Source organism: Schistocerca nitens, chromosome 8 (assembly GCF_023898315.1).
Source record: "Schistocerca nitens isolate TAMUIC-IGC-003100 chromosome 8, iqSchNite1.1, whole genome shotgun sequence".
In the NCBI taxonomy this organism is placed as follows: domain Eukaryota; kingdom Metazoa; phylum Arthropoda; class Insecta; order Orthoptera; family Acrididae; genus Schistocerca; species Schistocerca nitens.
In genome coordinates, this window is record NC_064621.1 from 421,238,508 (window position 1) to 421,382,686 (window position 144,179).

Here is a 144,179-nt window from a genome sequence, read left to right on the forward strand (position 1 = left end):
GTAGTGGTAATCCACTGCAGTAGTAGCCCTTGGGCGGCCTGAGCGAGGCAAGTCATCGACAGTTCCTGTCTGTCTATATCTCCTCTACGTGCGAACAACATCCCTTTGTTTCACTCTGAGACGCCTGCGCATTTCCATTGTTGAGAGCTCTTCCTGGCACAGAGTAACAATGCGGAGAGAATCGAACGGCGGTATTCACCGTCTAGGCATGGTTGAACTACAGACAACACAAGCCGTGTACCTGCTTCCTGGTGGAACGACTGAAACTGATGGGATGTGGGACCCCTCCCGTCTAATAGTCGCTGCTCATGCATGGTTGTTTACATCTTTGGACGGGTTTAGTCGCATCTCTGAACAGTTAAACGGACTGGGGCTGTGATACAATAGCCACAGTAAACGTCTACCTTCAGGTGTTCTGGGAACTGGGATGATGCAAAACTATTTTAGATGTGTGTGTTTTGCTGGAAGAATGGTTTAAAATTTCCTTGAGAAGCGTAAAGGACCTGATTTAAACATTCCGAGACGACTGGGAGCTATTTTGAACGGCAACGGGGTTGCTACACCAAATAGGGCATGGTAATAAGTCGTGTCCGTGGTGTTCTTCTTTTCTTGTTCTTCCCGTGTATGAAATATTATGAAGCTCGTCCACGTATTTCAGTCATTTTAATATTACACAATGCTCACATTCGATGTTTTACTTAAAGATGTCAGTGCGAACTTGATATTTTCTTTTGTAATCAACACCTTAATAAAAATGGCAAGGTATTGTTAATCGGAAAACAGTTAGGAGGCGTGATCTAAATAACAACAGCTTTATTAATTCTTAACATCCCAAGACCAAAAAGTGGTTAAAGAAACGTCACACAAACATTTTTTATTTGACAAACACTTTCACTAATATGGGGTCTATGGTGGACAAAGTGATCAGCTGGGGATCGACACACGACACCAAGCAGAACACCAATCGGTTTATCTGACTTCATACATGTGAATCCGGGATATGGCACAAAAACTACGCCATCATCAAGCACCTATACTCTACTATTACTAAAAGAAAAATATGGTTCGAAAGAACAGGGTGCTGAGAAACATATATTGGAGCCCTACACCACAGCAGCGAATACTTTACCCTTCCGCTGATCACGGCGGCACAAAATGATGCGTTCTGCGACTGAAGTCATAGACGCCCGCAATCTGTTATTAATGGCCCGCTCCCGAAAAATGCAAGTACGCGGTCTCGCGTTCGGACGACTATGCGTGATGGAATATGTCAAATGTTTAAACGGCCGACTCAAGACAAATATGTACACCCACACATCACTCGTTTTATGTGTGATGTTAGAAACAGTACCTCTGATGGTTCGGAAGGTGACTGGCACAGGCTCTAAGTGGCACACTAGTAAAGGACACAAGTCTCACAGTTTAGGTAAAGAACTGCCGTTCTTCACTATCGAAGCGCCAGTACAAGAGTGACGACTTCTCTTTCTTCCCTCTTTCCACGCCAGCTCGGTAGCAAAGCACATTTACATCTTAGACTACTCCCACTTTAGCTACGGTCGCAGGTTCGAATCCTGCCTCGGGCATGGATGTGTGTGATGTCCTTAGGTTAGTTAGGTTTAAGTAGTTCTAAGTTCTAGGGGACTGATAACCACAGCAGTTGAGTCCCATAGTGCTCAGAGCCATTTGAACCAACCCACTTTAGCACAAGCGAATCACTAGCTGGAGTGCTCCATTCGAAGATGGGAGACTGCCCCTTGCTCTGCACACACAGATTTAACCAATCAGAGACTTTAAAGTTAATTGGGAGAAAAGAAAATAAGATTCAGCTTCGCGACCACTTTTTCACGTGTTTGTGCCGTGTCTTTTGCTAACAACATGACAGGTTGGAACCACAGCTCTCTATAAAACGATCGTTACCTCCCCTATTGCGACCATTTCGAAGTTTCCAAAGAGCGGCCATAAACTCGCTAAAAGCCTCATGCCTTCACAAATAGGTTTTGTAACAGAATCTGAACGTCAGGCCGCCAGTAACCCGTCCCACGGAAATTCGGAGAAAGCTCACAGTTGTCTCGTCGCCTTCCTGCCTAAAAAGGGCGTATCCTTTGCCTTATTGGTGGTCTTCAATGCGCTGCCCATTGCAGCGGCGACTTCTCGGCGCTAGTCAGCCTGCCTGGGCGTGGCTGCCGACCGGCTGGCGCCATCCAACGTGTCTGCACAATGAGACCGTGGAACTCGGCAGTCCATAAATATTTTCACCCAGAGTCCGCAGAAAAACGCTCCCCTCGGCCCCCAGTCACAGTACACTTTTACTGCAGTCTTTTAAACTGGCACCCCATTTTTTTGACGCAGGTAAGGCGTACCACTATTCCTTCACTAGAGCACACAAGCAAGAGTGTTAACTATTGCTTACCATTTCATCGTGATGTATGAAGTCAGCTCGTAATAAAGATCATCTTCCCTAACAACATTAAGTGGCACGACACTGAATCAAAAGTGAGAGGGCCCTGCAATCTCTCATCTGTATTATATGGATCTGGGTAGAGTCTCCAATTAATTGTGCTGCTAATTTGAAGTAACGAAAAGTCACCTTTATTAACAACAATGAAAACTATTCCGAGATATTAAACATGACCAATTATTACAAATAATGGACTAACATTCTCGAAAGTACTTACACTCAGAACCAAAATCTCCGTAAAAGCTATCAACGATTGTAGTAAGTTTCTGAACGACAAGTTGGAAAACAATAACATGAATTTTTTCAACAGCTTATCCATGGCTGAGTACCTTTTTCAGTAACGACATAAATACCAGCATAATTACTGAGTCTTTTCTTAACAAAATGTACAGTTGAATTAACATATGTAATGTTGTCTACCACTTCCATGAGAATAACTCTCATTTTGTGCTAATAGTTTCCAACAGTAATTCCAGTAAAGTAGCATCTGTGTGCAGCATCAGTGTCTTACCAGAATCATCATCTTTGACTCCAGTTTAAATGCAGTGACGTGGAACTATTACCGACACTATTGTTTTGGTTTAGTGGTATATGTGACAGAAATTAGAATGTATATTGAAATCGTACATACGTAATAGTTCATGTGAATCAGTGTACTGCATGTCATGTTAAATTGAAAATTTATGTTTGATCGCAATCCGTACTAAATTTCTTGGCAGAACCTCCCACTGGCATACATCAGAACAGAAAATCTTTGTTGTGGCATATGTAGTCTTACAAGATAGTGTTTAATTAACAGATAAGCACCTAATGATGACAGGATGTTGCCAAAAGGCGTCATGCTAAAGTAAATATTGGTATCAGACATGACTAAAACATAAACCGTGTTGTTTAGGAACTAGACATTTGAGCTACATCTACATAATTACTTTGCAATTCAAAGTTAAGTTTTAGCTGTTGTGGGGATTCCTCTGCAGGAGACGCCATTGAGTTGATCTCTGTGTGCAATCTTCACACGCTGATGACCTACGATAATGTCTGAGGTAGCCCACACTTTCATTCGATGCATGTCTTGGAATTATTTTGCTACTTCGTTCCATACATTTTTCTTTGCAAAATGGGATTTCTGGTGTGTACAGGGAGATTATAATTAAACTTTCAACACGCTGTAGAAATAACACCACTGGTCACAATGACATCAAATTGCAACGGATTATTATCGGAAAAGAGTGAAATGTATGGCAGAAGAAAAAAGTCTGAAAATTGATCGTTAGATGGCGCTTTGTGAGTCAGAATAGGTAAATGAAAACACTTGTCATACGCAAGACACACTGAAGATACACTCCTGGAAATGGAAAAAAGAACACATTGACACCGGTTTGTCAGACCCACCATACTTGCTCCGGACACTGCGAGAGGGCTGTACAAGCAATGATCACACGCACGGCACAGCGGACACACCAGGAACCGCGGTGTTGGCCGTCGAATGGCGCTCGCTGCGCAGCATTTGTGCACCGCCGCCGTCAGTGTCAGCCAGTTTGCCGTGGCATACGGAGCTCCATCGCAGTCTTTAACACTGGTAGCATGCCGCGACAGCGTGGACGTGAACCGTATGTGCAGTTGACGGACTTTGAGCGAGGGCGTATAGTGGGCATGCGGGAGGCCGGGTGGACGTACCGCCGAATTGCTCAACACGTGGGGCGTGAGGTCTCCACAGTACATCGATGTTGTCGCCAGTGGTCGGCGGAAGGTGCACGTGCCCGTCGACCTGGGACCGGACCGCAGCGACGCACGGATGCACGCCAAGACCGTAGGATCCTACGCAGTGCCGTAGGGGACCGCACCACCACTTCCCAGCAAATTAGGGACACTGTTGCTCCTGGGGTATCGGCGAGGACCATTCGCAACCGTCTCCATGAAGCTGGGCTACGGTCCCGCACACCGTTAGGCCGTCTTCCGCTCACGCCCCAACATCGTGCAGCCCGCCTCCAGTGGTGTCGCGACAGGCGTGAATGGAGTGACGAATGGAGACGTGTCGTCTTCAGCGATGAGAGTCGCTTCTGCCTTGGTGCCAATGATGGTCGTATGCGTGTTTGGCGCCGTGCAGGTGAGCGCCACAATCAGGACTGCATACGACCGAGGCACACAGGGCCAACACCCGGCATCATGGTGTGGGGAGCGATCTCCTACACTGGCCGTACACCACTGGTGATCGTCGAGGGGACACTGAATAGTGCACGGTACATCCAAACCGTCATCGAACCCATCGTTCTACCATTCCTAGACCGGCAAGGGAACTTGCTGTTCCAACAGGACAATGCACGTCCGCATGTATCCCGTGCCACCCAACGTGCTCTAGAAGGTGTAAGTCAACTACCCTGGCCAGCAAGATCTCCGGATCTGTCCCCCATTGAGCATGTTTGGGACTGGATGAAGCGTCGTCTCACGCGGTCTGCACGTCCAGCACGAACGCTGGTCCAACTGAGGCGCCAGGCGGAAATGGCATGGCAAGCCGTTCCACAGTACTACATCCAGCATCTCTACGATCGTCTCCATGGGAGAATAGCAGCCTGCATTGCTGCGAAAGGTGGATATACACTGTACTAGTGCCGACATTGTTCATGCTCTGTTGCCTGTGTCTATGTGCCTGTGGTTCTGTCAGTGTGATCATGTGATGTATCTGACTCCAGGGACAATGAATTCACGGTGTTCTTATTTCAATTTGCAGGAGTGTAGTATAAACAAGTCGCGTACACGGCTTTTCAGCCTTCCGTGTCTCCGACGTTCCTCGATGACTGTCTCAATACAGGATCGCGCTCTGGTTGTAAAGCTGTATTACAAGAATGATGACTGTGCACATCTCACTCGGCAAAAGTTCCAGTCACTGAGGGGTTTGAAAAAATGCGTTGGTCCGATGATTGCCGTGGGTCTGGAGAAAATGATTCGGAAATTCGAAAACACGGATTCTTTTGGTGTGCAACCTGGTAGAGCGAGCAAATGAATTGATTCGACGTTAGTGGAGGTAGTGGCCACAGCAGTGCAAGAGGAGACGAGTGGTGTCGTGGACAGAGAATCGCCCGAACATTGGATGTACCCGGGAGCATAGTGCGTAAAATCCTACGAAACATCCTACTTTGCTAACCATTCAAAATTACCCATGTGCACGAGTTGCTTCCCGTTGACCTGCCAGCAGAAGAGACCTTTTCTTTAGAATTTCCTGTTCGCATGTAAGTGGAGAACGATTGACCGTATAATATTTTGTGGACAGACGAAGCCCACTTCCATCTGATACGATATTTCAAAACACAGAATTTTCGAATATAGTCAACGGAAAATCCACAAGCGAATCGACCAGTACCATTTCATCCGGAAAAGGTCACTGTGTGATACGGTTTTACGCCATAATTTATCTGTACCATCACTGGTAAGCGCTGTGAGTGTCTTTTGTGTAACCACGTCATTCCAGCTCTCCAACAGCGTGGATGTGTGGATGGGAACATTTTTATGCATGATGGCGCACCTTCGTACGTTGCAAATCCAGATAAGCAGCTGCTGAAGAACCATTTCGGAATTGCTAGAATTATCAGCTGCTATTTCCCTACAGCCTGGCTTCCCCAATCCACTCATCTTAATCCGTGTGACTTCTGGCTGTGGGGCTTCCTGAAAGATGTTTTCAGTGTCCCACTTGGACACTTAGCTGCATTGAAGGCAAGCATTGAGCAACACATTCTGAATGTGACCCCGGAAACACGTCAGTCAGTTTTGGAACACAGTGTTTCTCGATTTCAGCTTGTTGCAGAAAACGGCGGACGGCATATTGAACATGTTTTGTTTGCGCCAATCACACGCAAATTAATAATCGATTTGATTTTGACTAATGCTTTTTATGCGGTTTTTGGCCTCAGGACAGTTAAAAACAGATGCGAGTGATGCTTTTTATGCGGTTTTGGGCCTCAGGACAATTAAAAACTGATTTTTCCCATCCGATATGACATGACTTTGCCGTGGTGGATGGGCTTACGTAACTAAGAATATCACACCTGCACACTCTTGCACACTGAGTTTGTTTAATGTGTTTAATGTCAAATGTACACCTTAGGCATTGTTGTGTGATGAATTTCTCATCTGTAGTCGAGCACTGTTAAATTATGATGCTTACAGCGCCATCTATTGATTTATTTTTCTTCTGCCATACGTCCCCCCCACCCCAGCCTCCCCCAAATTCGATAATATTCCGTTCCAACGTACAATTTCACGTCTTTCTGACCAGAGGTGTTATTTCTACAGCGGTTTGAAAGTTTGATTATAATCACCCTGCATACGTAAATACATGGCTTTGAGAAGTAAGTTTCTAAGTTTTCTGTGTGGAATATTGTTGCAATGAATTTTAAGTGTAGACTTTTTCATCATTGGTTCCTATTATCACTCCCTAAGCTAGTTGGAGGACGCACCCGTTGTGTAGTGGTAGTGGCTTTGATTCATTTACATCTACGTGAATACTCTGCTATTCACAATAAAGTTCCTGTTGAGGGTTGAATGAGCCACCCTCAAGTTGTCGTTCTACTGTTCCACTCTCGAACCGCATTGCAGGAAAAACGAACACTTAAATTTTTCTATGCAAGCCCTGATTTCTCTTATTTTATCGTGATGATCATTTCTCCGTATGTAGGTGCGTGCCAACAGAATGTTTTCACAATCGGAGGAAAAAACTGGCGATTGAAATTTCATGACACTATCCCGTCGCAACGAAATACGCATTTGTTTTAATGCTTGCCACTTCAATTCATGTATCATGTCTGTGGCACTATCATCCCTATTTCGCGATAATACAAAACGAGTATTCCATAGGCACGCAGTTTGCTTAGAAGACGCTTTTGAGAAACGGTGTCCAAAGCCTTCTGGAAATCTAAAATATGGAATCAATTTCACATCCCCTGTTGATAGCTCTCATTACTTCATGAGTTTAAAGAGCAAGTTGTGTTTCAAAAGAATGATATTTTTGGAATCAGTGCTGACTATGTGTCAATAAACCGTTTTCTTCGAGGTAATTCATAATTTTCGAACATAGCATATGTTCCAAGCTATAAGAGTCGAAGGGCATGAAAGGGAAGCAGTGATTGGGAAGGGAGTGAGACAGGGTTGTAGCCTATCCTCGATGTTATTCAATCTGTATATTGAGCAAGCAGTAAAGGAAACAAAAACATCCGGCGTAGGAATTAAAATCCATGGAGAAGAAACAAAGACTTTGAGGTTCGCCGATGAGATTGTAATTCTGTCAGAGACAGCAAAGGACGTGGAAGAGCTGCTGAACGGAATAACGGAATGGACAGTGTCTTGAAAGGAGGATATAAGATGAACATCAACAAAAGGAAAACGAGGATAATGGAATGTAGTCGAATTAAATCGGGTGATGCTGCGGTAATTAGATTAGGAAATGAGACGCTTAAAGTAGTAAATGAGTTTCGCTATTTGGGGAGCAAAATAACTGATGATGGTCGAAGTAGAGAGAATATAAAATGTAGACTGGCAATGGCAAGGAAATGGTTTCTGTAGAAGAGAAATTTGTTAACATCGAGTATGGATTTAAGTGTAGGAAGCCGTTTCTGAAAGTATTTGTATGGAGTGTAGCCATGTATGGAAGTAAATCGTGGACGATAAATAGTTTAGACAAGAAGAGAATAGAAGCTTTCGAAATGTGGTGCTACAGAAGAATGCTGAAGATTAGATGGGTAGATCACATTACTAATGAGGATGTATTGAATAGAATTGGGGAGGAGAGAAATTTGTGGCACAACTTAACTGGAAGAAGGGATCAGTTGGTAGGACATGTTCTGAGACATCAAGGGATGACCAGCTTAGTATTGGAGGGCAGCGTCGGGAGTAAAAATCGGAGAGAGAGACCAAGAAATGAATACACGAAGCAGATTGAGAAGGATGTAGTTTGCAGCAGATACTGGGAGGTGAAGAAGCTTGCAGAGGATAGAGTAGCGTGGAGAGCTGCATCAAACCAGTCTCTGGACTGAAGAAGACAAACCCATATGTTCCAAAACCCTACTGCAAATCGACATTAGGAACATGAGACGGTAATTCAGCGGATTACTCTTATTTCTCTTTTCGGGTATTGGCAAGACCAGATCAATTTTGGAGACCTTCTTTCTGTGAGCTAGCGGTTGTATATAGTTGCTAGATATGGAGCTATTGTATCAGCAAACTCTGAAAGGAACCTAGCTAGTATACAATCTGGATCGCAGGCCTTGTCTTTATTAAGTGATTTAAGCTGCCTTGCTACACCGAGTCGCGTCGTGTTGCCGTGCGGTCTCAGGCGTCCTGTCACGGTTCGTGCTGCTCCTCACCATCCGAGGATCGAGTCCTCCCTCAGGCATGGGTGTGTGTGTTTCCTTAGCTTAAGTTAGTTTAAGTTAGATTAAGTAGTGTGCAAGCCAAGTGAGTGGCGGTAGAAGTTTTGAAGAGCGCGCCGCAGCGCCTAGTGTGAAGCAGTCGCCCTTCATTTCTGTCCATGGCGCCGCTGTGGCAATCGCAGCTTTGGTGTCTCCCTCTGGTGGGAAAGGGGAAGGTTGCCTGTTCACGTGCATTTAAGGGGCGCTATGAGCTCGCCAGTCCACCTCCGGCGGTAATCCGGAAGGATACCGCCCTTCGATTGTCCTTTCGGTTCTAATCGAAGCGTTAGGTATATTGCAGGTTCCAGCCACCCTGCAGTGGTCCAGCCAGCAGCCAGCAGCCAGCAGGGGTCCCAGCCAGCAGCGGTCCCAGCCAGCAGTGGTCCCAGACAGCAGCCAGCAGCGGTTCCTGCCAGCAGCCAGCAACGGTTCCTGCCAGCAGCCAGCAGCGGTTCCTGCCAGCAGGCAGTGCAGTTCCTGCCAGCAGCCAGTGTCCAGCAGCTGTCTCAGCCAGCGTCCAGCAGCCAGCAGCGTCCAGCAGCCAGCCAGCGTCCAGCAGCCAGCAGCAGCCAGCAGCCAGCAGCGGTCCCAGCCAGCAGCGGTCCAAACCAGCAGTGGTCCCAGCCAGCAGCGGACCCAGCCAGCAGCAGCAGCAGCAGCAGCATCCCCACCGGCCGGCCAGCCAGGTCAACTCCCCCGCCAGCAGCAGCAGAGTGGGGCTTTGGCCCCAGTCTCCTTCATCGTTTCTCCGTCCCTTTTATTCTGTGTTTCTCGTCGCCTTGTCCGTCCCTCATTTGCTTCTTTGTCCTGTCCTGCGCTTTTCCCCTTGTCACCATGTCAACCCCCACCACCACCACTACAACCACCACCGCTGCCATAGTATACACATCTCCCTCCGCCGCCGCCACCACCATCACGTGGTGTGCCCAATCCCGCCCCCCTCAATGCATCCCCACACTCCTCAATCTCCCTCACTCTTTGTTGCTCCATCCCTGGCTCCTCCCTGCCTCGCCTCCTCTGATCCCTACCCTCCACTCCCCCCCTCTGCTCCATTCGTTTCCACGGCCCCCGCTAGGGTGGTATCCCGGAGGGCCACGGCCCACACTCAACTTTCCCCTTCGCCCTCTTCATCGTCTTCATCATCACCATCGCCATCGCCCTCACCATCTCTGGCGCCGACTCCAGCACCGGGACCTGCCCCTCCAGGCCATCTTCCAGTTGCTCCTGTCCCCCACACCTACTCCGCCGCCATCAAGCGCCCTAGCGCCACCCCTGCGTCTTGTGCATCAAAAAAGGCTCCGCCTCGTCCCCCTTCCCCTGTCTAGGATGCCATGGATGTCTCGCCGCCTGCCCCCACCCCTTCCTCCTCCTCCTCCTCCTCCCCCTCCTCCTACCGCTACATCCTCTCCCGTCCTGATCCTTCCCTTCCTGAGGCCCCGAACCTCACCCTTTTCCTTCGCCAGGATTTTTCCGGTGCCCCCAACTCCCTCCTCACTCCTCGACGTGATTCGGTCCTCATCTCCTCCACCAGCCCCACCCTTCACACAAATCTCCTTTCCTTCATCCCTGTCACCCGCTTTGGCCCTCATGCCTCCCTCACCCCTGCCCCTTCCCCGCCTCCCTCCCGCCAACCCCAACCCCTGTGTCGCCCGCCGACCCTCACCGCCGTGATCACTCGGCTTAGTCTGACGATCACGAAGGAGGAGGTGTTGGCGGAGCTTAAGGCGCAGCCCCATCTGGAGGTGCGTGCAGTTCGCCACATCCACAACTCAGCCGGCCTTACCCGCCTTATGTGGGTCTTTTCCGAACACGCCCCCTCCATAGACCATCTACTGAATGAGGGTGCCCTTCTTTTTCACCAATGCTACCAAATTGACCCTTCCCATTCCCGTCCTCAATCCCTCCACTGCCAGAGGTGCTTGCGGTATAATGCACACACGATATCTGAGTGCCACGAGACCCCCACCTGCTCGCACTGTAGGCAAGCCCACTTCTTACGGCAGTGCCCCAATCTCCAGTCCCCCCCCCTCCTGTAATACCTGTAGCCTCCCTCATCCTACTTACTCCCAGAAATGTAAGGCCTGACCCCCTCCTACCACTCCTGAACTCACCATTTCTGTCCGCCCTCTGGACGCCCCAACCCCTCCCCGCAATTCCCTTTGCCCACCCCCTACCATTGAGGACATCATCAGATTCCTCACCATCGTCCTTCAGAATGTTCATCCTTTTCAGTGCCCCCACACCCTCCAACAGATATTCCTCACCACCCGTTCCGTTTTCCACACAAAAATGTACGCCACCTAATCCAACAACCAGACCCATTTCACCTTCTCCCGTCTTGACACCCTCGTCTAAATCCCTGTCATGGCGCGACAGCACCATATCCTTTTCAACAACATCCACTCCCTTCCCGCCAACAAGAACCTTTTCCAGCACACCTTTGCCACCCACCGCATGGATGCCTTCCTCCTCAATGAAACCTTCCTCCAACCTCACCACACCATGCACACTTTGCCCTACCTCCTTCACCTCTGCGATAATCCCCTCCCAATTGCGCGTGGCGGAGTTGCCATTGGTCACCAATGCCAGATCCCCATTGGGCTCCGACCTCTCCTTCCGACCCCACCGAACACCTGATCTTTAGCCTCTTCTTCCCCGGCCTTACCGTCACCTGCGCCACCATCTATGTCTGTCCTAACGACTCTATTCCCTCCGACTTCCTCTCCCACATTGACCGTACCTTCTCCTCCTACGAGATCGCCGCCGACCTCAACATCCATAGTCGTTCTGCCGCCCAGTTACGGCAGTGGCATCGGTTCCTCTCCTCCCTTCAAGGCGACCCACCCGTCCCAAATCTAACTCCACTCCCGATGTTATCCTTTCTTCCCCTAACCTCCTTGGTCGCATAACAGTGGATGTCCTGGAGCCTATTGGTAGCGACCACCTCCCTGTCCTCCTCACCGTTTCAGCCGGTCGTCACCCCTGCCCCGACCCTCGTAATGACCCTCCCCCAAAGTACGTCCATGACTATTCCCGTGCCAACTGAAATGCCCACTGGGATACCCTCTCCACCCAGGTCGATAACCACCGCTTCACCTACCACCACCCTGATGATGTAACCCATGCCACCTCCTTTCTCCAGCAGACCTTGTTTGAGGCCGTCGCGGCCCATGTCCCTACTGTCGCCATCCACCCCACCGTCCTTCCCTACCCCAACAGGCCGTCCTCCTCCTCCGTGAATCCCGTCGTCTCTACCATGGCTTTCTCCACACGCGTAACCTGGACACACTACGACGCCACCGGCAACTCCAGCGACACATTCGTAATTTGCTCGCGGCTAAGAAACGCCGGGACTGGCGACAGACATGCAACTGTTTAAATGCTACCCTACCTATAAACTCGTCCAAGTTCTGGTCAGCCTTCCCTCACCTTACCGGAACTAAACCCTCCCCCTAGTATCCTCTTCTCCATGTTGCTCACCCATTCCCTGACACCCTTAGTAAGGCCAATCACTTTGCCTCCTACCTTTCCAATGTGTTTTCCATCCCCGATGAGCCCCAGTTCGATTACTCCCTCTTCCCAGATGTCCGCGATCGAACTGACACCTCTGTCCCTCCTGTCGCACCTGGTTTCCAGTACTTGGACAACATTGCACACAGGGAACTCAATGCCCCTATCAATACACAGGATCTCATTGCTACACTCCGCACCAAACGCAACACCGCTCCTGGTCACGATCGTGTGACCTACCGTCACCTCCGTGAAGCTCCTTTCTCTTTCCTCTCCACCCTGGCCAGGCTCTACAATGTAGTCCTGTCCACCGGTTACTACCCTGACCTGTGGAAAACCTCCCATATCCTGATGTTCCTTAAACCTGGCAAACCGCTGTCCACCATCTCCTCCTACCATCCCATCAGCCTTACCTCGGTCTTCAGCAAGGTCCTGGAATCTATCCTCACCCGATGCATCCACCAGCATCTCCGCCAGCACTGCCTCCTTCCCGTTACCCAGTGTGGCTTTCGGCCATCCTTCTCTTCCGACGACCTTCTCCTTCACCTCACTCATCTCCTTTCTGAACAGCTTAACTCCCGTCGCTCCGCAATCTTCCTCTCCCTGGACCTCGAATGTTCTTATGACCGTGTATGGCATTCCGGTCTCCTCTTCAAGCTCCAAACCTTCGCCCTTCCCATTAACTACGTCCGTCTGATCGGCTCCTTTCTCTCCCACCGTCCTTCCTACGTCACCATCCATAACACAGATTCCTACACCTTTTACCCCTCCGCCATTGTGCCCCAAGGCTCCGTCCTCTCCCCCCTTCTGTACCTTTTGTATACGGCGGACATACCGCCGCCGGCACCCCCCGTCCACCTTCTCCAGTTTGCTGATGACACCGCCTTCTATGCCCTTGCCCCCACCCTGCAGCAGTCCAAACACCTTCTCCAATCCCATAATGACCGGTTCACCGATTGGTGCAACCAGTGGTTGCTCAAGGTCAATCCCTCCAAAACCCACGCGATCATTGTAGGCAAAACCACCCCTTCCTCCCGCCTCCTTGATATCTATCTCACCATCTATGGCCGTCCTATCGCCCTCACCCCCACCCTTAAGTACCTTGGCGTCACCATCGACCGTCGCCTCTCCTGGACCCCCCATCTCCGGACAATCCAAGTCAAGGCACGCTCCCAACTCCATCTCCTCAAGCTCCTTTCTGGTCGTACTTGGGGTCTGGACCCCTCCACCATCCTCCACACCCATAACTCCCTCATCCGCCCTATCCTTTGTTACGCCCATCCAACCTGGATCTCCGCCCCCCCTACCTTTTATAAATCCCTTCAAATCCTTGAACGACATGCTCTCCGCCTCGCCTATCGCATCTGTCTCCCCTCCCCCACGTGGATCCTGTACAATCTCATTCATTTTCCCCACCTCCTCCATTTCCTTGAAAGGCTACGGATCCTGTACATCTCCCGCAAACTCGATCCTCCTCACCCGCTTGCCTCACCCATCCTCTCCCATCTCACCCACCCATCACGTCCCACCCGGTCTCCATCGCTCCACCCTCCTTACCCTCTCCCAAGGTGGCTTCCGCCAGCTCCCCCTCCCTGATGATGTACTACTCCCTTCCATCTAACCCTCCTATCAACTTTGATCCTCCCCCTCACCTCCTGTGTCCTTTCCTTTAGGCACCCTCCCTCCTTTTTATCTCCTTTTCCCCCTTCCTCCACCCCTCTTCCCCCAGGCTTCCCCTCCCCCTTCCTCCCTTCCCCCTATCTCCCCTGCCCGTGGCATCTTTGCTCTCCCCTCTCCCTCTCCCACCCCCCTCCTCCTCTCTTGGCTGGTCCCCGGACTCGTACACGCTCAGTGGACTTTCGCGCGTCGGAGATCATTGCCATCAGTGTCTTGTGTGTGTGCCTTCGTTTTGTGTTTAGTATTCTTTCGCTGTCACGCCACCACTGTTCACGTGTGCCGTCGCAGTCATCCGTGTTATGTGCGCCGAGTCAACAAGTGTTAGTGTTTTCTCTCGTCCAGCGTGAACGGCTTCATGTTTATTGATTTTCGTATCTAAATTTTTTGCCCACCGTTTTTATTGTATTATCTGTGTCACCTATATGTCATATTATTGTACCACTTAAGGCTGAAGAGCAGCGTAATATGCTGCTGACAGCCCGCCTTGTAAGAGGTGATAAAAATTACAATAAAGAAAAGAAAACAAAAGACTCGCCTGTCAGTCAGTCTGGGGTCAGTCTCTCGTCCCCAGCTTGCTAGTCTGTCTCTTGTCCGCATTTGTCAGGCACTGATTGTCTGACTGTCGTTCGGAGTGCTAGTATGTCTGTCGTTTGGATCAACCTTTAAAGCCGGCAAAATTACTAGTCTTTCCACTCCACCAGTAAGAGAACTCAGCGAGTGGTCACCCGGTCGGGGCTTATTTCCTGCATGTGAGTCTGCGCGTTAGGACGCCAGTGTGCTCGAGTATACTCAGGCAATGGTCCTTGGCGGTTGGATCGATCGGCTGGTCGGTCGCGCACTGAGACACAAGATGACTTGTCCGTCTTGAGCGTCGGCGCATGTGAGGTCGTCACGTGACTCCAGTGGGCCGTGCCGTATAGCGAGGGGTAGTGGCTTCGCGGTCGAAACGGGAGCAACAGGAGTCAACCCACGACTTCGGCCTGGCCGGTGCGATCTGCGACGCCGTGAGACGGGAGATCGCCGTGCCTTCCTGCTTCCATTGAAGCGGCTGGCAGCGGACGGTTCGGGAGAGCGATTTGGGGGTGCTGTATCAGGTCTTCTCGAGAAATCGCAGTTTATTAGAAGTAGGTGATTGGTGATATTTTGTTTGATTTACTCTTGTTAAATTCTACATGTTTTCTTAGTGAAGTCACCAGCCGTTTGCTTTGGGGTCGTCCCACCATTCTTCTCCGTTTGTCCACCTGCAGGAAGGTGCTTGTTTATAAATCCGTGTTTTTCTTTTTCCTCTTGTGGAGTAGAGGCGGATTAGAGCAACCTGCTGTTCGGTTTGTTCGGTAATCTCTTTAACAATCTACCCTACGTTAGTAGCTGCCTCTGTCATGTTTGTCGGATTTGGTGTGTTAACGAATTTATTGCTTGGAGTGTAACGGCCTAATACCTGAAATATGTTTTTATCTTGCCTATTATATTGAGAGGCGGTATCTGTGTACTGTAGAGCATCTTAACTTGTTTGGCCAACCTTGTAGAATTTTGTATAACATTGCATTTCATGGGATTTTATTTAAATGATCATTTTAGTAAATAAAGCTGCCACCCTTTCACTGTAAGACTTGTCTTAGAAGTTAAAATCAAGTTGCACCTTCGGTGGCAATGTTAATATTTTAATTGCTAGTGTTTTGTACCATTTCCAATCCTTCTACGGGGGTGCATAGTTTGTAAATTGTTAAATCTTTTGGTTTAAAGTAATCTGGTGTGTTGCAGATTTGCACCAATGTAGTCTTTCAGAGGCTGTTGTGAGCGGTCGTAATTACGGCCGTGTCGAAAGGGAGCGGCAAGGTTCTCTGCTCGAAAGCTCATACAGTCAAAACTTGTTTCTTTCTGCCTCTGAATAAATTGTAACTTGGTATTTAGAGGTTACTTTCTGATTACAATTTTAAATCTGTTTCTTTAAAACATGCTTTTAGGACCTATTAAAGTGAATAAAATTCCCATTTGTTGAAAGGAGTTTGGCTATGATTTCATCAGTTATTCCCTGGCAACTACATCCATACTTACATGGTGTGATTAAATGTGTTAATGTTCTTCATGAATCGCTAGTAAATAAAATAAATTCTTAAGAATATTCTTTGAAAATAAATCACAGATCACCTAGGGACCGATGACCTTAGTAGTTTGGTCAAACAGTTCTTACCACAAGTTTCAATTTTTTTGCTAGACCGAGGATATATTCTTCTATGTATCTCATCTTGGCAGTTGTTCTTGATTGGAATTCAGGAACATTTAGTTCGTCTTCATTGCTGAAGGGGTTTCGAAAAACCGTATTTAAATACTCTTCTTTAGTGGCACTGTCATCAATGACTTCACCGTTGTTATCGCGCAGTGAAGATATTGATTGCGTTTTGCAGCTGGTGTGCTTCACGTATAACCGGAATCTCTGTGGGTTTTCTGATAGATTCTGAGGCAGAGTTTCGTTGTGGAAATTATTAACAGCATCTCACGTTGAAGTAAGTTTGTAACCTCCCCACAAAAATTTCTTTCACATTTAGTGTACCCTCAAAACAGAAAAATTCCTAAACTTCTCAACAGTAAAAATTATAATTATGTCGTTCTCATACAGTGTAACGTGCTAACAAAAAATAAATTCAGTAACCTGGTAATAATACAATGTAACTAACCTCTCAATTAAATTGTCGCTCACTTATAACTTTTCAATAATTGACTGTGAATTTAACCTGGTAAATTTTGGACGTCAGCAGTGCTGCGTCATGGCCCTGAAAGATTATTCTGAATAAAAAGAAAAATTCTTACCTCAATGAAGTCGCCGGATAACGCATATATATCTGATCTTACAATAATTTTTTGGCACAGCCCTGCGCAATGCTGGCCGATAGATTTGTCATTTATGAAAGGAAGCATCTGATTTTTCTTTTGCAATAATCGGGATGATCATGGATTGGAGAAATTAGTAAAATCTTTAAATTGAAATGAATGGTTGTTAAAAGTTACTTTTTATGAGAAAGATTATTATTAGGAGATTTTTAAAACATTTACATGGGACTTGAGATAACAATACTACATATGCGCGAGGCTGCTTTTACCTTATACAATAATGCTCAGGCTCCGGCATCGCTGCACCACGACCGGCCCAGCCAACACGATACACCAGACCAGACTACTCGCTAGCAACAACTTACTGCTACAGTTACACAGTTCCTACTGCAGTCAACACTGCTCTCTGATCTGAGATTCTCTTATACACTCCTGGAAATGGAAAAAAGAACACATTGACACCGGTGTGTCAGACCCACCATACTTGCTCCGGACACTGCGAGAGGGCTGTACAAGCAATGATCACACGCACGGCACAGCGGACACACCAGGAACTGCGGTGTTGGCCGTCGAATGGCGCTAGCTGCGCAGCATTTGTGCACCGCCGCCGTCAGTGTCAGCCAGTTTGCCGTGGCATACGGAGCTCCATCGCAGTCTTTAACACTGGTAGCATGCCGCGACAGCGTGGACGTGAACCGTATGTGCAGTTGACGGACTTTGAGCGAGGGCGTATAGTGGGCATGCGGGAGGCCGGGTGGACGTACCGCCGAATTGCTCAACACGTGGGGCGTGAGGTCTCCACAGTACATTGATGTTGTCGCCAGTGGTCGGCGGAAGGTGCACGTGCCCGTCGACCTGGGACCGGACCGCAGCGACGCACGGATGCACGCCAAGACCGTAGGATCCTACGCAGTGCCGTAGGGGACCGCACCACCACTTCCCAGCAAATTAGGGACACTGTTGCTCCTGGGGTATCGGCGAGGACCATTCGCAACCGTCTCCATGAAGCTGGGCTACGGACCCGCACACCGTTAGGCCGTCTTCCGCTCACGCCCCAACATCGTGCAGCCCGCCTCCAGTGGTGTCGCGACAGGCGTGAATGGAGGGACGAATGGAGACGTGTCGTCTTCAGCGATGAGAGTCGCTTCTGCCTTGGTGCCAATGATGGTCGTATGCGTGTTTGGCGCCGTGCAGGTGAGCGCCACAATCAGGACTGCATACGACCGAGGCACACAGGGCCAACACCCGGCATCATGGTGTGGGGAGCGATCTCCTACACTGGCCGTACACCACTGGTGATCGTCGAGGGGACACTGAATAGTGCACGGTACATCCAAACCGTCATCGAACCCATCGTTCTACCATTCCTAGACCGGCAAGGGAACTTGCTGTTCCAACAGGACAATTCACGTCCGCATGTATCCCGTGCCACCCAACGTGCTCTAGAAGGTGTAAGTCAACTACCCTGGCCAGCAAGATCTCCGGATCTGTCCCCCATTGAGCATGTTTGGGACTGGATGAAGCGTCGTCTCACGCGGTCTGCACGTCCAGCACGAACGCTGGTCCAACTGAGGCGCCAGGTGGAAATGGCATGGCAAGCCGTTCCACAGGACTACATCCAGCATCTCTACGATCGTCTCCATGGGAGAATAGCAGCCTGCATTGCTGCGAAAGGCGGATATACACTGTACTAGTGCCGACATTGTGCATGCTCTGTTGCCTGTGTCTATGTGCCTGTGGTTCTGTCAGTGTGATCATGTGATGTATCTGACCCCAGGAATGTGTCAATAAAGTTTCCCCTTCCTTTGACAATGAATTCACGGTGTTCTTATTTCAATTTCCAGGAGTGTACCTTGCATATCGCAGGCAGCTCGTGAGTAATACATCGAAATTACATCTGCTCGGACCTTTTACATAACCCACCACTGGGGGGGGGGGGGGGGGCAAAAATTTGGCAGCGATGGTGAGTCAATTGGACTTGCCATGAGCAACAAATTTTCTATAATCTACTTAATTAACTATGTCTACAGTCAAAGAGTATATACATTATTGATAAGTGCAGAACATATTAAGTAATGACAAAATGTATACGGAATGAGTACAAAAGATATTAACAAATGACAAAGTGCACATGCACTGTATAAGTCTTTAGCATTTTTACATAACATATCATGAAGTGAAATAAAGTGCACACGCCCTGTAGCAGTCTTTAGCATATTTACATAACATATCATGAAGTGAAATAAAGTGCACACGCACTGAATACAAAATATATTAACAAATGACATAAAGTGCACACGCACTGTATAAATCTTTAGTATTTTTAGGACAACTGATCTTATTAACAAATGAAATAATGTGCACACGTACTGCAAACATCTTTAGCATTTTACAAGAACTGATTACCCTAAAAATGAAATAAAGTGCACACGCACTATAGTAGCCTTTAGCATATTTAGGACAACTGATCATATTAACAAACGAAATAAAGTGCACACTCACTGTAAAAGTCTTTAGCATATTTAAGACAACTGGTCATATTAACAAATGAAATAAAGTGCACACGCACTGTAAAAGTCTTTAGCATATTTACGACAACTGATCTTAACAAATGAAATAATGTGCACACGCTCTGTAAAAGTCTTTAGCATATTTATGACAACTGATCATATTAACAAATAAAATAAAGTGCACACGCTCTGTAAAAGTCTTTAGCATATTTCAAGAACTAGGAAAGGATTGGGAAGGATTGCATCATGGTTGTAGCACAGTAGGTTGCACGTAGTTGCACCGAAAGTCCATATCTTTCTACAGAAGCACAACACAAAGTGAGACAATCTGAAGTTCTCTTCCCTGAAGTATTTATCAGTGTAGCCAAGACACTGAAATGTTGTATTAATATTGGAGACATGGTGATTGCCCATGCTTTTTCTGGATTTCAAAGTTTCGACGTGTACTACATTGGGGTGAGGAATGCTGCGTATTCGATATGGACCTGCGTATAGAAGCTCAAATTTACTGCATCTACTCTTTCCTCTGTTGGATAAATAGTGTATACGTACTAATATCTTCTGTCCTATGTGAAAGTCACGGCGTGTACAAACCTGTTTTTGCTGTCTCCTCCGGCTCTCTGCGGCACGTTTGATATTGTTCAGCGCAATGTCAATTATTTCATGGTTGCGTAGTCGACGAGATGTAGGAAAAGGTACTAATTCTTTAATTTTGTTAGGTGGTTCAACATTTTTCAATATAACAGTCGGAGATAGCATAGTAGATTCATTTGGTGTCGATATAATTACATCCTGGAATGACAGTATGTGTGTATCCCAATCAATATTTTTTTATGGCAGTATATTCTACATAGTTTACCAATTTCTTTCATTAGGCGTTCACAAAGGTTCGAAGAAGCGTGATACTTTGATACATAGATTGGAGAAATGTTTCTTGTTCGTAACATACGTGTCCATATAGCAAATCGAAACTGTGGTCCTTCGTCGGAAATTACTTTCAGTACATGCCCGACTTGAAATAAAAAATGTTTTACGAATGCATTCGAAATCGATTTAGCAGTAGCTTTGCGTAACGGAGTGAAGGTTACAAATTTCGAAGTGAGTTCAACAGCGACAAAGATGTAGCAAAAACCTCTATTAGATCTGGGAATCGGACCAAAAATGTCTACAGCGGCCATGTGTCTCAATTTAACGGGTACAATGGGGTGTAACGGAGGAATATGTAAAGTCGTGTCTGATTTAGCTTTCTGGCAGATTTTACACGACGCTAAAACTCGTCGAATACGTTTCTCCTTGTTACCATAATAACAGTTCTGTCTCAGTATAACAAAACATTTTCTGGCTCCGTAATGTGCATAACTTAAATGAGTATACCAAATTAATTTGTTAACAAGCTCGTCAGGAATACATAATAACCAATTGTTGCTGTCAGGGTGAGAGCGGCGAAACAGAATATTATTGCGTACAGTGTAATCGTTTCTGATGGTAACATTATTCCTATCTTGCCAGAGGTGTTTAATTTCTTTCCACACTTTGTCTTTGCTCTGCTCTTGTGCTATGTCTTGTAATGATGCCGAAATAAAATTTTCGAATGCAACTTGTTGAATATACATGACGCTAGAATTTGCTTGGCAGAAGTTGGTTGCAATGTCTTGCTGATTGTTGTTGAGAGAACGGGATAGTGCGTCTGCTACAATATTTTGTGTAGCGGGAATGTTAACAATTGTAAAATTAAATTCTTGTAAATAAAGTTTCCATCTGCTTAACCTGTCGTGTGTAAATTTTGCTGAAAGTAAATACTGGATAGCTCTATGATCTGTGTAAACGGTCGTATGTCTTCCATAAAGAACATGCCTAAATCTCGTAAATGCCCATACAACACATAATGTTTCAAGTTCTGTAACAGAATAATTGCGTTCAGCAGGTGACAGAATGCGACTTGCAAAGGCGATGTTTTTAATTACTGTAGTACCGTCTTCTTCAATTTCCTGAAAAATGTGTACGCCTAAAGCGGTGTTAGAAGTGTTGGTGGCAATGGAAAAATTTCTTGTAAGATCTGGGTGTGATAAAAGTGGTGCATTCAACAAGGCTTGTTTCAAATTAACAAATTCAGAATGTTATTGGCTATCCCAGGACCAAATAGTGTTTTTACCCGTCAAATGGCACAATCCAGGGGTGTCTAAAGCAGAGTAATGAATAAATTTACGAAAAAAGTTAATTAAACCCAAAAAGCTGCGTAGTTGTTTCATCGTCGTAGGAACAGTAATGTCACGTAAAGCTTGAAGTTTTTCCGGGCCAGGCGCAATGCCTTCTGCTGAAATTACATGTCCAAGAAATTTTATGGAAGTTTTACCAAAGTGCGATTTGCTGAGATTAACTGTGAGTCCTTGTGCACGAAAAGTTTGTAACAGTTGTTCAAGAATCAGATTGTGTTCAGACCAGTTAGCTTCTGCAATAAGGATGTCGCCTACATATGTTGTGATTCTGTCTTTCATGCAAAAGTGTGTATCGGATGTCGTCAAAAGTAATAACATTTTCGTGAACAAGATTCTCTGTGTCAAAAGTATTGCTTGCGTTGCTGGAAGATGCAACCTGTACTGTATCTAGTCAAATTCTTTCTAACGTGCTGTTATTTCCGGGAGGACGCTGTGGCATTTCGACTAATTGTACTGTTCTGTTATTTCGTCCTGACGCATTAGGTTCGGGATGATACCTACTGTCTGGTTCATTCATTATAATCTGTTGTTGCGGATGATTTTGCTGCTGGTAAGACCGACTGTTATTCTTTCTAACGTGCTGTTATTTCCGGGAGGACGCTGTGGCATTTCGACTAATTGTACTGTTCTGTTATTTCGTCCTGACGCATTAGGTTCGGGATGATACCTACTGTCTGGTTCATTCATTATAATCTGTTGTTGCGGATGATTTTGCTGCTGGTAAGACCGACTGTTATTAAACGTACGCTAAAAATTGTGCTCATTACTTTTACGTCTGTCATGATAGTCATTTCTATACGGCGCGGTGCGATAGGAGTTGAAATGATGTGTCCTCTGTACATAGTGAATTCCTTGCTCCTGTGCGTTACTATTTGGTGTGGCCGACGCTATACGTGTAGGCGGGGAAACATTAAAGCTTGGTTGACCTTGCAAACCACATTGTTGGTTAGGTATACTAACCAGCTGGCTTTGATGCTGTTGCGGGGAAAACCCTCTACTGTTACCAAAATGTGTTTGCTCTTGCTGATAATTTTGATAATACTGATGATTAAGATTTTGTCTGATATTAAAATGATGCTGGTAGTTCTTGTCGCTTCGGGAGTGTCTTATGAAAATTGTCACTTTCGGTAAAACTTGTCCTATGAGGTTTTCTTTACGCGTTTCTAATCCTAGATCGATCGATAGTTGAAGAGTTGTTTTGATAGATATAAGGGATAGTAAAAGAGAAAGCAGCAGTGCAGAAAACTAAAGATGAAATTGCTTTACTACGGCTCGGGGCCCTGTGCACGCTACGGCACATATTCATCGAAGTGTAATGAATCCCCTGAGGTCACTTACACGCTGCTAATAAATTTTAGTTTCTGCAATACAGGCAATGCCGGTGAAAATTCAAAAGCAAATTATTGTATCCAGTCAAAAGGGTGAATCTGTGTTCTGTCATTATTAAATACCTTAAATTTTCTCGCGGATAGAAAATGCTTATAATCAAAGTTATCGCCTCTGTATGTATGAACAGGTTCAGGGTTGTATGATAATCTGTTTGTCTGTGACTGTTCGGAATCTAAATAACGTAGTCTCTGTAAATTACCTAAATTATACTGGCTGTGTGAGTCTGACAAATGTTCGGAGAGTAGCGTATGCTTTGATGTGTTAAAGGCTGAAATATTTTTCATCTCCGCCAATTCGTGCTGTAATGATGACAATTTTCTACGTAATGTATTATTGGACGAACCTATCTCACTGATCGTCTGCTGTAAATTTTGGAATTCGGGTGTTTGATTAAGCGAAACTGGTGACGTATCGTCTGATTTGGTGTCATTATTATTTTCGATAACATCAATACGACTGGCCAATTCATCATATTTTTCAGTCAGTGCTTTTACCTGATCATCGTTTTTAGTATCACAAGGATTAATTTGTTTTTGTATTTTACGTGTGGTTTTGTTCAATTTCTTAACGTCTGCTTTGATGGCATCGGGATCCTGTATTAGTTCCAACTTTTCAAGTCTGAAAGTCTAATGTGTGTGTGTCTGTTTTTGTTTTAAGATCGGAGATTTCATCATGCAATTCGATGTTCAACTGTTTGATTTCGTCTGATACTGTAGCAATATTGTTGTCTACGTATGTTTTTGCTTTCGTAAACAATTTACGTTTATCTTCCTGTCTCTGTGCAGTAATTGTTTCCATGACTTGTTGCTTTACTTTATTCTGTTCCTGTATAAATTTACTGTAACGCGTTTCACTGTTTTGTAGGTGGTGATTAAAACGTTCGTTAATTTGGCTGTTCTGTTGGTCAAATTTCGCGTCTACTTTCGCATCCAGCGTGCGTGAAAGTTCTGCTGACATTAATTTAAACTCGTCGCGTAACTATGTTGAGTTTTCAGAGCATTGTTTAGCGACTGCACTAATTTCATCTCTAAGTAATTTTGTTGTGGCTGCATGTGTATTACTTAATTCTTGTGCCACAGATCTAATTTCTTCACTACTGTTCCTAGCACAAGCCTTAATTTCCTCACGTAATTGTTCTTTAGTATCATGACATTGCACGGCAACGGCTGTAATCTGTTCACTAAGTTGTTTGTTCTGTTCATTAAGTTGTTTGAAATTATTGTCTTGCTTATCATTCGACTGTTTGAGACTTTCATTAATTTGTTGTTTGAGATTTTCATTAAGTTGTTTGTTCGATTCATTGAGTCGTTTGTAATTGTTGTCATGTTTTTCATTGAATTTTAGTAATAATGCTACAACTTGATCCAAGCCAAAATTAGCGACTCTATTTTCTATGTTGTGTGTTGGTGCATCTACATTTGTCACGATTTGTGTAACCATTTGGTCATTTTCTGATTCTTGAAAAGGTTCGCCAATTGGATGTGCACTGTTGGTCACTACACCGGAATTAAATAAATCTGACATATTTTGTGTATACTGGTCACCTTCGTTAGAAACAATTATCTTTTCGATACGTAAATTTTGCAAATCAGGCGTGTCAAACTGGACAGCGATCATTGTAACGGAACGTGCCGCGTCATCAATTGTTACATTTACTGTGGACATAATTGAATTTGTTTGTTCATCATTAGGATCAAAATCATTACTGGTGATCGGCACGCACTGATTATCTGTAATTAGGGGATTATCTCTATTACACTGAGTGCCGCAAATATTATCGGTCAAATTATTCGAGTCAGCTATTTCACTCATTGCACATCGCGATGTACTGTTAACAGTTTTTCGCGGCATTTTTCACAAATCAAAATTAAGCACTAAATGAAACAAAGATGTAGCAAAAATGGAACAAACACAATTACAACAAAAAGCAATAAATTGCCGATGATCTGTGAAAGAAAGAGTGACAAATTAGTAAATGCGTTGCGCCAGATGCAAACTACATTTAAGTAAATAAGAGCAGATATATAACTGACTACTTCTCAGAAATTCACAAAGATATACGATCCTGGTCGGTTGTCGCCAAGTGTAACCTCCCCACAAAAATTTCTTTCACATTTAGTGTACCCTCGAAACAGAAAAATTCCTAAACTTCTCAACAGTAAAAATTATAATTATGTCGTTCTCATACAGTGTAACGGCTTAACAAAAAATAAATTCAGTAACCTGGTAATAATACAATGTAACTAACCTCTCAATTAAATTGTCGCTCACTTATAACTTTTCAATAATTGACTGTGAATTTAACCTGGTAAATTTTGGACGTCAGCAGTGCTGCGTCATGGCCTTGAAAGATTATTCTGAATAAAAAGAAAATTTTTACCTCAATGAAGTCGCCGGATAACGCATATATATCTGATCTTACAATAAATTTTTCTGGCAGAGCCCTGTGCAATGCTGGCCGATTGATTTGTTATTTATGAAAGGAAGCAACTGATTTTTCTTTTGCAATAATCGGGATGATCATGGATTGGAGAAATTAGTAAATTCTTTAAATTGAAATGAATGGTTGTTAAAAGTTACTTTTTATGAGAAAGATTATTATTAGGAGATTTTTAAAACATTTACATGGGACTTGAGATAACAATACTACATATGCTCGAGGCTGCTTTTACCTTATACAATAATGCTCAGGCTCTGGCATCGCTGCACCACGACCGGCCCAGCCAACACGATACACCAGACCAGACTACTCGCTAGCAACAACTTACTGCTACAGTTACACAGTTCCTACTGCAGTCAACACTGCTCTCTGGTCTGAGATTCTCTTATACCTTGCATATCGCAGGCAGCGCGTGAGCAATACATCGAAATTACATCTGCTCGGACCTCTTACAAGTTCTATATTTTGAACTTCTGGATAACTTTGCCAATCTTAGGAATTTTGCGGTCTTGCAAATTTGGCATGCTTTTTTCGTTGCTCGTGCAATAGCGATCTGACCTATTTTGTGTACCCAGGGCAATCACTACCATCACTTATTAATTTATTTGGTGCATATCTCTCAATTTCCGTCAACAGTATCTCTTTGAAATCATTCCACATCTTTTCAACGCTTACACGATCAGATCTTAACGAGTGAAGCTGTCTCTTAAAAATGCGTTAAGATCATTTCTACCAGCTTTATTACATAGATATACTTTGCGTTTGTTAACGAGTGAAGCTGTCTCTTAAAAATGCGTTAAGATCATTTGTACCAGCTTTTTTACATAGATATACTTTGCGTTTATTTGTTGTAATTGTTACTGTATTCAGCCTAGCGACAGCATCTGCCTTATGGTCGCTGATCCCTGTATTCGTCACGACACTCTGTATTAGCCCTGATTATTTGTTGCTAAGAGGCAGTAATGCTTCGAATGTGCTCATGAACTAACTGTTCAAAATAATTATCTTGGAAAGCATTTAGTACAATTGCGGATGACGTTTATGCCTGCCGCCGGCTTAGAACGTATATTTTTTCCAGCATATCTAGGGTACATTCAAGGCACCACTGACTACAGTTGTGAGAGTGGGGTACCTATTTGTATTGAGACTCAAGTTTTCTTTGAACTGTTCATCAACTATATCCTCTGAGTCGAGGGGTCGGTAAAACGATCAAATTAATAGTTTAGCCCGATTGTCAAGTATAACCTCATACTGTTTCGCAGGAACTATGTACTTCAATTTTACTACAAGGTAAACTACTTCTGAAAGCAGTAAATACTCCAGCAACAACTATATTTAACCTACCATTTCTGAGCACTGTCAGGTTGTTTGAAAAAATTTTGGCTGAACTTGTTTCCGGTTGTAGCCAGCTTTCTTCCGTGCGTATAATTATTTGAACTCCAGTGCTATCTATAAGTGCTTGGAGCTCCGGTTCTTTCCCAACACAGCTACGACAATTTACAACTGCAATACGGCTCGTTTCTACAACTATCTTACTGTGTTTTACCTGCCACTTAATCGGAAGACCTTTCTGTGGTTTCCTGGGACACTCTAACCTAAAAAGCCGCCCACTCCCTTCCACACAGCCCCCGCTACCCGTGTAGCCTCTTCCTGTGTGTAGTGGACTCCTGTCCTATTAAGCCGAACCCGGAAACCTACCACCCGATGGCGCAAGTTAAGGTATCTGCATACTACACGGTCCAGAGAGAATCTGCTCCAGTCCAAGGCGACACACGTCACTGGTACCGAAAAGAGCCACTACCTGCAGTTGACTGCCCCCTGTACTGTTCATGGCGTCCGGAAGCACCCTTTTCACATCCCCTGTATGCACACGGGTGAACACTGGCTTCCTTCCTCTCCTTGGCAGCCATTTTCCTAGGGGGCCACATTACGCGCCTAACGTTGCAGCTCCCAACTACCAGCAAACCAACACTCTGCGAATTCCCAGACCTTGCGGGCCGAGAAGCTTCCTCTGGAACATGATGGACGGCTGTATCCGGCTTATAAACTTCGTCAGCCACAGATAACGCCAGAAACCTGTTCGCCAAATGACCCGAGGAGGCCCTACGATCGGCCCAACTGAAAGTCTTTCGCTGCCTGCCAGACTTAGGAATGATCTTCCACTCGACCATGGGTGAGGGGTCAACCTCAGTGCAGGCAGTAGACCGACTGGGGAGACACGTGGGATTGGCAGCAGCCTCAAGCTGTGTAACGTAAGCCGACACCGCCTGGAGCTGTGAGCGAAGGGTCACCAACTCACTTCGCATCTGTACACAGCAGACACAATTATTATCCATTACTGAAGTCGCTCCTGTCTGAAGCTCGTAAAAGTACGTCAAGCGAACAGTGTACTCGGCTTATTAGCAGCAGGGTGGTCTGTCACTGACCGCCTAACCGACACTGAGCTGTTCTAACGAAAACAAAAACAAGCCTGTACGATACGAGGGTCGATAGAAGGGTTCATAACAACGGCGGTACTGTACGCTACACTGCTATTAAAATAAATGTTTGTGCCTAGTAAGCTCTCAAACACGCAAGCAATTACAGAAATAAACTAGTAACCACACAGAAAACTAAGAATAAGTCGCTCCTGTTTGAAGCTCTTAAAGTATGTAACAAACGAATGGTCTATCAAAACGTCCTTGGTCCCGGGTTCGAAACCGCCCACCCCTTAAATTTTAATTAACAATAACCATTGGCTGCCAAAGACTTCCGACATAAGAAGTCACATCATCCTGCCAACGGCCTTGTCCAAGAGGGTAGAGGAGCGGACAGAGGTTCACCGAGCCCTCTTGTCCTTGAGGTGAGGAACTGCCCCTAAAGGTGGATTAGATTGTATTTACTTTCAATCCAACTGATCCGTAGTGAAGAGGTGCTCCAGGATGTAGAACATGTCAGAAAAACAACAATACTTGACAAATATTTACAACTCAAACAAATAAGCTAATGTACCATTCCACAGGTCCCAAGTGGAATGATCGTCATTTTTTAATGAACACTATATAAAAGAATCATTTTACAAATACTAATGCACTGAATTTAAAATAAAAAAGTTTAATTTATTTATTTAGGAGGTAATAATCAGTAATGTTCCACGCTATGAGGATGGAGTAGGCAACGGACACCACTGAGTTAAAGACACTTAATCTGTATTCACAGGACACGTGGTTTGTAAATGAAAAAGTGTCATGATGATCTCACCATTGGCAACCGATTCCGGAATAGTCCCTCATTCGGATCTCCGGAACTCCGAAATGGGAGGCGACCATGAGAAAAGACTAAACAATCAACGAAAGGGTAACGTTCTACGAGTAGAGTCGTGGAATGTGAGAAGCTGGAATGTGGTAGTGAAACTATAAAATCTGAAAAGGAAAATGCAAAGTCTGAATCTAAATAGAGTAGAGGTCAGTGAAGTGAAATGGAAAGATGGCTAAGATTTCTGATCAGATGAGTGCAGTGTAATATCAACTGAATCATAAAATTGTATAATGGGAGTAGGACTGTTATGAATAGAACGGTAGGGCAAAGAGTGTGTTACAGTGAACAGTTTAGTACTTGTCAGAATCGACAGCAAACCAACACCGACAACGATACTTCATGTATACAGGTCGACATACCAAGCTGAGGATGAAGAAATAGAGGACGTATATGAGGTTATTGAAAGTGTAATACAGTACATAAAAAGAGATGAAAATCTAATAGTCATGGGGACTGGAATGCAGCTGTAGGGGAAGTACTGGAAGAAAAGGTTACAGGAGAATATGGGCTTGGGACCAGCACTGAGAGAGGAGAAAGACTAATTGAGTTCTGTAACAAGTTTCAGCTATTAATAGCGAATACTCTATTCAAGAATCACAAGAGGTGGAGGTATACTTGGAAAAGACTGGATGGTTCAAATGGCTCAAAACACTATGGGAGTTAACATCTGAGATCATCAGCCCCTAGACTTAGAACTTCTTAAAGCTAACCTAAGGATATCACACACATCCATACCCGAGGCAGGATTGGAACCTGCGACAGTAGCAGCAGCGCGGTTTCGGACTCAAGCGCCTAGAACTGCTCGGTCACAGCGGCCGGTAAAAGACCGGATGAAACGGGAAGATTTCTGTTAGATTACATGGTGGTCAGACAGAGATTCCGAAATCAGTTACTGGATTGTAAGACGTAGCCAGGAGCAGATAAAGACTCGAATCACAATGTAGTAGTGATGAAGGGTAGGCTGAAGTTAAGTTATTAGTCAGGAATAATCAATACGCAAAGAAGTGGGATGCGGAAGTACTTAGGAATGACGAGATACGCTTGAAGTTCTCTGAGGCTATGGATACAGCATTAAGGAATAGCTCAGTAGGTAGTACAGTTAAAAAGGAATGGACATCTCTAAAACGGGAAATCAAGAAGCTGGAAAGACAAACATAGGTACAAGGAAAGTAACTGCGTAGAAACCATGGGTAACAGAAGAAATACTTCTGTTGATCGATGAGAGAAGGAAGTAAAAAACTGTTCAGGGAAATTCAGGAATAAGGAAATAAAAGCCGTTGAGGAACGAAATAAAAAGGAAGTGCAGGGAAGCTAAGACGAAATGACTTCATGAAAAATGTGAAGACATCGAAGAAGAAATTACTGTTGCAAGGACTGACTCGGCATACGGGAAAGTCAAAACAACCTTCGGCGATATCAAAGAAAGTTTGGTAACATTAAGAGTGCAATGGGAATTCCGCTGTTAAACGTGGAGGAGGAAGCTGATAGGTAGAAATAATACATTGAAAGCCTCTATGAGGAGGAAGATGTGTCTGATGTGATAGAAGAAGAAACCGGAGTCAATCTAGAAGAAATCGGTGATCCAGTATTAGAATCAGAATTTAAGAGAGATTTGCAGGACTAAAAACTGAATGAGGCAAGAGGGATAGAGATCATGCCATCATAATTTGTAAAATCATTGGGGGATGTGGCAACAAAACAGCTACTCAAATTGGTGTGTAGAATGTATGAGTCTAGCGACATACCATCTGACTTTCGGAAAAATATTGTCCATACAATTCCGAAGACTGCAAGAGTGCGAGCATTATCGCACTATCAGGTAAACAGCTAATATACAGAAGAATGGAAAGGAAAATGAGGATGTGACAGATGACGATCAGTTTGGGTCTAAAAAGTAAAAGCATCAGAAAGGCAGTTCTGAGTTTGCAGTTGATAATGGATGCAAGGCTAAAGAAATATGAAGACACCTAAATAGGATTTGTCGACCTACAAAAAGCATTAGACAGTGCCAAGTGGTGTAAGATGATTAAAATTCTGAGGAAAATACGGTTAAGGTACAGGGAAAGGCGTGCGATATACAACATGTAAAAGGACCCAGAGGGAAGTGTGGAAGACCAAGAACAAAGTGCTCGGATTAAAAAGCATGTGAGACGTGGCAGTAGTCTTCCGCTCGAACTGTTCAATCTCTATATCGGAGAAGCAATGATTGAAATAAAACAAAAGTTCAAGAGTGGAATTAAAATTCAAGATGAAGTGAGGTGAGTGATGAGATTCGCTGAGGACATTGAGGTCCCCAGGGGATGTGATAAAGAAGTACAGGATGTTCTGAGCGGAATGAACCGTCTAATGAGTACAGAATGAGGATTCAGAGTAATTCGAAGAAAGACGAAAGTAATTAGAAGTAGCAGAAATGGAACAGTGAAAAACGTAACATCAGAATCGATGGTCACGAAGTAGATGAAGTTAAGGATGTTTACCACCTAGGCAGCAAAATAACCAATGACGGACTGAGCAAGGAGGACATCAAAATCAGACTAGCACTGTCACAAAGGGCATTTCTGGCCAAGAAAAGTCTACTAGTATCGAACAAAGGCCTTAATTTGAGGAAGAAATCTCTGTCGAATGTACTTTTGGAGCAAAGCATGGTAGTGAAACATGGTCTGCAGAGCATCGAAACATTTGAGATGTGATGCTACAGGACAATGTTGAAAATTAGGTGGACTGAGAATGTAAGGAATAAGAAGGTTCGGCGCAGAATCGGAGAGGAAAAGAATATGTGGAAAACAATGACGAGGAGAAGGGTCAGGATAATAGGTAATCTGTTAAGACATGAGGGAATGACTTCCATGGTACTAGATGGAGCTGTAGAGAGCAAATAATGTAGAGGAAGACAGACATTAGAATACAACCAGCAAATAATTGAGGACGTAGTTTGCAAGTGCTTCTCTGAGATGAAGAGGTTGGCACAGGAGAGGAACTGGGGTGAGGCCGCATCAAACCTGTCAGGAGACCGATGAAAAACAAATAAATGAATAAAATAAAATAAAATTGAAATAAAAACTGATGTTAACAAGGTGATGGTTTATCCCCTTTACTGTATAATTGTGTTCTAGAAAAAATTGTAAGGATCTGAAAGTCGGAGCTAAATGTATCACAAACTTAAACCAATAACTCCAGGAATGCAAACAAATGAAATTAAGGTAAAATACTCGGCTTTTTCGGATTATTTTGCAATACTTTCATAAAATCTGACAGAAGCAGTTATTCAAATAAACCTTCGGGAAAAATGACAAATAGAATTGGTCTCAAAATTTAAGCTCAATAAACAAAATTCATGACAAATATAAAAATTGCGCCGAAATTTATAGAAACAAAAAGTAGGTAAAATAGAGCGAGTAAATAAATTTAAATATCTTGGAGAAACTATAAAACAGAATGGACTAGAAAAATCTGCAATAGATGTAAGAATGAACAAAATGGAAAGAGCATATGGTTTAACCAGAAATATCTACAATAAGAAACGTATATATAGAAAAACAAAACTAAAACATTACACCACAGTGGTACAACCAGAATGTTTATATGGATTTGAATTCCTAACGATGAACAATGAGATGGACAAACCAGTGGAACTGGAAAGAAGGATTATTAGAAAAATAATGGGTGCAATAAAAAGTGCAGATGGCTTGGAAAATAAGAAGTAATGAGGAGATCTACAAAAATATAGAGAAAATATCTGAAGTAATGGCCAAATGAAGATTAACCTTTTTCGGACACCTCTACCTAATGGATGGAAATAGACTAACAAAACAAATACTCCAATATTTGTGAAAGAAGAAATCGACAATACCATGGATTACGGAAGTAAGGAAAGATCTAGAAAGAAACAACATCAAAGAATCAGAAATAGCAGAAAGAAACCTTTTTAAAAATAAACTACCAATTTTGTAAGGTTTTCCAAGCAGAAGAAAATGAGGGAATACTGGAAAAATAGGAAACAACAACAAAGAAAGAAGAGGAACTGAAGTTGTTAATGTGATCCTAGTTGATCAATACGACTGCGAAATAAAAAAAATCTGGGTGTGGTAGAAGATAGATCTATTGTCTCAGATTTGCTTGTCATAAATTGTCATCTGGTCCCACTGAGCTACCACGATAATATAAACTTCCAATATTTTGGAAATTTGTATCATTATGAATCACTCATCTGTACAATATGTCAATACGCTGGCCACCGTATATCCGTATGTAACTTTAAATCACTGATAACCTACGTCACAATATTGTCCTTAAGCCTTACGCCTAATTAATAGGTTCTTCATCTGTCAGTATTTCATGATATTTATACTTTCATATATGATTTAATGTACTATAAAGAATATATGCTCATAAGTGAATTTTGTCACCGGCTACTGAGTACACATTACTTCAACTACTTCTGGCACACCAGCAGTAAATGTAGTCTAATTGCACATAGCTGGCGATTGTTTTACAATATTTGGAGGTAAGTACATCTTTGACAACATCGTGACAGCTGATTTAGTTGTCAGGCTGCAGCTTTACAGTATGTTACTATGGAGTACGACTTTCGCTTTTATGTACATGATATAAGAGACTGTAATGAGCAGGATATGTAATACTTGACATAGCAAATATAAGTAATGTTATTGCACTGTAAGTCTGTTTACGTTAATATGAGTTATGGAATGCTTTATTTATACATGACGATCTATGCGGACACGTGACCTCTTCCACGTTGGTTTACTCCAGGTGCTTGATAATGGCTCACGGCCGAAATTAGCTAATAGCACGATTTTAATCAAGCAAAATGTAGCCCACAATGGGCAATATGTTCTTTTATCATACTCCAGTCATCGGCAAAACTTTCAAACAGCTACTTTCAGACTATTTCTCAAGCGTTCCACATTCGCATAGCAAATGCGTAAAACGAATGTTGCAATATTTCCGTGAAAGCTCTGATTTCTCTTATTTTTAGTACGATGGTAATTTTTTTTTCTGATATAGGTGGGAGTCAACAAAATATTTTGACACTAGGCAGAGCAGGTTAGTGATATAAATTTCCTGGAAATATCTCCACGGAATGGAAAACATCACACCTCATTTCGCTTTTCACATCTCTGACATTCTGTACCCTGTTTCGCGATGGTAAAAAACGAATTGCCCTTCTTTGAACTTCCATTGATCCTACCTGGGGAGAATTCTATACCGCGCTGCAGGACATCAGAAGATGAGGGATAAGCGTGATGTAGTGGCTCCTAAGTATTGTTCCAATAAGAAGCGTGCACTACATCGTTTTCTGTGTGATGGATCCTATTTGTGTTCTTTGTGATTGAAATCGCTAGGTATTTAGTGCAATCACCAACCTTCTAATCTGTGAGATTCTTCGTGTATCCGAAAGGTAACGGACCTTCTTTTATATCAGTCGCGTGGAGGATCCAACACTTTTCTTTAGGGTCAATTGCCACTTTCTCAGGATGCAGATATATTTTCAAATGGCTCTGAGCACTATGGGACTTAACAGCTATGGTCATCAGTCCCCTAGAACTTAGAACTACTTAAACCTAACTAACCTAAGGACATCACACAACACCCAGCCATCACGAGGCAGAGAAAATCCCTGACCCCGCTGGGAATCGAACCCGGGAACCCGGGCATGGGAAGCGAGAACGCTACCGCACGACCACGAGATGCGGGCAGATATATTTTGTCTAAATCATTTTCAGTGACTTCATTCGATAACAGATGGCGGCCTAAACTGCAAACAATCTAAGAGAGCTGTGCAGATATTCTCCTTAATCGTTTTTATACGGAGGGGACCAAAAAAATGTATCCACTGTTTAAAAGTCGATAACTTGCAAACTAATTGACGGATGATTCATTTTTGATGAAAGTGTAGCTTAAAGTCCAACTTAAAGATATCACTGTAGGTGATCGAAATGGTCACCATTAACATCCATACACAAACGATGCCGCCGAACTGCAGCACGAACTACTGACTGCAACGTGTTCAATTGGATATTTGCACATGAATGTACGAAGGATTCTCGAAGTTCATCCAATGTGCGTGGCTTTTGTCGATAAACGACACCCTTTAATGTTCCCCACGGGTAAAGTTTGAACTGTGCCTCAGCAGACCACACAATCATCTCTGCAAACTCTTCATCGTTGCGCACCATGTCAGTAAACCACTCGCAGTACTCCATTCTACGATCTGGGTCGTCCTCATTCATTGCGTGCAGCAACCGTGGGATGTAGCACTTCCACTTTGCTGTCTCCAAAATTCGCCGAACACTTGAGCGACTCACTCCAGTTTCACGGGCACACTGTCTCACAGACTTTTGTAGTGAGCGAGTGAATTGTTGTAACATACGACGATAGTTACGTGGACTTGTTACTGTTACAGGTCGCCCAGATAGTTGTTTGTGTCCATCTTTAACACGTCCTGCGGCTTCAAATTGGTCTCGAATGCGACGAATCGTTAAACGTGTCGATGGCTCTGTTTGATACTCATTTCGCCATTGCCATTGACCCTCATTAATGTTTTCGTACTTAAATTACCACTTCGAAACTGTCTTGCTTTCATCGAATGTAAGCCTTGCGCCAGCCATGTTTACTCGAGTAACTAGGTGCAACTAAGAACAAAACACTGAATATCTGGCGACTGTCATCTCACAAAACAAAACAACGCAATACAACGCTTGTGTGGCGATTGCCGGAACTACAAACTATTACACTACCAAAGATGAGACAACTCCGTCAATTAGTTTGCCAGTTATGGACTTTTAAACAGTGGATACATTTTTTTGGACCCCTCTGTATATAAAAAATGGGAGAGAGCCTTTCACAGTTCGTCGAAGAACCTTAGATATTACACTGAGGTGACAGGTCATTGACACCCCCTAATATCGGTTGGACCTCCTTTATCTCGATGTAGTGCAGCAACTAGACGTGGCATGGACTCAACCAGCCGTGGGAAATCCCTTGAAGAAATACTGAGCCCTGCTGCCTCTGCAGCTGTCCATAAATGTGAAAGTGTTGCCAGTGTAGGATTTTGTGCACGAACTGACTTCTCGATTACGTCCAATAAATGTTCAATTGGACTCATGTCGGGCGATCAAGGTGGAAAACTTTTCACACGAATTGTTCAACTGTAGCTCAGTAACATGACGCACTGTCATCAAAAAAAATTCCTCCGTTGCTTGGAAACATGAAGTCCATGAACGGCCGCAGATGGTCTCCAGGTAGCCAAACATAACCAATTCCTTTCAATGATCGTTCCATGTAAATACCGCCCACACTATTATGGAGCCACCACCAGCTTACACAATGCCTTGTTGAAAACTTGGGTACTTAGCTTCGGGGATTTGCGCTACACTCGAACCATTAGCTGTTACCTACTAAAATCGGGATTCATCTGATCATGTCACGATCTTACAGTCATCTAGCGTCCAATCGATATGGTGACGAGCCCAGAAGAAGCGCTGCAGGCGATGTCGAGCTCTCAGCAAAGGCTCTAGCGTCAGTCGCCTGCTGCCCTAGTCCATTAACGCCAAATTTCGCTGCACTGTCCTAACGCATGCGTTCGTCGTACGTCCGACACTGTTATCTGCGGTTATATCCCGAATTGTTGCTTGTCTGTTAGCACTGACAACTCTGCGCAAACGTCGCTGCTCTCGGTCCTTAACTGATGGCCGTCGTGCATTGCGTTGTCCGTGGTGATTGGTAATGGCTGCAGGTATTTTCGGCGCACTCTTGACACTGCGGACCTCGGAATATTGAATTCTGTAACGATTTCCGAAAGAGAATATTCCACGCATCTAGCTATACTACAATTCCGCGTTCAAAAACTGTTAACTCCCGACCAGCCACCACAATCACGTCGGAAACCTTTTCACATAAATCATCTAAGTACAAATAATAGCTCCGCCAATACACTTCTCTTTTACACCTTAGGTAGGTGATAATACCGCCATTTGTATTTGCGTAGGTCACTATTCAACGACCTTTTCCACCTCAATGTACCTGGGTCTCACGAGGCGGTTTCACGAAGACAGTCACGGATACTCCATAGGCACATCGGCACGCAGTTTGAACTCGCTTGCGATGAACCGTGACAGAAACCTTCTGGAAACTAGAAATACGGAATCCCCTTTCGGTAGGACTCATTGCATTGTGTGGATAAGGAACCAGGTGTGTTTTATTGTAGTGATATTTATTGAGTCCGTGCTGGTTAGTCATAGAAGTACAAAAATTAGTTTTTAACGTAGTATTTCGATACGGGAACTATTGGTGGTGCGTTCCAAGACGGAAACTGGTTCAAATGGCTCTATGCACTATGGGACTTCACATATGAGATAATCAGTCACCTAGACCTAGAACTACTTAAACCTAAGGACATCACACAAATCCGTGCCCGAGGCAGGATTCGAACCTGCTACAGTAGCAGCAGCGCGGTTCCGGACTGAAGCGCCTAGAACCGCTCGTCCTCAGCAGCCGGCTCGAGAATTTGAAGAATTTCTTGTCACACAGCTGAGTGGCCAAACCAAGACCTTTGAAAAGTTCTTAATATCTATTTATCTTCGTCTTTTATGGGTATGACATAATTATAGAATGAAGGCAGTTATTCCATTGCTTCAAGACTGAACGCCGCTGGTATTACTTGCGTCGAGTCCACTGTGACTAGCGCCGCACTCGTTGGTGCTGTGTCGGCGTCACCCCATTCATCAGGCGCACGCAGCTGTTGCACCTATTCACCTTGGCAGTGAGTGATTAGTCACGGGCGAGACAGCGCGCTCGATGAGTCACTGCTTGTGGGCCGGGGGCGGAGGAAGAGTAGGGGAGGAGTACAGACTGTTGCTGTTGTCATAACACTGCGCCGCGCTGATTGAATTACGAGGCACGTCAGCTGCGCTCGCTAATGAGAGTCGTGTCACTGCTGGAGATGTAGTCAGTTCCCGGGACGCGCTCTAGGTCCGCATAATTGCCTGTCAGTCAAGCCACCACTTATCCGCCTTACAAAGCGGGTCGGATCCAAGTGAGCTGTGCGCGTAGCCTCTTACCGCAGTCCATTCATGCGAAGACCGTAGCCGTGCTCCTACTCTCGATACTATGACTATATAGTTGCAAACGGACAATAAACTACACTGTAAAATACATATCCGATAACTGTGCGTAGCGTCATTTAAACACGGTCCAGTCTCATTAATATGACACCTGTCCGTATCCTGCATAATCACCTTTTGCAGGGCGGACGTGCGTGATGAGTGTCAGTGAGGTTCTGGAAGGTATCGACAGAGATGTAGGCACGTTCTATTTCCTATACCGCGTCGAGATTCGCTAGATTTCTCGGCTGAGTGTCCATGGCACTAACAGCCTGATCGAGGTGTCCCACATATTCAGATATTCTCAGCTGAGTCTGGTGGACTGGGGAGTACAGTAAACTGATCCTGCTGCTCTTCGAAATATTCACGTGCACTACTAGCTGCAGGTAGATGGCATCCTGTGGATAAAAGACAAACTGCGTGTACATGTCGACATGGCCCCCAAGTACAGATACTTTTGTTGATCCGTTTTACGTTCTACATTGACGAGTTACCCAGGGAACAACACGAAAACAGTCCGCAGACCATAACGTTCCCTTCTCCGGCCTGGAAGGTTTCGACGGTTGTTGCAGAGTTTTCGCTTCCGGCTATCGGTTATCTGACAAGGCTGCCTGTCACCGCTCAATGGAGACCCTGTTGCGTTACTGACGTGCAAATTTCAGTCTTCGGCGCTGATGAATAGCAGCCACCACGAATGCATAAACCGAGTGCCTGCTTCGGAAACCGACACGCAGCAACGTTCGCAGAACGGTCGTTGAGGAGAACAGTTGGTAGCCACTTGGTTCATCTGGGCGGTCAGTTGCTCAACACTTGTACGTGTATTAACTCGTGCACGTTTCCGCAGCCGTCGTTGACGCCTGTCACCTATGGCCTGTGGTGCAACGCAGTTTCTAGGCGTGGTTTTGGACAGCGCCATTTTGTCGTTCACGGAGCATTATGTTAACCACTGCGGGACGCGATCGGCTAACAAACTGAGCCGTTTTGGGAAGTCGTCAAGCCGTTGATCCAAAAGGTAACGATCCTGCTCTATTGGAAGTGAGATAAATCGCTTCGTTTATGGATTACGACAATGTCTGCACTGTTTTCTGTGTCCCGCCGAAGCGGTTTGTGTACCTTCCACTGGAAGTGCTGGCACCTGCCATATGTGAGTGGTTATTGTACGTGGACATCGAACATAGGCAGTGGTCACTTTAATATTACTGGACCGTGTATCTATGTTACTAAACCGCAACCCCAGAATTTATATCAGATGTAGGTTGCCTATCTACCGGCTTCCAGGGGGAACAAAAATATTATTTTCAATACTTCGTGTTATTATTCACCGGTTGGGCTGGGAAAGCGATGTAGTAACCACACGACCCTCCATATCCGCGTCCGGTGACGCCTATATTGAGGATGATACGGCGGTCGGTCAGTGCCGTTAGGGCCATCCGAGACCTGTTCGGACGGAGAGTTTAGTAGTTGATAATGAGAGATCTTCGAGACTTCTAATGAAATTTACTCGTAGTTCTAAATCCTTACGAAATTTTTCTGGCTGACACCCCACCATAAAATGATGAAATGAAAAATGTTCATCGCTCAAGTCGTTTTAATTTGTTACTTCTTTACTAGTAACTCTATTCGCAACACACTTTGCACGCTGTACCAACGTACACCACTGAATGTACCCTCAAAATTACGTCGTAGCACGACACACAATGCAGGAGACAGGACGTAATGACAACTGAGACGCGTGGAAAGCTAGCTATGCTCAGAATGGAGCGCAAATTACTGGCACTCTTTTCGTAATGGCAGTTCTTAACGATTGCCGACAAACTTTAAACGTAATTTCAAATGTTTCCTGAAATTTTCTCGCTTACATCCTTACAATCAAATATTTAACACATTAACTTATCTTTAAAGTATCAGACGTTTATCGGAGCTCGATTTTTAAAGAAATATTTTTTTACTTTTATCTGTGAAGTCATAAATGCAAGTTAATGAAATGCTTTTACGCCCGGCTGCCGAACAGACACTATCAAACACATCTGAAATAAACTTCTAGGAAATTAATAGTAAATGTTGTTAGTTGTAATTTCTTCTCAGTGGCCAACTGTACATCTTCTTTCTGCTGCGATGGTCACCGCGATTACAGACGCCGTAAAAGTTGCTAACTGTTGCCAGAGTCGCCTAGTCAAAGAAACTCATATTTCTATGTGGTGAGATGGGCTGTTTGTCATGTAAGTAGACAGACATCCTAATTCACTTCACACTACTTATATTCACTTAAGATCCAACATTATATATAAATAAAACTGTTCCAATAGGAAGAGCGATAAAAATATTCGTGTCCTCTCTTAATCAAAACACACCACGGACATCTTTCTTTTTGCCGACTTAAAAAAAAGTGACAGTCACATCTCTATCATCTAACACATCGCTGTTGCAGCGCAGCATTTCCTTTTTAGTCTTACATATACCTCTTTGGAAACATCTAGCAAATCGCATTGCACCGGTTTATAAATAAATCAGTTAATACGTCAGTAACTTGTGTGTTTTCCCACAACGCGTTTGATGAATCGCACTATCATCTTGAGGTGCAGAATTATGTTGCTACATTCCGAGTGTTAGTGTAGAGCGTAGACTTCTGTTCACAGCACTGGACCAAGTGAGTGGCAGGTGATGTCCCGTAGTTTACCAGAGACAAATCTGCTCTTTCAGATAAGGCACTGTTGAAGATCTAAAACAAGAAGAGTAAATCGTACTTAAAACGGAAGTAGAATCGATGAGATGCTGCATATCACTACCTGTTGCATATAGTCTTCACTGTACATGCACACAGTGTTTACACTGTCGCTTCGCTTAGCACAAATATTTTATACATCAGAGATATGCTTGCTTTTCTTGCTCTTACCATAGATGACTTTCTCTACTGGATATGCACATGATCATATTCTGTTGAAGCCCATAAATATATTAAATAACATATTTATAAATAAACTTAAACATTTAGTATAATTCTTCTTCTTCCGTATCCGGATGCACCAATTATATCTTCCCTTCCCAGTACTTAGCAACGTAGTTTACTTTGTTATTGACTTTCAAAATAGCACCTTTAGTGCATGTTATAGACGTATCTGGGCTAACCAGTAGGTGGTCCAAGTCCAGTATTGCTCCGCATTCACACCTATCGCTGTCACTGTAACCCCATTTAAATAGGTTTGATTTGCACCCAGTTACTCCAGTGCGCAGCCGGTTTAATGACCTCCAAGTTGTAAAAGGTAGTTGAAATCCTGCAGATCCCTCCTCAAGTAGTTCCATTGTGGAGTGTGGCACCATTTCTTCCCAAAGAGATAGCCTCCTGGCGACGGGCTTGGTGGCGAGCTCTTCAGTAGTTTCAATGAAACTCCTGCGGGATTTCAGCCGGACACGTTGTTTTCGTTGCATATGCATCGGGTGTCGAGGATCATTCTTTTGTTTTGATCTTTCGATCTCGGCGGCTACTTGTCTGCGGATAGTGGGTGGTGCTATGCCTATGATGGGATAAATGATGTCTGTGGGAGTTGGTTTGAGGCATCCTGTGGCAATACGTACAGTTTCGTTTACGGCGACGTCAACTTGTTTAGTGTGAGCAGAGTTCCTCCAAACTGGCGCCGCATATTCCGCTGCTGAGATACTCAGCACCAGACCCGTGGTGCGCAAAACATGTGGTTGAGCTCCCCACGATGAACCTGTTAGCTTCCGCAGTATGTTTTTCCTGGCACAGACCTTTTTTTTAGTGTTGTGGCAGTGCTGCTTAAAAGTAAGTGCTCTGTCCAGTGTTACTCCCAGGTATTTTGGGCTGTTTGTGTGTTTCAGCTCTTCCCCTTGCCACGTGACTCGGAGTTTCCGTTTGGCTTGTTTGTTCCTAAGATGGAAGGCGGATACTTGAGATTTACTAGGGTTTGGTTTGAGATTATTGCCGTCGTAATAGGTAGCAAGTTCTGTTAAGGCTCCTGTGAGATTCTCCTACACTTGTTCAAAGATTTTATCCTGAGTGGCCACTGCTGCATCATCAGCATATATGAACATTCGTGTCTGGTGGCTGATGGGAAGATCATTGGTATAGATGTTAAATAATATTGGAGCGAAGACACTACCCTGTGCAAGTCCATTTTTCTGTGTCCTCCATCGGCTGTTTTTAGATTGTAAGGTTACATAGTAGCGTCTGTTCTGTAGCATGCATTGCACGAACATAGAAAGGGTGTAGTCCTTAGTGACATTATACACTTTCTGGGTAAGCAACTTATGGTTAACTGTGTCATATACCGCACTGAAGTCCAGGAATGCGACCCCAGTTACTTCTCCTCTCTGATAGCCGTCTTCGATGTAATGTGTGAGATTAAGGATTTGGCCACAGCATGATTTTCCTGGTCGAAATCCAGCTTGTTCGTTAATAAGGGCTTTGTCCACATTATCAGCTATGCGTTTGAGGATCATTCGCTCCAGCACTTTAAATAAATGACAAATCAGTGAGACAGGCCGGAAATTTTTAGCTTCAGCTGGGTCTTTCCCTGGTTTTAATAACGCAATAACCCGAGCTTTCCTCCACAGTTTAGGATTTAGTATAATGATAGAACTATGATGCGCATGAAACAAATAGCTAATCTCCAGCCAATTGCTCCCGTCAATTGTCTTTGTTTTCCGTGCAAGCAAATCTCTTACATTTGTAACATCTTTGTGTGCAGTGACCGTGGAAGCATAATGTACACTGTACAGTATAGATCACATGCTGCAAAGAGCAGTATGCAGCAGTTCTCTATCCTACTTCCCTTGTAGGTTTACTTTTACAAAATGTTATTTAACTTTAACAGTTGCTTTTCGTAAAAAAAAGATTTTATTAGCAGTACGGACGAAGTATAACGTGCTTTGTACTTGATCTGCTGCTGGAGTAGGCGTCTGTGCACTACGCTGACACCTGAAATTTAACAACACAGTTATCCATTTGATGATGCCCCTCGTCATGGAAGAAATGTTCTTTATTTATATTTATTTGTTTCATGGATTTTCGCAAATGGGTACTTACGCTATGTAATCAAAAGTATCCGGACACACCCAAACACATACGTTTTTCATATTAGGTGCATCGTGCTGCCACCAACTGCCAGGTACTCGATATAAGGGACCTCAGTAGTCATTAGACTTCGTGAGAGAGCAGAATGCGGCGCTCCGAGGAACTCTAGGACTTCGAACGTGTTCAGGTGATTGGGTATCACTTGTGTCATACGTCTGTACGCGAGATTTCCACACTCCTACACATTCCCAGGTCCACTGCTTCCGATGTAATAGTGAAGTGGAAACGTGAAGGGAGACGTACAGCACAAAAGCGTACAAGACTATCTCGTCTGTTGACTGACAGAGACCACCGACAATTGAGGGGGGTCGTAATTTGTAATAGGCAGACATGTATCCAGACCGTCACACAGGAATTCCAAACAGCATCAGGATCCACTGAAAGTACTTTGACAGTTAGGCGGAAGGTGAGAAAACATGGAATTCATGGTCGAGCGGCTGCTCATAAGCTAACCATCACGCTGGTAAATGCCAAACGACGCCTCTCTTGGTGTAAGGGGTGTAAACATTGGACGATTGAACAGTTGTGTGGAGCGATGAATCACGGTACACAATGTGGATATCCGATGGCAGGGTGTGCGTCTGACGAATACCCGGCGCACGTCATCTGCCAGCGTGTGTAGTGCCAACAGTAACATTCGGAGACCCTGATGTTATGGTGTGGTCGTGTTTTTCATGGAGGGGGCTTGCAGCCGTTGTTGTTTAGCGTGGCACTATCACAGCAAAGGCCTGCGTTGATGTTTTATGTACCTTCTTGCTTGCCACTGTTGAAGAGCAATTGGGGGTTGGCGATTGTATCTTTCAACTCGATCGAGAACCAGTTCATAATGCACGGCCAGTGGCGGAGTGGTTACACGACAATAACATCCCTGTAATTGACTGGCCAGTACAGAGTACACCTGAAACCTATAGAACACCTTTGGGATGTTTCGGAGCGCCGACTTCGTGCCAGACCTCACCGACCGACATCGATACCTCTCCTCAGTGCACCACTCCGTGAAGAATTGGCTGTCGTCCGCCAAGAAACCTTCCAGGACCTGATTGAACATATGTCTGCGAGAGTGGAAGCTGTCAGTAAGGCTTAGGGTGGGTTAACACCATACTGAATTCCAGCATTACTGATGAAGGGCGCCACGAACATGTAAGTCATATCCAGCCAGGTGTCCGGATACTTTTGATCACATAATGTAGCTCAGTGAATTGTAACGATAACAAAAACAATGGCCACATTTGCCACTCCGGTTTCTTAAGAAACCCCTCCAGCGTTAGTCTAATGTTATGAGACACGAATTGTTGCCACACACCTATATAAATCAAAAGTCGTGGTTCAAATCGCGTAAGCTAAGGCGTTTTCATGAAGAAAGACTTGTGAAATGTAATATAATTGCTAACCTGAAAAGACCCAAGATAATATAGACGCAACAAGTCATAAGCAGGTCGACTATGTATGTAGTTCTACATGCGATAAGAAATGAATTTATCGTTCCGTTCTGTTTAGTAATCAAACTACGCCGTCTTGCAAATATATGATGGTCATCTTTTTAAGCACTCTATCTACATGGTACGAGGTATTTCAAATAACTGATGAAAATTACTAATCGTAAACTTCATAATAATAGACTGAATACACTGGGGTTCCAATACGGACGACCTTAAGTGAAATGAACACACAAAACAAATAGTATGAGAAACATATCCCAGACATATTCATAGGAAGAATTTGAAGGAAATGTAATTCCTCCTCTATAGAAGTGACTTTCACGGTATCTCTTCTACCGGTTCTTGAGTGTTTTCCGTCAGTCTGGTACTGGTAAAAGTCATAGAAAAGATGCAACGAAGGTCGATGCATTTCGACAGGGGATTGTTTAGTCTACGTGAGAGCTTTAGAGGGATGCCAAACAAGGTCGGTTAGCAGATTTGATAAGGGGTGCGTTGTTTATCACAGAGAAGCTTCCTATTCAAATTTAGAGAGAGCAATTTCCTGGAAGGGACGGACAATACAGTACTGCCTCCCACAAACGTCTCGCGGAACGACCACAAAGAGAAAATTCTTCCCACTCACCATTCGCGAATGGAATAGTGACGGCGGGAGGGAGGGGGGGGGGGGAGTGGCGGAATCAGTTAGTGGCCCCAAAAAGTACCCTCCGCCACACACACCGGCAGGTGGCTTGCGGAGCACTGATGTAGAAGTTGATTTACTTCCCTGAAATAACCATATTTTTTCAAATATTCTCAAGCAATTGACCTGACGATGGAAGAGTTACAGCAAAACAATGGCATCAAATAAATTTAGGAACCCAAAGTCTTATTCAACGGATATAGTACACGCAATACATCTACATCTACATCTACATGACTACTCTGCAATTCACATTTAAGTGCTTGGCAGAGGGTTCACCGAACCACAATCATACTATCTCCTAACATTCCACTCCCGAACAGCGCGCGGGAAATACGAACACCTAAACCTTTCTGTTCGAGCTCTGATTTCTCTTATTTTATTTTGATGATCATTCCTACCTATGTAGCTTGGGCTCAACAAAATATTTTCGCATCCGGAAGAGGAAGTTGGTGACTGAAATTTCGTAAATAGATCTCGCCGCGACGAAAAACGACTTGGCTTTAATGACTTCCATCCCAACTCGCGTATCATATTTGCCACACTCTCTCCCCTATTACGTGATAATACAAAACGAGCTGCCCTTTTTTGAACCCTTTCGACGTCCTCCGTCAATCCCACCTGGTAAGGATCCCACACCGAGCAGCAATATTCTAACAGAGGACGAACGAGTGTAGTGTAAGCTGTCTCTTTAGTGGACTTGTTGCACCTTCTAAGTGTACTGCCAATGAAACGCAACCTTTGGCTCGCCTTCCCCACAATATTATCTATGTGGTCTTTCCAACTGAAGTTGTTCGTAATTTTAACACCCAGGTACTTAGTTGAATTGACAGTCTTGAGAATTGTACTATTTATCGAGTAACCGAATTCCAACGGATTTCTTTTGGAACTCATGTGGATCACCTCACACTTTTCGTTATTTAGCGTCAACTGTCACCTGCCACACCATACAGCAATCTTTTCTAAACCGCTTTGCAACTGATACTGATCTTCGGATGACCTTACTAGACGGTAAATTACAGCATCATCTGCGAACAACCTAAGAGAACTGCTCAGATTGTCACCCAGGTCACTTATATAGATCAGGAACAGCAGAGGTCCCAGGACGCTTCCCTGGGGAACACCTGATATCACTTTTAATTTTACTCGATGATTTACCGTCTATTACTACGAACTGCGACCTTCCTGACAGTAAATCACGAATCCAATCGCACAACTGAGACGATACCCCATAGGCCCGCAGCTTCATTAGAAGGCTTGTGAGGAACTGTGTGAAAAGCTTTCCGGAAATCTAGAAATACGGAATCAACTTGAGATCCCCTGTCGATAGCGGCCATTACCTCGTGCGAATAAAGAGCTAGCTGCGTTGCACAAGAACGATGTTTTCTGAAACCATGCTGATTGTGTATCAGTAGATCGTTCCCTTCGATGTGATTCATAATGTTTGAATACAGTATATGCTCCAAAACCCAACTGCAAACCGACGTCAATGATATAGGTCTGTAGTTCGATGGATTACTCCTACTACCCTTCTTAAACACTGGTGCGACCTGCGCAATTTTCCAGTCTGTAGGTATAGATCTATCGGTGAGCGAGCGGTTGTATACGATTGCTAAGTAGGGAGCTGTTGTATCAGCGTAATCTGAAAGGAACCTAATCGGTATACAATCAGGACCTGAAGACTTGCCCGTATCAAGCGATTTGAGTTGCTTCGCAACCCCTAAGGTATCTACTCCTAAGAAACTCATGCTAGCAGCTGTTCGTGTTTCAAATTCTGGAATATTCCATTCGTCTTACCTGGTGAAGGAATTTCGGAAAACTGCGTTCAATAACTCCGCTTTAGCGGCACAGTCGTCGGTAACAGTACCATCGGCACTGCGCAGCGAAGGTATTGACTGCGTCTTGCCGCTTGTGTACTTTATATACGGCCAGAATTTCTTCGGATTTTCTACCAAATTCCGAGACAATGTTTCGTTTTGGAACCTATTAAAGGCATCTCGCATTGAAGTCCGTGCCAAAATTTCGCGCGTCTGTAAATTTTTGCCAATCTTCGGGATTTTGCGTTCTTCTGAACAATAGCTGTGTATCTTAGTAGAAGCTTACAAAGAACTGAATGCAAAGAAAAAAATAGTGTTTGCGGTGAAAAAGATACCTGAGCAGTAAATTTAATCCTAGCCAAATACAAATGATCTACTGTGTGACCAAATGAAATTCGGTTACAAAAAACACGAGTAACATTTTATTTGGACAAGTCAAAATGAAATCGTATATATAATACAGCAAATTTCTATTTTAGAGAGAAGAAGTACAATAAATAGTACCACATTACCATAAAATCAGGCGACAATAATTTAACCAATATTTATTTTGTCATTGTATTCTTAAAATACACGTGGAAACGATGCCCAATGCGCCATTCTGCGCGCATGTCATACCAAATATGAGCTGACAGTTTCTGTTGACAGAAACAATGGACAGATTTTGAAACGGGGCAGTCAATGAACCTTTGCCACGAGCGCACAGTATCATTGGCGCTCAGTTATCGATATTAAGTGCCCTGTGTACATTGCTGGGAAACTTTAGAACGACCGAGCGAGGTGGCGTAGTGGTTAGACACTGGACTCGCATTCGGGAGGACGACGGTTCAATCCCGCGTCCGGCCATCCTGATTTAGGTTTTCCGTGATTTCCCTAAATCGCTCCAGGCACATGCCGGGATGGTTCCTTTCAAAGGGCACGGCCGACTTCCTTCCCCGTCCTTCTCTAACCCGATGAGACCGATGACCTCGCTGTCTGGTCTCCTTCCCCAAAAACAACCAACCAGCCAACTTTAGAACGCTGGCCTGCATCATGGCGTGTGGGCAGCAGCGAGCGGGAACATAAGGAGTTATACGCGCCTTGCGCGGGAAGCGGAAGGGACTTGTTGGCAGCTGTGTGAAGAGTTGGTGGTCTGGTTTTACCTAGGACGTATGAGCCCTCCCTTATTATGAATGTTGGATTTTAACTGTAGGCTACTCGACCATTGATGAAGTATTCGTGATTTGTGGCGAACGTGGACTGCTATTTGGATTTTGATTCCTACTTACTATGTTACTGGGTAGTATGGTTTGACTTAGTGCGTAAGCATGCCTGCGCTTACTGTTCAAATTTTTCTGTAAGTTACTTGACTGGCGATTATCTATTAGTGCTCGCCAGCAGTGTTTTATTTGTTGGTGTTTTGCATGTTAATAGAACTGTGTTATTCAGCTAATTAGTACGTGTAACAGGAGTGATTAGCCATAACGTAATACTTTATTAATTTCAAAAGCGAACCCGGAAAGAGGCCTCACTGAATGCTTTAGTTGGTCTTGTGGCTTCCTTCAGGCCATATTCAAGCAATTCACGTGGTGTGTTTGATGGGCCGTTGCGCTGTAAGGCTCACGGTGCTTGTAAGCCTGATAGCCTCAGTTCCCACGGAGGCAAGTTTCGACGTAAACTTAAGGTCCATTAAAAATTGTTAATGGGTATCCTGTATTCTTAACCACACATCGTGTAAACCCTAAAGTACCTTCCCCCTATTGCAGAACTGTCGCTATGGCCATCGACAGTCGAGTCTGTTGTCCTGTATCTGTATTAACTGATATTAATGTTTCGAGAGGTGAAATTTTCTTGACATAACACTGTTCAATGTTGCGGTAAGGTGGTCTTTAGGGACGTGGCACCTTGTTCCTTAATGAAATTTATATGTCTAATTTAATTACTTGGAACTGCTCATAACGAGCAACCCTGTCTGACACTTAAGAATATTCCGCTGCAACTGGTTATTACTTTAAATTATTTTGATGAGATGATGACGGAGATTTTGTTTTAGGTCCACCAACCTGCAGTGAGCATTTTTTTCCACCTTTCGACCATGTATTTTAAGAATTATATTTCTTGTGGTGAGTCTTGGATCTGGCTCCCTCATTTACTAGTCATCGATACCTTCACTATTAAATTGATTATTTTACTAATTGTAAAGAGTTCAATTGTTTTTGATAACAAACAACTACAATTTCGTTAACCCAGCCCGTTACCAGACCCCAACTAGCTCTCTACCACTTCACAGGCTTTCATATGATGTTGTGGTTTTATAATTTCGTGGATTTATCATGCTCCGCAGAGGGACTTCTCTCTGACTGTATTGTCTCATTTTTTTCCATCCTAGAGAGGACGTTTACGCACAGAACTGAAACTGGGTGCGTTTTATTATTATTATTATTAGATTTGATATTTAGACCACCAGTTACCTGTAACTACCTGTCCTTTATATGGATAATCGCTTGACTGAACGAAAGTTGGTGTAAAAGGTTTTCGTTGGTGCCGAGCCAAAGTTATATGGTATTTCTTGAAAGATTACATCACCATTTGAGTGTATACTACTGTATTTTTCTTAGGTACAAGTTACATTTTTGCTTTCACGCCATTATCAAGTACGACGTTCTTAGACCAATAGCAAGCAAGCCATCTCTGGTAAAGTAAGCCGAAGGCAGGTAAACACAAGCTGACTTTACCAGACAGGAAGTGTTAATGCTCGTAGAACATTATACTTGATAATGGGGTAACAGCCGAAAACTGGATTTTAGAGAAGAAAAAAATGTGTAATACACGGTTAAATGAGGGCTAATTTTGTTAAGAAAAAAGTACATGTAATTTCAAATGCATGCTACTGGGGACGTCTGCCTTGATTTAGCTTTGTGGCAGAGGCCTGCAAACATTGGTTAACTTGTAATCTGCATCACAGCGTTATCTGCACGGGTTCTTCTAACGGGTACTCTTGCGATTGGCTCTTAGGAGCAGGTGCGAGATATGCTTTCGTTCACATTTCAGATATTCAATGACTGGAAAATTTTGAGAAAGCGTAAACAGGCATAGACTTTCCTCTCCTTTGGAGGGGCGGCCTTGTACTATAAAAGAATTCGCCTTGGTGATTTGTCGGTTCAGTCCTGCACTCGGAGGCGGGACAGATTGGTTGAGAGAAGAAGATACCGGGTCACTCACTAGTCGAGTCGCAGCAGCATTCTGGTGAGTATGTTGTGTTGCTTCACAGCGCCCTTTTGAATTGGAACCAGCTCAAGCTCTTCGAGACAGGAACTCTCTGTAACGTTTAAGAGTTGGTAACATTTAAGTATAAGAACTTCTATAAGTCATTCGTTGGAAGCGTTATCAGTTTTGCATATGCTGATTTTTCTACTAACTCATTATATTCAGACTAGGTAGGACTTGTTCTTTACGCATTCACGATTCACTTCATGTATTGTGATCCTGATTGTATTCATGCAACCGTTTCGCTGCAAGGCAAAAGCCGGTCTCGACGACTCAAATACGGCGGGGAAAAGGCGAATATTGTCTTTGGTAATTCTGTGAATGTTTGAGACTGTGTCCACGTCCACTCCAGGAGCAACAATTGTGGTTAATACAGCTGTCCTTATGGACTCAAAATGTTTGAATTTTTATACAGGTCACATGTTTCAGTTCGGGAGAACGCTCCCTTTTGAAGTAAATGTGATTTGTTCATCGATTTAGTTCGTAAAACTTTTTCGCAAAGTGCATACCATAGCGGCATCCTTTCTCCCGTGCCCATTGACCTCATTCACCTTACAGAAAAAAATAATAGGGAACAGTTAATAAAGATCAATACCTGATTGGCTGATCTGAAGTGCGATAGCTGCATCTCTGTTGCGCGTTTTTGTTCGTGTTAGAAACTAGGGCTAAAATCACTTTAGGTTGCTGGGATTTGACACTGCTCGGCGTTAACATCGGAGAAAGTCAGGCACTGTATTTTTTTCAATAGGAAGCTCACGGCTATGAAAAAACCCTATATTAGGACTAAAGGTGGTCCCACGAAAGACTCATATTCCAATATACAAGAGTCTGGTAAAATCAACACCATGGATGATGCTAGAAAATGTTTAATGTGCAATTTTTTTTCTTACAATAATGCAATTTCTGTGAAGGATGAGACTACAGTACTGAAATTTCCAAGTCACAGGCTACCGCATCATGATCTTGTAATCTCTCTTTCGGGGTGGTAATAATTTTGTGAACAAAAAGTTCCTGTATAAAATACAGGGTGCCTGTAGTGATTTATTAATGAGAATAGGATTGTTCGTTAAAATTCGTCTTTGATTTTTCTGTTGCTACTGTAGGCGGTGTAATTTACATAGAATGTACTATATCCCAGACACGAAAGCTGTTTGAAGTGGATAGCGATCATTGCGTTAGCGTCCTTTGTAATGGCTATGAAAGGGGAGTAAGAGATACTTCATAGAACTAGCATCTTCATCCAGTGGAAGCCAAGCAATCGAACGATACGATTGCGGAAGCCTTGTCTGTAAGCTTATCTGGGCCACGTAGGCCATGTGCGTCCACCCAGGAATGTGCGGCGTTAATGTGGTTCACGGCAACCCTCACCCACAGGCAAGAATATCATGCTCACAGGAAACACACAGCCTTCATCCAGGTCAGATTTTGCGGCATTCCCAAATATTATGATACAGTAATTTCTGGTACAGAGTACAGGTATGAAAGCATAGGGCACGGAGGTAACTGATTTTGGTGCATAGGTTCTAAGCACATAACGCCATGCTGGATGCTGATGATGAAGAAATTAAGTGAAGAAGGGGACAAGTGGTTACAGTATTAAAAGTAAACAGCTAACAGCCAAAAGACGTGGGCACTGTAGAAGTTGAATCCATAAATATGGCAGGGCAGTTGGCTGGTAATACTGAGCAGAGCTCAGATGGCGCATTGCCAATCACTGCTTCTGGTTCGGAGGAGGTACCAGCTTTTCAACAGGAATCTGTAGCAGTACGTACTGTTCACACAGAATATGTTAAGCCAGAGCTGAGAGAGGAATATGAGTTAGAATCATTTATGATAAATAACAGTGATTTAAGTGTTAATTGATAGTGGATGAACAGGATAAACCAGATATAAAACCTGCCAGGTATATTACTGAAATTAAGATTGTAATAAGAGAAGAGGTAGCGAATGAAGTCTGATAAGGAATCCCTTGAGTGCGAAATCGCAGGCGGCCAACGATGCCCGCGGTATTCGACGCCCCACATATTGTCTACCATGCAACCACAATTTTGGCTGCTAATGGCAACAGGCGGCGGGACTGGGTATATCCAGTAGTGAGCATAGAATGAGGTTCCAGAGAGTAGTTTGACTGCTTAGTCGACGAGTAACTCCTAAACTGCTGCAGTGCTAGTGTTGTTGACGCAAAGCAAAGCAGTGCCAAACATAAACGAAGCACAAATTGCATTATATTTACAACAGTTTCTGAAGTTGACATTTCGTCAGAAAGCCACCCAAGGAATTTCACAGAGTCAGAAAGAAGTGTCAGATGAAATATTAGAGGTTTTTTGCAACATGAGTCAGTGAAATGTGTGGTGTAGTATACGCTCGACTGTGCTGACAACGTACATGAGGAGTACAATGATGACGATACATGCTTAGCAAGTGGAAGTAATATGGAAACATGTGTGTAACCATGTAGTTCATCATCCTTTTCGGACAGGGAGCCACGAATCCCATCTCCAGTGAAACGTAGTAAGGAAGAATCGCTTTCGAGGGAGGGGCTACTAAACGTATACTGAAGAGCAAGGACTTTGACCACTGCACACTGCGATATTAAATGCTGCCTGGTGGCATTTAGAGCGCGTGACTCGGTAAGAAGTGCATATAAGAGGGTCAGAGACTGTTGTGGAATCATTATAGCAACGATATGGGAAAGAAGTAGGCAAACCTATTGATATAAGCAACTTTAACAAAGAGCAATCGTTATGGTGCTGCCCTGGAAACGAACATTTAGGGAAGGGCGAAACTGGTCAGTTATTCGCGTGATGGTATCGTAGACATCTATGGCAAGTGGTTGAAGAATGGTGAAACGACGATAAGGCGACAAGATTTGGACGTCCACGTCTCATCACAGAACGTCAGAAGCCTGCCTGACATGAAAATCGGGACAGGCAGCAATCTGTGACAGATCAGGCGAAAGAGTTCAACGAAGGTGCAGGCACAAGTGTTTCGGAGCACACTATTGAACGTGTGGCTCCGTAACAGGTGACTCGTACGTGTTCACAATCTGACCCAACAACATAGTCACGTGCTGTCTGGTCGATGAATCAGGTCGACGGACGTGTCCGGATATTCTGTCGCCCAGACGAAGGGCTGTTCGAAACATGCACTTCGGCACGGACACAGGCCGTTTGGGACGGTATTATGACATGGAGGACATTCACCTGTTGTTCTACGGGTCATGCGGTAGTAATCTAAGGGACCGTGACAACTGTAGAGCACGTGAACATTACAGCGGACCAGCTGTATCCCTTCTTGCTTGAAGCCCTCCACCACGGCGACGGCACTTTCCAACATGACAACTGTCAGTATCAGAAATCCTTAATAGTGCTACAGAGGTTTGAGAAGTGTTATAATGAACTCTCGATGATGTCTTCGCTACTAACGTCGCCAAATTTGATCTTATTTGGGATGCTATCAGGTGCAAGCTTCGCTGCCTCATACCACCTGTCCGTAGTTTACTGACATTGCGTGACCCTGTGCGTAGACATCTGGTACCAACGCTTGCAGAAACCTACCAAGGACTTGTCGAATCGAAGTTACGCAGAATCGCTGCTGTATTGCATTTCTGCAGCAATATGACCGTGTATTCCATAAGAAGAATTACGGATATTCAAGGGAGGACAAGGTGCGATTGTTACAAAAACTGGTGTTTGCGTGTTTCAGAGACGCTCCATACAGGTTACGCATGATAATGACTACTACGTTACGCACATCAAATTGCACGCGACACACATTACAGTGACTTAAAGGAGAGCAGTGGATGATTGCATAACGTCGAACAGTGCAACAGAATTGTAAGACGAAAGATAACGAAATTTCAAAAAAAGCGTCAACTTGATGATGCTCCGGAAAATTTGTAAATGAGATAAACAAACTTATCCCATCGTTTGAATTTGTTTTCAACTCCGACCAATCGGGATTTGAAGAGGGAATGTATTTGAAAGGAACCCTATAAATTAGTGGAGCCAAGAGAGTTTTATCAAAAACAACTGACATCACTGCCTTATCACATTCGTATACAGTTATGGCGACTCTTAATGTTGATGATAAATTCGCCGAGAAGTTATTTATTGTGCTGCGAGAAGTTGGAGGGTCTCTGCTCCCTACCATTGTTTCTCGTAACTTTGATCTTGCAAGGGCAGCAGGGAATATTTAAGTCACAGCAAGTAGAGTGGGAAAAGGGGCGTAAGAGAACCGTAACTATGGCATGAGCTCTATTCTCGCCAACAGCTTGCTAAATCAGATTGCTTTTGCTTGATTCCCGGTTTGTGTACAAAAGTCAAACTCCTTTACAGCAAATTATCCCTTCTGAAACGTGTGTGACACCTGGAACCACTGAACAAATTCAGCCTCTGTACGTTGGTTTTTGCATACTTGTAAAATACATTATCTGACTATCTACAGCTACGCCTTAAAGGATAATCAGTTACACGATAAACTCCAAAACAGACGGTTTCACGTTCGGTTGCATGTCAACACATTTCAACATTTCTCATCGTCCCGTTACACCTATATGATTCTACACTATATGCATCTTCAAGAGTAGATACTTAGTTGAACGCCCTGCGTGGAAACCCAAGGAGTTCGCCTTTCATCTTAATGCTGCGACTCCTTGTATCACTGTGGCGCCCCATGTTCCATTTGGTGTTCATGATGGAAAATAATGATTTTTTTGAACTTGTCTTGAATGTCAACTATGTCCATTTTGTGAAATGTAATACATACAGCCCGCAGAATGTTGATCTGTATATGTCCAGGGTACTCATTTTCTGTCGTCCTTGTGATGCACAGGGTGAGTCATTAGTAGCTAATATTTTACCTGTCATAATTGTTAACACAACACTTTCAAATGGGCCTTATTAAAGACTTAACTTGCGACCTCGCACTCAAGGTGTTCCTTGTGAAGAGAAGTGAGTTCAGTATTGCTTTGTCTCTCTGTTTTGAGAATATGTTGTGTGAATGTTGTGCCAACACGGTGTAAGTGTTTCAAACGTGTCATGTCGTTGCTGAATACCGAAATGTGTCATTTTCTGTCGCAGTATGAGAATGGGATAGTGTTGGGTCATGTGGTCATATAGTATTGCTATATATGTGGCAGTATGTAATACTTGAGCCGGTACCCTCGCAAACGAATATCGAAAAGGGAGTGTGCAGTAATTCTGCAATGATGAGCGATAAGAATTCCCTAAAAGTCCTACGCAATTTGTTCTTAAAGGGTAATGTCTGCTTTAATGAATATGTAGTGCTGTGCTACCATCGTATGCTTGCGATGAATGGTCTGATGAGCTGGTTCTGGATGCATTTGGACGCGGCAAGATGTGGTGAGCTGATGCAGGTTAATAACTTTTCTCCGTTTATTGTGGGCCTAGAGCTGTGACATGTGAACGTGTGTTGAAGTATTCTCAGCTAAAAGGGTTGATAAATGATTTTCAGAGAGATATATACCAGTTATGTTTAACCCTTTACCAGTAGTTTTTACGCTGGGTCTGTGCAGGCTCGCCCTGATCTTTTGTGAACATTTACAATTTTGATCTTTCTACCAGGATGCGTATTTACGGTTGTCTATAAATTGAGTTTTCAATCTTGCCAGTGTTTGTCTCTTCATGTGTGTGTATCTCTGAATATTTGAGTGTTCAGAATGAGTAAGAGTTCTTGTTTACTGGTGCATGTGATTAGAATCTTTGCGCTTCAGGCGACCATGTCGGGTTCACAATGTATCAAGTGCTGAGTGACTGAAAGAGTAGCTCATTAACTTGATAAGTAAAATTCTGAATGGCGTTTTATTTACGTACAAGCCGGTGTAGTTACCCGTGTTTTGATCAATTGTTTTACCATTTACAAGGTATTGTGGTCGACAGAGAATCTTTTGCTTTGTTTCGTTATGTGAGCTTTTAATTGTGTCGTGACGACAGAAATCCCAACCAAGACACAGGCCATAAAACTGATCCGGAGTTATAAATTTGTAATTACGTGATGAGGAGCCTTGCAGGCTGAATACTGGATACCAGATGCCAGCTTCCGATGAAACACTGAAAAAGTATTTTGTTGCCTGCACACGGAATACAGAGGTAAAGTACGGGCATATGGCTTCTAGAAGTAAGGCCGTTTGATGTTCTTATTTGTCTCGTCAAGAAATGATAAGTGTCATGGCAGCGAGAAGGATTTCCTCTGAATAATGTTCTTATTTCTGCTTGTACCGTGTTTGTATGAGTAGTGATCAGGGATGAAGGAGACGTGCAGGGAAGAGAATTGCAAAACGAATAGCGACTCAGTATGAACCAGTCACACCTACTGAAAGAAAAAGGGTAGAAAACTGAGATAACTATTGTGACTTCGTAGGATTTCCCGGCGTACGGCGTCTTTTAAGTCTCTTCGAGTTTGCTGCCAGATCCTAAAATCAACTCGATTCAGTATTTCGGCGAACCAACTGTTCGCCATCATCAGGAGAACGCTGCTGCTGCCGCTGCTGCTGCTGTTGCTGCGCCCCGCTGAGAACTGATGCTAAGGCTACAAATCGACGTCCTACATATGCCTCCGTACCGTACAAGGCACATCCACCGCTCGCCATAATTGCTGCCCTGGCTCACGTGCCTAATATCGGGTAGGGCCCCCGCGAGCACGCAAAAGTGCCGCAACACGACGTGGCGTGGTTTCGACTAATGTCTGAAGTAGTGTTGGACGGAACTGAGACCACGAATACTGGAGAGCTGTCCATAAATCCGTAAGAGTACGAGGGAGTGGAGATCTCTTCTGAAAGACACGTGATCAATTATGTACATGTCTGGGGAGTTTCATGGCCAGCGGAAGTGTTTAAACTCAGGTGAGGGTTCCTGGAGCCACTGTGTAGCAATTTTGGATGTGTGGGATGTAGCATTGCCCTGCTGGAATTGCCTTAGTCCGTCGGAATGCACAATGGACATGAATGGATGCAGGTGATCAGACAGGATGCTTAAGTAAGTGTCACCTGTCAGAGTCGTATCTAAACGTATCAAGGTCCCCATATCACTCCAACTGTACGCACCCCACACCATTACAGAGCCATACCCGTACACATCCAGCCGCTCGGTACAATTTAAAACGAGACTCGTCCGACCAGGCAACATGTTTCCTGTCATCAACAGTCGAATGGCGGTGTTGACGGGCCCATGCGAGTTGTAAAGCCTTATGTCGTGCAGTAGTCAAGGTTAATACACGAGTGGGCTATGTCGGAGATTTGATGTTTTAGGGGTTCCCCGATTTTCACGTTACACTCGTCAAATGGTCGTACGGGAAAATCCCCACTTCATCGCTAAATCCGAGATACTGTGTCCCATCGCTCGTGCGGCGACCATAACTCCATGCTTCATCTCACTTAAATCTTGATAACTCGCCATTGTAGCACCGGTAATGGATCCAACAGCTGCGCCACACACTTGTTGTCTTATATAGACGTTGCCGACCGCAGCGCAGTATTCTGTCTGTTTTCATACCTCCATATTTGAATATGCATGCCTATACCGGTACCAGTTTCTTTGGCGCTTGTGTGTACTATAGTCATTATTACTGTCCTTTACAATAAATTTTTCTTCACCTAACAGAGAAAATCACAGGTTAACATAGCACTACGCAATACATCCATCACCTACCACACTTCAACTAATAGTATCAGGTTGTGCAGAGGCAAAGACTGTGCCACAACAAAATGAAAGATTTTTTAACAGTAACATCACTTGCTCTCTCTCTCTCTCTCTCTCTCTCTGACGTGCACATAGAGAACTTACAGAAATCAAAATAACATTATCAAATTACGTGGTTCAATGTATTACACAGGGCATGAGAAATGCAGGTAGTTGAGATTCACGCTAATTGTTGATTGCATCATCCAGGATTTACAGGCCGTATACTGATTTGCTCCACGTGAAAGGTGCCAAAATTACTCTTTTTAAAGTATCAGCTGGACTGATAAAAGAAGAAGACGTGTGTTGAACTCTGCCCATCCATTGTGGGTGTCACATGTGTTGTGCCGAGTACCACAGAATGCCGTACCCCTCTAGACAAGCAACTGCAACTTTTGTTGTCGTGCGGCCGTGAAGCTCGATGTGCTCGTTAGGCAAGTTGGCCTGTAGCGTGGCATTTAGTCGAGTGGAGAGAGCGGCTCTGCCTTGTTTAGTGCAGCCATCCGAGGATGTGTTCTCGTAGCTCAGTACAGCCTCATTAAACTACTGCTCTTCGACTTCCACTAATTATCAAAGTTTTTACCGTTAATTGGTTTTAAGAAGCAGACATTAGGGACACTCGACAACATATACATTCCAACCGGACAGCTCTCGCTCTCTCTTACACGCACACACACACACACACACACACACACACGCTTACAAACTTGTATGAGAGAGGAGAAAGAGACAGAGATAGGGACAGAGCGAGTATCTTACTTAGTTTTTTCAAATAACTTCCGGGAATTCAGCCAGGTAACACTTTCAGCAACCGCCGATATTTCGGCGGGAGAACACCCCGCCATTTTCAAGGCAACTGCTGAAAGTGTTACCTGGCTGAATTCCCGGAAGTTATTTGAAAGTTGTATACGCCAGTAGAAACTCAGGTCTCACATCTTACTTAGTTGTCCTAATGTCCTGCTCAGAAAAGCAATTAACGACATAAACTTCTGCACTAAGCACTGATAAGCCAAGATATCGTGACTACTGTCCACCACGAGATCGAAAGCTGTATAGTAGCACTCCACGTTGTGGCGTCCCCAGTGAAAATATAAAAAAAAGCCTTCGAACTTAAATATTGAAAAGAATTAATATGAGCGAGAGCTTTCATCTTAATGCGAAATATTATATTAAGTGGGATACTGGCCACACAGGCGGCGAAATCTTTTTCATTTGTATTATTATTATACAAAATGTTAATTTCAGTTTTCGAATGCAAAGATTACTAATTATGTACAAGACAATCAATGTAAGTTTAATATGAAGAAGAACGGAGTTCAATTGTTCTTCTAATATCCTGTTGCTCTCTCTCTTGTCTGATGTGGTAGAGGTCGGACATGTTTGTTAATTGCTGATGAAAGTAAGCTCATTTGTGATATTAATTTAGTAATATAATAGTTTAAACTTATTCTTCACTTTGTTTGTAGAAGGTGAGCTCTGTGTCATGTCCGCTTTCTCTTTAAAATCAGTATTCAAAGTAATTTTCAGCGCAACAGTTTCAGCCGCCGCTGCAGCAACACATGCCATTACGTGGCAATTTTAATTCACGAATTTAGCGGAAGCGAAGAGATCGCTCGCTCATAATATAGGAAATATTTTTTTCCACAGCCGCCTGACGCAGCGGAAGAAAACGTAGATTTTACGATTTTTATTTCCAGTTACTCACCGAGAACCACAGCCACGAGTCGGACTTCAATTATTTGTTAACGGCGGTAAGAACAATTTTCTCGCGTATGTTGCCAGTTGCAAATTATAACAAAGAACTCATATTTGTAAAAAAAAAAAAAGAAGGCGAGGCAAAATATAAAAATATTATTTCAGTTTTCAAGTTAAATGCAATTTTTATTTAAGACTGCCTCATATTTCAGTTCAATTCAACGTTACATTCAGATCTCAATCATTTGAAAAGTCTTTCGCGCCAAAACGACATGTTTTTATTATTGTCCCGCGAGAAGGTACATGCTGAGGTAAGGGAAGTGTACAAGGTGACCCAACTGCCCCTGGCGATGTCGTTTTATGCAACACGTAATATTCATATTCTGCCGCTCGCTATGCATAAACCAATAGTCCTACAGGGAAAAAAAATGAGCAGAACCTTACTGTAGGAAATTTAATGCAGTTAAATTTTGTACCCAGGTGCGTTTGCACTAGAGGCCATTTTTTCGAGTTACTCAAGAAACACATACAAGAGTGATCTTCATGCAGACTTCCACTCCATACTCGGCGCACGCCAATCATTATTTCTAGCATCTTGAACCATTGTAGAAAAATTTGAAACTGCACGAATTATTTCCCACAGCCAACCATTTTTTATCTTCATTGGTGGCCATATTATGCCACCAGTTTCGTCAAGTACTTACATACTGTTATACTGACGTTTGTGTAAACCTTACCTAAAAATGTTGTGAATTTTAACAACATAAAGTAAACAATTACATCGTTGAATTTCTCAGGTCTTCTGCCTATGAAACTGCTGCGTTTGCAAGGGTTCAGTTCGGATCGAATTGTCAACGTAAGCCGTTGTAGCGTGACGTTTACAAATTAGACTCACAGGCTAATTTAAATTAATATGTTAACCAAATATCCGAGGATGCTGGTAGCGTAATAGCCAACTCAATGGAAATAAGGAAAAGTTTAATTTCGGGAATAGTTGGTTTATTCAGAAATTTTTGTACAGTATAACAGGGAGTGCCATGAACAACGTACTAGTAATCGTGACTGGAGAAGTATGCTTTGCCAGCGGACAGCCACAGCAAGTGCCTTTGCTAACCTCACGACATCATTTCTGCAGTGCCTCTCCTGGGCTAGTGAGAATATCGGTTGGATCCTAGACGACTGGAAAACTGTGGCCTGGTCGAATGAGTCCCGATATCTGTTGGTAAGGGCTGATGGTAGGTTTCGAGTGAGGCGCAGGCATCACGAAACCATAAACTCAAGTTATTAAAAAGACAGTCTGCAAGCTGGTGGTCGCTCCATAACGGTGGGGCTTTGGGGGTGAGGAATGGATTGGGTGAGGGCAAATGGTTGTGTTGGGCTACTTGGAGATCATTTGCTGCCATTCGTGGACTTCAACTTCCCAAACAACAATAGGATTATTGTGGATGACAATGAACTATGTCACAGGGCCAAAATTGTTTCCGACGGTTTGAAGAATATTGTGGACAATTCGAGAGAATATTTTGGCCACATAAATCGCCCGACATGAATCCCATAGAACATTTATGGGACAGCTGAGAAGCAGTTCGTGCACAAAATCCAGCACCAGCAACACTTTGGCTATTATGGATAGCTATTGAGGCAGAAATGGCTCCGTACTTCTGCAGGGGACTTCCAACGACTTGTTGACTCCTTCCACGTCAAGTTCCTGCAGTGCGCTGGGAAAAAGGAGGTCCGCATTCATATTAGGAGGTAGCCCACGACTTATCACCACAATCTATATGCTGAGCCGAAACGAGTGAGGAATATTTCCGCAGATGGGGAAATCCACTGATAAAAGCGTCTTTGAGAAAAGGCAGATCTTTATGATCCAGAGTCTGGGAACGAGAATCTTGGAAACAGCACAGCTCGTCGGTTTTCCACGCTTCACAACCCCGAGTATCTACAGAAAACGGTTGATGGATCCTGAAACCAAGAGTACAGTGAAAGCTGTGTTAGGTTAGCGCCTTGTCGCAGAACGGGGAGATTGCCTCTCCTGTAAAGCAGGGTGGAGGGCGATCTGTGGCAGATCTGAGGACGGAGTGCAGTGTTTGTGCAGCCACAAATGCTTTGGAGCACACCGTTCGGCGCACATTACTGAACGTCGGGCTCCACAGCAGACGATCTCTATGTGTAACGGTGCTGACCCAACGACGTTGTCAATTACGACTGAAGTGCGCACGGGATCACTGAAATGAGATCGCTGACACATGCCAACATTTTGACTGGTCAGATGAAACACGTTTCGTGTCACACAGGCCGATTATTATGTCGAGATACATCATCTAGGCCAGTGAGTGCAGAATGGTGGTGGTGGTGGTGGTGGGGGGGGGGTGAGCACTATTATGTTACTGAAGTTTATCATCATGCCTTCCATCGCACTTATATTATAATGTTGATTACCTGTCTTTCACTTTGATGTCTTTTCCGATAGCGATGGACTCTGTTCGTGTGACAAGAATTCTGCTATAGTGCGTAGAGGAGCATCGTAATGGAGTAACAAAATTGGTCTGATATGACCATGATGGCATCCATTGCTTTGGTATTGGACGCGAGCACCACGCCCACAAATTACTAGCCTGCAATATCTGGAAACTGTGTGACTTTGAAAGTGGCCTGCTTTATCTAGAGAGAGGCACTGACAGATATGAGTGATAAGAAATTGAATTAACTGAAAGAAATTTCACAGGGAGTAACATATGCAGACTGAAGCAAGAGATGGAAGTTAACACCGTGCCTAGGATTTTAACTTGCGTCTACTGCTCGTTAGGCAGGTGCGCAAACTACAGTGCCACTCTGACACAGTGGTTTCGCAGACCTGCACAGACTACTCTCCTCGATCAGAATTCTCATCCACTCTTTAGCCCTCTTGGTACTCCCCCTAAACTCGAACAGCGTAGCAGAGACTCTCTACATGCACTGGAACAGTACTTCAGAATCAAACGAAATGGGGGAACCACCCTGACCTGACACCAGGGCATAAGTGCTTTAATCAAAAGAGGCTGTATGGTTCGAGAGATCAAGTTTCAAACACGCACACATTTGATTAAAGCACCTTTGTTTGTGTTCCAGACAGGACTCCCCGTTTATTTTGATAGTGAGATGCTGTTCCACTTCAGTTGGAAAACCTCCACAATGCTTTTGTATCCCGCCTGGGAGGCGGCGAGTGTGCCTGCTCCTGAAAACTGAAGGGTTGGCCGAATGTAGGAAGCTAGGAGGAACAGATGAAGGTGAAGTACTTCGGCATTGCATGTAAATTTAAATCACCTTTGCTATATGAAGAACAGGAACACATAACTTTACACTGAGGAGCACGTAGTTGCGAAGCCGGATGTATCAAAGCTCACAGAAGTTACACAGGCAAAATCTGTTGTGGATCGCCCACTATGATGATGAAACAATGTTGGTTGGTCGTCAGCTCGCAAACAAATGGGTAGAATCTGGAGCGGCGCTCGTAGAGCTGCACAGCGAAGGCTAGAGGGCGCTGTCGTCGGTGTCGGTGTCGTAGTGCCAACCTAAAAACATTTACCTACGCCGCGGCATCGTAGCTATCGATACCACAAATGCTCTTCGAGTATCGGGGAAATGCCAAGTGGGCTGTGGCGTGGATGCGAATTTGGATCGAGGAGAAAGGCGTGCTTGAGTAGTAAGTGCAGGTATACAAAGCCACTGTGCGACGGTGGTGTAGTGGTTAGCTCATCTACCTAGCGAACACAAGACCTGGGTTCGAATCCTGACTCTGGTACGTGTTTTCATCATCGCTTCAGTCTGCATACATACATCACAGATGTTTGAGACTTGAAAAGGTCGTCGGAACCATATCGCTTCATTTGGTTTACGAGGAAGGTTAATACGTAACCACAATATGGAACAATGGTACATGAAACTAACAGCACAAATATTTCAGCCTCTGCTCATCTCGTTGCTAATGAAATCCGACTAACAGTATTTTCTGGTGGGTGCTGTAGGGCCTCATTCCTGAATAAAACAATTAAGATGAGTTATGTATGGACAACTTACAAACCAGACCTTATATTCAACATCTACATTTACATCCATACTCCGCAAGCCACCTGACGGTGTCTGGCGGAGGGTACCTTGAGTAACTCTATCGGTTTTTCCTTCTATTCCAGTCTCGTATTGTTCGTGGAAAGAAAAATTGTCGGTATGCATCTGTGTGGGCTGTAATCTCTCTGATTTTATCCTCATGGTCTCTTCTCGAGATATACGTGGAAGGGAGCAGTATACTGATTGACTCCTTGGTCAAGGTATGTTCTCGAAACTTCAAAAAAAAAGCCCCTACCGAGCTACTGAGCGTCGAAGGCCGGCCGGAGTGGCCGTGCGGTTCTAGGCCCTACAGTTTGGAGCCGAGCGACCGCTAAGGTCGCAGGTTCGAATCCTGCCTCGGGCATGGATGTGTGTGATGTCCTTGGGTTAGTTAGGTTTAATTAGTTCTAAGTTCTAGGCGACTGATGACCTCAGAAGTTGAGTCGCATAGTGCTCAAAGCCATACTGAGCGTCTCTCCTGCAGAGTCTTCCACTGGAGTTTATCTATCATTTCTGTAACGCTTTTGCGATTACTAAATAATCCTGTAACGAAGCGCGCTGTTACCTGTTGGATCTTCTCTAGTTCTTCTATCAACCCTATCTGGTACGGATCCCACACTAGTGAGCAGTACTGAAGCAGTGGGCGAACAAGTGTACTGTAACGTACTCCCTTTGTTTTCCGACAGCATTTCCTTAGGATTGTTTCAAAGAATCTCAGTCTGGCATCTGACTTACCGGCGATTAATTTTATATTGTAATTCCATTTTAAATCACTCCTAATGCCTACTCCAGATAATTTATGGAATTAACTGCTCCCGGTTACTGACCTGCTATATTGTACCTAAATGATAAAGGATCTTTCTTTCTATGTATTCGCAGCACATTACACGCGTCTACATTGAGATTCAATTGCCATTCCCTGCACCATGCAGATTCTCCTGCATTTCAGTACAATTTTCCATTGCTACAAACTCTCGATATACTACAGCATCATCCGCAAAAAGTCTCAGTGAACTTCCGATGTTATCCACAAGGTCAGTTATATATATTGTGAATGGCAACGGTCCTACGACACTTCCCAGCGGCACACCTGAAATCACTCTTACTTCGGAAGACTTCTCTCCATTGAGAATGACATGCTACGTTCTGTTATCTAGGAACACTTCAGTTCAATCACACAATTGGTCTGATAGTCCACATGCTCTTACTTATTTCATTAAACGACTGTGAGGAACTGTATCAAACGCCTTGCGGAAATTACGAAACACGGCATCTACCTGGGAACCCGTGTCTATGGCCCTCTGAGTGTCGTGGACGAAGAGCACGAGCTGAGTTTCACACGATCGTCTTTTCCGAAACGCATGCTGATTCCTACAGAGTAGATTTCTAGTCTCAGAAAAGTCATTATACTCGAACATAATACGTGTTGCAAAATTCTACAACTGATCGACGTTAGAGACGTAGGTCTATAGTACTGCACATCTGTTCGACGTCCTTTCTTGAAAACGGGAATGACCTGTGCCCTTTTTCTTGTCTTTTGGAACGCTACGCTCTTATAGAGACCTACGATACACCGCTGCAAGAAGGGGGGCAAGTTCCTTCGCGTACTCGGTGTAAAATCGAACTGGTATCCCATCAGGTGCAGCGGCCTTTCCTCTTTTGAGCGATTTTAATTGTTTTTCTATCCCTCTGTCATGTATTTCTATATCTACCATTTTGTCATGTGTGGGACAATCTAGAGAAGAAACTACAGTGCAGTCTTCCTCTGTGAAACAGCTTTGGAAAAAGACTTTTAGTACTTCGGTCTTTGGTCTGTCATCCTCTGTTTCAGTACCATTTTGGCCACAGAGTGTCTGGATATTTTGTTTTGATCCACCTACCGCTTTGACATAAGACCTAAATTTCTTAGGATTTTCTGCCAAGTGAGTACATAGAACTTTACTTTCGAATTCATTGAACGCCTCTCGCATAGCCCTCCTCACACTACATTTCGCTTCGTGTAATTTTTGTTTGTCTGCAAGGCTTTGGCTATGTTTATGTTTGTTGTGAAGTTCCCGTTGATTCCGTACCAGTTCTCTAACTCGGTTGTTGTACCACGGTGGATCTTTTCCATCTCTTACGATCTTGCTTGACACAAACTCATCTAATGCATATTGTAGGATGGTTTTGAACTTTGTCCACTGAACCTTAACACTATCTGTACTTGAAATAAAACTTTTGTGTTGAGCCGTCAAGTACTCTGAAACCTGCTTTTTGTCACTTTCACTAAACAGAAAAATCTTCTTACGTTTTTTAAAATTTCTATTTACGGCTGAAATCACCGATGCTGTAACCGCTTTATGATAGCTGATTCCATGTTCTGCGTTAACTGTTTCAAATAGTTCGGATCTGTTTGTCACCAGAAAGTCTAATATGTTATCGCCACGAGACGGTTCCCTGTTTAACTGCTCTAGGTAGTTTTCAGACAATGCACATAAAAAGTTTCACTGGATTCTTTGTCCCTGCCACCCGTTATAAACGTTTGAGTCTCCCAGTCTATATCTGGTAAATTAAAATCTCCACCCAAAACTATAACATGGTCGGGAAATCTACTCGAAATATTTTCCAAATTTCCTTCAGGTGTTCTGCCACGACAGTTGCTGAGCCAGGGGGCCTATAGAGACATCCATTACCATGTTTGACCCTGCTTTAACCGTGACCTTCACCCAAATTATTTCACATTTCGGATCTCCGTCAATTTCCTTCGATACTTTTCACTTTTTATCACTATATTCACGCCTCCCCCTATACTGTCCAGCCTGTATTTGCGGTATACATTCCAATCTGAATTTAGAATTTCATTGCTGTTTACATCTGGTTTCAGCCAACTTTACATCCGCACTGCGGCCGTTTATTAATGAGAGCAGTTCTGGGACCTTTCTATAGACTCTCCTGCAGTTTACTATTACCACATTTATATTGTCATTCCCTGTTGCGTTTTGCCTACTGCTACCTCGTCGCGTCACAAGAGGCGTTTTGTCAGGCCTAGGGAGGGAATTCTCTAACCTAAAAAACCGACATGTGCACTCCACACGTACTCCGCCATCCTTGTAGCCACTTCCTGCGTGTAGTGCACACCTGATCTATTCAGGGGGATCCTATATTTGTCCACCCGATAGCGGAGGTCGAGAAATTTGCACCCCAGATCTCCGCAGAATCATCTGAGCCTCTAGTTTAAGCCTTCCACTCGACTCCAAACCAGAGGACCTCGATCGGTTCTGGGAACGACACTACAAATAGTTAGCTCAGATTTCACCCAGCGAGCAAGGCTTCCACCTTCATCACCTCCACCAACCGCCGGTATGAAATGAGGATGACCTCTGAACCCAGATGGCAGCAGTCATTAGTGCCGACATTAGCAACAATTTGCAGTCGGGTACACCCAATGCTCTCTATTGCCGCCGGCAGGGCCTCCTCCACACCTCGGATGAGACCCCCCCCCCCCCCCCCCAGCAAGCAGACAGAGTGAACAGTGGCTTCTACCCCGACCTTTCCGCTATTTCCTAAGGGGCTCCATCACCCGCCTAACATTGGAGCTCCCAATCACTAATAAACTACTCTGCCCGTGTGCCTGCTCGGACCTTGCTGAAGGAGCGGCCACCACATGTCCACTCACAGGCAGAGGAGGCGATGTCACACGACCAGCCTCCACATTGACCCTCCGCCTTGTGCGACGCAACCGCCGTTGAACCCGCCACTCACCTTGTGGAGAGGGTGGACCAACTGCGCCCGCTACCCACGAAGATGTCTCGACGGCAGGGACCGTGGGTGAAGCATGTAACACCTGAGGTGTACCATGCGACGCACCAGACTCCCCACTGCCGCTACACTGCGAGGCAGCAGCCTGAAGACGGCTGACCGCGGTCATCAGCACGTTCAGCTGTTCGCGAACAGTGGCCAGCTCCTCCTGCGACCGTACACAGCAGTCACACATCCTATCCATCCTAAGAAATCAATAGTTTACTGTAGAGAGTTAAGTAATCAGCTTTTAAATAGACTGCTAATTCACTAAAGGCGGCTGGTAGCTGTCTAAACGGTGGTTACAAGACACTTTTTGTTGGAAACAATGAAAATAAGCACTAACTGTCTCTGGACTGTATTCAAAACAAACACGAAATCCGTGGAACACTATTGCTAGTACTCGAAAATTATAGCTTCCTAAAAGCAAAAACACGTCGAAAAAGAAGTGAAAAGTAAGAAAAACAAAGTTAATACTTAAATTTACGTAGTTTTCTGCACAGGAAATGTGAAGCAGGCGGCAGTACGACGACACTGAACAAATAACATGAAGCAATAATACGACAACCAATTGAAAAATCGTGCAATTAACACTAAATTGATGTTAGGGAACACATCTCACTACCTACAAGAGCCTAACACACGGTTCATGTTTGGAGAGCGAAACTGAGAAGCGATGGTCGGTGGCTCTACTTCATTATGTTGCATGGCCTGGAGAAGTTGCAGTTAGTGTGCTACTGGGGTAGGGAAGTACACGAAACAAAATGTAGTTATTCAGTGTGTAAATAAGACGGTAAGTAATGCCACAATTGCATCGGTAATATATTGGAAATCAACAAGCAAACGCTTCTGCAGAATTGCAGGGTGCAATATGAAAGCATTTATTCGTCATACAGTTTGATAGAACTGGTCTACACCTACACTGTCAAGTACAGAAAGAAAAAAAAAAAAGCTGTAGGTGTAACGTTCCTGTAGTGTATGAAGGAAACGACAGTCTCAGTAAACCATTTAGGTAACACTCTGAAACATAAACTGGTGTCCAAAATTAAAGAAACAAACTGCTATTTCCCCGTCCTGTGTCTAATTCATGATATAATCATCCAAACTGTCAACAGATGTCGTTACGACCGTTTTCTGCACGGAAGATAGCATTCCGATCAACGGACAACCACGCCAGTAATTACCTCAGAGCACATATCGAGCTGGGTAGTGTTTGCCGGCACAGAGGAGACACCTATAGACCCTCTGTTGTGGAGGGCCATAGGAAGAATGGAAGCAGGAGAGTCGCAAACTGATGCGGCCCAATGGTTCAGTGTAAATAGTTCTGTTGTTTCTCGGACTGTTTACAGAGACCGAAACTGTATCCCGGAGACCAGGACAGGGCCGACCACGTGTGACATCAGAAAGAGTGGACCCTTATTTCGCTGTACGAGCACGACGCTACTGCCTTTGTATTGCACTGCAACTTCCGTCTGACCTCGCAGCATCCCCTGGACGTGTTGTATCGAGGAGATGGTGTGCAGAAGGCTTCAGCAGATTGGCCTTTGTTATTGGAGACTTGCTTTCTATTTAGCTTTGGCGTGTCTTCACAGAATGGAGCGTCTAGAGTGGAGTCGTCAACCTGGGTGATCGAACGGTGGGACAATATTCTTTCCACAGATGAATCCAGATTCAGTGTTAAGAGTGATTGTCGACGGAGAAGCATATGGAGGGCACGTTGTACATGATATCGGGATCCAAACATTGTGGAAAGAGGGCGATATCCACCAGTATCGCTAATGGCGTGCGCAGGGATTATGTAGGCCACTCGAACACCTCTTCACGTAATTGTACAAATGAATAAGCAAGATTTAACTGCTGTCAGGTACTGTGAGGATATCTTGGGATCCCACGCGCGGTTGTTGTGAGGTGCTAAGGGCCCATACTTCGTATTGCTGGACGACAATGCTCGACCTCATAGAGCACGGGTGGTTGACTTTTTTTTTTTTTTTTGAAACGGAAGGTATTTCACACATGGCGTAGCCTGCTTGCTCTCCTATTTGAATCCCATAGAATATGCCTGAGATGCACTAGGGAGACGTGTTTCATGACATCAGTATCCACCACCATCCTGGAAGACTTGTGAGCGGCTCTGTGGGAATAAAACGCTTTACTGCCTACACATGAGATTGATGACATCATTCACAGCATGTCCCGTTGCTGTCACGCCTGTATTGGTGCCAGAAGAGACAACATCCCATACTGAGCACAATAACCAGTTGTCAGAATGTGTGTGTAAATCCGTTAAGTTGAAAAAAAAATGAAGAAAATTTTTGCATGTTCACCTGATTGCGTTCTGTAATATTTCCATTATTTCTACTTTACTGTTACTTGCTGATACTGTTATGAGGCAAAATAAACCCAGCCTTTGAAAATTAGCGTTCGTTGCTTTGATTTTGGACACCAGTACATGCAGAGGAGACAAACCATTTCCTCACAACTGACCAGATGGACGTGGATGAATCGAGTGTCCAAGCACGAGCCCCCGCGAGCCACCAAAAGCCAAGTCTCTCTAACCGTTAGCGATCCCGCTCTTTCTATTTCAGCAGTTCTCACTCAGAAAATTTTCATGGTATGCTTCATTACCAGGACCGGCAACATAAATCTCTAAAGTTACTCAAACTACGGCATAGATCACAAACGCAGAATCAGAGTTACGCTTCGTCATCAAATGTGTCTAGACAGATCTATGTGAGCGGTGGGGAAATCTCTGGCACCAGTGATTCTCTTAACTAGAAGGGGCAGTAATCCCGTTCGTTCTGGCATGCAAGTTTTCTCTTTGGTTTTCCTCTTCCGGCCGCTATTTAAGAGCGGCGCTTCCGGCTATGATCTCTCGGTATTGCGCTCCGGCGCCCTAGTGGTCGTACTTGCAAGTTGCTTGGGCATACATTGTGTTGGCGAGTCTTCGACTGGCCGTTACTGAGGAGCGTTGGTTGCTCGCGCCGCTGTGTTCTCATCTGAGGAGTGTGTCTGCTGCGGGCTGGTGGTGATGGCCTTCAATGCTCTAGCTAGTGTACTACCTGATGCTGGATGCCCATGTGTGCTATGTGGATTCTCGCCGTTTGCTGCTACTAATGGTGGGAATCTGCTATTTCTGTGAAGTTGTGTTTTGTGATCAATCTGATCGTGATTTGTGTTCACAGCCGGAAATAGAGATTTGTACGTCATTATCCCCGTCGTGAGTGGAATAAGGAATTTACACTTGGTTCTGGTATGTGTTGAGTAGTGGTTTTAAGTGTGTAAAACCTGCTCAGTGATGGGAGCACTAAGCGTGAAGGTTGCGTGAGTCATTCTAGGACATTACGCAGACCATGTTTAGTGTGAAGACAGTTTGCTTGTAATTTCCCCTGAGTATCTTATGATTTATTCTGTGGTCTCCGTTTGGAGAGGCCGTGACTTTGGTGTCTTGTATTATGGGTTGTTATGCTCTTCGTTCGGTTGGTCGTTAACTTCTCCAGGCTTTATGTTTGTTATTGGGGTCTGCCTGTAAGAGTAAAGAATTATGCGCTGTAAGAAGTGAATAATTTTCCGTACTATTGGTTTGAGGTATTGCATGTGTTAAGCGTATTAAATTTAAAGGGGGGCATAGCTCTGAAATAAGGGGGTTTGTGCTGTGTCCTTTGGTTCGGTTCTGTCCTTTTCTTATTTTTTTTAAATTGTTATAGTCTACTACGAGCTGGGGGCACATCAGTTCCGGATTGACCAATACGGCGGGTGGCTCCTTGTTTGAAATATGTTCTGACGCCGTTAGCTAGGCGATCCTTGGGTGCTTCCTACCAGATTAGGTGCTCGCCCCAGTGGTTGTCAGTAGTTGTGTATTCTCTCTTGTGATTACTTGGAGATTCCTCTAGTTAATGTGTTCGGGCTGCGCCAAAGTGCACCCCCTGTTCCTAGTAGTTAGGTCACTCTTATATTAGGGTGGCTCATTCGTTGAGGTGGCCCGCTGTTGCGTAGAACTTAAACTGAATATTACGATAACTGTCGTTTCTGCCTAAATATTGTAGATATATTTCACGAGTGAGTTCATTGGAATAAGTCACTATATAATTAGTAAAATTCCGTTGTTCTATGACTGGTCTAAGGTCCCCGTTGGGGAATTTGCTCTTTCACTTAAAATTTGTTATTTAATATTCTGTACTGTTTCGTGTTTTACCAAAGGGAATTTAGTCCCGGTAAATTCCTGTTAAATCGATGGGCAGTTATGCTTGTCGTCTACATTTATCTGGGGCTATTTGTTATTTACATTAGTTAAAAGGAAGAATCTTTGGTTAACTTGTTTCATTCCATACCGTATACTCTTGTAAATTATATTTGTTTTTGGGAACCATTGGAAGGTCGCTTTTAAAACTATTTTTGGGGATACGTGTAATAAATCTTTGTGAACTACAAGCCTATGTTCGCGTTTTCTTGTGATTGGCCTTTGTGACTGACTTGAGGATTGAAAATTTCAAATACCATAATGTAATGCGGACTCAATGTGTAGATGCTAGGGGTGGCGAACCTGCAGTTGTAAAAGAAATCGGGGATTGTTGTGTTGTTAGTAGAGAACGATTAACAGCTGTATGGGCCGGAGAGGAAAATTCACTGACTTGCAATGTCGACTAATCATTTGATGTCACTTGAGTAATAAATCGATCAGGGAAATCTTAACCCTTCTAACGCCACATGAATGTTGGATTTCTAAAGTGGAAACGCGAAGGAACAAAAGCAGACCGGGCAGACGTCACGTATTGACGGACAGGGACCATCGAGATATTGCGAAATGTGAATGTAAATTATTGCATGAAATTGGCGGAAGGCATTAGTGAGTTCCAGCGTGTGACCATAAAGCTAGCAGAATGACAGTGTGTATTGAGTTTAAAAAATGTCGTATGTTGGTCGAGCCGGTCATAAGCCACATATTTCTATAGCAGTGTTAGTTTATGTTTGAGTTGCGTAAAGTACGAAGTGGTGAATCACGCTATACTGATTCACGCTGTTCCCTGTGCAAAACCAGTGGCAGGGTTTGAGTTTGGACAATGCTTGGAGAACGTTACCTCATATCTTCTGTAGTGCCAACAGTGAAACACTGTGGAGGTGGTGTAACGGTCTGGAGGGGTTTCTTGTGATTGCGGTGTGATACAAAAATCGCGCTTGAGAAAATGTTAAATGCGGATGGGTGCGAACATATTTTACAGCACTATGTACGGGCACATCAGAGGAATCGCTTGGAGACGACAGCGCACCTTGTCGTAAGGCAGCACCAGTGGGGACAACGTTCTTTAAATCAATTTGCCTGACCAGAGTCCAGATCTGAACCCAATGTAACACCTTAGGGGTGAGTTAGAACGTCGACTTCCCTCTGGACTCCAGCGACCATGGCCACAAACTTTTCTGGTTTCGGCTTTTGAAGAAGAGTGGCTTGCCATTCCTCCACAGGCATTCAGACACCTCGATGAAAGTGTCCCCAGCAGAGGTCAAGGCGTAATAAAAGCGATCGATGGACACACTCCATATTAATGCCCAGTAACAGAGGTGTCGGTACTTTTGATCTGACTGTGTACACTGCAAAATTGTTTTGTAAAATTAGAGGAATCTCTAAAGATCGTTCAGAGAGGAATGCAACTACGACTAACAGACTGATAGTAGAAGAAGAAGCATGCGAGACATGACGTCCAGTTCACCAAATACTATTCAGTTCTCAATGTAGACTTCCTTCGCAAATTATAGTGTGAAGGAGCTTAATGTGGCTCGAAGTACGAAACCTAACGGCGCATCACTGGAAAACTTGTTTCAACCTGTGCAGATACATCTGGTACTACACTCTCCTGATACCTACAAAGGGAATGTCATATCCGTATACCATCTTATTTACATGTAATATTCAACAGTATGACAGTCAATGTGAGCGCTGTAACGAGACTTTTTATGATGCAACACTGTTTTGTAAATTTCAGTCCATAGCTTGTACTGTATCACGGTATGTTTTAACTTTTGCTTAGTTGTCCTTTATTTACAGATACTCAGATGACTGTCGACTATAGCTGAAAATTGTGTGACTAATGTGAGTATATGTTACCTACAAGTAAGATTTAATAAAATTATGACAAGTTGCTATAATCAACAGTGCTACTTGACATTTTTAGCTATGTGAACTACTTAGACCTCGAACACAACGAGGTCGGGATACTTATTTACATAAAATGTACTGTCACTGGTCAACTTGGCAATATTTATCGCTAAAGATGATTCTGAATTACGAATTTATATCTGGCCCGTAAATGTACAACTGTTACAGAGCAATTTAGAAAACGTTTTATGACTTGAGTACTGGAAGATGAAAAGACCACCTGAAGAAATTATAAGGTTATTTATGTGATACCACTAGAGTTTGCTACCAAAGAGACATTCAAGAAAACATGAAACATGAAGTTACATTCTGAGCAGTATCGCGCGATTAAAAATATTGCAATTACTCATTCCACGCCAACATAGACAAGTTGCGTACAAAAATTCTTCCTTGTAACACAGAGACGACATAAATATGGAAAAAGTACGACGATTTTAGTAACATGCTACTCTTTAACAGAGCCTATCGTGAAGATTCTGAGCGTATCTTTTTACATGAAGATAGTTTGCTAATGATTTTAGTTTTAGTGGTGTAATGCAACCAAGTGTAAATGAAAATTAATTTCGAAAATAATTCATGTTCGACGACTAGCGACCGGTCTGCTGAATTTAAGCGTAGTTCTCAGTACATTAACACGAACAAAACCGGTTTGACCTAAGATGGTGCGGAAAAATTTTACATTGTCGTACTCACTGATCATCGACTGAACATTCAAGAACCTCCTGACATTGGTAAGATATCTACGGGCCGTACCCGCCAAATTTTAGTTACGGTTTTGGGTATCCGCATGCTTTCTGTTCACATCTGTTCGCCGTCGACAAAACGTGTGACGGTATGAAAATTGGCTTGCTTTGTTTACATATGCCTGACCTCAGTTTCTGAAAGTTTCTCCAATGTTTTCCTGCAGTAAATGAATCACCAGTGCACCATCACGTACAAGTAATTTTGTAGAGGTCGAAATATTTGGTGGCAAAATTTTAAGATATACTGAAGAAAGCAGAAATCTGTTTGTCTGCTACTGTTTTCTGAGAGTTGGGACAAACCGAATAATGGTATTTGGAACCTAAAATTTTCAAACTCAGTGTTCTCCCACATTACACCACTAACATTATTGATATAAAAGAAGAAGTGTTTCCAAGGACTGCATATTCACCACATTTTACATCTGGCAGTTACATTTTGTCCAGAAACTTGAATGAATGACTTGTTGGGTTGCCATTTGGTGAGGCTGCACATTTCGACAAATCCTCTTTTCCTAAGAGAGTTAAAGAGCTGTTACATGACGTGCCTAAGTGTGTTCACCTACATGGTCATAATACTGAAATGTGGAAACAGAGCCTATTTTTTTGTTTTTGTCTTACGTTCGTAATGAGTATGCCGACTGCGGATACGAATGCAAGACGATGTGGGACACCCCTTGCGAGACTCTTTAGAAATGCATGAGGCACGGAGTCCCATTCATCTCTCTGTGTGATTTGAGGGTCCCGAGAGGTCTGAGGTAGTGGCATACTTCTCCTGAGTATAGCCCTCGAATGATATATGGCATTCGGATTCGCCAAATATATTCTGGCGAATACGTCATTCCTACGTTGCCGCTGTATCTAGAACGTTCGGAAGATTCAGTGCGAACGGGCGCTTTTATTCATGGAAATGAGTCTCTGCTCGTCTACACTATGAAGTGGAAAACCTTGCTCTTTGTAGCCACACATATCAAATAACAGCGGTAGATCACATAAAAAGCCATTCTTGCAGAGATCAGCTTCGGAAACAACGCAAACTGGTGTTCCGAAAGATGAAAATTTCTTTATCTCTGTGATATACTACCTGGGTTGTAGAACATACGCCGCAACACAGTACAATTGCACGAAGAAAGATCTAACACAGATTTCATGTCAATTTAAGCAGAATTGACAGACCTGAAAGTTCTCGTAACTTCATCTGCTTACTGGTCGTCTTAGCTGTCACACCTTTCAACACATGGAAGTGATGACAGGTTTTGAAGTTCTTGGTACACTAGTTTTTGCTGCTTCTGCCCTTCTTTCACTGGTTGTGACCCACTTACCGGCATAAACCAGATAGTTTCCCACAGACATACTGATGATGCTTTGTTCTCATCGTCTGCTAGATATTTCTCCGTACAGTACCCTACAGCTACTTGCCACGACCTATACAGAGTACAATAGATTTTGAGTGAGGTGTTATCGCACGCAGTACTAAATGGTTCAAATGGCTCTGAGCACTATGGGACTCAACTGCTGAGGTCATTAGTCCCCTAGAACTTAGAACTAGTTAAACCTAACCAACCTAAGGACATCACAAACATCCATGCCCGAGGCAGGATTCGAACCTGCGACCGTAGCGGTCTTGCGGTTCCAGACTGCAGCGCCTTTAACCGCACGGCCACTTCGGCCGGCCCACTCAGTACTAAGGCGAGTGCAGCTTATCTGTCACCTATGATTACGATATCAAGTAGACACAACACTGCAAACTAATAAGTCGGTATTTTATATATAAAAAAAGTCATACAGTACAGTAAACAGTGTGAGGAAAAACGAAAATCATTTGTATATGCGTATGTAAGGATGCATATTCATATTCCCCACACTACGCAAGGTAGCATACGGTGTGTGACGAAGAAGTTTTACTGGTTCTTACCTGTTTCATCCACGATTGTTGAGCTAACGGAACGACTGTCTCTATACCCCCCACCACATGGAACAATCGCCAATTTCTCCACCATGATGGTTTCGCAAGATATATGTGATACAAAGTAATGTGTTGCTTGTCCTTTTCAGATGTATGTCCACGGAATTCTAAACTATATGTGAATTAAATGTCTACCATTGGTAGGAATTTAGGATCTTCGAGATGCTCTTGCGCTAACGAATATGTACTTAAACGTTACTTTTATTGCACGGATCTCCTGTCCATCTATTCAATTAACCCTAGATCCTATGCAGTGACAGGTAACCAGAAACACCGAATAACAGAGTGAAGGGGAGTTTTGTAAGTTATTTTTGTAATTTCCATAGTGATGTAACAGGTGCGGACGACGGCTGCGAAATTTTCACACAGAAAAAAAATTCAAATTTGATGTTTCCAAATCTGGTGATAATTGTATGAGCTGCCTCACAATGCGGACGAAATGTGACCAGATGTAATGATCACCAACTCGATGGGCCTGAAAATCGAGGCTTGTGGCATTTAAAGCAGTTGCAGTTTATGTGGAAAGTAACAAATCAGCCGTTCGTACGAGGACGTGTTAAAATGTAACGCCACTGAATTTTTATGGGAAACTTCTTAACTCTTTTGAAACAAAACAAAAATTATTAACATTTTAATCTTTATTCTTCATGTCTACATATTTGCTGCCCTCTGGCGCTAGAGGGCCCCGAATTGTAACGTGTAACATGGCGATATGTAAGCGAATGTATGTCGGTGCATGAGAAACAGTGTGCTCTAATCCAGTTTCGAATTCGAAGAGTTCGTCCACACATGTCGCTCTCCCTCCTTCACCATGTCACTTCCAGACCTCACTCGAGTGATGCGACATCCGCGACAATACATCTTGAGTTCACTGTCATCGATCGTCCTCGATAAGTTCGCTACTTGTCCCCATTCGATTTTTATCTCTTTCGAAAACTTAAAGAACGCCTTCAAGGACTTATCTTTAGTGATGAAGCGCACAGGGATAAGGTTGTGCCTTCTACACTGTGTGATGATACAGTGATTAGTACCTTGTAATATCGAGAAACCTCCTCCACATGGATTAAGTGTTACACGTTTTCTAATGACGTTGAAATGATAGATAGTGTATATTGCGTTTTGTAGTATGATACTGGCGTTCCACGGATCGGAGCGTGGAATGTCAGATCCCTTAATCGGGCAGGTAGGTTAGAAAATGTAAAAAGGGAAATGGACAGGTAAAAGTTAGATATAGTGGGAATTAGTGAAGTTCGGTGGCAGGAGGAACAAGACTTCTGGTCAGGTGAATACAGGGTTATAAATACAAAATCAAATAGTGGTAATGCAGGAGTAGGTTCAATAATGAATAAAAAAAATAGGAGTGCGGGTGAGCTACTGCAAACAGCATAGTGAACGCATTGTTGTGGCCAAGATAGACACGAATCCCACGCCTACCACAGTAGTACAAGTTTATGTGCAGACTAGCTCAGCGGATGACGAAGAGATTAATACAATGTATGATGAGATAAAAAAAATTATTCAGATAGTCATGGCTGACTGGAATTCGATAGTAGGAAAAGGAGGACAAGGAAACGTAGAAGGTGAATATGGAATGGGGGTAAGAAATGAAAGAGGAAGCCGCCTGGTATAATTTCGCACAGAGCATAACTTAATCATAGATAACACTTGGTTCAAGAACCATGAAAGAAGGCTGTATACATGGAAGAGGCCTGGATATACTGGAAGGTTTCAGATAGATTATATAATGGTAAGACAGAGATTTAGGAACCAGGTTTTAAATTGTAAGACATTTCCAGGTTCAGATGTGGACTCTGACCACAATCTATTGGTTATGAACTGTAGATTAAAACTGAAGAAACTGCAAAAAGGTGGTAAATTGAGGAGATGGGACCTGGATAAACTGACAGAACCAGAGGTTGTAGAGAGTTTCAGGGAGATCATTAGGGAACGATTGACAGGAATGGCGGAAAGAAATACGGTAGAAGAATGGGCAGCTTTGAGGCATGAAATAGTGAAGGCTGCAGAGGATCAAGTAGGTAAAAAGACGAGAGCTAGTAGAAATCATTGGGTAACAGAGGAAATATTGAGTTTAATTGATAGGAGAAAATATAAAAATGCAGTACATGTAGTAGGCAATAAGGAATACAAACGTCTCAAAAATGAGATCGACAGGAAGTGCAAAATGGCAAAGCAAAGATGGCTAGAGGACAAATGTAAGGATGTAGAGGCAAATCTTACTTGGGGTAACATAGATACTGCCTACAGGAAAATTAAAGAGACCTTTGGAGAAAATAGAACCACTTGTATGAATACCAAGCGCTCAAATTGAAGCCCAGTTCTAAGCAAAGAAGGGAAAGTATATAGAGGGTCAATACAAGGGCGATGTACTTGAGGACAATATTATGGAAATGGAAGAGGATGTAGATGATGATGAAATGGGAGATATGATACTGCGAGAAGAGTTTGACAGAGCAGACCTAAGTCAAAAGAAGGCCACGGGAGTAGACAACATTCCATTAGAACTTATGACAGCCTTGGGAGAGCCAGCACTGACAAAACTCTACCATCTAGTGAGCAATATCTATTAGACAGACGAAATACCCTCAGACTTCAAGAAGAATACCGTAACTCTAATCCCAAAGAAAGCAGGTGTTGTCAGGTGTGAAAATTATCGAACCATCAGTTTAATATAAAAAATGGCTCAAATGGCTCTGAGCACTATGGGACTCAACTGCTGTGGTCATCAGTCCCCTAGAACTTAGAAATACTTAAACCTAACTAATCTAAGGACATCACACACATCCATGCCCGAGGCAGGATTCGAACCTGCGACCGTAGCAGTCGCACGGTTCCGGATTGCGCGCCTAGAACCGCGAGACCACCGCGGCCGGCTCATCAGTTTAATATCTTTCGTCTCCAAAATACTAACGCGAATTCTTTACAGACGAGTGGAAAAACTGGTAGAAGCCGACCTCTGGGAAGATCAGTTTGGATTCCGTAGAAATGTAGGAACAGGTGAGGCAATACTGACCCTACGACTTAGGTTAAGGAAAAGCAAACCTACGTTTCTAACTTTTGTAGACTTAGAGAACGCTTTTGACAATGTTGACTGGAATACTCTCTTTCAAATTCTGAAGGTGGCAGAGGTAAAATACAGAGAGCGAAAGGTTATTTACAATTTATACAGAAACCAGATGGGAGTTATAAGAGTCGAGGGGCATGAAAGGGAAGCATTGGTTGGGAAGGGAGTGAGACAGGTTTGTAGCCAATCCGCGATGTTATTCAATCTGTTTGAGCAAGCAGTAAAGGAAACAAAAGAAAAATTTGGAGTAGGAATTAAAATCCATGGAGAAGAAATAAAAACTTTGAGGTTCGCCGATGACATTGGAAGTCTGTCAGGGACAGCAAAGGACTTGGAAGAGCAGTTGAACGGAATGGACAGTGTTTTGAAAAGAGGATATAAGATGAACACGAACAAAAGCAAAACGAGGATAATGGAATGTAGTCGAATTTAGTCGGGTGATGCTGAGGAAATTACATTAGGAAATGAGACACTTAAAGTAGTAGATTAGTTTTGCTATTTGTGGGGCAAAATAACTGATGATGGTCGAAGTAGAGAGGATATAAAATGTCGACTGGCAATGGCAAGGAAAGCGTTTCCGTAAAAGAGAAATTTGTTAACATCGAGTATAGATTTAAGTCTCACGAAGTCATTTCTGAAAGTATTTGTATGGAGTGTAGCCACGTATGGAAGTGAAAAAAGGACGATAAATAGTTTAGACAAGAAGAGAATAGAAGCATTCGAAATGTGGTGCTACAGATGAAAGTTGAAGATTAGATGGGTAGATCACATATTGAATAGAATTGGGAGAAGAGAAATTTGTGGCACAACTTGACTAGAAGGGATCGGTTGGTAGGACATGTTATGAGGTATCAAGGGATGATGAACTTATTACTGCAGGGCAGCGTGGAGGGTAAAAATCGTAGAAGGAGACTAAGAGATTAATAGACTAAGCAGATTCAGAAGGATGTATGTTGCAGTAGGTACTGGGTGATGAAGAAGCTTGCACAGGATAAAGTAGGATGGAGAGATGTATCAAACCAGTCTCTGGACTGAAGACCAGAACAACAATATGATACTGTAAGAGATGTCTATTCTGTTTTCGTTTCATTGTTTGAGGACGCGGCATGGCGGTAGCAGAACGGCCAGTGTTTTGGTCCTCAAGGTGCCCAATCTACTGGCAGTTTTGGCGTTAAAGCAACGGCCGGTTCCCAAAGAACACCTCCCAAACCGACTTGCCTCATTGTATGTTAATAATTCAAACAAGCGAAATATATCTACATGGATAATCTGCAAATCACACTTAAGTGCCTGGCAAAGGGTTCATAGAACCACCATCACAATAATGCCCTGTTATTCCAATCTCCAACGGCGCGTGTATGAAACGAACACCCATATATTTCCGTGCGAGCTCTGATATCCCTCATTATATTATGACGATAATTCCTCCCTAAGTAGGTCGGCGTCAACAAAATATTTTCGCATTCGGAGGAGAAAGGTGGTGCTTGAAATTTCGGGAGAAGATTCCTGTGCAACGAGAGATGCATTTCTTTTAATCATGTCCACACCGAATCCTGTATTATGTCAATGACTCACACTTATTTTTTGACAATACAAAACAGCCACGCCTTTTCAACTTTCTCGATGTACTCCGTTAATCCTATCTGGTAATGATCCCACACCGAGCAGCAGTACTCCAAAAGAGGACGGACAAGCCTTGTATCAGTAGTCTCTTTAGTAGCTCACCGGCCTGTGCGGCCGAGAGGTTCTAGGCGCTACAGTCTGGAACCGCGCGACCGCTACGGTCGCAGGTTCGAATCCTGCCTCGGGCATGGATGTGTGTGATGTCCTTAGGTTGGTCAGGTTTAAGTAGTTTTAAGTTCTAGGGGACTGATAACCTCGGAAGTTAAGTTCCATAGTGGTCAGAACCATTTTTTTCTTTAGTAGCTCTATTGTATCTTCTAAGTGCTCTGCCAATGAAACTCAGTCTTTAGTTCGGCTTCCCCACAATATTTGTCACATGTTCTTTCCCATATAACTTGTTTGTGACTGTAATTTCCAGATATTTAGTTGAATACATGGCTTTTAGATATGACTGATTTGTCATATGCGTTTAACGTATATAAAGTTCAACGGATTCCTTTTAGCACTCATGTGGATGTCTCACACTTTTAATTATTTAAAGTCAATTGCCAAGTTTTCCACAATACAGATGTATCGTATAACCTATATAAAGTTTAACCGATTCGTTTAGCACTCATATGAATGACCTCGCACTTTTCATTATTTAGAGTCAATTGCCAATTTTTGCACAATACAGGTATTCCAATACATTAGAGACTTTTATGGACAGATTGATGGAGTGGCTAAGGGCAGTCCCCTTAGTCCTGCTGTGACTAACTTGTTTATGGAGCCTTTTGAACAACGGGCGTTGCAGACTGCCAGTAACAGACCAGCCAGATGGTATCGCTATGTTGATGACACTTCCGTAGTTTGGACACACAGTTCAGGGCAGTTGGATGCTTCCTGACACATCTAGATAGCATTAATCCAATTTACTATGCGGACGGAGAGTTATGGACAACTGAATTTCCTGCCTAAAGATTCAAACCACCACCGTAGACAAAAAAGAGGTGTGATAAAAATCTTAGTAGACAGGGCGCACAAAATTTGTGAACCTGTTTATTGAAAAGATGAGACTGAACATCTACGGTCAACTTTCGTGAAGAATAGCTTTTCTAGCAAGGATATAGATCGAGCACTTCGCTCTAGGTAGAGAATCAGGAGCAATGACGAAAAACAGTCGCCCAACGGCAAGGTTTTCCTTCCGTTCATTAGTAAGGTCACTGATAGCATTGGAGAAAAGTATGGGGTGGAAACTATTTTCAGACCCACCAGGAAAATAAAAGAATATTCCTTGTAGTTATGGACAGGTTTATATCGGTACCACAAAGAGAAATGTGAACACCAGTCTTGTTAAATATAAGAGTAATTGCCGCCAAGTTCACATGGGTAAATAGGCCGCAACAGAACATGCTTACCAGGAAGGTAATCATAAAATAAAATTCAGCGAGAGAACGTCGTATCTAAAACCTCGAATTCTTATTCGTGCATTTGTAGAGATGCTATCGAGATTGATAAACACTGTAATAATTTTAAAAGGAAAGACGAAGGTGTTAAACTGGATGAAATTTGGATGTTAGCGCTGCACCGAAAGCGTGACGATCGATTACTTTCAATCGAGAATTTTGACATTACCAGAGACAGTCTCATAGCCAACACCACTTGATGGACAGTGGCGCTCTCTGTACTGACTATATAATCAGCACTTCCTCGAGTTCTCTTTGCAGTTCGCCGCATTACCTCAGAGGATGTCTCTCGCAGTCAGAGACAAAACGTCAGGAGAGACTATGACTAAGTGAAGAAAATACCGGCCGTGAAAGCCTACATTGTATGAAAACAGATATCTTTTTTAAATCGTTTTGCAATTTGTTTCGATACTCTGATAACTTTACTACACGATAAACGGTAGCATCATTTGCAAACAACCTAAGATATCTCCTAAATCATGTATATACTCGTCGATAAAGAACAGCAGACGACTTATAACATTACCTTGCGGAACGCCAAAAATCATCTCTATTTTACTCGATGACTTTCCGTCAGTTAATACGAACTGTGACCTTCTGACAGGAAATCACGCATCCAGTCACATAACCGAGACCATATTCTATATGCACGCAGTTTGACTACAAAATGCATGTGAGATTCACTGTCAAAAACTTTCTGGAAGTCTAGAAATGATAATCAATTTGAAATCCCTTATTGCCGGCCGCGGTGGTCTCGCGGTTCTAGGCGCGCAGTCCGGAACCGCGAGACCGCTACGGTCGCAGGTTCGAATCCTGCCTCGGGCATGGATGTGTGTGATGTCCTTAGGTTAGTTAGGTTTAACTAGTTCTAAGTTCTAGGGGACTGATGACCTAAGATGTTAAGTCCCATAGTGCTCAGAGCCATTTGAACCATTTTTTTTTTTTTTTTTTTTTTGAAATCCCTTATTAATAGCACCGAGCACTTCGTGTGGATAAAGAGAGCTAGTTGTGTTTCACAAGTACGGTATTTTCTAAATCCGTATTGACTGGGTGCTGAAAGATTCTTCTCTTCGAGGTAATTCATAATCACAATATATGTTCGACAATCCTGCATATCAACGTTAATGGCATGGGCCTGTAATTTGGAGGATTACTCCTACTGTATTTCTTGAACACTGGTGTGACCTGTGCAACTTTCCAGTCTTTGGGTACGGATCTTTCGTCGAGCGAGCGGTTGTGTATGATTGTTAAGCATAGAGCAATCGCATCGACATGCTCTGAAAGGAATCTAATTGGTATACAGTCCAGATCGCAAGACTTGCTTTCATTAAGTGATTTAAGTTGATTCACTTCTCCGAGGATACCTACATCTAAGCTACTCATGTTGGCAACTGTTCTTCATTTTACTTTTTGAGTATTTATTTTGTCTTCTTGGTGAAGGAATTTCGGAATGCTGTGTTCAGTAACTCTCCTTTGGTAGCACTGTCATAGATGGTATTTACATTGCTATCGCGCTGAGAAGGCATTAATTGTGTCTTGTGTCTAGCATACTTTGCATACCATTAGAATCTCTTCGGATTTCCTGCCAGGTTTCAAGATAAAGTTTTGTTGTGGAAACTATTATAAGGATATCGCATTGAAGTCCTCGATAGATTTCGAACTTCTATAAGAGATCGCCAGTCTTGGAGATATCTTCTAAATCATGTAATTTGCCACAGTTTTTCGTTGTTTCCAAGGCAGTGTTCGCCCCCATCTTTCAGAATATGCGAGTATACAGTAAACTATAAATGTAATGTGCTGAAGTACTGTTGTATTTCCTATTAAGGTAGGTCATGGGTTAAATATGAACCCAATTATATGTCGACGTATTCGAAAAATTTACATTTAGACCAACTCGGACAACATTTTATACTGAAATCAGTGTCGGATTACAATCACATATAAGCAAATATCTCGCAGAAGGCTCGTTTGCAGACACTTTTATGCTAGAAAGTTTTTACTTGTATTATCGTATACTGCGCTACGTTTTAGTTTCCACTTCTGTTGCATCTTTCTAGTAGAAGGACATTTTGAACACGTCATTGCATTAATTATCTTTTATTATAACCACATTAGTTGCTTATCGATGATCTTCCTGGTTTCTATAGAACCGGGTAAGGAAAACGTATGTTTACACTTAAATACTAAATAAACGACCATATGAATAAAAGTGCATTACATGTTTGTAGTATGTACTTAGAACATTACATCTTAACTACGTCATAACGTCTTTGGTTGGATTTAAACTGTATAGCAAACAGATTAAATGTTGTCAAAGACTCACATACAAGACAAGAATAAAAAGAAAAACATTAAGGTGTAACATCTGCTCGAATATACAGCTCACTCTTTGAAAAATAACCTCTAACCCGTCAGCTCTACATGAATATTCTTAGCGAATGGTGTAAGTCTAAATATAATCTGAGTTATCTTGAATTTCAGGCATTGTGATATCATAAATAAGAAATGGATGGTCTGAGCGAGTTGTATACTGTATCACTGTTTTCTACCATACACGTCATCTCGATCTGTACGCAAAGCTTAAATGTGTTATGTCAATTAGGTAACATAAGAGAAACTGTAGTCCATATGCAATACAAGATAATTTCGTTGTCTTAGACCATCGTGCAAGTATCTTTGATCTTGAGCCCAGGCAAATCTCTCTACAGAAAAGTGTAAATGTGTTTTTAGCAAAAATGCACTGAACTATACAAGTCACTTGGGCATATAAAGGCCGATTTTATACGTTCAGTCGCAGGCGTGTATGACAGTTAACCACTCCAGTTTAAGGTACAAGCAAGTACTACCAGTATACCAGTACAATAGTTAACCTACTGGTTAGTATTTAAATCAATTACTTCTTTGCTGCATATTGCACTCCTTTCTGGGCCGTTGACGGCTTTAGTAATAGGTAATAAAGGTCCTCAGGTGTTGTACCTCAAGTGTTGTAGATAGGGTTCTCAATGGTCTTCTCGAATTGTAATGTGTTACATATGAGGAATCTGATTAGCGAATATGTATACTGTGAAGGGGCAGTTCAAATGCATAGCTCATTGAAGAGGTTCCTGCAGAACAACTGTGGGGGAATGCCACATATTATTCGGACTGGTCGCTTTTGTGCATCAAGTACTTTCTTTCCAAAATTTATTTCGTAAGACGTTATGAAATGGAAACGTGCAAAATATGTAAAGAGTTTCATTCGTTTCTTTCCAATTTGTATGCTAAAAAATTCTCATCGTTCTACCCTGTTTAGTGCTTCCTGCTCATGTGCTACTTCAGTATTTGGTATGACTGTCTGTTTTACCGAAGTTAATATAGCGTTTTTCTTTTTTAATTAGGGGAGTCCATTTTCTGGGAACCACTTAGTATTTCTTTGTAAAACGTCATTTACAAGCTTTTCTGTTGCTTTCACTTCTTATGGGCTTTATGATAATACCAGAAATGTACGAATTCTCGTTCTTGAATGTTAAGTGGGAGGTCACTGACGTACATAGGAAATAGGAGTGGATCCAAAATTCAACCCCGTAGGAGTCCCTTTGTTCAAAAATGGCTCTGAGCACTATGGGACTTAACATCTGAGGTCATCAGTCCACTAGAACTTAGAACTACTTAAACCTAACTAACCTAAGGACATCACACACATCCATGCCCGAGGCAGGATTCGAACCTGCGACCGTAGCAGTCGCGCGGTTCCAGACTGAAGCGCCTAGAACCTCTTGGCCACCACGGCCGGCAGTCCCTTTGTGATTTTTGTCCATTTACTCAAGTTTTCTCCCCTCTAAAATTGTTTGATGAAGGACTTACTTCTATCTCCTTAATTTGTAGGTGATCCAGTTCAGTTCTGATCTATATCATTTATTTCTTATGATTGCTTATTATGTCTTCCTAAGCACATAATGCTAAGTATTGTAATGTTTCATTTTAAGGAATCTTTGATTTGCGTTTTGAAGACATTTTGTCTGTGGCAGACTCTTGGTATTACGGTCATAAAGCACGAAAGTTGCCTTCTAGTTTCTCTGGTAGAACCTAGCTTTAGGTGTACACAACATTTGTAAGAGCATGCATGAAGTGTTCTACGTCCTTGGAGCTTAAAATGATATGCATTTCAGGGTAACCTTAGACAATAGTATTGGCATATAAATTTTGACGCTAAGGAAAGATTGTGGAGCGGGTTTCTTGTTCAGAAACATCTGAATATCTGCTGTTTGCGTCTGCTTCGTGTAAGAAGTAAAATTGTCTGCCAGGATTCGACTATTGCAGGATCATGGCCTATGGAGACAACAGTTTATTCTTCCACAGTGTCGCTGGTCATATTGGTCGAGATCCCGTGACTGGCAACATAGAATCGATGACCTCAGAAATACGTTACTCGTGAGGGATCTCAACGTCCCAACGCGACTAGCACCGAAGTGTGCCGACATGTTGTTTGCTCGGCCGTGCAGGATCATGTAGCCACATTACATTCCTTGGGCATATTTTCAGTGAGATAACTATCCATGAGGGCTGTTAGTAACTAGACCGCTATGGCTGCTATACTTTTCTCAGCGGCAGACAGAGGCGCACAGTCAGTGGTGTGCACAGGCATGCATTCCGAGTTGAGATGCGCAGAGAGAAGGAGCGCCCTGCTGCTTCTTCTGAGAAGACTGTGGCAGATCGTTGTACAGCGGCGCTTGCGTCGTCGTCGGCCCCATCTGGGCCCCCATCTACGACGAGTCGGCTTATGACTCCCGGACAAGGCACGGCCGACCGATCTGCTTTTTTGACACGCTCGAGACCATACTCGCGCTCGTGGGAGGACGAGACGACTTTACTACTGCATCGTCTCGCCACTGCCGGCTCCCTGTAACGTCTAGAGGACGATGAACGTAGGTTGAGAACTGCACAGAAGAGGAGGGCGGAAGCTACGAAGCCATGAGTGACCTTCCCAGCAGCCGCTGCACTGCCTGGAGCGGCCCTGCAGGTCATAGCGACAGAAGACGCTACTGCAGCGCCAGCAAAGGCTTCGCCAGTCGCGGCCACTGAAGCGATCACTGTTCTGTCCAAGTGGACAATGCCAGTCGCGCCTCTCCCAGAAGAGGGCACAGTATTACTGATTACAGCCCGCCAGCCGTGACCTCACAAGAGGTTGACAACTGCCCTGCCAGGCATGGCAAATGTAGATGCCACCGATCCGCCAGAGGCAAACCTGGCGGACCAGATAGATCTTGCCCAGCACACGCGTCAGCTGGAGAAGACAGAATGAATGTCTGGTAGACCTCGCGAAAGCAGACTGCAGTGGTGGATGGGGACGATTCCTCGTTTCCTCGTCTTCACCCACATGTACCTAGCAACAGTCGAGGAAGAGGAAACAGAGCGGTGCCGCCACTCATCCTTTTCCACAGCCTGATAGGGACTGCTTCGTCGACCAAGGTGGAAGCACACTCCTCAGGCGCAGGCGCTCGAGCAAGTGCACACGCCACCAATCCAGGCAGGCAATCGCTTCGAGGCCTGCCTGAAACAGCTGCAGATGATGATGACGCGGCACCACCACTGGGGAGATCTGCTCCATCTCCCACTATAATCATCCATTGGCACAGAGTTTACCAAGACTTCCAGCAGATGGTACAGAGGGAGGCAACCATCACTGGGATTCGAGTCGCCTGCGACGACACGTGCAAGGTCTTCCTGGCCAACACAGATGACCACACTAAACTGATGAAGTCTGTGGTGTCACTGCCAGACACCACACTTGCTAGGTGGTAGCTTAAATCGGCCGCGGTCCATTAGTACATGTCGGACCCGCGTGTCACCACTGTGTGATCGCAGACCGAGCGCCACCACACGGCAGGTCTCGAGAGACGTACGAGAACTCGCCCCAGTTGTACGACGACGTTGCTAGCGACTATACTGACGAAGCCTTTGCTCTCATTTGCCGAGAGACAGTTAGAATAGCCTTCAGCTAAGTTAATGGCTACGACTTAGCAAGGCGCCAATTGTCACAGTGCATGTATCTTACGAGTCTCATTTGTATAGTCAAGAGAGATGTATCACAAGGATTGATTAAAAGTTAAGTATATTCCAAAGATACGTATTTTCTTTATAGTATTCAATACGTATCCTGTTCCAGATTTGACGCCAGTCGGCGTGTGTGTACGCGTGCCTTTCGGCTTCCTCCTCAGTGTGGCGTGACTAGCTTGTTACGCCACAACAAAGTCCATTCGCCCTGAGGTGTTCCACTGCTTCGCACACAACGCAGAGCCTCTCTGCCTGCCGAAGGTGGTTTTCCGCAGCCTCCCTTTCGAAATGGCACCCAGGGCTCTGATGTCATGTGGTCGCCCCAGACTCATTGGAACACGCCATTATTCCTGATTGTCCTGGTCGACACTGCTGACAATAGAAAAAATTTTCAGGTCACCAGGATTGCTGACATTGCGGTGAAGGTCGAAACTCCCTGTGGCAAGGGAAGACGGGCGCAATGCTACTCAAGCCAGTCTTCACAATGTGTCGAGGTACTGCATCATACTGTTCTGCTGTGTCAAGTTATCAGACTCAAATTAGAGCCGAGAATGCACAAAGAGAAGGGACGACCCGCCGCAGAGCTGCAACTGCAGTGGACAGCATGTAGCAAGCTAATATTACCAAGGTTGAGCTGCCTTAAAACACTGTCACTGTGGCAGCAGGGCAGTGCAGAAAGCCACCGCCTCTGGCCACACCATAGGCGGAAGTGGTTGCTTACTGGCTGGCCACCCCTACTAGCCCCATGGTCGTAGGTACCATCCACATCGCCCCACCTTCACTACAGTGCTACAGGCTGCTGAGAATGCCTATCAGCGGCTGATGGCGGTTGCTACAGTGCAACCTGCCATTCCAGCTGCAGAGGCATCACTGGCAGCCAGCACGCCGACGCTGAGGGTCGACACAGTTAAACTGAAGACCTTACTGCACTTCCTCAGTTCCCATCTATCCCAGTTTCCAGAATTCATCAGAACTGTCAAGTGTCCTTCCGGGCTGCCATTGCTGCCCCACAGTAACATCCTGAATGACAAGCATATCCTTGGCCTTACAGTCTGTGCATTTAACGCAAGCAATGTCTGGCCAAAGTAGGGTGTTTCACCAGTTTCTCCAAGACGAGGTGATTGATATCTGCCCCTCTGCCCAATCCACCTGAAGCTGTACGTCTCAGTGCTTACAGCCAATTCCAGCTGCTACTGCACTGACAGGTGAGAGTGGGTGGCAGGATTGCTGTCTACTTGAGAATATCACTGTGCCACTGACAGATCCAGTTCCTCTGCCTCCTGCCCCCCACCCCCCAAATCACTTTGAGGCTATGGGTATGGTGGTGACCACCTCGATTGGCAAGGTCACCTTCATTGCGACCTACTAGCTGCGGGAAGGATTGCTCCAGTTGGCGAACTTCGACACATTGCTGGCTGTGGGGTGGAGGGGGGGGGTTACCTTTCACTGTTGGCAACTTTAATGCAAAGAGAAGACAGTGAAATTCTTACCTCACCAACAGCAGTGGTCATCACCTCCTCCATGAGGTGCAGAGACACAGTGCCATCGTTTTGTGGCTCGAGGGTGCCATCCTTAAAAGCATCAGGCAACACATGTCTGGTTGGTGGAGTGATGGCACCTGGGCATCTTTCCTACCAACGCCTACGCAATAAGCACTTCCAGATCTTTGACGCACTTGCCCTGTACAAGGTGGGGATTAGCGCAGCTTTGGTCTTCCTCATCAGAGGAATACTTTGTGCTGCAGATGCGGCTTCTCCTGACAGGCAGCAGCAGCAGCAGGACCACACCTGTAGCCTTCCCTCTCATCTCATGGCTGCCATCCAGGAAAAGAACTGGGTGCTTCGTGACTAGCAGTTCACTTGCCAGTTAGCCACCAGGAACTGCCTAGACTGGATGTGAAATGAGGTCAAGACGGCTGTTGAGAAGCACTTCAACAGCAACTGGGTAGACCTTGTCTCCTCCCTTGACCCTCAGTATGACAGCACTCGGCATGTTGCCCCTAGTTTCCTGCACCTCCAGCAAAATACCCAAAATAACCAAGTTGGACAATATGTCGTCTGTGACACTAATACAGACGCCAGCATCTTGGCCAGTGCATTCGAAGGTAACTTCCAGCTTGTGTCGGATATTGTCGATAAAGATTACAACTGGCTTGTCACCTACCGGCTGCCTGCTTTAGACACCATGTGAGATGAAGCAGATGTTATTCCCCTCATTTCCAAGGACGATGTCACCCTGCTACTTCCATCATTTGATCCCAGATTGGTGATCTAATGGGTCACCAATGTCTTTCTCAAGAACCTATCGCTGGATCTCCATCGGCTCCTGACTGAAATCTTCAATCAAGTCCTCCTATGGGGTGTCTACCCTTCCACATGGAACCATGCAGAGGTGGTCGCTATCCCAAAGCCGAATAAAGACGTGCGGCTGGCGTAAAACTAACACCGCATCACACTTCTTCCATTCCTCACAGAAGTTTTCGAGGGTCTTTATCTGTGGCGCCTGATGGTGCACATCGCAGAGGAACTTCAGCCAGCTGAGCAGTTAGGCTTCTGAGGGTGCCACTCGACTTCCCATCAGCTGTTACATCTAGTAGATCCCGCCATGAGGGCGCAGGAGATACGGGAGTACCTTGGGACAGTACTCCTGAGTGTATCTCGGACCTCTGAGTCTGTGTGGCATGATGGCTTCGTATACAAACTACTTGTACATAGGTTTGCGACATCATAGGGTCCACCTACAATCATATCTTTCTGGCAAGACCTTTCATACATGGTCTGACCAAGGCTTGCCCACTCCAATGTGGGATGGGATGCTGCAAGGATCGGTACTGGTCCCATTCTATACTCTGCTTGAATTGCAGATGCTCCACAGGTGGCACTTGTGAAGTTGGCTCTCTGTGCTGTCGACATGGTGGTGTTCACCTGCAGCATAAACGTAGACACTATGGGCCACCACCTCCAGTTCAGCTGTGATATTCTGGGTGGGGCTGGCCGGAGTGGCCGAGCGGTTCTAGGCGCTACAGTCTGGATCCGAGTGACTGCTACGGTCGCAGATTCGAATTTTGCCTCGGGCATGGGTGTGTGTGATGACCTTATGTTAGTTAGATTTATGTAGTTCTAGGGGACTGATGGCGTCAGCAGTTAAGTCCCATAGTGCTCAGAGCCATTTGAACCATTTGAGACATTCTGGGTGGTTGGACCAACAAATAGCAGCTCGAGTTGAAACCTGCAAAGAGCCAGGCAGTCGTCTTCACAAGATGGCAAGTCCCATTACCTCTCACCCCAGTTACCATTGTGGGCGTCCTATCCCCTAGACCAGGACTGCCACGTATCTCAGGGTCAAACCTGACCAATGGCTTGCCTGGTTCCCACATATCCACGAGATCTGCAATTTAAGCCACCAACACAACCACCGAGCATCCACACATTGACGACACCTTCTACATAATATCATCTAGAAAGTCTAGAGGTCCAACCGCCCCCCCCCCCCACACACACACACAATCATATGCAATCTCAGGCCAATCCATTATGCTATGTCCCACGTCTCCACTCGCTTAGGAATTGCAGGAATAACTATTTGGTGCTTAACCTGCCACAGGATGGGCTTAGTATGTTTGCCCCATGAAGCAAACACAAGTGGTGCATTCAGTAACACCACTGGGCCTACCAGTAGTATCACTTTTTTTTTTCAAAAGAGTTCCGCACCATCATGTAACGTCATGAAGGATCTATCGCCATGAAGAGGGACGTGAGAGTGACCAGTGACAGATCTAAGTTGCCATTGTCATACAGACAGAACTCCTGCTGAGATGGCCGGCCGAAGTGGCCGCGCGGTTCTGGCGCTGCAGTCTGGAACCGCGAGACCGCTACGGTCGCTGGTTCGAATCCTGCCTCGGGCATGGATGTGTGTGATGTCCTTAGGTTAGTTAGGTTTAACTAGTTCTAAGTTCTAGGGGACTAATGACCTCAGCAGGTGAGTCCCATAGTACTCAGAGCCATTTGAACCGTTTGAACCTGCTGAGATGCTATGCCCGGTCATTTGGTACATGGCTTGATTACCTGTGTTCTGCATAACCAGTAGTTTTGCGATCTGATACTACATTTCTGAAGTTGCAGTCAGTAGCTGTGTCCCAACTTCGGCATGATAATGCCAGATCAAATATTGCTCTGCTCTCCTGAATTATCTCATTATACACGGAAGCGCCAATGAAACTGATATACGCATGTGTATTCAAATACTGATATATGTAAACAGGCAGAATACGGCTCCATGGTCGGCAACGCCTACATAAGACAACAAGTGTCTGGCGTAGTTGTTAAATCAGTCACTGCTGCTACAATGGCGGGCTACCAAGATTTAAGTGAGTCTAAACGAGCGATGGGACACAGCATCTCCGAGGCAGTGGCGAAATGGTGATTTTTCCCATGCGACCATTTCACAAGTGTACCGTGAATTTCAGGAATTCGGCAAAACATCAAATATCCAACATCTCTGCGGCAAGAAAAAGATTCTGCAAGAATGGAATCAACGGCGAGTGAAGAGAATTGTTCAGTGTGACAGAAGTGCAACCCTTCCGCAAATTGCTGAAGAATTCAATGCTGTGCCAACAACGAGTGTCAGTGTGCGATCCATTGTGGTGTAAATTATAAGTGTGTGTAAATTCCTAAAGGATCAAACTGCTTAGGTCACCGGTCCCTAGACTTACACACTACTTAAACTAACTAATGCTAAGAACCACACACACACCGATGCCCGAGGAAGGACTCGAACCTCCGGTGGGAGGGGCCGCCCAGTCCGTGAAATGACGCCACTCCTCGCGGCTGCGATCCATTAAATGTAACATCATCGATATGGCCTTTCAGAGTTGAAGACCCACTCGTATGCCCTCGATGACTGCACAACACGAAGCTCTACGCCTCGCCTGGGCCTATCAACACTTACATTAGACTGTTGATGACTTTAAACATGTTGCCTGGCCAGACGGGTATCATTGGAAATTGTATCGAGCGGATGGACGTATATGGGTATGGAGACAACCTCATGAATCCATGGATCCTGCATGTCAGCAGGCGACCGTTCAAGCTGGTAGAGGCTCTGTAATGGTGAGGGGAGTGTGCAGTTGGAGTGATGTTGGACTCCTGCTACGTTTAGATACGACTCTATAAGGTGACACGTATGTAAGCATCCTGTCTGATAACCTGCATCCATTCATGTCCACTGTGCATTCTGACCAACTTTGGCAATTCCAGCAGGACAATGCGGCGCCTCACACTTCTAGAATTGCTACAGAGTGGCTCCAGGAACACTCTTCTGTGTTAAAACACTTCCGCTGGTCACCAAACTCTCCGGACATGAACGTAATTGAGCATACATGAGATACCTTGCAATGTCCTGTTCAGAAGAGTTCTCCACCCCCTTGTACTCTTATGGATTTATGCATAGCCCTGCAGGATTCATGGTGTCAGTTTCCTCCAGCACTACTTCAGACGTTAGTTGAGGCCATGCCATGTCACGTTGCAGCACTTCTGCGTGTTTGCGGGGGACCTACAGGATTTTAGGTGTACCAGTTTCTTTGACTCTTCACTGTAGAAGATATTAGGCTGCTGCTGTGGCAGCACGCTCTCCATATCTCTCCTAAACCGAAAACATCTGTCCACTGTATACCAAGGCACTGGTACACCACCATTTCCCAGCAACTGTGACTGATGAACACTAACGTAGTATTGAAGCAGTAAGGACCCAAGGTCATTTCTATTTGATACCAATAGTGTTAGACACAATGTTACAGCAAGACTTGGTTGCTCTATATACTTAATTTCATATACTTTCAATCCTGATATCACCTACATATTTAATCAAGTATTCTTCCTGCTATACCTTAAATATAGAGAATGGGAAATTACTCAGTTATGGGCATTATTGTCCGCCTGTTGTGGACAGACTGTTTCTTTCAAATGCCCAAACATGTGACAGCACCTTTATGCCATCATTAGTGGGTACACTAACTCAGTTGCGTAAAATGCAAACAGATTTCAAGCATTAACTAAACTGGATGTAAAACAGTCCGTCTGTTGTGATTAAATCTAGAACATAGTGGTTTGTAAGAGTGTCTTTACTTTACTGTATTCTGGTAACTTCATTTGCTGCTGAGTGAACAACTTCGTTTATAAACACATGGCCAGATGAAAGTAGTCCACCATTTTAGAGATTTCCTATTCATTCAAAATTGCATATGGGGTACATGAAATGATCACACAAATGGATCTGAGGTAGTGAGTATTTATCCATGCTGAAATACACGTAATAGTACATGATGTAGCCTCCTTTGGCGGCAATGCAGACTCTGACTGTGCCATCCAGTCAATCATATGAATGGCAAGTATTGTGGTGGTATACGTTATGCCACGCCTACTCGAACCAATGGCATTTCTGTAAGAGTTGCTGGTTCATGAGTTGCACATGTGTCATATCCCATACATGCTTGACTGGAGATAAGCTCAGAGATTGTGATGGCTGGGGAAGTTGCTTCAAATCTTGCAGAGCACATTGTTTCTGGGACAGTGTGTGGGTTAACATTATCCTGTTGGAACAACACATCACCTTATTGTTGCCAAAAATGCAAAATCTCCACGTACTGAGTGCTGGTTGGTGTCCCCTGCAGAAACATGCAAAGTTGAACGAGAGTTGGAGCTTATTACATGCCAATTCATAAGGCGTGGAGTGGGGCCAGTGTGTCTTTGACGAAAGAACTCTACGAAACAGTACTCACCAGATCTACATTGTATGTGGAAACGACCATCACTTGCGTGCAGGTGGAATCTTCTTCCATCGCTGAAGACATCGGTGCGCCATTCAGTCCTCCAAATCATCCTCTGACGATACCAGCGTAGCCGTTCACTCCGATGCTGTAGCACCAGTAGAAGACGAGCTAGAGGTGTGGGTGCCCATTGTCCCACTGCTAATAACCGGTTCTCGACCATGTTACCACGTATAGGCACTGAAGCCTTTGTTCTTTATTAGCTGTACAATCTACCAATACTGCCTTTACAATGTCGTCTGTATAATATAAATATCCAGATCTCCTTTATGGATATGAGTAAATTCACTGACCAGTATGGTTGCACAATTGACACAGCACGTCCAACTTGTGCGCCAACTCTGAGGACCATCCTCCAGCTCGGGAGGCCACTATTTGACCCCTTTCAAACTCGCTTTGTTGACTTTAGGAATAACGAGTGCGTCTCTGTTCCATGATTGCCTGCTTGCTTCACACATTGCACCGCACTGAGCCTTCTGGCTGTGAGCATTCCCTATTAGAGGGCAGACACAGATGGCGCTCTTGTAGCTATGCCACCAAGCTATCTGTAGACGGACGACGTCGCAATTATTGTCAGTACATCCACAGTTGGTCAAGCGGCATACGTCGTCATCACATCAAAACCGACGTCGTCTTTCCGGCTGTACTTATTATTTTTCCGGCAGTGTATAATGTTCTGGCGCGAAAAAATTCACGATTATATTTTTCGATTGTAGAGTTATTTTATATCAGCATGCTAATCTGCTTTGGCAGCATACTGTCGTGAGTTGGGTGTGCAATGGCTGCCTATGAGGGTTGTGGTGTGGGGAGGGGTGGAAGGGACTTTCTTCTAGTTGTCAGGACAGACTGTGTGCATGTAACCTGTTATACCAGCAAGCCACGCCAGTTAAGTCGGCACGCTGTCGTCTGGTGGTTTGGGCCGGTGTCATCTGACGCCGCCCTAGTCTCGCTGCGTAGTTAGGCGTCGATCTTGCAGGCCACGGTGGCACCAGTTCATTCCTCATCTCATCTGCCCATGGCAAAACCACTGTATGATCATTCTCGATGGATGATGGAAGAACGTTGGCGGCCTCTCGCTGGAAGCCAACACACGGTGGACGCTGACTCAAAGCCCTGTTGTCGTAACTTGGCCAAAGGTAGGGCTACTCGGCCAGCTTTTATACTAGACCAGGCAGGTGTTGTTTAGCTGACTTCATGTATGCGGCCTACCAAGCACTGCCAAAACGTCTCGCAACGTCGGATATTGTCCCAGAGCCCGCCCGGTGCATAGTTGCAGAACCGTGGTCTGGCGGAGGTGTGAAGCAAGTGGCCGTCGGTAAGCACCTGGATTCCAGCATCGGGCACTAGCTCTATTATGTACCGTTACGGTACACAGAAACATTCCATTCGCAAGTTACGCTTTTGAACGCAAAACGCAACGTTTAAATATATGTTGGTGTTGTGAGTCTGGTTTCTGTCGACGTTAGTGTTTCTGTTTGCTCTCCGCGCCACCTCTCACCCGCTGTCTGCCTGTCTCTCTCTCTCTCTCTCCCTTTGTGTGTGTGTGTGTGTGTGTGTATGTGTGTGTGTGTGTGTGTGTGTGTGTGATGTGGGGGGTAATATTTGATTCTGTGTGTGTGTGGAGGGGGGGAGGGGAAGGAGGGGTTTGGTGGGTGGTTATGTGTGTGCGAGTGTGCATTCAGGATAGGGGTGGTTCGTCACTTTCATTTATTTATCTCCTCCAAACTTAACGAAGATTATAAAATTTCTGTATTTGCAATTCATGCTGATGCAGCTTTCATGGCTAGCGGTGAACTTCCGTGAAAAACATGCATATATCCCTCAATTACCAATATCCATTTTTACGTGAATTTAATTACCAACGTTACCTTTGTCTTCTCTTCCTCACTATTAAAAAGCATTCATCAGCCAAGATCGCATACAATGATTTTTTTATTTAAGACAACCAGTCTCAACAGACTATGCTCTTTAAACCTGTTGACTTGCATAAAAAAATATTTTATGCGATCTTGGTGACTGAAGTATTTTAAATAATTAAACAGATCAGCCTTCAGTTCTCTCAAAATGAGAAAATTCAGTTCTCTTCCTCATTATCGAACTGAACTGCTGCAAACACTAACTACCGGTAGACTACTTGTTCTTTTTCTGACGACACTTGTAGACATGCAAAAAAAGTAGGAAACAGGACTAACCAACGTGCTCCACGAAAGCTACGTTAAATGTCAAAAAACTGAAAAATTTCGCCTACAGCAGCATTTTTAAACTTTGCGCAGTTCTCATGGACGCAACACTTGCCTTTGTTTTTGCGACTATTGGTTGCTTGGTTGCAGTGTCATGCTGCAAGGTGCACCGCCTTCTTGTGTCATCGTGATGCCACTGAAATCGAAGATGATGGAGAATTCCTTTTCTAGTCTGGAAACCCTGCAATCGAAGATGCCGTGGATTTCCGTTTTACACAAGTTCTGTCGGCCAGGGCCACTCTTTATTTCCACACGTAGATCATAGCCCTATTGTTAACATTTATTTCTCAGGTTTGCTTTTCAGTCACTATTGTTCATCGTAGGGCAGTAGCCATTTCGTGCGTGGCGAAATGTAAAGCTCCATCTTTTCTCGTTAGTAAATGTTTCTTCTTCTTTATTCTTGCGACTTTCGGACTGTCTGACTCAAGTAAGGTCCCTTACCCACAGGTAACACCATTTGTTAGGAAATTAACCTGACCATGTGTGTAATACGAATATGTGTATTGCATGAGTTTCGAATATTAAAGTTATTCAATTAAAGAGCGAAGAATCTCACTTTGAAATAATAGCAGTTCAAGTCAAATTATTTTCGTTTTTTTTAATCACGCACGTAACACACTTCCTTAACAATTCTCACAGTCTTTCCGTCGTACTGCGCAAATCTGTTCGACAGTATCTCTAGTACGCCCGTGGATCGCGTCACGTCACTCTTTTCAGTTCCGAGCGCACAGTGAGCACGTAAAGATGCTTAGCAAGCAGTATCTCCCGCCACTTATGAGTGCCCCGTGGGAGATGTCGCCCGATTTCATGCAGCCCACTCAACGTGACTGTCATGCATTTCCTTCTCTATGACAAATCTCGGCTGCACTTTGCAGGGACAATGAGAACTTCGATGGGAAGTATTTTATCAACCACCATACAGCTCGGACCTGGCTCCTCTGGTTTTCATCTCTGACTATGAAGACAAGCGCTGGCTATGAATGCAATATTTTGGTACAGACAAACAGCTGCTGATCAGCGTAGAGAATCGGTGGGAAACACAAGCGGCTGCCTTCTATGACGAGGGTATTGGAAAGTTGGTGCAGTGCTACCACAAAAGTCTAATTCAGAGCGGCGACTATGTAGAGAAGTAAGTGGAAAGTGTGGCTAACTGTTTGAAACATAAAACATTTTGATTTTCTCTGTGTTTTCCATTTCGCGACAAAGTAGACCTTACTTTCCGAATAGCCCTCATATTTTTTCCACATTAACTCAGAAGTAACCACTGCTACGTTAGGTTTCTGTATTAATTCAAAAAGTAGTCACTGCTCATGGAAGCATCTTTATTTGCGTTTTACTATGAATACGTTATGAATATGTTTCACCACGATAATTAGTGCTTCTCAAACACGACACTGTATGAAATATGAATCTCTCAATTAATCCTAGCCTCTTTTCCATGAAAGAATTAATTAATCATACAGTTTTCTTCTCCCAACAGATGCACCACTTTTAACTCCTAAATACACTTTCCACGAAATTCTTCCTTCAAACTATCCTCGATGCAGCTGCGCGCGCCCTTACCGAGCCGGAGCTCAATACTGATTCTTTTTGCACACGTCACGTTAAGATGGTTGGTGACCGCTACTGCTGGGTCATTTTTGTCATTGTACACAAAGGCAATGCTCCCTGAGGCATTAGGCGCGTTCGTATCCTAAAGTTGCAAAAGCCAGCGATAAGTATGTAGTACAATATTGGTATGTTGTGGCATCAAATTTAGCAGTACTCTTTACAAGATAGCATGAAAACGTGCATCTCGGTGAATAGACTGAGAAACGCGAACAGTCTATGATGAAGGCCAAAATACTGCAAGGGCACATCACTTGCAGAAGACGAATGAGAGGTAGTTGAATTGTATGTAAGATGTGACCTAAGTTTCTCCCAGCTATACAAAGCTCAAACAACACTCGGGAATACAGAGCCATGTGACGTCGTCGTCAACTGCCGATATTTCGACAGGAACATATCCTGCCGTCCTCAAGACATAATTGCAAGAAGTAAGCACTGTGCTAGGGGATTTAAAACCTCGGTTTTCAGAGAAATTCCGGTAAGATAACACACACACTGAACATACTAACGCCATCACAAATCAAAGATGATCGACGTCAGAAGTTATAGATAGTGAAATTAATAATCATTGGGTGAGGTAGCATTAACTCGGTCCCTCTGTATTTTGACAGGGGAGAGGACAGAATTCCTTGCAGAATTTAAAGAAAAAGCACCATCTCTATATACAAGGTGATTTGCTAATTTAACTTCAACAGCTTTCTTAATAACACTCTCCCAATATCTGCAAGTGCATTCCATAATTTCCGGAATACGGTAAACACACACATTACTGAAACTAAGATCATCCTTTACGGAACGTGAAATACCCTAATCTTCGATAGTGGTACAAAAACACACTTCACTTCAAATTTCCGCAAATACGACCAATCCTGTTCTAAATGATGAGTGTGTAAGGCAAAACGGCCGTAGGTTTTGGCACTACCTTAGTATTATCATCATTCATCCGATACACAGTTGGCCGATAGCGAAACGCACATCTGATTTATCACTACAACCATTCTGACGAAAGGTGACTTCGAGATGGGCCAACAGCCGACAAACTCTCAAGGTCCGCGATGACATGAGCCCAGTGAACCGAGGTACGTAGTATCCCTTCACGGTGAGCCGTATAGTGACAACTATCAGCCTACAGGTACAAGTGAGTGTGAGTGGGCTTCCTATAAACGGCATATCACGAACTGCCATCAACCTTCCTCCTGGCCAATACTTCAGGAAAACGAAAACAGCCAACCTTTTCCACCTCCATCGTGAAACATTCGGATGGATTGAATTCATGTGTTCTAAAAAGCAGTTCTAATTCTCACTGCCGTGAGGCCAAACAACGGAACTACCGTCTACGTATCAGAATAAACAGGCAGGTTTCAAAGCCGCCGTCTCCAAATCACGTTCCTCGAACTCTTCCATAGACAAATTGGCAATAATAAGTGACAACAGGCTTCCCATCGCCACTCCATCTGTCTGCTCGTAGTGCTGATCGTTGAATAGGAAGGAAGCGGAAGCCAGCACATGTCGAAATAGATCCGTTAATTTAGCACCAAACCAGACCACAACAAAAATTATTCCAATATCAGAACCATTAATATGTATTCCCTCTAATCGACGTAAGATATCCGTCGAGTTCTTAATGTGGTGCTCACTTGAACCTACTATACAGCTCAGCAGACTAACAAGGTATTTTGCTCCACGATACGTCGGAGCACCACTGTTACTCACAATTGGACCATGAGGAACTCCTTCCTTGTGGACCTTAGGAAGAGGAAGTCCTTCTTTGTGGATATTAGGGAGGTTGTATAACCTACGGGGTACATCACAATGAGAGAATTGCTTTGGATATCGAGGTATTAGATTCTCTTTCGAAGCGCTTGTTTGCTGCAGTTATGCATTGAAAATAGTAGGATGTGCAAATGCAGAAATACCGGTGGTTGACGACGTCAACCGCCTGCATTCCTGTAAGCTATTTGTGCATGTAAGTTATTTTCAGTACATGTGTGCTGCCGTTATGTACTTCTAAACTGACGCATAGTTTCATCTGGAAGTTTCTTTGTAGTTCACAAGGATTACAACATGCGCATAACTGAACAGAGCTGAATAAAGACCTCAGCTATCCCATTCCATAAGATAAATATTACCATGAGATATAAGGGATTATTCAGAGTTAGCCTAAACTTCAGCGAAAAAATGTCGAAGATGGTTCATGTATTGGTTCTGAGTATTTCCGCATAAGGAATACGTGGTCTCTGGTGGCTTCCTATAGCGTAATTGCATTTCGTTTCATTTCATACCTCTTTTTATTTATGTTCTCGTATTCCACTGAAAAAATCTGCACAGCTCTGTAAATATAGACGAGACGCACTTTGTGTTGTTCGGAAATAAACTTTTAGTAGTCACTCACGGTACTTTCTGCGGACGATCAGAATGCTCGCTTTTTCTTCCCCTTCTTGCTAGTATCTGGTATTGTCCAGTCGTATCTCGGGTTTGTTTTCCTGGCTGTATTGGTTGTGCGTTAACTGTGGTACACAGCAGTGTGGATGGGCTTATTGACATACAGTTGATCGATAGACACTTCGTGGGATTAGTGAGTGTAATGGAAGAGCGACTCAACGACATTTTGATGAGCTGTTTACATAGTGATGGCAGTCACGTCGCAGTAGTTTTGCATCGTACTAATGTTGTTGTATTACTCTGTCGTTTGTGTTTTACGTTGTTCGTTACTGTGTTTTACAGACTTTTCCACTGTTGCAAAGGGTTTTCACAGAAAGAAAGGTGTCTGAAGTGACCGAATAAATGACAATTACATTTTCTCTGTATGAGCTCATAGGTACTATCAGTGTGTCATAACAAGATATTCAAAAGATATCCTTGAACAACCTCCGAAATTTCGTCGATAGCATCCGTGATGATCCTGTATAGCAACAATTAACTTAAAAGATTAAATCAGAAATGGCAGCTGCTTTAAAGGAAGGAAATTTTTGTTTCAGTGTTCCATCGACGCCGATGTCATTAGACAAGCATCATAAGGTCGGATAGGGGAAAAGTGACATAGTAAACTTGCCGTCTCTTATTCAAAGGAGACATCTCTACATGTGTCTCGGTTAATTAAAGGACCCGCGGAGAACCTGATTCCAGCTGGCCGGACGGGGATTTGAACCGCCATCTTGCCGACTGTGGTTTCAGAAAGTAGCACTGGTGCTAACTTCTGTCCTTTACAATATCGTGGAGAATTATTCTGCAGAATATCTTGTCACTGGACACTCTTACTCGCACTGGCAAAAGATTTATAATGTATGAACATTACACGTTTGGAAATCTAGAACCACGTGAAAGGTTTGATTTTTGCAGATTAACGAAATGTAAATAGTAATTATTCTTCAGCCGCAGTGCTCGTGCATGCCACAGGTAATCGACTACCAACGTGTACCGAGACTTTGTTCATGATGGAGGGAAGATGAAATTGTGTCCACTTGTGTCCGCGGCACTTGGATGAAAGCTTGTTCCGTAAAAACTCATTTCACGTGCTGTCATTTGCACGGATATCACGCCACGTGCCGAGATATGTCCCTAGCGCTGGGAAACTCCGCAAGCCGATACGAAGAAGGTGCTTCTCTATTGGTATTGAAAACACTAAAAACAGAATACAGCTGCATCAGACAGTATCACACGCCACGTCAAAATTTGGTCCAAATTCCTCTTTAGTCCCAGCAAATGCGTCACTCACATAGGTCTCCACATGAATCCTAAGCAAGAAATAATGACACATGAGACTAGAAGAACGAACTGACCACGGAACCAAAGCTTCTGTTTCAGTACGCCCGTTAGAGGATATTTGACGCAGAGGTTCACAAGCTCCGTAACTATCACGTTCAATCACATACGTCAAGGAAGGTAAAATGGAGTATGTTTCCACTACTTGGCGGTTATGTCTCTCAAAAATACAGGGTACACTGGTGTAGTTAAACGGGTGGGAAGCAGATTCGGGGCTATAAAGCCCTCATAATCTACGCCCCTGAGTTCACTAGAAATCTGTTTTGATGTCTCTTTACAACTATAACTCCAGTCGTTTCTTTGTTGTAACAGGAGTCATCCTATGAACATGGTTAAGCGGTAAAGTGAGGACTCCAGGTTAGATTACCTCCACAGCATTTATAAGATATCTTTATGTGTAACCACCACAAAACTGCTAAAATAATTTTTTTATTTTGCTACTATTATAAACAGTAAGTCATCATCTGGCAGAGTAGAGATTTAAATCGGCGTACGCCACATGAGCGTAATTGCAAAATGTGACATCTACCTATTTAGTGCTGTAAATGTAGTCTAAGTGGATCTAGTCACATAACAACAAAGCTATTTAAGCCGATTTCTCGTCCTTATACACAAAAATGGAGGATTTTGCTTTCTGTTAGTGCTATCGGAGTATCTGCGATCCACAAACTTCTCTGACCGATACGCATTTCGCGTGATAACTGATCAGAACGCACTTGCGAGAACATCCACAACATTGGTGGAGTATCCAGTACCCATGGCTCATGATCGAAGCTTAACTAGTAGTAGTGAATAAATAAACTAAATGTTAGCAACTAAGTATAAAAATCATCTTATAAGACACATGTAATCGATCAAACAATTTGTCAAATTCCACTGATTCGTTCAACAATCTGGTGGATTTTTTTGAGGTGTTTGTGAAACATTGTCTCTTCGGGATTTTTCCTTAACTGAATGCCGATTTGACAAGACGTCGTACGTTATTTGCATGGATGTTTCGCCGAGCATGTTTAGGGAAAAAGAATTATTCTCATTGTATTGTGAATTTACGCAATTGTGGTGACTACGTTAAGAAGAGTATATGGATGAAAAGAAACGTGGACTGGCAATTGCAAAAATGGTAATGGTTTGCGTCCATTCTGGATGTACACTATGTGATCAAAAGTATCCGCACACCCCCAAAAACATACGCTTTTAATATTAGGTGCATTTTGCTGCCATCTACTGCCACGTACTCCAAAGCAGTCATTCGACATCGTGAGAGAGCAGAATGGGGCGCTCCGCGGAAGTCATGGTTCAAAAAATGGTTCAAATGGCTCTGAGCACTATGGGACTTAACATCTATGGTCATCAGTCCCCTAGAACTTAGAACTACTTAAACCTAATTAACCTAAGGACATCACACACATCCATGCCCGAGGCAGGATTGGAACCTGCGACCGTAGCAGTCGCGCGGCTCCGGACTGAGCGCCTAGAACCGCTAGACCACCGCGGCCGGCGCGGAAGTCATGAAATTCGAACGAGGTCAGGTGATTGGGCGTCACTTGTGTCATACGTCCGTACGCGAGATTTCGACACTCCTAAACATCCCTAGGTCCAATGTTTCCGATTTGATAGTGAAGTGGAAACGTGAAGGGATACGTACAGCACAAAAGCATACAGGCCAACCTCGTCTGTTGACTGACAGAGACCGCCGACAGTTAAAGGCGGTCGTAATGCGTAGTAGTCAGACATCTATCCAGACATACACACATGAATTCCAAACTGCAAAAAAATGTTCAAATGTGTGTGAAATCTTATAGGACTTCACTGCTAAGGTCATCAGTCCCTAAGCTTACACATTACTTACTCTAAATTATCCTAAGGACAAACACACACACCCATGCCCGAGGAAGGACTCGAACCTCCGCCGGGACCAGCCTCCAAACTGCATCAAGATCTACTGCAAGTACTATGACAGTTAGGCGGGTGGTGATAAAGCTTGGATTTTATGGTCGATCACTGCTCATAAGCCACACATCACGCCGGTAAATGCCAAACGACACCTTTCTTGGTGTAAGGAGCGTAAACATTGGTCGATTGAACAGTGGAAAAACATTGTGTGGAATGACGAATCACAGTAAACAACGTGGCAATCCGATGGCGGGGTGTGGGTACGGCAAATGCCCGGTGAACGTCATCCGCCAGCGTGTGTAGTGCCAACAGAAAAATTCGGAGGCGGTGGTGCTATGGTGTGGTCGTGTTTTTCATCGAGGGGGCTTGCACCCTTTCTTGGTTTGTGTGGCACTATCAAAGCGCAGGCCAACATTGATGTTTGAAGCACCTTCTTGCTTCCCACTGTTGAAGAGGAAGTCGAGGATGGCGACTGCACCTTTCAACACGATCGAGCACCTTTTCATAATGAACGGTCTGTGGCGGTGTGGTTGCACGACAATAACATCCCTCAAATGGACTGGCCTACACAGACTGGCCCACACTGGCCCTCACCGACATCAATAACTCTCGTCAGTACAACATTCCGTGAAGAATGGGCTGCCATTCACCAAGAAACCCTCCAGCACCTGAATCAACGTATGCCTTTGAGAGTAGAAGCTATCCTCAAAGTTAAGGGTTTGCCAACACCATACTAAATTACAGAATTAACAATGGATGGCGCCCCGAACTTGTAAGTCATTTTCAGCCAGGTGTGGCTAAATGGCTCTGAGCACTATGGGACTCAACTGCTGAGGTTATTAGTCCCCTAGAACTTAGAACTAGTTAAACCTAACTAACCTAAGGACATCACAAACATCCATGCCCGAGGCAGGATTCGAACCTGCGACCGTAGCGGTCTTGCGGTTCCAGACTGCAGCGCCTTTAACCGCACGGCCACTTCGGCCGGCTCAGCCAGGTGTCCAGATACTTTTGATCATATAGTGTATAATACGCACCTAGGTATGAAAATGAAAATCAGTACTCTGCTCAACACATACAAGCGGGAGTACAAAAAAATAAGCGGGAATTCAACAAAATTAAAATCTGAAGCTCTCAGATTCTACCACGTACACTGTATATGTTACCAAAATGTGGTGATTTAATTTTCATTAGATTTTCAGGGGTACATTTACCTCTAATTTCAGGCACTCCCTGGACCAGCAGTGTAACTGGGTAACCTCTTTTGATGCTAGTCAATTGTCAGGATGAGCATTACTGCAAAGGGCATTTGATTCTAAAGCATTATGTCAGGGTGAAAAACACTAAATACATTACTTTATCTCTCTGAACAACATGTGGGCAGGCTGGGTTCTTCCTTGGCTTGGGTATAAGGTAGAATGAAACAGCATTTTTACATAAGATAAGTTTTATTGAAAGATTTGTACAATGGTTTCCTTACTGGATTATTCTGGCTGGGAGAGCGGCAGCTGTGTCGTTTGCAAAGCCTTCTGCTGTGTGAGCGGCGGCGTCTGATTACGCCTGGCGGTGTGTATGTCGTGTCGCTGTTTCGCCCAGTTGACTGGAGACGCGCATTGTGAGGTGGCCCGTTTCATTATTGAGAACGAAGTCGTGAATCGGATGGTGATACCCTGGATGTAGCGTCCCAGTGTTTCTCTTCTCTATGCGGAAGCGTGTGTAAGTGTTGTGCGTTACCCAGCGGAGTGGCGCGGCGGGGGAAGGCTAGTGTCCCGGACCATTCGCAGCAGATGGGTTATCCATTATTGCTTATTTTATAAGATGTATCTTCAGTACCTTCCTATCATCTATTTTTCCTATATAATCGAATTTCTTGTATCCCGCCACGGTCGTAAGGAATATCATTTCGTTGACGAGTAGGTCCTCTTTCTGCACTATGAAGCCTGTAAATCATATGCGCCATTTTTTTGCTTTTTGTGAATATTTGGTGTTGTCCATTCACGTGGTCCATTGGAGCACATTTATATGCACTTTTCATGAGTTTATGACTTTATTTTCTGAATAATAACTGTAGTTAATATAAACTCTGTCACGAATTAGTTTCCTGTCGAAGTCACTAATCAATCGTACAGTCTTTCCTGTTCATATTCACAAGTGCTCACTTTCCTTAGTTCATGTTTACATGTATAAAAAGAATTCAGATACCACTTGTATTACAGTTTATTTAAGAGTTTTCAGCCAGACAAGGTAAACACGGATTGCAGAGATAGTCAACACTCGTGCAGCGGCAATTAATGCCTCCAGACCTCACATTGCTATTAATCATAGTCTTGGTGGTAGGTTTCAGGACACCTCGTCTGCAGTTACATCCGTAGCGCGTGTCTCTTCTGCAAGGAAAGACGCATTTAAAACTGATAAATTATATTACGACGGTTGGAAACTTTGGTTGCAATTTAACCTCCTTTAATTTATGTTAAAGGCCGTTACTTGTATGTCATGTTGCACTATAAAAGTTTGGTTACTACCCCTTATTTTCTTATTTGTAGCCGCATCGCTTTGTTGCTCATTCATGGATCAAATTTCAAACTAAGGGAAAAAGTTTCAGGGCATTAATACCGGAATCGTAAACTGCTATACACTCAGGTTAAATTATAATAGTTAGCAGAGGTTTTCATGTATATTGCAATTTATCTTACTCCACAGCGTAAATGACGTTCAGTAGGTCTCGTATTCCACTGGCTACGTCATCACTCGTGTGGTTTCGCAAAAGCATCGTTTTCGAACCGGTATGATACACCGTCTTTCTCAACTATCCATAATTTCTTTTTTATCATGGCCACGAAAACATCCTGATACCCTTAGTATCCACTTATTGTAAGACCAATGTTCCAACTCACATATGCAACTTAATTCATAAAATAACACTTTTTCAGCTTTAGTCGCGTTACCTTTCCGACATTTGTCACGCTCTTGGTAGCATGCCACCATCATTAATGTACGCAACTTTTTGCTGCAGCCGTTTGTGGACCTCAGCACTTTTAAACAAGCAACTGCAGCTAGCAGTTGCCATAGTCATTAATGCGTGCAACCTTTTGCTGAAGCTGCTTGTGGAACTCAGCACTTTCAGAGAAATGGGTGCAGCTAAATATCCATGTTGCCACACCTTTTTTAATACGCATTGCAGATAATAGAACGAGAAGAGAAGGTGTTTTCTTCCATTAAACTTCCATGCTGAGGCGCCGTGGTGGATGCATAAAACTATTTACCTAGGCTTTAGTTTCTTCTTCCCTCTTCAGGCAAGAAACACAGATCACTGACTCCAGGAGACTGAGGTTTATAGGAGTCTTATGAGCAGCAAGGAGGAGACAGTTAACCATCATATGATGGCAGGTGCACATTGTGCCGAAACAAGCGCGGTAGCTTTGTGAGAGATACAGATGCGAGCGATTGTGCCGGGACTTACCCCCGTTCACTACAACCAGCGATACGTCATCATACCGCGCCTGTGCTTAGTACACAAAGGATTGCACAATAATCTAAGACTTAATTTGAAAATAACTTTTCCATGCATTGTCAGTGTGTGCTTCCGTATATAAATGTTAACATTGTGAAGTGTCAGAATAATCTAATGGATATGTTTCGCTAAATATATTATTTTAAGAAAAAATAAATGGCACTAAACAATGAAGCTAGAAAGCTATAGATTGTTCACAATGTGCAGATGTATAGAACAATTAAAGTTTACTAGTCTCAGTTGATATTTTGGTCAAAATCGGCATTTTTACGAAAAACTGAAGGCGCTGGATAATAGACTCACGTGAAAATTCGTATGTAGCCTCAGTTTCATACAGAAACATTAACTCCGTGACTCAAGAAAGCCACCTCTATTAGGTTACAGTCTGTTTACTAAAAACGAATTTTGGAACGAAAACATTCTTGTTCATAATCCATTAGGAATCATTTGTATCTGTTACAGAAAGCCCTAATTATAGCAGTCGATTATATTAATGAAATAATACATCTGTATCAAGTTCCAAGACATTGTTATAAGTAACAATCATTACAAGGTATCTTAAAGAGCTATTTCAGAGGTCACGTTCTTCAGTCGGTACTATTCTAAAAATTCTAGCCGGCAAAGTTTAAATGAAGTCGAGGTGAAACTTTTTCATTACGATAATTAAGGCAAAGTTAACTTTACTTATATAATAATTGAGAAAATTGTAAATTATTGAACGACAGAGTTATTAATTATTATCTGTTCGGGTCGGCCGATGTGACCGAGTGGTTCTAGGTGCTTCAGTACGGAGCCGCGTTGCTGCTCCGGTCGCAGGTTCGAGTCCTGCCTCTGACATGGATGTGTGAGATGTTCTTTTGTCCTTAGGCTAGATAGGTTTAAGTAGTTCAGAGTCTAGGGGACTGATGACCTCAGATTAAGTCCCATAGTGTTTACAGCCATTTTATTATGTGTCCAAGAAATGGCCATTTAGGTGCTGCTACCTGTTCGTAAGGCAGTTGACAGCAGACGTTCCGTTCAGCGGTTCCCTGCTCCCATATATAAATACGGCCATAGAGGCAATGAGAAGAGACACTTCGCACCAAGATATCAATCTGTCTGCGTCAGTCAAAGGCCTGAGAGCTCTGTGCCTCAAATGTCGTCACAGCAAGGTAGCTAACAGAAGTGTCTTCGGTAAAAGAAGGAAGTGAACACGCGAGGACTGTACACGATCCTGGACGCTTAGTTTTTACGTTGGTGACTGTTCGTGTGTCGCCCAGAATGTTAACAAAAACCGTGTGGCTAGTGGAGCGATTAATTTCTGCTTTCAATGACAGCGTCTAACTTTTGGTGATTAGAAGTCAGGGGGATAGACCATTTTACCTGAAACTTTCGGCACAGATCACCTCTGAACTGTTAGTGCTGTTTCCGATAGGCACATTCTTACTATTATCGTGAATATTATTACGTTCTGGTTGCGCGAGAACTTTTACCGAGTATCTAAATATATCAATTAGTGAAAACTCAAAAGTTTTATTTAGAATATAAGTTCCTAACCCCACGGAGTATATGGCAATTACAAACATTTTCTTTTAGTGAATAAAATGAGAAATGTGGACGTGCAGACTGGAAACTATTATGAGTATGTTCTCCATCGTTTTCAGGCTGACTGTAAAAATTTGTTTTCAGACCCTTGTAAACGACGAAGCTTTTTATATTATTTTATTTACTCGACGCCGCACGACGAGACAGGTGAAGTTTTTATCGTATTGATAAAAATAAACAAATAAAATAGGGAAACTATCGATGCCAGCTTACATAAATTGACAATATTTATGATGATCGATTACTTGTAACAGAGATTGATATCACCTATCGGAGACGACCACATGTATACGTCATGTAACATACCATCACAAGAAGTCCTTTCTGTTTAGCGTTTTCTACAGGTTGTATTATTCTGCGGATTGCTTGTCTTATTGCACTTAATTTACAGTTTACTTCTGCAACATCACACCTCAAACTCTTCAACACTCTTCTCATTTCTTTCATACCACAGGTCAGGATTCACTGCTCTACGAGGCTGTGCTCAAGATAGATTCTCAGAAACTGTTTCCTCAAATTGAGCCCAATGTTTGGTATAAGTGGACTTATTTTGGCGAGTAATGGTCGCTTTGCCTGTGGTAATATGATTCTCTTGTACTCCTCGCTTCATCCGTAGTGTGTTATTTTGCCCCCATGCCGTCAAATTCCATCTCTCTCCCTGTTCAGAAATTATAGACTGGTGCTAAGCTCCTGTCTGCTACTGCTGAAAACTTTTCTCTGTCTGTGGTTTACTCCCAGTCCATATTCCCTGGTCACACCTGAAATTCTTCTTCGTATTTGTAGAGGATACGAATCTTATTATTGATAGCTTTTACCAAAATTTACTTCAGCTCTCAATCTTTCTATTAATTTTTTGTGCTTCTTCGATAAACAGATTCAACAAGAGAGGAGGAAGACAGCAACCCCGCCTTACACCTATTTTAATCCTATCACTTCTCCGTTGGTCTGCGATTCTTATGTCTCCCAATTTTTTCTCGTATCTACGGTGTATTAACCGTCATACCCTACAGCTCATATAAAACTAAATTAATCTCCGTCCTAACAGACCTTGAAAGGCCCAACTGTACCGAACAGCCACCGTGTCATCCTCAGCCCACAGGCGTCACTGGATGCGGATGTGGCAGGGCATGTGGTCAGCACACCGCCGCTCCCGGCCGTGTCAGTTTAGGAGCCCGGAGCCACTACTTCTCAACCAAGTAGCTCCTTAGTTCGCCTCACAAGGGCTGAGTGCACCCCGCTTGCCAACAGCTCTCGGCAGAGCGGATGGTAAACCATCCAAGTGCTAGTTCGGCCCGACAGCGCTTAACTTCGGTGATCTGACGGTAACAGGTGTTACCACTGCGGCATGGCCGTTGGTTACAGCTCATATACTTTTCGAAAATCTATCGAATCATTCACCGTTTTAAGTTGCGGAACTGTTTCTAACTAGGCAAATCCTATAAGGTTATTTGGAATTTTCGTGTGCCTTGCGTCCATTATCAGGCACAGTCAGCTCTGGCGGTTTTTCTAAACCTATATTAATCATAAATAAGAAATCCAAAATATTCTTTTCCATCCATGTGAATATATTCGTCAGCAATTTGGATGCCTGACCTGTCAAGCTGATTGTATGACGCTTGTTGTCTTTTCACTGTTTTTGGTATTTTCAAAACTGCGCGAATGATATTCTTCAGAAAGTGTCTGTACTCTCACAGACTCTACACGCTAACGTGAACAGTTGTTGGGTTGCCGCTGGCCACGAAGACTGAAAAATTTCGTTACGAGTATTGCGAATTTTGCCTTGTTAGATGACCATTCTTTGGTATAATTCTGAACACGTCACATTGTCTCTACAAATTCGGGGACTTCGAGCCTTCTACTCAAAAACAAATGTTTCGCCGCTTAAAACATCCCTCGTAGACAGAGAGAAATCACCAGTAAATACTGTTCTGCATCGTGCAAAAAATCTCGGCTCCTGTATCTCAAGAGAAATGATTGTAAAAGAGCACAGGTGGTCCCAGTCTTCAAGAAGGGTCGTCGAGCAGATGCGCAGAACTACAGACCTATATCTCTGACGTCGATCTGTTGTAGAATTTTAGAACATGTTTTTTGCTCGCGTATCATGTCGTTCTTGGAAACCCAGAATCTACTCTGTAGGAATCAACATGGATTCCGGAAACAGCGATCGTGTGAGACCCAACTCGCTTATTTGTTCATGAGACCTAGAAAATATTAGATACAGCCTTCCAGGTAGATGCTACTTTCCTTGACTTCCGGAAGGCGTTCGATACAGGTCCGTACTGTCGCCTGATAAACAAAGTAAGAGCCTACGGAATATCAGACCCGCTGTGTGGCTGGATTGAAGAGTTTTCAGAAAACAGAACACAGCATGCTGTTCTCAATGGAGAGACGTCTACAGACGTTAAAGTAACCTCTGGAGTGCAACAGAGGCGTGTTACGGGACCATTGCTTTCCACAATATATATAAATGACCTAGTAAATAGTGTCGGAAGTTCCATGCGGCTTTTCGCGGATGATGCTGTAGTATACAGAGAAGTTGCAGCATTAGAGAATTGTAGCGAAATGCAGGAAGATTTGCAGCCGATAGGCACTTGGTGCAGGGAGTGGCAACTGACCCTTAACATAGATAAATGTAATGTATTGCGAATACACAGAAAGAAGGATCGTTTATTGTATGATTATATGATAGCGGAACAAACACTGTAAAATATCTGGGAGTATGCGTGCGGAACGATTTGAAGTGGAATTATCATATAAAATTAATTGTTGGTAAGGCGGGTACCAGGTTGAGATTCATTGGGAGAGTCCTTAGAAAATGTAGTCCATCAACAAAGGAGGTGGCTTACAAAACACTCGTTCGACTTATACTTGGGTATTGCTCATCAGTGTGGGAACCGTACCAGATCGGATTGACGGAGGGGATAGAGAAGATCCAAAGAAGAGCGGCGCGTTTCGTCACAGGGTTATTTGGTAAGTGTGATAGCGTTACGAAGATGTTTAGCAAACTCAAGTGGCAGACTCTGCAAGAGAGGCGCTCTGCATCGCGGTGTAGCTTGCTCGCCAGGTTTCGAGAGGGTGCGTTTCTGGATGAGGTATCGAATGTATTGCTTCCCCGTACTTATGCCTCTCGAGGAGATCACGAATGTAAAATTAGAGAGATTCGAGCGCGGACGGAGGCTTTCAGACAGTCGTTCTTCCCGCGAACCATACGCGACTAGAACAGAAAAGGGAGGTAATGACAGTGGCACGTAAAATGCTCTCCGCCACACACCGTTGGGTGACTTGCGGAGTATAAATGTAGATGTAGATGTAGATGAGAAACAACCTGTTGACCCGAATGTAAACCACATTTTCTTCCAGAAATATGACCAAGAGAAATTAAGATTAGTCTCTTCACGGAAACATTGCCCGTAGTTCTGTTTGACTAGTTTAAAATGTAGCGAGAATATAACTCTCATTTGAAAATTAAACATTGCATATGAGGTAAGAATGCAACCGCCTCCCACTCCCGAATCAGTAACTTTTATAGTGCTCATATCCCATTTATTTTACACTATGAGACAAGCACCGTTTTTCTTTAACTATTAAAATTTAGTCTTCATCAGTGACTGGTAACGGTGATATGAGATCATCAACGAATTAAGAAATTCGCCGCATTCGCGAAATTCATTTTCCAACTCGAAGTTGTTCTTTAAGAGAAGCCCGGTAAAGCTATGGCTTGGGCGAATCTAACATGCGGAATCGAGCAGTGGTGGTGAGTAAGGTACGAGGTGTCATTTCATCAAGGAAACCCTAAAGACGGCCAAAAGGAGGAGTGTATCCTGTGTTTGAGACTACGATTCTTTTCTTTGTGCAAGGCAAAAGGACAGATGGTCTGTCGAAAAACATCTCACTGACAGGCACTGAACACTGCATTGGCCTCAACTATACTACGGGCAAAATTACGCGGAAACTGTTGATGCCACATGTTCACGCCCAGAAGTGATCTTTCTCTTCCAAGAAGTGCGTTACTAGGCGCGAAATTGGCAGAATATTTTGCCTGAAAACTCCTCAATTTCCAGACGGATGTAATCTAAATGAGCCGGCGGCATTCACATCTTCAGCATAATATCGACCACGTCTACTAGACACTCTTCTTGGAATATGTCGATCAATACGTAAGAGGATTATATGGAGGTAAGAACTTAAGAAAAAAAAATGGAAACGAAATACAAAGATTTATAGCATTCAGAAGCTACAGAGAAAACGAAGTCATGCACACAGAAAAACGTCGCTATGCTGAGAAAACAGTGAGAGAATCTCATCAAGAGTTCTGGGATTTAAATCAAACACTGAAAATGATCTACATGATCGACAAGACATGTAAACTACTGAAACAGCTCATCAAACAGGAAAAAGATTCTGCACTGTTACTCGTAATAGACATAGACGCTTGGTTAAAACACTGTCAGGGATTATGGTTAGAAAATAATTATAAAACTGAGCTAACGAAAGTACAACCGGACAGAAATCAATGTGACGAAATATACCAAGCAGACAATTTGACAAGAAGTATTGAGGTGGAGAAAGGATGGAAAAGCAGCCGACCTGATAATATTAATGCGAACTTGGGCTGATGCATTTTTTAAATGAATGCTGGAAATGGAAGATGATGCCTGACTCTTTTAGATTGGAGGATCCAATATTGCTCTATAAGAAAGGAACTAGCAATGAGTGCGAAAAGAATATGCCTACTGAACATTTGGTACAAAGTATAACGAATGCTTGGAACCTGTCAACATAAACAAAGTGCGAAGAGCATCAAGGGAGTGGAGTCTGTGACTGGAACTTCTGAAGAAGTGCACTAGGTTCCGAAACCGATAAAGAAATTTAACTGCTTGTATGCAAGGAGTTGCTAAACTATTTAGTTGTATTACGTATAAGCAGGGATAATTCATAACAGACTGAAAAGTATAGCTGATGTCCTCATACTGGAGGAACAAAGTGATTTTAGAAAAGGATGATTATACCATGAAAAAACTACAACAGACCGAGAGGTAACTGTGAAGAGAGACGAAAATAATCTGGAGGTTCCAAAATCCTTTGTAGATTATGAAGTTCGATAGAGTGAACACGACTATACTGTGATTTGCAATGAATAGACGAGGCTATTCAAAACAATCACTACAAGTAATAAAGGGTTATATTAAAATAATGAAAGTTTAATTAATACAGGCACAGAAAGAACATAACTGAAGGGGTGATAGCAATTAAAGAAGGAATATAACAAAAATACAGTCTCTCACACACTTCGTTTTCAGACAATGAAAAGCAGAACTTAACTCTGGATTAAAATTAATACATAGAAAAACATATTCATATTTATATAATGTACTCTTTGTTGGTTACCAAATAACTTTAAAAAAGAGGAAGGATAATTTACAATTTGCTCCACATCATTTCGACGCAGTATGCAAACTCTATAACTTCAAAATATCAGAAAATAAAACTAAAGTTATGGCTTTTAAGGGAAAATACCAGTTACACTCTGAAACAATGCTAAATGGAAAATCAGTTCTACAACTATCTCACATTAATTTATTGGGATTCGATGTCAGTTATGAATATGATATTGATTTCTCCATTATGTTACTTAAGTTTCAAATGTTATGTGACACCACAACCAGAATATTATCGAATAAATCCAAGAACGACACAAGGACTAAATTATACAGAGAAGTGACAACACCTATGCTCATATACGGATCTGAGACCTGGGCAATAACTAAGAATGAACAAAGATGGAAACTGTCAACTGAAATAGAATTTTTAAAGAAAGTAAAATGATGTACTCTGACAGATCTAAAAACAATTCTAAAGTAAGGATAGAACTAAGTATATTTTTCGTGAACGAAAGAAGAAAATGGGATAACAAAATAGAAGAGACATAATGGAAGAATGGAGACAGAAAGAATAATTACACGTTTAGTACACCATTGACTTGTAGGAATGAAAGATACAGGAAGTCCACGGAAAAGATGGCTTTTGAGAAGACGGATAGGCTGTAAGCCCAGTGCTCGATGTGAAGGAGACGAAGAAGAACTTACTGTGGAAGAGGGAAAACTGCCTCTCTACCTTATTCTCGAGTGTAAAACTTCCACTATGGAAAATTTTCCTAACTGCTTAGATATTTGTTACCATAAAGTATAGGTTGGGTGTCAATATAGTTATGCACTGATCAGACACTCTTTGAAATGGTTGATGTTCTGCGCGATTCAACAAGAGACCTAAGCCAGTGTTGTTTACTCTATAAAGGCAACATATTTAAAGCCAAGATGATGCGATGATGAGTGCTCTAGTCGTTATACATGAAATATGACTTAAGAACTGCAGGTACTTGATGCCATGACGAAGCCGTTTCCAAAAAAAGTATTCCGATTATCTTTTTATAACGGAATCAATCATTCACTCCATCTGGTAAGACTGAAAAGCAATGAGTTAGCCATATCGGCGAAAGGATTCTTTCTTCATGGCGATTCTGTCTCCAAAGGAAGTACTGTGTGTCCATTTGTCTGGATGGTAGTGAGGACCAATTTATGTTGCGAATAGAATGATGTATAGGTAGTGAAACAGACACCAGTAGTGAAGTTAACAAATATACCAATGAAGGATGTGATTGGAGGTCTGTAAAAAAGAAAGAAACTGATTTCTAGCGTACATATTCAGAATATTTTATTTGTAATGGGACGTGACATACAAAAATTTCAGAAATTTTTAATCCTGCACGCAGATGATTAAGAGTCGCTGGATGTCTCTCTTTACAGCGTTCTTGAATGAGTGAGGGAAGCGGCTGCGTGTTGTGCTCTTCGATTAGTGGTTTTCGTTTTTCCACAGCATATCGGCTTTGTGGTAGCTGCCTAAAATAATATACTACAAACACGTACCCATCGGTCGCGTAGACGGTACCAAGACAGGCTAAGACTAATTAGAGCGCGCTCAAAGGCGTTCAAACAATCGTTCTTACCGCGCTTCATGCGTGAATTGGAGAGAAAATTTCCTTTTAATTGATACGGTGGGAAGTATCCTATTCCACGGACAGAAAAGTGAATTACAGAATATGTGTACGTATGTGGAAACAGCAGCGTGTCCGACTGACGTTTTGTTTTAAACTTGTGAGAACCGCTAGATAAACACACAAAATGTAGAAGCAACCTTATGGAGAAAACATTGACACTTATGATAGCTGTAAGCACCACGACAACGGGTAGACGTCGTCTGGTGGTGACGACCGTACAGGTCGACAATGAATAGGTGTCAGGCAAGGAAATGCTCAGGATCACTCGCAAATCATAGCACCTTGGCTTAAACCCTGGTAGATTTGAACGTATTCTGCCTGAAGTGTCGGACATGAGAAGGATTGTGGTGAAGTTCTTGCCACATCACATGGAGGTCTGCAGGGAACTGAAGCAGCTGCTTCAAGACAGCTGAAACTTTAATGCGAAGATTGTCACGAGTGACTAGTGACTTCGCAGTGGAGGAGTACTCGCATCCGTCCAAAGAAAGCTCGACAACTCTTAAGTAACAATAAATCCCTGTTAACCATTATTTTCTATAAAATATACAAGATGACTCAAAATTTGCGCGTACGGGTCCCGCGATTCCTCGCTTAGTAACGACAAAAAAAAAAATAAAATAAAATAAAATAAAAAAAATAAAAATAAAAAAAATGTAAATGTCGTGTGGCTAGGGCTTCCCGTCGGAAAGACCGGACGCATGCTGCAAGTCTTTTCAGTTGACGCCACTTCGGATACTTGGGCGTCGATTGGGATGAGATGATTATGATGAAGACAACACTCAGTCCCTGAGCGGAGAAAATCTCCGACCCAGCCGGGAATCGATCCCCGGCCCCTTGTTCGTTCCATTTGTTCGGAGCGGACGTCCCATGACGCTTGTTCATGTTCATCGTCGTTCCATTAACTCAATTTTTTATTACAGAAGGCGGCTAACTCTCTGACCGAACACACTGAGCTACTGTGCCGGCAACCACTCACCTTTTGGGGAGAACCACGACACAATAACGTCTCTAATGAAATTTCATCCCGTGGATATTTTCGGCAGCAAATTGACATGAAAGAAAGGCAGTTTGGCAACACTGTGAATGTATGTACGACAAGACTGTCATTCAATACTGTTCAGCTTCGCTTTCCAGTTCAGTTCGCTGCGGCGGCCGCCGAGCGAGAACGTGTGCGCCGTCTCCTGCTTCACCTGCGCTGGCAGAGCAAGCCTTTAAGCAGGACTATTAGCGTGAATACTACACAACGTTAACAAATTTGTTCCAATTATCTATTACGAGATTGATATTTCAATATGAATTTAACGACCCACGATTTCCAAGCTATATGAATACTTCTTCGAAAAGATGGTTGTGAACCGTATCATATTCACCTTTAGCTAGGTGTGGTGTGTCGTCTTCCGGAGCCTTGGCTTTGCTCTGCCGCGATTGGTCAGTTTGCTTTTAAATTTCGGAGGGCGCTGCGTACTAGGGAGAGACCTGCTCACGACGAGTGTATCGAGTGCTGCTGCCGGAGTGAGACGGGGAGTTTAGTTTCCGGTTGTGCTGCAGCGCAATGTTGCGGGAAACTTGGTATGACTTCCTGTGAACGCACGTGATTGCTACGGCGGCAGTCGTTCTGGACGGGCTGTGTGACAAGGAAGCTCGGCGTTGCTACTGTTGACGCGGCGTGTCCGCGTTGCTATGGCGGAACTGGGCCGATTGACATAACTCGAGTTGTTGCTGGTTGCAACCTGTCGCCGAATGCTTGTCTGCCTTCTGTGCCTTAATAACTGAACCTAAAATATTATCTGTGGTTGAAATTTTATTCTGACCCAAGTGCAATAACGATCATGTATTTTACAATTTGAGTGATATTATTATTTAGTACTGACTGTCTCATTTACTAAGTCGAAGATTTACGAAGGCCAGTGGGCGTCATTAAAAGTTACTGCCTAGATGTTATATTTTGAACCATGTGTTTCAATGTTTAGTAATTTGTATTTTATGTGTTATAGAGAGTTGCTGTCATGCTCTATGTGGACGACTCGCCACGTTGGTGAGTTTCTAGTTGTTCTGCTGGTCTGCGCCATATTGCTAAAAGCAGGCAGTCGTAGCACAGCTGATTGTAAATTCTTCCTAGTGGTGAGGAGCACGGGCTGGTTTTAAGTGTAACTCACTAACGTCAAGCATTCTCAAATATTTATTACTACTGATATTAAGGCCCTTCAGGCTGAGTGGCGACGTCACTACCCCTCTTTGGTTATTAATTTTATCTTGTTAGCTTGTTTCATTAAAAGAAAAACACCTTTGGTATATGAATTTGTCGTTTGGTCTTTACTGCTCCTTTGTACGAAGTAAATTAACTGTTGGTTTTGCATTCTTGTAGCATTATCAAAACAGCATTTGTGGTTATATTTGATTGGCCTTTCTGGCCGAATGATTAAAGTCATTCCTTTCAGTAACTTATTGTATTGGTCATTAATTAATCAGAAGTGTTGGGTCCTTCAGACCGTAATTATCTTGAATCTTAAGATTGTCATTCTGACATTACAGAAGTGAATGTTCAGCGGCCCATCAGGCCTGGAGTTTAAAAAGTGTTTTTTAATGTTTAATAAAACTAAATTGTGTTTGAAACTGTAACCTCATTTCGGTCTACGCTTTCACTCCCTGCAGCCTTTGAGCTCTACTTACCTTCCGTTTTGGTTATGTTTTCCCATACCACGAGGTATCGGGTTGCAGGATTACGAGTTAAATGGCATCAAATATAAATTTGTTGCAAACACGTAAAAATGGAACAGTACTATGGTGCAAATTGTACTGAAGTATTGACTTCGACAAATCAGCTAAGGGAACGGCAGACACTATTCATTCGAATGGGACGATAACCAAGTTTGTGATCAATTATGCTAGCTCTAGTCTACGTACGGTTCGTGTTTTTAACTCGCCTTTCGAAATAAAAGCAAACCATATCGGAAAGTAAACTTCCCGTCGACTGCAAGGTTTTGCAAATAACCACCAAGAAATGGACGAAAAATGAAAACTTTAACGTCGATAAAGGCGTAAATGGCTTGAAGAAAGATCTCAAGAAATACGTCTCAGCCTTCGTTCTAGTACAAGGCCTCTACAACTACAACTGCATCTACATGGATGTTCTGCAAATCACTCTCAAATACCTATCAGAGGGTTCATCGAAACATCTTCACAATAATTCTCTATTATTCCAATTTGTAAAAGTGCGCGGAAAAAACGAACACCTACATCTTCCCTTGCGAGCTGTGATTTACCTTATTTTATTGTGGTGATAGTTCCTCCCTATGTAGGTCGGCGTCAACAAAATATTTTCGCATTCGGAAGAGAAAGTTTGTGATTGAAACTTTGTGAGAAGATACCACCGCAACGATAACCGCCTTTGTTTTAATGATGTCCTTCCAAATCCTGTATCATATCAGTGACATTAATCCTACCAGGTACGGATCCCTGACCGCGTAGCAGTATTCCAAAAGAGGACGGAAAAGCGTAGTGCAAGCAGCCTCTTGAGAAGATCTGCTACATCTCCAAAGTGTTCTTTCAATGACAAGCAGTTATGGTTTGCCTTCACCACAACATTTTCTATGTGATATTTCCAGTTTAAGCTGTTAGTAATTGTAATTCCGAAGTATTTAATTGAAGTTATTGCCTTTAAATTTGACTGATTTATCGTGTAACCAAAGTTTAAGATTCCTTTCAACACTCATGCGGATGATCTCCCACTTATCATTGTTTAGAGTCAACTGCCGGTTTTCGTACTGTACCGGTATCTTTTCTGAATCGTTTTGTAATTTGTTTTGATCTTCTGATGACTTTACTAGACGATGAACGACAGCATCTTCTGCGAAACAACCTAAGACAGCTGCTCAGGTTGTCTCCTAAATCGTTTTTTTGCAGGTAAGCAACAGCAGATTGTCTATAACCCTACCTTGTGGATGGCCAGAAATCATTTCTGTTTTACTCGATGACTTTCTGTAAATTACTACGAAATGCGACCTCTCTGACAGGACATCATGAGTCCAGTCGAATAACTGAGACAATGTTCCATTGAGTCAAAAGGGTTCTGGAAATCTAGAAACACGGAATCAATTTTAAATCCCTTGTCAATAGCACTCAACACTTCGTATGTGTAAAGAGCTAGTTGTGTTTCACAACTATGATGTTTTCTAAATCCATGTTAACTACGTGTCCATAGACCGTTCTCCCTGAGGTAATTCATAATGTTCGAACTCAATATACCTACCAAAATACTGCTGCATATCTACGTCAGTGATATGTGCCTGTAATTTGGTGGATTATTCTTACTATCTTGCTTCAGTATTGGTGTGACTTATGAGACTTCTCAGTCTTTGGGTATGGATATTCGTCGAGCGTGAAGTTGTAGATAGTTGTTACGTATGGAACTATTCGATCAGCATATTCTGAAAGGAACCTAATTGGTATATAATCTCGGCAGGAAGACTTGCTTTTATTAAGTGATTTAAGTTACATTGCTAGTCTGAGGATATATACTTCCAAGTTACTCATGTCGGCAGATTTTCTTGATTCGAATTCTGGACTACTTACTTTACTTTGTATGGTGAAGGCATTTCGGAAGACTGTTTCGTCACTCTGCTTTCGTAGCACTGTCGTCGATAGTATTTCCATTGCTATCGCGCAGAGAAGGCAGAGGTCATTGATTGTGTCTTGCCGCTAGCATACTTAACGTACGACTAGCATCTCTTTAGATTTTCTGTGAGGTTTGGAGACAGAGTATCGTTGTGGAAACTATTACAAGCACCTCACAATGACATCCGCGCTTTAAAGATCGCCTGTCTGGAGATGTTGTGTTAGTTTAAATTTGCCATGATTTTTTCGTTGTTTCTGCAACAGTTTTCTGACCCGTTTTGTGTACCAAGTGGGATCAGCTCCGCCGTTTGTTAGTTTATTTGGTATAAATCTTTCAGTTATTGTCGATACTATTTCTTTGAATTCGAGCCACATCTGGTCTGCACTTATACTGTTAATTTGGAAGAAGTGGAGATTTTCTCCCAGGAACGTGTCAAGTGAATTTTTGTGATTGCAGGCATTCTTGGAGTATTCCTGTGATGAACTCTTCTCGGGTGATCAGACGACACCACCACTCGGCTGATCACCCGAGAAGAGTTCATCAGAAGTGAAGTTTCATCTGCTTTTTTGAATAGGTATACTTTTCCTTAATTTTTGGAGGATTTGGGGATTATAATATTCAATCTCGCTACAACAACCCTGTGTTCACTAATCCCTGAATCCGTTTTCTTGCTCGTTACTAGCTCAGGATTATTTGTTGCTAAGAGCTCAAGGGTTTTAATAGTTCACGATGGGCAGGCGTACTTCCGCTGAGTGTGGTTCGACGGAACGTATGAAAACAGCATGCCCACATATAGCAAATCAGCTCAAAAATGCTTATGTTCTTACGAACACAGCCCAAGGACAGACAGTAACAAGAGATACGTATGTAAGGAACTTTTTGAATTTATCTAGCACACGCGTGGGCATTTCATGTGGAAATGTCTCAAAACGCGAAATATGTCTTCGCAAAAATCATGACAACAACCAGTAACGATGACAGAAATACCGCCACTTTGATACACAAAGGACGTGCAAATTCAGTCGATAGGGAACGCGACGTAGCGCAACAGTTGGTTCCCGATACCACGAAAAAATGCAGCTCGAGATGACAACAGGAAAAACGTAACACCGCCACGCACTCGTACCGTGCGTCTGATATTTGCTTTTCAGAATTCGTTCGTAATATCGCACTCCCTTCTCAGTTTGCAGTGTCTGACAGCAACACACATAGAGGCGGACGGCGTCCTATTGCTCCAATACAGCACATTAAGCTTACTGAATACTAATTTGAACATTTTTATACGAATAATTAATAGCAGAGTTAATCCAATCTTGCTTCGAGTTATCCATCATTATCAAACTAACACAGCTATGGGTCGTTCCATGTTTAACATTTTAACAATGTACGAGGTTCTAACATAGTAGACGTGGATGTGTAAAACCAAGGCAGCAGTAGCCTTCCTCCACTACGACATTGAATGTTTGAATTCTCCACACGCTTCTGCTGAAAGTACTTTCGAGACTGGGATTCAACGAGAAGATAAGCAGAATGATAGAATGGTTCATTCCTGGCACCTTCCATACATGCTAAGAAATGAAAATTTAACATGTTGGAGTCAGGTGATAATAGCCCGAAGACAGGGTTGCCCGATGTCCACGACTCTGTACAATAGCTCCGGAACCATTGCTAAGGATACATTACCATCAGTTTCTCAGATGGACGAAATCCAATAAACGAAATACGCTGCTACGTACACAACGACGTGACAAAAGTCACTGGATACCTCCTAATATCGTATCGGACATTATTCTGCGCGTCGTAGTGGTGCAACTCGGCGTAGAACGGACTCAACAAGTCGTCGTAAGTCCCCTGCAGAAATATTGAGCCTTGTTGTCTCTATAGCCGTCAATAATTACGAAAGTGTTGTCGGTGCTAGATTTTCTGCACGTACTGAGCACACGATTATGTACCATAAATGCTTCCGGGCCATATGGATGGCCAAATCATTTACTGGAATGGTGCAGAATGTTCGTCAAATCAATCGCGAGATATTGTGGCCCAGTGACATGGCACATTTTCATACATAAAATTTCCATCTTCGTTTGGAAATAACAAGTCCGTGAATGCTGCAAATTGTCTCCAAGTAGCCGAACATAACCACTTCCCATTAACTATTGGTTCAGTGGAACAGAGGACAAGTCCATTCCATATAAACACACCCCACACCATTATTGAGAAACCACCAGCTTGCACAGTGCCTTGTTGACACCTTGAGTCCATGGCTTCATAGGATATGCATCACATTCGAATCCTATCATCAGCTCTTATCAACTCAAATCAAGACTCATGTGACAAGATCACTGTTTTCCAATCGTCTAGGGTCCAACCGATATGGCAACGAGCCCAGGAGATCTGTTGCAGGCAAAGTCGTGCTCTTAGCAAAGACACGAGTGTCAGTCCTCTGCTGTCATAGATAATAATTAATGCCAAAATTTTCCGCACTTTCCTAACGGATACCTACGTCGATTCCTTCGGTTATTTCACGCATTGTTGCTTGTCTGTTAGCACTGACAACTATACACAAACGCAGCTGCTCTCGAGCGTTAAGAGAAGGTCGTCGGCCACTGCGTTGTCTGTGGTGAGAGGTAATGCCCGCAATTTGGTATTCTCGATACACTCTAGTCACTGTGGATCTCGGAATACTGAATTCCCGGACGATCTCAGAAATGGAAAGTCCCACGTGTCTAGCTGCAACTGTCATTCAGCATTGATAGCATGTTAATGCCCGTCGTGCGGCCATAATCAAGTTCGAAAATGTTTCACATGACTTCCGTGAGTACAAATGACAGCTGCGCCATTGGACCGCTATTTTATATCTTGCGTAAGCGATACTACCTCCATCTGTATATGTGCATATCGCTAGCCCATGACTTGCGTCGTCTCATTTATGCTTCATAATCGTCAACTTTAACGTGGATCAAAAAATAGCTTGCGAAAGTATTACGATTTACACGCTAACTAGTCAAGCCAAAGTCAACGGAATGAAATCCCAACTGCTGTTCGTATGGCATTACAAATGATATATTGAGTCTAGCTCGTTGCAGCAAGCAGATACTAGAAAGCAACTGCGAATGGTAATCAAGGTAAAGGAATAACGAATGTGAACAGGAATGAAAGGCTCAAAATAATAAGAACAAACATCAAAGAACATATCATGACAGACCTTGACGATTTACAGAAAGCCATTGCGAGCAATATTAGTGTTAGTAGCAAATCTCTAATGTGTATGTCCACGATTTCCTCACAAATCCCTGCATTGATTTCAGCGAAATTTGGTACAGAAACAGCACGTCACACATGTATTAGCACTTTGGGTTTATAGCCTCCTAGCTCCAATAGAAGAGGAGATATTGGCTAAATCGGCGGGGAGGCTGCCCTGCTCAAGAGGCCTGTTATATGGGGGCAGTATCGGCCTGTCAAATCAATTTTGGGAAGAATTCAATCCGAATTTTTTTAGTTTCACACGAAACACTGAATGGTGCACAAAGCTCGTAAAAAACAGTTAAGTGCAATAGCCGGCCGGTGTGGCCGTGCGGTTCTAGGCGCTTCAGTCTGGAACCGCTTGACCGCTACGGTCGCAGGTTCGAATCCTGCCTCGGGCATGGATGTGTGTGATGTCCTTAGGTTAGTTAGGTTTAAGTAGTTCTAAGTTCTAGGGGACTGATGAACACAGATGTTAAGTCCCATAGTGCTCAGAGCCATTTAAGTGCATTATACTGCTCGCAAGAAAATTGCCTACTGAACGAGATAGGCAAGCGAATATTTATTTTTCCCTTCTATTAGAAATACACTGGCAAAATCACATTAGTACACCCTTTTATAGATTTCCAGTTCACTCAGGATTTATTGTTGCAGCACTGCCTACGAAGTACATGAAATGATTACATTTACAGATCAATTGCGCAAGCGATTCTGAGGTACCAGGTATCGACCCGTGCTGAAACACCCTTAAGTGCGTCATATAGCACCCATGGGTTGCAATTATCCCACACGTGTTCACTGGAGACAAGTCCACAGATCGTAGCTCTTCCTGGCTAGAGATGTTGCTACACGTCTTCCAGAGCATGTTGAGTTTCACGGGCTGTGTGTGTGGACGAAAATTATCTTCTTGGAACAACATGTCGCCTTCCTGTAGCAAGTATGACAAAAGAACGTGTCCAACAACATCCTTCCAGAAACACCAAAGATGATGTAGGGCTGTAGATTCATCACCTCAGACCATAGCGCCTGGGGTGTGGCCAATGTGTTCGAACGATGCCCTCTATGAGATAGCGCTCATCATGTCTACGTCGTACGCCAAACAACGATTACTAACGTGCAGACAAAAAATGTTTTCATCGCTGAAGACCACGGCGAACATTCCATCTTCCCACTGATGCTCTGATGGCTCCAGTCAAACCGTGCACGTCGATGCTTTCAGTGAGTCGATGACAGGGTAGAGGCGTGAGTGTCCGTTGTCCCACTGCTAATAACAGGTTCGTAAAAGTTCTTGTAGCCACGTCCCTGTCCTCAAGCCCTCTTATCTGTGCTTCATTATCTATACGACTGCCACCGCTGCCCTTACAATAGGACGATCCTGGCGGGCGTCTGTGCTGCTTGGCCCTCTACACGTCCATGTCGCCTACAGATGTGAGAGTGTTCACGTGACTACCGAAACCAGTAACGTTGCACAACTGACGCAACACGACCATATTGTATGGCAATTCTCCGAAAGGACCACCCCACCATTTGGAAGGCGATAATTTGGCCCATTTCAAGCTCACTGGTTTGGTTTAGATAGCTCGTGTGCCTCTAGGTTACATGGTTGCCTGCTTGTACCACACGTTTGCACCACATTGAGCCTTTTGGTTGTGAGCATTCCTTATTAAGGGATAGACACAGACGACTCTGCTAGCTATGCCGTTATTCTGTCTGTTAGCGGACGAAATTGAAACAATTATCAGTACATCTACTAATCTACTACCTTCCAGGTGGAACATGTCATCATCATATCAAAATCGACGTCATCTTTCCAGGTGTACTATTTTTTCCGGTAGTATATGTACCAAGGCAATGGCCATTAATCAGACTCATTTCAAAAATATACCCAACTCATACAATTACTGTTGGTGGTGACCCAAATCTACCCTCGATATGTCCGTGAAAATAGTTGTTTAATGTAGGTGCTAGGCATAAAGCGTCGTCCGGAATCGTTCTCAAAGCATTACGAGCTAATTATTTGGAACAATTACTTAAGGAGCGTACTTGGACTGTAAGTCGTTGCGAAATCATACTTTACCCTTTTGCAATAAATATCCGGCGCAGATAGGGAGCACTATGACGGATACGTAGTGAGACTAAATATAACATTAAAATCTACCAAAAATAAACGCAAAATTCAACTTCTTAAAGAAGCAGATAAACATTCACTTAAGGTCTTCTTAAGAGGTAGTTTTCATTCCATCCAATCTATGTAAACGTAGATCAGATGTGGTTTAAATTAAAAGAAATTGTTTCGACGGCAGTTGCGAGATATGTACCAAAATTGGCGAAGTTCTACAGCCGTTTAGGATACATCACGAACTTTAATGCGATATGCTTTTAGTAGTTTCCAGAAGGAAACTTTGTCTCGAAATCAGGCAGAGAGCCAAAAGAGATTCTGGTCGTGACTAGCGGCAAGAAACGCTCAATATTCCCAGTGCACGATAACAGTGGTGGCATTACGGATGGCAGTGCCATTAAAGCATAATTACTTTAACGCAATCTCCGAAGTACTTTCAACAAAGGAGACGAAGTAAATATTGTAGAATTCGAAGCAAGAACAACTACCAACATGTGTAACTTAGAAGTAGATATCAGTGGTGTAACATGCAGCATAAATCATTTAATAAGGACAGGTCCTGCCTTCCAGATTATTCCGGTTTTTTTCACAGTATGCTGCTGCTACAAAAGCTGCCTGCTTAGAATTTACATACAACCACTCACTCTTCGGAAGATCCGTATCGAAAGACTGGAATGTCGTCAAATTCACACTGTAAGTAGGCTGTTTAGGTTTTTATATTGGTAACACCACGTAGCGCTCTGTATGAAAATCGCTGGCTGTGCTGTGTGCAGTCTGTGGCTGGGTGGCATTGTTGTAATATTTGCTATTGTAGTGTTGGGCAGTTGGCTGTTAACAGCGCGTAGGCGTTGCGCAGTTGGAGGTGAGCCGTCAGCAGTGGTGGATGTGGGGAGAGAAATGGCGGAGTTTTGAGAGCGGATGATCTGGACGTGTGTCCATCAGACACAGTACATTTGTAAGACTGGATGTCATGAACTGCTATATATATTATGACTTTTGACCACTATTAAGGTAAATACATTGTTTGTTCTCTATCAAAATCTTTCATTTGCTAACTATGACTTTCAGTAGTTAGTGCCTTCAGTAGTTTGAATCTTTTATTTAGCTGGCAGTAGTGGCGCTCGCTGTATTGCAGTAGTTCGAGCAACGAAGATTTTTGTGAGGTAAGTGATTTGTGAAAGGTATAGGTTAATGTTAGTCTGGGCCATTCTTTTGTAGGAATTATTGAAAGTCAGATTGCGTTGCGCTAAAAATATTGTGTGTCAGTTTAAGGACAGTCACTTATAATTTTTCTAAGGGGACAACACCAGTGCCGAAAAAGGGAACAGGAGTAATCTGCTGAATTACAGATCCGTATCGCTAACGTATATCTGTAGTAGCATTTTGGATAATACTGTGTTCGAACATTATGAGTTACCTCGAGGAAAATCATTTATTGACAAACAGCCAACAAGGATTCTGAAAATATCGTTCTTGTGAAACATACTGTAACTAGCCCTAGATTCTGAGTAAGTAAGAAGTCCTGTCGACAAGGGATGTCAAATTAATTCTATATCCTTAGATTTTCAGAAGGCTATTTGACACGCATCCTCACAAGGGATTTCTAATGAAATTACATTCCAATAGAGTATCGACCAGTTGTGTGACGGGATTCGTGATTTACTGATAGAAAGGTTCACAGTCTTATAAAGTCATCAAAGAACAAAAGAAATTGCCAAATGATTTAGTCACAGTATCTCTATAATGCGAAAAGTGGCCACTCCTCTAAATAATGAAGAGTGTGAAGTCGTCCACATGATTAATAGAAGAAATCCGCCACATTAGGGTTGTAGGATAAAACACAAAAATCTAAAGGCCGTTAATTCAAATACATACTTAATTATTACAATTACGAATAAATTAAATTAAACGATCACATAGATAATGGTGTGCGGAAAGAAAACCATAGATTGCGTCTACTGGCAAAACTCTTAGAAAATTCATCAGGTTCACTAAAGAAACTGCTTTTACTACACTTTTCAGCCCTTTTCTGGAGTACTATTGTGCGGTGTGGTATGCGCATCACATAAGATTGACAGAGGACATCGACAAAGTTCAAAGAAAGTCAGCTCGTTTTGTATTATCGCGAAACAGGGCGGATAAGGCCACAGATACGATACGCGAATTGGGATGCCAATCATTAAAACGAAAGCAGTTTTCGTTGCTGCAGGATCTTCGCATGAAATTTCAGTCACCACCTTTGTCCTTTGGGTGTGGTAATACTTTTGCTGGTGCCCACCTACATAGAGAGGAATGATCATCATAGTAACAGAAGTCGGAATGGCACGGAAGTTTTAAGTGTTCGTTTTTCACGGGAGCTGTTCGAGAATGGGAGAGTAGAGAAATAGCTTTACGATCGTTCGATGAAAGCTCTGTCAGGCACTTAACAGCAAATTGTAGAATAATCATGTAGCTGTAGATGTTCATGTAGCTGTTAGATGCTACATGACGTAGTAAGCACGGACACCGGAAACGACATCTGGCAGCTGGTAGAAGAAATCAGTTGTGATGAGATCATGAGGTCGAAGGTATGATAGAAAGCTTGCCAAAACAAAAAGCGGTAGATCTTAACGGTATACCTACAGAATGTTACGCTCATGTGTGGTATCAATTTTGAGCCAAAACTCACTGAATTTTACTCGTATAACGAAATACTTGATACTGTGGCGTGCACCCTCGGAGTTTTCTATTGTGTTCTGAATGTCGTTTGATGATCTACGCGTCGTGTACCGTACTCGGTCGACTATCTAGGTTCTATGATTCAATTTGCAACTCTCTGCCGCTAGAGGGCTCTGAAATGTAGTATGCAACACGGCGTCTAGCTTTGTCCGTACGTGAGAAACAGCATATTGTAATCAAGTGTCTTGCCGCAGAAAACGGGACAGCAAATGAAATCCATAAAAGAACGAAAACTGTGCATGATGATGATTGAACCAATATAACCAATATCACTAATATACGACGTTGACTTGTTTGTGCCCGTAATAAAGGAAACGGTGGTGCTGACCCAGTGGTGTGTGACAGAGCTCCCATGGTAGAATATCATCGGTTGACCCAGACACAGCACTCAGGAAAATTAGCATATTAGGCAGCGTATACAGGACATCATTTCAGATCTGCGGCACGGAGAACTGTGTGCAGGGCGGGTACCTCGAGGGCACACTGCTTATATAAAACTGAGGAGTATGAACGTCTGTCAACAATTTATTTTGCGTTTAATAACAATGTGACAGGTGGTGAAAGCTGGGATCACATTTTTTACCCTGGATACAAGACAGCATCGATGAAGTTCCGTCTCAAAAGATTGTCAACGCCAAAAAAAGTTAATATCATCAGCAGGTTGTCACAGCTTTCTGGGATGTGCTATATTTGGTGCCTGTGGAGTTCTTTCTTAAAGGCACCTCCAAAATCTCTGCAAGGTTCTGCCACACCCTCAGCAAACTGAAAGTATGAATTCGATGTTCCTCCAAATATGATGCTCTCTCTTTCATTATGATACTTCCAGACTACACACGATGACGGCAAGGTCTACCACAATCCAATGCCTTGGTTCAATGTGATCTATCATCCTACATTCTACAATAAAAAAACTGGGGAATCGTTGGGAGAAAGGTGTTCGTTGTCAGGGTGACTACGTTGTGAAATAAATATGTAGACATAAAGAAAAAAATGTAGACTACTAATAAAGTTTGTTTCGTTTAAATAAACTTTAAGAGATTTCACAAAAAATATTCAGAGGCATTTCTTTTCAGCATTCGTTCGTAATACCACACTCCCTTCTCAGTTTGCAGTGTCTGATAGCAACACACATAGAGGGGGACGGCGTCATATTGCTCCACTACAGCCGATTCAACTTACTGAATACTAATTTGAACATTTTTATACGAATAATTAATAGCAGAGTTAATCCAATCTTGCTTCGAGTTATCCATCATTATCAAACTAGCACAGCTATGGGTCGTTCCATGTTTAACATTTTAACAATGTACGAGGTTCTAACATAGTTGACGTGGATGTGTAAAACCAAGGCAGCAGTAGCCTTCCTCCACTACGACATTGAATTTTTGAATTCTCCACACGCTTCTGCTGAAAGTACTTTCGAGACTGGGATTCAACGAGAAGATAATCAGAATGATAGAACGGTTCATTCCTGGCACCTTCCATAAATGCTAAGAAATGACAATTTAACAAGATGGAGCCGGGTGATAAGAGCCAGAAGACAGGGTTGCCCGATGTCGACGACTCTTTGTACAATAGCTGCGGAACCGTTGCTAAGGATACATTAGCTTCAGTTTCCCAGATGGGCAAAATCCAATTAACGAAACTAGCTGCTACGTATACACTGAGATGACGTAAGTAACTGGATACCTCCTAATATAGTGTCGGACCTGCTTTTACTTTGCGTAGTGCAGCAGCTCGGAGCAGAACGGATATAATAAGTCGCCGTGTAAGTCTCCTGCAGAAATACTGAGCCTTGTTGTCTCTAAAGCCGTCCATAATAGCGAAAGTGTTGCCGGTGCTAGATTTTCTGCACGTACTGAGCACACGATTACGTACCACAAATGCTTTCGGTTGATATGAATGGCCAAATCATTTACTGGAATGGTCCAGAATGTTCGTCAAACCAATCGTGAGCAATTGTGGCCCGGTGACATGGCGCATTGTCATCCATAAAAGCTCCATCTTTTTTTGGGAACAGGAAGTCCGTGAACGTTGCAAATGGTCTCCAAGCAGCCGAACATAAGCATTTCCAATCAACTATGGGTTCAGTGGAACAGAGGACAAGTCCATTCCATATAAACACACCCCACACCATTGTTGAGACACCACCAGCTAGCACAGTGCCTTGTTACACCTTGAGTCCATGGTTTCATGGGATATGCGTCACATTCTAAACCTATCTTCAGCTCTTATCAACTGAAATCAGGACTTATGTGACAAGGTCACTGGTTCTAATTCTCGAAGTTCCAACCGATATGGCAACGAGCCCAGGAGAGCTGTTGCAGGCGATATCGTGCTCTTAGCAAAGGCACGAGCGTTGGTCCTCTGCTGTCATAGCCCATTACCGGAAAATTTTGCCGCACTTTCTAATGGATACCTTTAATGAATACCTTTGTCGATTGCTTCGGTTATTTCACGCATTGTTGCTTGTATGTTAGCACTGACAACTATACACAAACGCAGCTGCTCTCGTTCGTTAAGTGAAGGTCGTCGGCCACTGCATTGTCCGTGGTAGGGGTACTGCCCAAAATTTGGTATTCTCGATACACTCTGGTTACTGTGGATCGCGGAATACTGAATTCCCGAACGATCTCAGAAATGGAAAGTCCCATGTGTCTAGCTGAAACTGTCATTCAGCATTGATAGCATGTTAATGCGCGTCGTGCGGCCATAATCACGTTGGAAAATGTTTCACATGACTTTCGTGAGTACAAATGACAGCTCCGCCAATGCACCGCCATTTTATATCTTGCGTACGCGATACTACCTCCGTCTGTATATGTGCATGTCGCTATTCCATGACTTGCGTTATCTAATTTATGATTCATAATAGTCATCTTTAACATCAATCTAGAGATAGCTTGCGAAAGCATTACGATTTACATGCTGACTATTGAAGCCAAAGTCAACGGAATGAAATCCCAACTGCTATTCGTATGGCTTTACAAATAACATATTGAGTCTAGCTCGTTGCAGCAAGCAGATACTAGAAAGCAACTGGGAATGATAATCAAGTTAAAGGAATAACGAATGTGAACTGGAATGAAAGGCTCAAAATCATAAGAACAACCATCAAAGAACATATCATGACAGACCTTGACGATTTACAGAAAGCCATTGCGAGCAATATTAGTGTGAGTAGCAAATCTCTTATGCGTATATTCACGATTTCCTCACAAATCCCTGCATTGATTTCAGCGACATTTGGTTCAGAAACAGCAGGTCACACGTGTATCAGCACTGTGGGTTTATAGCCTCCTAGCCCCAATAGAAGTGGAGATATTGGCTAAATCGGCGTGGAGTCTGCCCTGCTCAAGAGGCCTGTTATATGGGGGCAGTATTGGCATGTCAAATCAACTTTCATTACCAGATAGTCCGCATGTCAGGTGCGAGAAATAGTTTTCTTGGCTCTAACATGTTGTCCACCTTGTATGAGGGATGGGTTGTGTTCGAGCGGTATGGGCCTGCTTCGTTAACCTGCTTCGTACTGCGCCCTCTACTATAGGGGGAAAGACTTTATTTTCGAGCCCTTGACAAATAGAATGCATGCTTTATTGGAGTAAGTTACTAGGCCTAAGTGTGTCGATGACCAACGCTGGAGAAAGATTGATATGGATAGAGGAGGCTATGGACAGAGTTGGGGTAGGAGGAAATGGACAGAGGGGGAAATGATGAGGCAAGTGGAAAATGTCGAAGCAGTGGGCAGGTGAAAAACTGCACCCGTTTACACTGACGCTCTTGCTGTAGGTTTCCGAGACCCGATATCCTAAAAATCCGCCCATTTGCCTCCACACAGCCCTGCTAACTGTGTAGCTGGTTCCTGTGTGTAGTAGCCTCCTGACCCATTAATTAGTACCCGCAAACACATCACGCCACGACGCTAGTCGAGGAACCTTCGGCCGTTAGTTTTGCAGAACCAAATGAGCCTCTGATTTAGACCTTCCACTGGGCTCTGCACCTAAGCACCACAGTCGGTTCTGCCTACGATGCTACAGATGGTGGGTTCCACTTTCATCTCGCAAACAATGCTGGCAGTTTTAACACCTCTGCTAGCCGTCCTAAATCAAAAGAATCTCTTCCAATCTATAGCGACAAATGGTTCAAATGGCTCTGAGTACTATGGGACTCAACTGCTGTGGTTATCAGTCCCCTAGAACTTAGAACTACTTAAACCTAACTAACCGAAGGACATCACACACACCCATGCCCGAGGCAGGATTCGAACCTGCGACCGTAGCAGTCGCACGGTTCCGGACTGCGCGCCTAGAACCGCGAGACCACCGTCTATAGCGACACACATCGTTAATACCGACATGAGTCACCACCTGCAGTTGGGTGCTTCTTGTACTCTTCATGACATACGAAAGCACCTGTCGGACACATTGATGAACGATAACCACCAGTTAAAACTCGTTGCCAGTCGTAGGGGGTAACTACAAAATTTATCAACGTGCGGATGTTAAACGTATTTACAGCTTTCAGGAGTAGGGGCCAGCTGTTTGAAAACTGAAAGACATAATTAGTAGCTTGATGATGATGATGATGATGACGACGTCAAAAATTAATTACCTGTGACGTTGGTTGCTTGCCCTTCTGGTGCCGAAATCTACTAAAGAAACGTAATGGAGGTGCAAGCTGTAACCATGATGGTTACATGGGTTGGACTAGTGGTAGAAATGCATAATGGTAACTGGGTTCGAATGTAGTTGGTGAAGGAGTGAGAGACAATACACTTATACGATGTTGACGCACTGTTGCAGGCGAAGTGTGTAAGATGAAAGAAGCAGGGTCAAGAAGGAGAGTGATGGTATCGACATCTTTTCTACTTTTAGGGAAGGAGTAGAACTGAACAAAAGGGAAACAATGCTCACAATGGAGACGAAAGCATGAAAGGGTGCCGCGCGTGGAAAACAACTAACATTTAAAAGTAAAATATGTCTTTAGAATTGGAATAATAAGAAACTACTGTACTCTCATTGCTGTATTAGTATCAAATACTTGCACCATGTCATGCATAAGACCTGCTAGAATTGTTATATAGTGACTAAGAAGCCAGGTAGCATATCATATAGTAGAGAATAGAAAAGAGTTACATCTAGACGGGGAATCGAATTTGAGTATTCAAAGCTCTATCCACTGCCATAGCTGGACAGCACAGCTACACAACAATGAATTGAGACATTCGTTCTACATGAATTGCAGTGCTGCCAAATTGTCGTTCTTTAATATGTATTTGCTACCGAAAATTTCTAGGAGACGAAATTGCACTAGCGTATACTTACGCCTACTCTGCTCTCAACCCACATTACATCTAAGCTACGCGGGTAGCCGAATGATCTACAAATGACATTCGAGTGCTGCCTCGGTACATGTCGCCACCAGACATCGACCGTGGTGCCAACAGAGGTCACTGGTCTCACGGACCACTTTTCTTACGCTGTCCACGAGACAGGAAGGCAGAGCGAATGTATTCTGGCGCCGAGGGTTTTGCCTATGCCAGCGCATGGTCTCTGGGAAGTAGTCACTCCGAGTGGGCTTCCTGGGACAGGCCCCAAATGCTTACACATTTCTTCGATTAGGAGCTCACTCCATAGACATCACTACGCTTCACCGTTGTCCGAGCCAACCTTCTCGACTCGGATAATGCAGCGTGACATTCAGGAAGAAGATGCGGCGGACTAACCACCAGACCTGTAAGACTTCTGTGTAGGTCTTTAATTCAGCTTTACCAATATTAGAAACTTTCACATTAGGAACTTAGGAGAACACGGCAAGTGCCATAACCTGATTTCCCATACACCTCGCTGATTGGAAGAGGAGTCAAAATAAACGAACATGCGTTTCGGCTTACCCGTAGATACTAGACCGTTCCTGCACAGATAAAAAAAAATCGACGCTCGATGTTCTCGCTGTGTTGTCCGGGTAATTTATGTGCCTTTTACCGCGTGATATCATCAGAGACCCTGTAGTGGCACAGTGGTTAGCGACGCGGCTTCTTCATTTTGCTCCCGCCGTATTCGAAGCTCGATTACTACTGATTCATAGTCAACTGCAAGAGCCAGTTTTACGGAAAGTGGTCACTTGTTCATGGTTTGCCGTGAAATTATGCCTATGGACGAAATATTCACCAGTGTTAATGACGATTCTTTTCCGAGTGAGTTTAATACGAAGATCTTTCACTGTGACAAACCTGCGTTTGTGCGATGCTCGTGCTGTTTGGAAAATCTGTGTCTCGAATGTTTCTGCGATAGGTATCATCCAAGGGAAGGCACTAAATCTTCCTGAAGAATTAATATAAGAACTGATATGAGAATGAAATATCAGAATATGGGAATTCAAAAAGATAGTAACACCACAACATATCACACACACATATATAATAAATGCGTAGCATTTTTTGAGAAATCCAGTCGTAATTTTACAATTAATATAACGGCGTTGTATCCCCTAATTTTCTGAGAAGCATTCGTGCAGTAACTTTCTACTGACATGGTCAGATAAACGAAAACGGTACAAGTAAAATAACAACAATAACCGGGTTTCGATCACGAGGCGAAAAATTAAGAAACCTCTACGCTAACCAATGAGCAACCATATCCTATGACGATATCGCGTGGTGCAAGGCATATAATGTACCTCGAAAATATCTGGAAAAAACTTATCGCGGGTATGTGAGAGAAGGTCGTGTATCTACAGATAGCCTAAGCGCAGATATGTGCTCACTTATTTTGACTCCTCTGCACTGAGCGAAGTTGCTGGGAAATCGGCTGTTGGCACTTGTAGTGTTCTCCTCGTTAGACTAATCGTTCTCTGCCGGAAATTGTTTCAACATTAGTCTGTCCAGAACTTTAAACAGACTTTGTTCCACCTTAGGAGTATCACGTACCTTTAATCGGAGTTGGCTTCTATGTGTGTCAGGGATCTGATCGGATTTTGGATCTGATCGGATTTTGCTTCTGTCATAGTTGTGTTACGAACTTTAAATCGAAGTTTTTTTTTCTTACTACGCCTTTACCAGATCTGTAGTTGTGCTTAGACTAGAAGTATTTACATTCTTCGAGCGTTAAGTGGGCATAGACTACTAAGATATTAGAAAGGAATTTGTTCTGTCGTAACTGTGCCAAGAACATGTACTCAGAACTTATTTTCTTTACTAGCAGGCCTCCAGCCACAAGTACTGTTTGTGTTTAATATATATTGATGGGAGAGCTTATAAAGAACACGTTTCTCCTGTTCAGAAATGAGGTTTCTATAGAAATTTTCTGTGACGTTTCAGGGAATATATCTGGAGAAAACATCCACGAAATCGACGTACGAACGAATTGTTGCTCTACCGAGAGAATGCAAGACTGCATTTTGGAAGTTTTGGCTAAAATCAAGATGCTCGTTACTCGCTGCTCTCTATAATCACTTGTCAATGTGACTTCTTCCTCTTCTGGGAAACGAAAATCAAGATGAAGGGGCAACGACTTGATATTAAACCTAAAAAAGTCAGCCTGCCAGAGTGCATTTCATAAGTGATAGAAACTTTGGAATCTACGTATTCCTTTCACAGAGTACTCCTTTGAAGTTGGCAGTGCTGAATCAGATGCAGGCAAGACGTAAAAATTTTCATTAATACGTTTTGGGACCTTTTGAATGACATCTCGTTAATAATCTAATATGAATTTTTCTCCACTGGTTTATCTTTCTTTTTGCCCTTCGAATAATAGGTGCAGCTTATATTTGGGGCAGTAAAGTATTATGCAAATGACTACGATCAAACATTTCTCCTGCCCCAGAGAGAGAAGGGCGCCCCTATCCCTAATGCGGCCTGCAGGTGGAGCCCGCGGTTGCCGGACGCCGGTGGTCCTCAGCCCATTAGCAGGCGTCCTCGTTTGCATCGATCGCCGCCCGCACGGAGCGCGGTCGGCTGACGAGGTCTGTTGTCTCTGGATCTGGCCAGGCCACCCGGAAGCAGCTGATGCCGACTAAGGCCACACGGGTACCGTAGACGGAGTAACAGCTTTCGCCTTCCCCGATGTACATAACGTCTTCCAGACCACGAGTTTCAATAATACAAGTGCAGGGAGGAGAAACATGGAACTTTTTTATCACCTGTTTAGCGTTACCACTCTTCTCTGCTTCCTCCGCTAACGTTCATCTAATGGTTTTTATAACTTGTCGCCATCATAATCGGCTAGCACTGACAGTCACCATCAAGCCAGCAACCAACAACAGAGGGCGAATGTCAATAGTAGCCATGTCAATAGTAGCCACTCGTGCTGCCGGAATGTCGGGAAAAAAGGCTCTAGTCTTGGCCACCGGTGTAAAAACACTATTAATATCATATTTTCTTAAAATTCTTGAAATTTTGGATGATATACTTCCCGCAAAGCGTAAATAAGCAACAGCTACAAAAGTATCCTGCATTGGCTCGCGTGGCGAACCAAACTGAAGACCAAGGAATATTCGTTGTTCCGTATATCGATTCTGTTTAAAAACTATCTTCAAATGATTAAGTTCTATACTAGAGCCCTTCTTGGCTCAGTTAAAGATAATTTGGGCTTGAGGAAGCCAGGGGTTTATGAAATTCCATGTCACTGTGGAAAGAAGTATATTGGTCAAACTATTCAAACTATTCGGGACCGGTGTGTGGAACATCATCGGCACACTCGGTTGTTCCAGCCTGAGAATTCGGCAGGAGCGGAACACTGCCTTAACGAAGGAGACAGTATCATGTATGACAAGACACAATTGATCCCTCCTGCTTCTCGCTATTGGGATTGTGTTCTTAAAGAATCCATTGAAATTAAATTATCAAGTAATATTATTAACAGGGATAAAGGTTTTCCTCAAAGTAAGATATGGAATCCGATTTTGTCCGACATTAAACAACAACGGTCTTCTTTTGATCATTGGGTTCTTCCAACTAGTGCTGTTGCGATTTATCGTTTCTGCCGCCTTCTCCCACCTGCGCGCTGCGTGTCTACTTGCCGCCAGGAGGCGCTGCCCATCATCTCGCGGACGCGCGATGCTCTGTTCGTGGTGTATAAAGGTTTCCGTCGTTGTGCCTGGAATTCAGTTCCAGCCAGGCAGCGCACTAGCATTAACTCACCTGAAGATGGCGGCCAGCTGGCCCGCCGAAATATTGTGTCTGGACGACGACATGATCCGCCTGCAAACCCGTAAAGGATATCAACCACAAACTCTTGTTGCCTGTGTCAGCCTACTCCCAGTTTCCTGGTGCAAGGAGAAAGGGTGCCATTAATATCGATACATAGTTCCCAAGACCATGCACGTTAGATTAAGTCACATTGGTCCATTTAATGTTTACTTCCCGATGTGACTTGATTAGCAGATGACCGTTTTCAAGAAAAGTTTCTAGTCTGGAAAATCTAAATTATAATCTTTGTTAGTTCTACAACGTAAAATGTAGTCAAAACTAAATACATTACTGGTAAATAGGACAGCGTCTCCCAGGAAGAATGCGCATTACTCAGGGATGTGACAGAAAAAATCATCTAAAACAAAAAATCGTGCGGACATATGCCCTATACCAAATGCATTTCAAGAAGGCGTATGTCCTTATGAATTCTTTTCCCGTCAAGTGATCGTTGCTTTCATGTCCCTGAGTACTGAAGATTTTCCAGAAACGCCCCGTATATTTTCGACAATGCTACATTTTGCACAATGGATATAATTAACATCGGTCCATTCCGAAAGCTTCAAAAACCTTCCATACAGGCGAAAGGTTAAGAGAACCTACTGATAAGAAATGGAAAGGTAGAAGCTGCGCTACGTCCTCAACTTCATCTTCATAGGATTTTTGTCCGGCTAAGCAGGTGCGCTTCAGGTAAAGGTTCCTATCTTTCCAGTTCCAGCGTGAACGGTGGACGGGAAGGCTACGTCACTATGTGAGCTCGAATGTCTCCAATTTCAACTTCATTGCCTTTACCCGAGGTTTAAGTTCTGGTAACGCACACTCTCGGAATTTTAACTAGATCTCACCGTTATGTTCAACGCCTCTCTGGTATCATCTAACATCTGGTCGATAACCATGTTCTTGACGCGTTCGCTGTTACTAAATTACCCCGCGACGAAACAGGCTGTTTTTTTTCTATATCTTTCCTAATTTCACTGCCAGTTCTACGTGGTAAGTCTTCTGGACAGAAACATTATTCAGGTATTGACCGAACAGAAATTTCAAACGCTACTTACTTCGTTGGTGACTATTAGGTTTGCAACTTTCCTTCAGCCGTTTAATCATTGACAGCGGCAAATGATGGTGCAGGTGGCAGGTCGTAAGTGCCACACAATAAGCTTAGGCATTCGTAAATGTAGCACCATAAAAATATTGGTCAATTTGTGATTACATCGCAAAATTATTTTCGACTGAATATGTCAAATTACCAGCCCAGTTGTCGTCATCTGCTGTAAGTTTCCATTTCCTGTCTTAACACGAAGAAATCTTCTACTGAGGCTCATAAAATGATAGGCAAGACATATTGCGAGACACCTATTAGTGAAAGAACGGTCAGGAAATGCTGTCAGCGCTTCAAGAATGGTGATTGTGACTTGGCGGTATAAGAGAGAAGTTTTCCGACGGAAACAATCAAGAAACTGGTGCTTTTGTGCAGAGTACTGAACGACAAATGGGCGCAATACAGTGAAACATGGCAGTGCTGGATTCCAAGTCGCAAAATCCATCAAAACATACTTGGAAACGTAGAAACGCGAAGTCCTACCACCCTGCCGTATTCTTCACACATTTCGCCCTCGAACTGCCACATATTGCGATCAACAGCACGCGGCTTGGCTGAACAGCACTTCTGGTCATATGTAATGTGTAAAACTGAATCTGTTCATGGATCTCTTAAAAAGGTACCCGTTTCTTTCACCATGGGATTCGTATGATGCTCGAAAGATGGGAAAAAGTGGTGCCCAGCCATTAGCAGTAGTAAATTTGTTGTAAGTTTCTCACAATAAGGCCTCGAATTTCGAGAAAAACCGGCGAAAGCGAAGTTGTGGATTCAATATTACTCCTGATGATTCTTTCAATGAATGTCACTCTGGCGTTGGCGTGTTCTAAGATCTGTTGTACATGGTAATTCCACTTTAAATCACACGGTACGAAAACTCTCAGATATATAACACTCGAGACTGTTACCAGGGACCAATTCAGGTGACAACAACGAGTCATTCTCTCTCTTCGTGCGCGACACGTTACGTTTGTTTAAGCTGAGGCTCACCTGGCAATCATGTAGCAACCGTCCATTCTCTGCAGGCCTTTCTGCATTTCGCAATTGTTTTCTACCTCTGAGTCTGCTCTTTATGCAACAGCATCATACCCAAACAGCTTTTCTGACAGAAGAGGCAATGCGATGATACGCCGCGTCTGTCAATGTTGTCCTAACAATGGTCGACGGCCGCCGTCCACCAGTACTTGCGGCCTGACTGGTCTTGGATAAGCTGTTGCTGTTCCTTCGCGTTTTTACTTCACAATCACATCACCGAAAGTCGGCTTATGCATGTTGACAAGGGTTACATGCAATAATGCCCAGTCGAAGTCATTTACCACTCCTGACTGACTCATTCTACTCTTAATACTGCTACAGTGTCAAGACGGTAGTTCCCGCGTCCTTTTTCGTATGCTGACGGACTCGACTCTCGTGACTTGTGGTGGTCACTTGTGTGTTACATAGGGGCGTCGTGGTTTCAGAATAGCTGAGGGACTGCAACCAACGTGTCTGCGTGCTCGACGCACTGCACCTACACCTGGTGTTATGGTCTGGGGTCCGATTTCGTACAACAGCAGGAACACTCTCGTGGTTAACCCACGAATCATGACTGCAAATTTTTTCGTCAGTGTGGTGACTAAAGCTGTTGTTCTGCCATTCATGAACAGCATTCCAGGGGCTGTTTTCCAACAGGATAACGGTCGCCCACATTCCGCTGTCGTAACCCAACACGTTCTACAGAGTTGCGACGGGTTGTCTTGGCCTCCTCGATCGCCAGCTCTGTCTCCAATCGAGTACACATGTGACATCATCGGATAACAACTCCAGCGTCTTCCACAACCAGCATTAACCACCTCTGTACTGACCGACCACATGCAACAGGCATAGGACTCCGTCCGAAAAACTGACACCCACGAACGTTTGTACGCTTTCATTCAACATTCAAAGAGAGGCGCTCTGCATCGTGGTGTAGCTTGCTCTCCAGGTTTCGAGAGGTTGCCTTTCTGGATGAGGTATCGAATATATTGCTTCCCCCAACTTATACCTCCCGAGGGGATTACGAATGTAAAATCAGAGAGATTCGAGCGCGCATGGAGGCTTTTCGACAGTCGTTCTTCCCGCGAACCATACGCGACTGGAACAGGAAAGGGAGGTAGTGACAGTAGCATGTAAAGTGCCCTCCGCCACACACCGTTGGGTGGCTTGCGGAGTACAAATGTAGATGTAGATGAACACTCTAGAGGTTACATCCGTTACTAATGTATCAGTATATCACATTTGCAACGGTTTGTCTCCCGTTTACCTAGAAAAACGTATACCAGGTATTTCATTACTCTACATTAATTATATTTTGGTGTTGGGATTCTTTCTTCTCTGAGCATGCAACTGAAATGGGTTCCAGACTCAGTGATACACAATTGGCCACCACGGAAGAACGACGGATAAAAGGCACAACAATACTCACGCTCACCATCCGCAGTACGATTAAAGAAAAAATTAACAAAATCTACCTCTAACCAAAGATCTCCACCAGCATCTTACTACAGCTACACTACAGCAGTGCTGCCTAAGATACTACTCCTCAGACAACTGCAACATCGAAGTTAGAAATCTTATAGTTATAAACAGCTGAACGTGCCTTCAGTGTGTTTTCAAACAGAATACTGAGTTCCTTCTTGCACAACAGTGGAACACGCCCTTAGCATGGAGATAAAAGACAACACAAAAAGCACATACTTGCTGCCTCACGGCCACTCCGTGAAGTATCACATCTTGTAACGAACATTTAGTATCCAGAACAAATACACCGGTCACTGGCTGTCTCCACCAGAGCAGAATCGACGCAGCCGACTGGATGACAAGGAAATTAAGTCTCCCAGCGTATTATCAGGTGACAGAGAAAACAAAGTAAGTTTCTGTAACCATATTCATGTAATATAGTGTATCTCTTTAGTAACATAGAATTAATATACAATACAGGATAACTCAGCTCTTTGAATAAAAATTAGCCGACGAGAGATCTTAATTTCAGCACTGATCGGAAATCTATGTTTCACTATACGAGGTGTTGAACGAAAAATGTGCGTGATGAACGTGTTTGTAAACTGCTTCTGCTTCATAATAAATACCTACCTATAAGACAGACATTGTTCACGTTCTCAGCAAAAAAAAAAAATGTTTGTAGAATAAATATTCGTTTCAGTTTTCAGTCATTTTCTTAATTTATTTCACGACGACATCTTCAGGTGTCACCAAATGATTATCAGAATATAAATGAGTGGCGGCTGGGGTCGGTCACTTACGGGGGATCACATTCACGTCGAACAAACCAATAGGACTGGAACAAAAACGTTAATTTTGAGGAGTGTTCCGGACAGAAATGAATTCAATAATAATATAAATAAATAATTAATTGAACTCACGCCTACGACCAACAACCACAGCGCCCCTCTGCGCAGCACAACACGGAAGTCACTAGTGGAGGCAGCCCAAAAGCCAGGTGACCACGGCAGCGGAGGCCACTGGCGTTGGAACCAATGAGGTCCATCTGCTTACGTAACAGTGGTTCACAGGATCTATACACAACAGAAATATAAATGTATGAATAAAAATAATAACATACAAACGTGGGGACTCGACAAAAATACCTAAAAGCGAAGAGATATAAGATATAAGTGCAACTAAAACATCGGGTACGTATGATGTATAAAATTATATCTAAAAAATTCATCAATAGGACAACGAGAGATGAGGCGTGTTAGGAGATTGGTTCCAACTGTTTTCATTAGTACTCTACGTCTACAGCTATACTCTGCAAACCAGCGTGAGGTGCATGGCAGGAGATACATCCCGTTGTGCCAGTTAGTGTTTCTTCCTATTCCAGCGTGCATGAACAGCAAGGGTCTCAACACATTTTCCATCGGCCACCCAAAGTTAGCTCTACATCTGCTTATGACATGCCATCCAAGATCATATGTTCTATCCTCCCTACCAAAACGTCCTCTGTGCAGTCACAAATTTCTCTTTGGGCCCCATATGAGCGTACTTCTGCGTAGGTGTGGTACATAGTCAAGTGGCATTCGGAAATCAAGAAATACAGCGTCAACCTGATTGCCTTGATCCAGAGCTTCCAGCATGTCATGTGAGAAAAGTGCGAATTGGGTTTTACGTGATAGATGTTTCCGAAATACATGCTGCTTGACATTGAGGAGATAATTCTGCTATGATACCTCATTATGTTTGAGCTCGGAGTATGTTCTAAGATTCTGCAATAAATCGATGTCACGAATATTAGACGGTAGTTTTGTGGATCACTTCTACTACCCTTCTTGTAGAC